General features: G+C 39.2%; 6 protein-coding genes across 22 annotated transcripts; 2 read left to right on the plus strand and 4 right to left on the minus strand.

Moving 5' to 3' along the window:
• Positions 1-369: 369 nt before the first annotated feature.
• Positions 370-44,718, plus strand: fcho1 (FCH and mu domain containing endocytic adaptor 1). Of its 2 annotated transcripts, none has more exons than XM_026322959.1 (27): positions 370-456; positions 13,484-13,534; positions 23,439-23,530; positions 26,156-26,230; positions 26,744-26,885; positions 27,142-27,294; positions 27,888-27,992; positions 30,575-30,673; positions 31,449-31,545; positions 31,760-31,877; positions 32,276-32,300; positions 33,060-33,120; positions 34,588-34,778; positions 34,939-34,963; positions 35,124-35,180; positions 36,240-36,291; positions 37,486-37,610; positions 38,638-39,678; positions 40,515-40,615; positions 41,025-41,196; positions 41,591-41,705; positions 41,816-41,971; positions 42,052-42,184; positions 42,462-42,658; positions 43,164-43,228; positions 43,926-44,093; positions 44,335-44,718. In XM_026322959.1, exons 2-27 carry the CDS (start codon positions 13,508-13,510, stop codon positions 44,361-44,363), a joined length of 3,621 nt encoding a protein of 1,206 aa, XP_026178744.1. In that variant the 5' UTR covers positions 370-456; positions 13,484-13,507; the 3' UTR covers positions 44,364-44,718. The 2 variants fall into 2 exon arrangements, with proteins under 2 accessions (XP_026178744.1, XP_026178745.1); XM_026322960.1 differs by lacking the exon at positions 370-456 and adding an exon at positions 9,026-9,318.
• Positions 44,719-46,668: 1,950 nt separating this feature from the next.
• rfx2 (regulatory factor X, 2 (influences HLA class II expression)) lies at positions 46,669-70,274 on the minus strand. 9 transcript variants are annotated; one of them, XM_026322963.2, is made up of 18 exons: positions 70,092-70,274; positions 60,033-60,141; positions 59,411-59,500; positions 58,294-58,376; positions 57,418-57,688; positions 56,107-56,181; positions 55,019-55,200; positions 54,711-54,830; positions 54,063-54,184; positions 53,622-53,740; positions 50,579-50,691; positions 50,202-50,353; positions 49,684-49,781; positions 49,085-49,234; positions 48,738-48,946; positions 48,459-48,612; positions 48,307-48,349; positions 46,669-47,047 (listed from the first exon to the last, which is right to left on the minus strand). In XM_026322963.2, the coding sequence occupies exons 2-18, from the start codon at positions 60,138-60,140 to the stop codon at positions 46,926-46,928; spliced, it is 2,211 nt and encodes a 736-aa protein (XP_026178748.1). In that variant the 5' UTR covers position 60,141; positions 70,092-70,274; the 3' UTR covers positions 46,669-46,925. The 9 variants fall into 9 exon arrangements, with proteins under 9 accessions (XP_026178748.1, XP_033181027.1, XP_026178749.1 ...); XM_033325136.1 differs by lacking the exon at positions 70,092-70,274 and adding an exon at positions 69,628-69,901; XM_026322964.2 differs by lacking the exon at positions 70,092-70,274 and adding an exon at positions 69,248-69,619.
• Positions 70,275-74,116: 3,842 nt separating this feature from the next.
• acsbg2 (acyl-CoA synthetase bubblegum family member 2) lies at positions 74,117-88,855 on the plus strand. 2 transcript variants are annotated; one of them, XM_026323251.1, is made up of 15 exons: positions 74,117-74,197; positions 78,606-78,741; positions 79,104-79,225; positions 80,385-80,656; positions 81,625-81,713; positions 82,540-82,660; positions 82,788-82,868; positions 82,948-83,097; positions 83,554-83,730; positions 84,267-84,448; positions 84,592-84,834; positions 84,968-85,185; positions 85,348-85,487; positions 86,619-86,865; positions 87,129-88,855. In XM_026323251.1, the coding sequence occupies exons 2-15, from the start codon at positions 78,647-78,649 to the stop codon at positions 87,245-87,247; spliced, it is 2,256 nt and encodes a 751-aa protein (XP_026179036.1). In that variant the 5' UTR covers positions 74,117-74,197; positions 78,606-78,646; the 3' UTR covers positions 87,248-88,855. The 2 variants fall into 2 exon arrangements, with proteins under 2 accessions (XP_026179036.1, XP_026179035.1); XM_026323250.1 differs by lacking the exon at positions 74,117-74,197 and adding an exon at positions 75,047-75,196.
• A 6,023-nt stretch (positions 88,856-94,878) lies between these two features.
• Positions 94,879-114,892, minus strand: mllt1a (MLLT1 super elongation complex subunit a). 5 transcript variants are annotated; one of them, XM_026323582.1, is made up of 14 exons: positions 114,443-114,892; positions 111,416-111,674; positions 105,555-105,735; positions 104,745-104,827; positions 103,026-103,169; positions 101,860-101,985; positions 99,473-100,126; positions 99,247-99,337; positions 98,992-99,103; positions 98,419-98,518; positions 97,690-97,767; positions 96,860-96,931; positions 96,419-96,583; positions 94,879-95,856 (listed from the first exon to the last, which is right to left on the minus strand). In XM_026323582.1, the coding sequence occupies exons 2-13, from the start codon at positions 111,425-111,427 to the stop codon at positions 96,455-96,457; spliced, it is 1,782 nt and encodes a 593-aa protein (XP_026179367.1). In that variant the 5' UTR covers positions 111,428-111,674; positions 114,443-114,892; the 3' UTR covers positions 94,879-95,856; positions 96,419-96,454. The 5 variants fall into 5 exon arrangements, with proteins under 5 accessions (XP_026179367.1, XP_026179366.1, XP_026179368.1 ...); XM_026323581.1 differs by having other exon boundaries at positions 94,879-96,583; positions 111,416-111,564; XM_026323583.1 differs by having other exon boundaries at positions 94,879-96,583; positions 97,699-97,767.
• Positions 114,893-116,100: 1,208 nt separating this feature from the next.
• Positions 116,101-121,412, minus strand: acer1 (alkaline ceramidase 1). Its single transcript, XM_026323534.1, has 7 exons — positions 121,392-121,412; positions 120,494-120,606; positions 120,190-120,304; positions 119,485-119,623; positions 118,460-118,597; positions 118,234-118,371; positions 116,101-117,719 (listed from the first exon to the last, which is right to left on the minus strand). Exons 1-7 carry the CDS (start codon positions 121,396-121,398, stop codon positions 117,542-117,544), a joined length of 828 nt encoding a protein of 275 aa, XP_026179319.1. The 5' UTR covers positions 121,399-121,412; the 3' UTR covers positions 116,101-117,541.
• A 1,064-nt stretch (positions 121,413-122,476) lies between these two features.
• On the minus strand, positions 122,477-139,972 carry myo1f (myosin IF). Of its 3 annotated transcripts, XM_026323165.1 has the most exons (29): positions 139,813-139,972; positions 139,501-139,630; positions 135,511-135,639; positions 133,898-133,987; positions 133,683-133,777; positions 133,453-133,540; positions 132,886-132,975; positions 131,220-131,351; positions 130,909-131,043; positions 130,238-130,370; positions 129,534-129,730; positions 129,343-129,423; positions 129,111-129,197; positions 128,813-128,899; positions 128,365-128,532; positions 128,012-128,097; positions 127,815-127,896; positions 127,631-127,737; positions 127,451-127,549; positions 127,187-127,331; positions 126,961-127,075; positions 126,701-126,870; positions 126,316-126,461; positions 125,232-125,378; positions 125,002-125,150; positions 124,763-124,825; positions 124,426-124,633; positions 123,447-123,607; positions 122,477-123,361 (listed from the first exon to the last, which is right to left on the minus strand). In XM_026323165.1, exons 2-29 carry the CDS (start codon positions 139,501-139,503, stop codon positions 123,285-123,287), a joined length of 3,270 nt encoding a protein of 1,089 aa, XP_026178950.1. In that variant the 5' UTR covers positions 139,504-139,630; positions 139,813-139,972; the 3' UTR covers positions 122,477-123,284. The 3 variants fall into 3 exon arrangements, with proteins under 3 accessions (XP_026178950.1, XP_026178951.1, XP_033181035.1); XM_026323166.2 differs by lacking the exon at positions 139,501-139,630 and having other exon boundaries at positions 139,813-139,945; XM_033325144.1 differs by lacking the exon at positions 139,813-139,972 and having other exon boundaries at positions 139,501-139,796.
• Positions 139,973-141,620: the final 1,648 nt, after the last annotated feature.

Below are 141,620 nucleotides of genomic sequence, written 5' to 3' on the forward strand. Positions count from 1 at the left end.
ATATTCAAAAAACCTGGATAATCTGACACAGTCCAGTGGTCCTAACCCTGAAGCATAGCAAAGAAGGTTACAGAGATTATGAAATTACTTTTTTCCCACAATTTGTTTCATTTTATGCTATAAATGCAGAGTGCAGTAGTCTAATCTTTTTACCACATTACATTGCCTTTCTGTAGTTTCTAATTCTATGGGCGTTACCTTGGAACCAATTATCCAATGGGATGCTTGCATACTCTCTTAGCCCCACCTTTTTATGGTTGCTATGCCTACTCCACGTTTCTCTGTGATTGACGGGCAGAGCAGCCAAACAGCATCGAGCTAGGCGGGAGTTTGCGCGCACACTGAAAACTGTCTGGTGAATTTCTACTACTACGACCAAACCGCTCAGGGTGCAAGCCAGTGTCGGACGCGAAGGTGGAAAATGAACTATAAACGCTGTCGGAGAACTCCATACAGGTAAAGAAAAGCATTCCTTGTCATTTTATTTCCCTTTGTAACATGAAGATAATGAAGAAATTGGCTTGAATCGTTGAGCTGTTAAAAATATCGAGTTGCTTGGCTGTGACATTGTTGAATTGAAACTGGCAGCACTAACGTGAGACACGTTTGTTTGGCATAAGAACAGAGGGGTGTTTAGATAATATTGAAAGAGAAACCTACAAGAAACAAGCATGTTTATAAACTAAAACTATCAGTGTGAACTTTAGTAGATAATGCTCAGTGTAACAAGCCCATATATCTATTCTACATTTTTATCAGGAGATTCATTCTTAGCATCATCAGCGAGGATGGGTCAAGGTTTTATTGGACTGATTTTTGATATGAGACCTACCGACATAAATTCATCTGACTTTTTGGCTCTCACTCAGACGTTATATATGCTCTCTGATTTATTTTTGGAGCCGATGCTGATGTTTTAGTCAGTCAGAAATGAATATCATTGAATTTCACTGCTTCCAATGCTCTTGTGTCCTGAGACAAGTTGTATTTTGCAGCGATAATTCTTACAAACAGTTTATTTATTCAGACTAAACATATCGTAAACATATAGTCAACCTTTACCCTTAAGGCATTTCTAAATATATCTTACATGGCATTTCTGTACCGCAGTGTTTTGTTGCACATCAGCCAGCGATGCAGCAGCACATGTGAAGATACTGATAAATCTGTGAAGAGCTGTAAGCAGCTGATAATATCATGCAAATGTCACGCTCAGGCTCGTTTTTGAACTTCGGCAGCCTTGGGTGTTACTTGGGAAAAGTGAAAGCACTGGCCACTCAGTAAGCCCAGACCCAGTTTAAGGGTTTAGTGCTTGACAACATAGATGAGAGCTCATTTAAGTGGTTTGTAGGTGAGATGGGGGAAAAAAAAAAAAGAAAAAAAAAAAAACTTCTCATGCAAATTATACCTGGTCTGTCCTAGATATGCCCGATATGGCAGGTATTTGTTTGTCTCAGTTGGAGAGTGGGACACCATGATCTAGCCCCTGTAAACAGACAGGATATGATGTCATGATATTCTGCTCTGCATAAAGAGAGTTTGGGATGAGAAATAATTTGGTTTACTGGGCCGTAATGTGATGAATTATTTAGATACTTCAGTTTCTTGTTGTAGACACAGTGCCTTAATATCATACAATACCATCACAGAAACAATCCATGTGTATTGTGTTTTACAACTTAGAAGACACTGGATTTCATCTAAAAGGGCAGCTCTGCTCCTTAAATTCAGATGTAGGGATGGAGCTTGATGTGATGATTGGTCCAGAAACACCCACAAATGTAAACTGGGGATGTTTATGGTAAGAAATTACATACTAGGGGTTTCATTGTGGCCTGCAACCACAACATCCTGGATTTAAACCCTGCAGGAGACCTTTGTTTTATGCCGCCCCGTCTCTTTACATTTCCTGTCAATCTTTACTGTATGCTATCAAAGATGTTAGAAAATCATGTTTAAATTAATACAGATTGTCATTTATTAGCTTTCATTTTGATTATACCAGTGGTTTGTTGGGTTAAAATGCTTCAAAAACAAAATTAAGTGGGTTTTTCAGGTGCAGTAGGCACTTCGCTTCACTGCATCACTTTAAGGAGGTGTATCAAGCAGTCAGACTGGAATTCCCCTTTGACTGCTTCATACATGTTCAGTATTTCACTGTGACATTTGACTTTCTTCAAACAGCTATAGCCTAAGCCACAGTGGTTGCATCTTCAGACCACAGTCTGTCTGTCTGCTTGTGCAACAATAGTCTATTTGCTGCTATTGTTTTCCCTCTGTCTTTGAAAGCAAATGGCAGCAGATGAGAGTTGAATGCTGCTGGATCTTTTGATATAAAAGGAGTAAACAAGCCGCTCCCTGTTGTCTTGTCTTCAACAGGAGACAGATTATACTTAGTAATAGCAAGTTAGATCTGAGTACAAGGGCATCTATATGTTGGCTGGTTGCTTTACTGAATATACCTTAATGTTACTGACGGAACTGTTGGTCTGTTTATTGGTTGGCTGGGCACTCATACTGAAGTACCTCAACAACTAATGGATGAATTGCTATGAAATTTTAAAAAAGATATCCACGATGCCCACAGGATCAATCTTACTGGCTGGTGATTCCCTGACTGCAGGCAGGTTGACATTTCTCATTACTGTTCATTGTCCTTGTAAAGCTGTGTGATCCCCTGACTTTTAGTCTGTCAGCATTGCTTTCAATTGTAAAAGAAACAACAACCAGCTAGCATGGCTGTTGACTTATAGTTTAAACTACGTCTGTTTATTTTGCCGCAAAATAGCTGCTTGTGACATTGCTGATACATGCAGGTAACTTTATGCTGCAGTTGTTAGCACCAAAACAGATTTTTAAATATCTAGTATGAGCAGTAATTAAAGAGAGGAAGCATAGGCTTCATGTTGGCTGAGTAGATGAGCTCTAAGCTAAACTTTGGCATTGTCACAATATCAGAAAGGTCATGATAAGTATTGCATGGTAGCATATTTCTTAGTTCTACTAATAACCCAATATGACCCACATTGCGGGACTTGTTTACTAGATCCACAGCAGCATTGCCAACTGGGCATCACATTAGTGATAACGCTGCAATGAGTTTATTAGTGTGGCGGGAGCCAGTAAGTCTGGAGAAGTCTGTAAAAGCACTAAACATAAAATCTATTGCTTGGATGTATTTAAATGTCAATGTTAACCTGCAGAGTTTGTATTTAAAATGTGCAAGGTGGAGGTGGTTTGTTGTTTTGCCTTAGACAAATTGTGATATTTTATTGCATCCTCTTGGGATGTTGAGGCTGACGCATTGAAATGGTTTGCATGCTGCCGGGAACCATAAGCAGTGACACAAAGGAATCACTCCAGATCTGATTGGTAGGTGTAGGCTGTCATTTATTCAGCCATAGAACGTGAGCAGGCTGGTACCTGAAATAGTAATAGAGAGTGAAAAAGTGCCCAAACCTCTGGTGACACCATCAGGCTTTTGCTGACTGACCGTCTCCTTCCAACCACATACTGTAGCACACAGTCAATTATTCAACCACAAAAGCTACTGTGAAGCCTGATTTTTACCTCTCCAGACGTCAGGGATGGAGGTTGATGGAGAGAAGGGAAAGTCAGGAGAAAGGAAAGAAGCAGGTGAATAAGAAGAGCTCCCTGTTTTGCATTTAGATTTGAATGGACTAGATGTATGTGCTGAGCTACCACTTTATCTGGCAGCAACCTGCTGAACAGTCTTTTGGCTCAAATATTCAAATGGGCAGTAACACTCATGTCCACACACTTGCAGTCATGCATAGTTAATCTCTCTTCAGCTTCCCTGATGACTCCTCATTCTCTCTCTTTTTGACTCACAAGGATCTCCTTACTATTGCTTATTGTGATCCTGCCTGCCCCCTTCTCTCCTTGGCTCTTCTACGGCAAATTATTTGGTGCCCATGACACATATTAACTATGCATGTGTAGCCTCATGTAGGCTACAGTGCTGCAGGGCCTTACATCATATATGCCAAGCAGGGCAAGACCCAGAGGCAGGCAACAGTAAAGCTAACTGTAACTCTGTGAAAACACAAACAAATTTTAGTTCAATGCTCATTATTTACATTGCACTTATTTTCCTGAAATACAGTTTGTTTCATGTTAAGATAATGTGTCAGATACTTACAGGAGAAAACAGTAGGTGATGTCCTGCTGGGAAATCTAGTAAATCCTGCTTGTGTAAAGCCATGGCTTGTGCCTGAGGTTGTTTATGAGCCCAGCCAAGGGTCCCCTCATGGCAGATGGGATGATCCTGGGGCAGTTTGGAGGAGCAGTCTTGCCCTGACTGGCTCTGGGCCCAGGTCTGTTTCTAGGTTACTAGTTCATTTTATACTGTGCTGTGCTCAGTAGGCACTAGTGATAAGGGGGTGTTAATGAAGATAATTATTTTGTTGAGTTGCTCAAAAGCAGCATGGAGGGTGATTTTATTTTGAGATCATTTTAATTACGTTTGAGTTAAAAAGCAATTAGCCACAACTATGAAGAGAGAAATCACCAATGTAACAACAAGCTTAAAAAGGTAAATTCTCCATAATTATGTTCTTAATTGGTTGTTTTAAAAGTTATTTTTCTTCATTATTATTCTTCATTACTCATATAAAAGACATCAGATCAGTAGAGCTGAGACAAAGTCTCAGAAATTAAGTCACTTTCCAGGCTGGAAGTACTACAAATTCACTGCTTTCAGATTTTCAGATGTGGTGTTTTTCCTGTTTTATACTGTTGCAAATTTAATATAATTGGGTTATTGGACTATTGTTCAGACAGAATAAACTCATCAAACTCATGAATTTGTTCTGTAGACAGTTGTGATGGGTATTAGTCGACCAAACCAATTTATCAAGAAAACAACTACCAGGCAAATCAATAAGGAAAATAATTATCTAACAAAGAAATAGTTGCCACCCTAATCACCTCATTTGTAGTGCTGCCTAATCTTTTTTTCTTAATATATATTTCGTTATTCATTTAGTTAGTCAGTAGCTGCCAATAGAAAATATAATCTGTTACAGTTAATTAGTTGGTCATTAAAAAGTAAAGTGTCAAATATTAACCTGTCGCAGCTTCTGAGATGGGAAGATTTGCCCTGTTTATTGTTTTGCTGCTTTACGTCATTTAAATTGGGTCTTTTTGCATTTTGGACTGTCGGTTTATTTAGAACATGTTGCTTTTAGTTTGGTAAACTGTAATGGGCACTTTACACATTTTATTGACAGACCAAATTATTGATCACTGCAAACTACATTAATCGAGTAAAACAGAGCTATAAGTCTTTTTTGGCTGTCATCTAACTGATTGATCTGCAGCGATTTTGCTGATTGATTAGTTGTTTAAATTTCAAACAGAAATGCCAAGTCTTCTGTCATTCTAGTAATATGCAAGTTAATCCGTTGCAAGGCAGCAACTAGTGATTATTTATTAGTGTGCCAGTTATATTCTCAGTTAATGGTTTCCTTTTTAAAAATATTGAATTTTTTGTTTCCACAGGTGAAAATGACAGATATTTTGTCAGATCAGCAGTCCATATCTCAGATGTGCAGTTTACTACTGAATATGACAAAAAAGCCCATGGGTATTTCTTTTTTTTTTTTTTTTTCTTTTTCTTTTTTGTTGAGCTGTTAGGAATTGTTAGTGGTTGTTTCAAAGGGAGATACTTTTCTGTAGCATATTAGAAAACAGGAGCAAAACGTCCTAAATTGTAGTTGGGCTGCATACTGTAGTGATTCTTATGATCACTTCTTTCAAAGTGTGGTACGCTGCTACCATATATTTTCCCTCATCATTTATCCGTTTACTGTACATAGTTTGTTATATGACTGCATGAGAGACTTGAGTTACTAAGAAAAGTACATAATACAACTGAGAGCAGGAAATTAGTCCTCGGTCTACAATCAGTTGCAGCATTTGAGTCGACACTCTTTCACAGCTGCACTGCTGCACACATGCTCATCTCGAGCCTGTGTATGGTCCTCGGCGTGTGCTGTCGTCATGCTGCGCACTCTCTGCTCTCACACAGCTGGTCATGCCAGGGCTTGGAAGTGATGCCCTGCTGGCACGTTGTCATAGACTGGACTCGACTGAGGTTGTATGCTGCAGTGACAAAAGCACATTCAGTCCAGGACAATGGGGAGCTGACAGCCTGGGTTGCGTTTATGATTCTTCGTTTTTTCTCTCTCTCACAGCCCCTTGTCTGTTTTGTTTGCTGTCTCACTGCTTCTTTCTTTGTCTCATTCTCTGAAGGCTTGAGCACACGACCACCAACCAGCCTCTGTGTGTTCAGTGTTACTGAAGCTGCTGTAGGCATTAAATACAGGGTGTAATTCTGCCATCAATTTAGAGGTGATGTGATTGTTGGTTTCAGTGTCATCATTAAAGTGCATGCTCTGCTTTTAGTTTGCTTTTTGTTGACTCATTTGGCTTTTTGGGCTTAGCTGACAGTTATGGGTGCTGAATTTGATTGTTGCAGTCATGTTTGTCTTATAATAGACATCAGTCAACACCAATGTGCTGTGGCTCTTTTTGCTTGTATGGTGTCAGAAAAAATGCTCATTGCAATTTCACAAAACCCACACAGGGTTTAAAAAAAAAACAAAATCGAGTTGTGTCTTTGGTGGTTGACCAAGCAGATTAAAGATGTTTAGGTTACATTGATATAACGCAAATAGTCCTCACATTTAAGAAATTGGAAAAAACAGAATGCTTGATAGTTTTGCTTTTTTATGTTTGAAATGTTAGATGTTATTTTTAAAGCAAAAGTGAAAAGTATTGTTGGGTTTCAGCTGCAGATGTGATAGGCCTATGTTCTTGAACATATCTGACAGTAAACTGAATATAAAACCACTATGGGCACTTTGAACAAACATCTGGAAAAAAAAATATCATTCATAATGAAAATTGTTTGTTGCGGCTCTGTAATATTTATTCTGATACAGTGTTTATGATCTCATTTAGGTCACATGATGACTCCATTTACTGAAAGCAGATGGTTCTGAAAGCTCATTAGTAAGGTGACTTTTTAAGCTTAAATTCTTAAATTCTCCATGTATTGTTCCCACCGATTTAAGAATCAACATCCATGCAAAGATGAACAAAGAAATTGATTAACTGACCGACCACTGTCTGACAAACAGTGACAAATCACACAGATTATTAGTTGTGAAAAGAGATACACAAAGGGTCATTGAAAGGTCCTTGTTCTGCTGCTTATGCATTGCAAAATATGTTCTAATGAAATGAAACTTAGTTGAATGACATCCGTACAGATAAACAAAAAGTCTATATTGGAGCATAACTGATCAAATCAACCCACACAGGTTCTCTGTTCATAATAGAAACTGCTAAATGTCCACAGCGAACTCTTGCTCTGAATTACCAGACACGGCAGTGAGTCATCCTATGCTGGTAGATGTGGCAGGGGAGGAGTGAAAAACACTGTCGTGGTGGTGAAGGGGAAATTAGGCTTGACACAAATGATCTCTGCTTCACGCGTCGCCAAATCAGGTTTAAAACTAGTACTGAAAGACAGGCGAGTCGATTTGCAGCACACTGGACGTGTCTGTAGAGCTCCGGATGCTCCCTGTATTCAGTGTGTTTGTCCTTGTCTTCTATCTCTCATTACATTAAAGATGATTTTAAAAAGTATGTACAGATTCTAAAGCTGAAACTGTTGTAATCATTTTCATTACTCATTAATGATTATTTCTTTCAGTAATAGCCATCATAATTGGTCACATTTTCAAATAATTTGTTCTCTCCAAGTGCAAACTTCAAAGTTATCAAAAGCAGAAAGATATAAGCCAGAGAATTTTTTATTTTTTTTTTAGTCATGTTAGTAATGTCTCTTCTGTACTGCAGTGTCAGCACATTGACCTGTTGGTTGGTCAGTCGGCCCGTCGTTTTGATCGAGTCTGACATGTCACAACACCTCAAATTTTTTACCATGGTTTCTGATCCTCAGAGGTCCAGACCCACTGACTTTGGTGATCTCTTTGCTTTGCATCCAGTTTCACCAGGAGGTCAAAGTTTCGACTTATCCAGTAAAAAAAAAAAACATTTATCTAGATTGACTGGCTCAAGATTTGGTGCAGAAATATATTCATGTTCCTCACAGTGGTGATCTTTTCATCTGGCATTTTCATTTATGATCAAATACCTGCAGAACTAAAGCTTCCTCAGCCTCAGGTGTACTTTGTGGTCAGTGCTACTGAGCAAGCATTAGCATGCCACCAACATATTAAGTTTAGACAGCACGCATTGCAGACATCATACCTGTTAAACATCACCATGTTGGCATTGGAATAGTGAGCATGTTAGCTTAAAGCTCTACTGTTTCTTAGTACAGCCTCAGCCTGACTATAGACTCTGAGGCTTGTTTGTTAATATTGTATGTGCTGTAAGGTAAATGTTTGAGAAAATTGATTCATTTTCTGGTAAATTGAAAACTCAAAAAAGACATGCATGCAGTTTGTAATGAAGAAAGTTTAATAAATCAAATACAGAAACGTGTAGTGATCCCTTTTTGATGTTTGGTAAGTCATCTTTCTGAATCTTTTGCTGTACATTTTAAGGAACGCTTTGAGGTTTTACCTTAGCTACTGTCTTTACCTTTGTCATTCTTGTCCTTCACCCACTGAAGGCTTGTGTTTACTTGTCTGCTGATGCAATCTGGCTGTTTGTTTATTCTCTTAAGTCTCACCATCCATTCACCTTTCCTCGGGCCTCTGTGATTTTCACCTCTGCCCGTCCTTTTCTGCATCTACTGCTCTATTTTTGTGTCATTTTTTTCCACCCTCCTGCTCTGCTCCCTGTGACAAATGTGCCTGTTCAGAGGTTTGTGAAGCATCTTTATTCCACACTTGGCTGTGTCATTACATTTAACCCAATTCCATTTTTATTTTGCTCTTTCAGCCAGTGGAGGAGGCTTTGTTTCTGGCATTTTCCCTGACAGTGTGAGCAGAGACACAGGGAGTAATTCGTGTTCAATGTCTCATTTCTCCTCCAACCCAGAGGAGTGAGAGAGGCAGGTGGAGGTGGTTAGGGGCCTGGAGTTTGAGTTGACCTGAGAGACACATGTTAGTACATCCAAAAAGAAAGAGGAAAGGAAAGTATTGTCAAAGAGCATGCACCATTTATATCCAGCAGTGTTGTGGATAGTTTTTGTTTGTGTATAAGACTTTCCTCCTTGTCTGTTTTTAGAGGACCTAATTTTTCATGGCAGCCATCTGTGTGTTGTCAGGCAGCGTATGAGGGTGGCAGAGAGAAGTGTGTGTCTCCATTGATAAGGCTGGTTGTCTTTTCTTTCTCCCTGTATGTTATTAAAATGATCCTCAGCTCTAACTTTAACAATTACTCTCCGCACTGTCTATTTTTGTGGCTGTAGTCTTTACTAACATCACAAACTGGGGTAAATAAACCATGATTGAATGTAAACAGGATTTGGTGATCTCTGACTCACTGTAAGACTGGCTATTGTGGTCTTCATTATAATGTTTAAAAAGCTTACATTGGCTGTGTTTGCATTAGATGCACACATTCATGCATCCTATACACAATATTTTTCTCAGATCCTGAACTCACTTTATAATCCCTAAACATTTAATCTAGCACCATCATTAACTTGGAATTTTAATTTGACCTTTCATTTATAACCAGACACCTGCAAAACTAATAACATTTCCTTCATCCTCATCAGTACTTGTGAAATCAGCTAATATATGAAAATCATTGTACCTGCAGAACATTAGCATGTTAGCATGCCGACAATAGCATTTAGCTTAGAGGACAGCTGTGTCAAAGTGCAGCCTCCCAGAGCTGCCAGCGTGACTGTAGGTTCTTAGTCTTAATTATTTCCGCCCTGATGAAGACCTTGTTAGGTTGAAACCGGTTTGACATTTTAAACTTCACGCCCTACTAACTAAAGACCTTTAATTTACTTTCCCCTTGTTCATCACTCTGCCTGAGAGTGCCTCAAGACTGAGCACAACCAGGCTTCTGCTTCTTCCTCTGCCACGTGGCTTTAAACAAAGCTCCCCCTTCAGTTGCACTTTACAAAAATTAAAAGATAATAAAAAGGCTAGATATAAATCAGGAAATTATGACATGACATGGAAGCAGATGCCCAGTGATTGAGTAACAGTGTGTGGCTGGTGTGGTTGTGTCATAGAGCTCTGTCTGAAAACATGTTCCTCAACAGTACCACTTTAATTCTGCAGCAGTGATGAGATATTGATTTCTCCTGATTCACTTAAACATCTTTAGCATGTTTTCTTAAGACACCATGGCTTTAAACCTTTAAAAGGAAAGGAAGATTGAAGCACAAAGTCACTTGTCACATTTATTAAGATCATCTTACCCACATTTTACAGCCCCTTCATGCTATTTCAAAATGAAATTATAAAACAAAGACCACAGAAATTCCATTATCGTTTTGTGCTGTGATTAGTGTACTGTAAGTACAAGGGCCTATAATATTGTATTTTGTGCATGTTAAGACTGTAGCTTTAGCTTTTAAAGGCTTCTTAATGTTGTCCTATTCCTATTATAATTTATTTTACAGGTGCACACATTTAATGTAGTGTGGCTGGAAATAACAATTTATATATTCTTATTTTTCCAACAAGAGTATATCAGCCTTCCATTTTCTGTGCATCCATCCATCCATAGTTACTGTCTTATAGCAGACATGGTGGCACTTAATGTGATGCACTGATGCAACTCAAAATGATCACATATTTCATTTTCCGAGCTCTAAATGCTCTCCTCTCTGTGTTTAAGTTGCTTACAGATGAGCACTTGTGTGTGCAGTTGGTTAATATTTGCTGCTGTGGTTACACCAAATCTGCACAGGGACACACACAGCAAGGCCAGAATTTGTGCAGGCTTTTAATTTTAGAGTGAAAAACAGTCTTGAGCAGGAAAAATCAAGGTCACAGTGTGTCCCACTTCTTCTGGGCTGATTTCAGCTTAGAGTCTGGACCAGATGGAGGAAACTGTCAGCTACGTCTGTACATCCCACTGGGGTGTCCACAAGGGGTCCTGGTGCACACCTATCTCTGTCTTTGTGTTTCTGGGTCTTGCTGTGCCAAAACTGTAAATATTAAAGCAAAATGACTAATTAGATCTGAACTTTAATATGTTTCTTTATGGGGCACCAAGCAGTCACAAGAAGTGGCTTTAGTCTCTGCCATTATCATGGTGGGTCTGTTTATCTCTTGTCCTTCCTCTCCCATCCCTTTCTGCTTGCTTGAAAACCATCTGGTGGTTTGGTGTGTCCCCCTGCATCAATGATTTTCCCTGAAAAATCTGCCCACCCAGCATTTATTGGCATTGGGTTTCTGTGCTGGTGACCTTTTAGAAATCTCACTTCACTCATTGATTGTGTTGGAGTTCATATTTGCTTTGTCTAGTCTTATTCAACACTTTCTGTAGAAATGTATGGTTTTAATATCATACCATAATATAAAACTAGATATTGTATAGAATTTTTTATTTTTATTTTGATAATACTTTAGCATATATAAACTTAAAAACTATGCAAAGTGACACTTGTATGAACTTATTCAACTAAATAAATTCTTTGAATTTTAATATTTAGTGTAAAAAGTCAGCAAAAGGATCACAATGTTGAATCAACACCTCTAAAACAGTTTTTTTTTCTGGATCAGTTACTATTTAAGATAAAAACTGCAAAGGTCACTAGGTCACCTACTTAAATGTGAAAATTTTCTTTGATGGTAAACTTCAGACCTTCTGGGTTTAGGCTGTTGTTTGGACTAAAGACATTTTATGACATGAGCTTATACTCTAGAAACGTGCTGAATTTTCTGAGATCAGATGATAATAAAGATGGTTGTTAGCTGTAACTGAAATTATAACCCCCATGAAGTAGGATTTATTGCAAAATAAATAAGAGGTAATATAATTATCACCCAGTCCTGCTTCATAGTATTCTGTCCCTTGTTCTGTCTCTCTCTTCCCTTCTTGCCGGTGTGTCCAGCTCTGCCAAACAGATCGTCTGCAGGCGCCTCCAGTCCCACTGCTGAGCTAATTAACAAGGTGTGAGGTGTGTTTGTTTCTGTGTGTAGCTGCTCCCTGGTGCCAGGTCACCAGGCCTCAGATGAGTCTGAGCCAAATTGGGAAAGGACTGTTGTCAGCATATACACAGGCAGCAGAAAAACAGATAACAGGAACCCAGTATGAGGGCAGCCCTGGGGAAATGCTTTTGCTCTTGGAAAGGGCATAAGAAAATTCCTGTGCTTTTGCATGCCCGTCTGTTTCTGGCATATTTGGCACAGTAGTTATGTGTCGTCATCCTTCAATTTAAAGTGTTTCTACAGAGGTAGAGGTCTACGGCATTTCCCCTTCCCTTTCACAGCCAAGGTGAGCCATGATTTAATAGTGCAATTAATAAGCACCTGTGTATTACACGAATGTGCTGCCTTTATTGAATGCCAAAACAAGAACTGAATATATACTCACAGAATGAAAATCTGTATACTTAAACATTTGGGTCTAGCCCTAAAATTATGCTTAACAAATTAGAAAGAAAATCTTATAGACAGACCTTCAGGCTAGCTGTTTTCAAAAAATGAGCGGTATTAACCTTCTCCTCTAACACAGCAAAAAACTAATATACAAAAATGACAAATTGTTACTTTAATATTAATTGATTTTACTATAAAGGGCCATGGATTTGTATTATGTAGCATTTTTTCTTTAGTGGTCAGCAGTTGCTGCTGTAATATGCTTTGCACACTAGTAAAATAATAAATACAGGCCACCATGCGTTGCAGTTTTTGAACAATAAAAGTAGTTGGTAACAGCTCAGCAGCATAAGTGGTACAATTTATTCTGCAGATGAGAAAAAGCCACAGATGTGAACTGATCAACAGCAGCATGTGACTGATTGTGACTCAGACAATGAGGACTGCAGCTACCAGTTTCACAAGCTGGGACCCTCTCCCTGGTGGCTACCTCTGTCTCTTCTGCCTCATTGCCTCCATCGATTTATCTCTTCATCCCTATATTCTCCCTCTCCCTCTCGCTCTCTCTCCCTCTCCCTCTCCCTCCCCCCCCCCATCTCTCCTGTCACTCCGCCTCCCTGTTTTCTTCCTCAGCTCCCTGCATCCTCAGACTAGTTCCTTTTAAGTGCTTCTCTGCCTTCCCTCAGGGGCTCCTTTCCTACACTATCTCAGGAGTTTTTAAAAAGCCAGGACTTTCTGGAAGCTTGTTTGTGTGTTATTAACAGAGACTTTAATACTACAGCTTATTGTGAGAGGGCAGAGAAAAGGCTGCAGATTGTTACAATAAAACCCCAAAGACCCTCTAGTTTTTTCTAACCAGCACTTAGACTGTGTTTTGGTGAAAATAGAGTTCAAGCAAACTGAAAATGAGTTTTTTCCTCTAATGCAGCTCTGCCTTTTCTTTCTTTTTTTTTTTTTTTTTACAGATTGCTGTGAATCTCCAAGTGAAGATGGCCTTCTTTCAGAACAACTTCTGGGTAGGTGTCTTGAAAATATTCATGAATTAGTAAATCTAAAGACAGAGATTATGAAAAGAAGCCACCATGAACTTTAAAGACACGTATTACTTATTGAATCACAGCTATTAGTCACCAGACTTATTAATTATTCTCTCAGTGGACATCTGCGCTTCTGGCTTTTTACTGAAGGGTCAGGTCCAGAGAGAAGGCTGCTTGCTGTCTTGTTCTGCCACTTGCTTGCAAAGATCAATCTTACATTCATGGAAAACAATCTCATTCTGATTGTTGTTGTAGGCAGTAATAATGTCACTTACTGCAGTGGTATAAAATTTAAATGGTTGGTTTCCTAAACAGTTGCAATGGTCATTAACTACATACTAGCTGTTACATTTCTATAATTCTCCATTGTGTTGTCATCAGCACGAATATGATCCTTGAGTTTCAGTACAAATACCCTAACAACGCTATTTCTGATAATTTAGTTTGAACAATAGAAAGAAACAAGAAGCCAGTATTTAGTGAGGAACACGGTGTAGAAGAAGCTGGTCGAAGTTTTGTAAAGAGGTTTTTTTTTTTTTATTTTTTTTTTTTTTTTTTATAATATTTTACCCCTTCACCTCCATCCCTGTTGTATTTGTTTTCTCAGCTAATGCAGAATTCAGGAGCTTATTAGCCATTACCTATTAGCAGCTAAAGCCTGAAGCTCTAACGTGTGTCTAAATGTGTGTTCAGGGAGAAGGTGAATTTTTATTTATACTGGCACAAGCTATTCCCAGGTGTTTCTCCAGACTGCCTGTATATGAGAATATTCTGATATATTAGAAACACATTTCACCCTAAGGCAGTCCAGTACACCACCACTAACTGAATAATCAAGAATTAGCATAGAGCTGAATCAACATCTCTCTAATGCAGTGTCAACAAAAAGCCGATAACTACAAGCCTCACAGGTAGGATTTATTACACTGTATTAGAGTGCTTTATATTTTACGAGTGTAAATAAACTGATCATACAGTATAGCAACATTAGTTAATTATGGCATTAATTAAGCTTAATTTGTGCGGTAGTTAATAACCTGAATAAAGTAGAGGAGAGAAGTCGTCTTTCGTAAGCACATCCCAATCCCCTTAAAGGGCTCTCTCCATCATTTTCTCTCTATCCTCACTTTGTCCTCTCTGCCTCTTCCCTGCACACCTGGCGCATCTATTTCAGGTCTGCCCTACTTCTTCTGTGTTGTCTTATCAGACTGAAAAATCCTGAATATTTTTAGTTGAGGTGAAATTTAGCAGAGTATTAGACCTGGAATGAGACTGTAATTGATAAAACACATTATTAACAATTTATGATAATACTATAATTTAAGACAGTGCAACTCAAAACTCTTTGTTTGTGGAAATACAGTCATCTTATTGGATAATTAATACCAAGGCTTTTGTCACTGAATCATTGTACAGTCACGTGCTGTGGGTTTTTTTTTTTTTTTGCCCCCTAAACAGGCATCTGAGGTCCATGGGCAGCATGGAAGAGAAACAGATGAGCAACAGAATTTCAGACCGGCACACAGACAGGGTCATAGAGCTGCTGTGCTTCTGTCTTACAGAGGAGATTAAATGTTAGGCTTTGTCAGAGTGCTTTCCATTGAAGTGCAGGGAAAAAGCTTTTTTTTTTTTTTAAGTCAATTAAGCAAATATGATGTGTTATGTGCCTACGTGTCTGACTGCATATGCAGTATAATACTATATTTCTCACTAAAATAGTTGTATAATACAACCAAGTGACACAAAGCCTCATCTTGTTTGGCTCAAGAACATTCATAGCTACTCACAAAGCTTCCTCATCGCACGCTGTTCTTTCTCATTAACTACATAAGAGCTGTGCTCATGGCCCACAGGGGGAAGCCCATCAGCTACAATGTAGTATAGCTTTGCTATTAAGGACTGTAGGACTGCAGAGAATGTTTGATGTGATCGATCACTGTGCTCCGCTGACTCAGACAGATCATGTTTGGGTATCAGTGGTTTATTAGATGTGTATAATGACTGTTCAAGAAGTCACTTCTATCATAAAACACAAAGCCTTGTCTGTGTTATGCTGCTACTGCTCTTTTCCCTGGTGTTTAATAAGCACAGTATCATGTTTCATAAAAATGTAATATATTTTTCTTCAGTTAGAGGAGGATGTCATTATTTTAGATTAGGTGCGTCTCTTCCACTATAAAACACTGTGGGTGAACCTGGGGCAATACAAACAAATAGTGGCTGTAAGACGTCCTGTATTATATTTCTTGTCTTGAAGAGAATCCCTGTGTCAAAATCTACTAGTTATTTTTCAACTTGGGATATGGAGCATATTCTTAATGTATGTTTATTCCAATTTATGTTAAGTAGTTGATGCATAGCAAACCTGGAGGCAAATGTATGCAGTGATGGTGTCGTCTTTAATCTTCCTTGTAATGTACCTAATGGTTATTTTACTGCAACAGGTGCTAGGGGTTAGTAGTGACTCACAGCTCAAATTTACCTTGGGGCTCCCTAACAGGTTAATCACATAATCATTTATTATTAATCGTTTTCTTAAGTGTTCCTGCAACATGTGTCCTCAGGAGCTTAGTTAGATTTTTTTTTTTTTTTTTTTTTTTTTTTTTCTTTAAAGCACAGAACTGCTGGGATTTTGGCTGATGAAAATTACACCACATCATTGTTAAATGTTTGAATTTGGTAAGAATAGAGGAGACCTGTAAAAGTGTATTTAATAATATTTTCAAATGTATTATGTTTACTCTCTCTGAAGTGGCAAATAGATCATAAAAGGTCAGTGCATTGAGTTTGCATGTTATCCAGGGGTTTTAAATGAACTGTTTTGCAGAAAGAGCTGCAAGTTCTTCTGTTGTGGGGCTGTACAAACTACAGTATTGTCTTGTACCTTCTCATCTTTGAAACTGCCTCTTCTTTGCCTGTAGATATGAGATTGTGTGCACAGAAATATCCACAAACAACGCCCATTGGTTTTTTTTATTGCCTGCATCTCAGTTTAATGATGCCAGTGTTGTGACCCTCCCATTACTCTAAGTCATGGTATTTTCTGTTGGGATGAAGAACACCAAACTCAGTGTTAAACTCTTAATGTTTCCCATGATTCCCTCTTTTTCTTGCCTTGCCTTGTCTCTTCTCTCATTTTATCTTTCCTCCACTATTCCCTTCTTCCACTCTTTTCCTGGCTCTCAAAGTTTCTTCCAAAGTTGTTCCTTGTGGATCTGTTCTGTGCCCAGTTAGATGAAGAGTCAAGATAGATCGATATGAGAGAGACTTTATTTGTGTTCATGTTCTGCTCTGTGAAAAAGGAAAGTGTGTAACGGAGGAAATACGATTCTTTTGGCATGAAATGGCTGTATATGGTTTGCGGTGGATAAAAGTCAGTCATAGATTTAGCTACAGTAACTATGTTTATTTTAAGTATTTAATTCACTGCATCAGGCAAAAACAGATATTATTTTGGGATTATTTGATCTTTAACTGTTACTGTCAGATTTATTTTTAGGAAAAAAACTATATCATGCTTTCAATTCTGCTCAAATTGTTTTTCATTTAAAATGACAAAGTCCATGACAGGAGCATAAGTGCATCATTTCAGGAGCTTCATTTGGCCCGTCTTTCCTTCCAAGCAGTAAGCAAACTAAAGCATATGGGACTTGCAGAGGTGAATGCAGTCAGCCTGGTCTACACAGCAAATTCATTTGGAGCCATCAGTGATGATGGTTGCTGCTGCTGCTGTTGCTGCTGCTACCTGCTGCTGGTGTTATTGACACGTCTCTGCTTTGGGACTGTTCGTTCTGCTCAACCTGCCTAGTCAGCAGAAAATGTTTCTATGAGTCAGCTAAACACACAGCAGCACTGACACACCGGTCAGTGGATGGATGGCTCGGTAATACAGCGTTTGACACAAGGGAGGAAAGTTTTCACAGTTTTCGCTTTTGACAGTTGCCTGACATAGGAGGACTGTATTATATGGTCTGCAGAACTGTTTGAGTGCAGGCCAATATTATTTTTTCTTTCTGTAGGTGCTAAGAAACTTAAGAATTCAAACCTGAAAAGGGGAAATGTGAATCCACATTCGGTCAAAAAATGTTATACTTCCTGCAGAAATTCAGATGTCTGATATTCATCCATGAAGTCATTAAGTCATCTAAACAGATTTGACACAAGTTACAACCCAGAACAGAGTATGATGACTTGTAGTATGAATTTGGCTTTTATACATCATATTAGTTACAGATTATTGCTGTCTTTAGACATGTGACAGTCTGCTAGATGTTAATAACAACAGTCCCTCCCCAGTGGGCTTGTTTGTTAGAGTTGTATTCAGCAGAAACATGCAGAATGTTAACCTCCTAATTAATTGATATTGTATGAATTTTCCTTTCTCTTAGGCATTTGGCATTTATGAGGCCTGATAAGTATAAAATTAGGCACTGTCAGAAAATAGTTTTGAAACTAATGATTCCTTGTTTTGGTACATTATTTACTGCATATTATAATAAGCATAAAAGAAGCAGCCACTTGAACATCTGTGGGCGACTTTCCTTTTGTTGTGGTCAGATCTGTTTTGGTCAGTTTTTTTGTTTTTTTGTTTTTTTCTTTGTTTTTCTGTTTGATTTGACAGAAGGGCTGTATTGGACAGGAAGAATGCCTTCAGACATTGCTTCCATTCAGACAGACTTTAAAGACAGATTTGACTAATTGCCAGTACTAAAGTCAGAGCTCTACACATTGCCAGAGAATGAAGTGTATTAATGAAGTGTATTACTGGCGCCAAGATGAGCAACACCACACTTTCCTGCTCACACATATGTTCGAGCTGTAGTAAAAAAAAAAGGAAGAGAAAAGCATAGGTCTAGAATAAGAGAGATTGAGAAATAATGCTGCTAAACTACTAGTCATAATGAGATCCTTGTGTTTTCTGCATCATCTGTAAACTGCAATAACAAAAAAACCAAGATTGCCCCTGAGCTCATTCAGCAGTGTACACACTGTCTTTTAAACTTAAACTTAAAAACTGGTTGCTCAGGTTTTATCAAGTATCCTACATTATTCCCCTAAGGATGTTGGAGAAGTCGTGCAACGTGTTAATCCATTAGATTTTTATGTGTTGGTGCTTGTCTCACAAATTTGCACTCCCCTTTGTGTTCTCTCTGTTAGAAATAACATACTGTCCTAACAATGAATTCACACAGGAAACTTTTCCAGTCCAGTCTAGTGTTTTGGGCTATATATAATTTTGTCTAATTAGTTCTAATATCTATATGTCTTATTATGCCTCAGATGTAATCTGAATTTGAAAACTACTAAAACAGCCATCATGACTTTTAAGTTTGAATAACAGAAACAACCAGCCTGTGGGTAGTGCTGCTATCCACATGTCCATTGTGTCTGAATGTACCACAGTAATCAAACTGAAAATTGTGTTCTGGTGTGGTTAGATGTTTAGGTATATATATGCCATCAGAGATCTCCTGTTTCCTCGTTTGTGTTGTCCCTTTGTGATCAGCAGACATTTAAGGCTGCAGTGCAGAGGAAAAGCTTTTATTCTGATGTGGTGAAGTAAAGGCTGCAGTGCAGAGTTAGCCTCAGTCCAGGTTTCTTCTTTGTCTGTAGGTTGTGTCTGAGGAGCAGTCTGAAGATATGTCACACTAGCATCAATTAAGAGTAGTTAAATAGATCAAAATCTGGAGATGTATAAAACACAGACAGCCACAAGAATAATGACATGGTGAAACATTATCAGCAGGTAGAGGAAATGTCTTTACATGGGTTTCTGCTTTTTATTTTCTGTCGTTAGCAGTCAGCCAAAGGTTCAGCAGCATAACAGTGACCACACTATAAATCTGAGTAAACCTTTGTCTCAGTCAAACATTGAAAATCTTTGTTATTACAGGGAGGGACACAAAACCACAAAACTCACCAGAGGCCCATTGTTCATATACTTTATAACAGCAGTTCAGAACCTCTCAGAGCTTCTTTGAGAAGCAATATCATCTTATTGTTGGAGATCAACAGCATCACTTTTTAAAAACAGATTTCTAAACAGCTAAAGAAGTCACTTTGCATTTGTAGGTGGGAAGATAAATGCTAACTTCTGTCTGGTCTTCTCTCAGACTGTTTTCTTAGTACATTTTGCGTCATGGTATTGAGTAAAACACGGCATCTAAAATGAAGAATAGCTGATTCTGAATGTAGCTAAATAAGTCCATGAAATAATTATCAAATAAAATCACTTTTCTAAAGCACTTTAATAACAATCTGAAAATGGAAACCAAAAAAAAAAAAAAAAACAAGTGCCACACAAAAGAACTAAACTAGGTATAAACAATCAATTTAATATTAATATTTAAAATGAGTCCAATCAAACTAATGATATGTTGTCTGTTATAACTTAAAACTGGTTTATCAAGCTGAATATCTAAGATGGAGTACTGCGCAGGCCAGGTGAGGTAAAAAGACAAGAACTCAAAACATGTTAACCTGTGTCTCCACTGTATAGTAAATATATATTATTATATATATTCAGGGCAGCCAAACAGTGCTGAAAGAACTCACCAACTGCTGAATCTATTATCTGTTGTTTTTTTTTGTGTTTTTTTTCTCCACAGCAACTATTTAAAGGGTTTAGAGCTGTAATGATTGGATGTCAGATGCAGACATTATATGTAGACATGTATGTATTAAAATTAGTTTTGCTTGTTAAAATTGAAAGTGAAGAGTCTGAGGGTTGGCCCTTTTGCTTAAAGTCCATAAAGGCCATCGATCTTATTTGATTTAATTTAGTGAAATAAAATGATTTCCCTGCTGCTTACGTTGCCAAATTTGAGCTAATCCCCTGCAGCTCATAGTGGTCCCCAGAAGCCTGTCATGAGAAAGTTGTCCATATACAGATTTTATTTCTCCCCATACACCCCCCTCAATTGCTTTAGTCTCCTCTCCCATCATCCCCTTCATTGTCATGGTAATGGCCTCCACCGTGCGTGACCAAAACGGTCAACTTAATTGATGAAAAAGTGATCTACTGGGGAGAAAGAAGGGGTTTGCCTATATCAGGCATGAAGGATTTTCTTTCACTAAAGGCTGTAGAATGCATTATGGTGCTTGAAAATACTTGAAGACTGGAGGTTTGCAGCTCTCATATCATGATATCAGATTACTTGGCATGACGCAACAGCTACAAGTGCCAGCCCATATACACTTGCCCAATCAAGAACCTGCACACTCAAACACGTACGAGTGTAGCTCTGCATCAAGAAGATAATGACGGTCTCTTGACAGAGAAGTTCTGAGATTCACATGCTGCATTCATCCAAAGGTTGTACAGCTACATGCTGTGTATATATCACATTGTGAGAGCGCAGCAGTGTGCACACTCCTTTGCGCTACCTCAACAATGAGACTTTCCCATTTAATGATGAAGTTACAAAAGGACAGAGGAAGCCAAACTCCAAAGATTCTCCAAATCTGTTGCTTTTTAGTGGTGTCAGAGCAATAAAAATCAACAGTGACATAAACTCTCATATTATCTGCTAGAAACAACTTTATGGAGTAAAGTTGTATTAATGCAGTATTTGTGAGCAGTTTTCCTTACAAGGTAAATGTATAATGCTAAATAGTTAAAATGATTTTGCAACAAAGTTATGCTATATTGCTTTTTAAAATATTCAAGGCTTCTTAGTGGCTGTTATCGTCATCAAATACTGTTTGGAAAACTGTTCAAGTACTGTAATTATCTGTGGCTTGTGGACATGCCCAATTTGCTTAGAGCTGACAGACATAGACATGTTGAGTGCTATTGTGGAGGTGTGTTTATATGTACTTGTACTTCTGCCTTTGTGAGAACCAGTTTGACAAATTCTGTCGAAGTGAGGATGTTTGAGCAGTCCTCATTTTACATTCTTCTGTTTGAGAGTTAAGTCTTGGTTGTGGGATTTAGGTTAGAATTAGGTTTGGGTCATGGTAAGGGCAAAGTGAAAGCATTATGTCAATGAGTGTCCTCATAAAGACAGAAGTGTGTGTGTGTGTGTGTGCGTGTGTGCGTGTGTGCGTGTGTGCGTGTGTGCGTGTGTGCGTGTGTGCGTGTGTGCGTGTGTGCGTGTGTGCGTGTGTGCGTGTGTGTCTCTGTGTCTCTGTGTCTCTGTGTCTCTGTGTCTCTGTGTCTCTGTGTCTCTGTGTCTCTGTGTCTCTGTGTCTCTGTGTGTGCTTAGACCGGCAGCTCACCTTTCTGAGGCCAGGGTTGAGTTTCAACAAAAGACGTCTGCCATCTGTGAGAAAAGGACAAAACCTGAGAGTAATAGTCGCCCTTTTGAATAGAGCAGACCGCTGCCAATAAACATTATACAGCCTGCTGAAGGCCTATCTGCTGTTTAGGAAGAACTAATACCAAAGAACTCAACTATTCTGTAATAATACAAAACCCTATCATTTATTTAGGAAAGGGAGAGAACAGAATTGAACATGGATAAGATGTAAAAACAACCGATGCTAAGTGAGCGGTTCATGCTGCGTTCAGGGTGCCTGAGCAGAGCAGTACCCCTGTTTCATTCATTTTAAAAGAGCTGCAACAATTTCAAAAAGGCTGAAGCATTAACGGGCAAAATGTCACACCACGATGGTGGACATGATCTTACCTGTATTATTAACATAAGCACAAAGGGTCAAGTGCTGCTTTATATGTCCACACTGATGACAATGTATGTGTGTGTGACTAGTTTTGACTGTTCCTCACTTTCTGACACGCTTTTAAATGCCTGTCTGAGGGTTAAGCCTCTGTTCCAGGGTTAACGTTAGAATTAGATTGAAGTGAGACTTAGGGTTTAGCATTTAGTTGTGATGGTTTAGATTAGGGTAAGGGGCTGGGGAATGCTTTATATCGGTGGTAACTAGAGGAAGACAAATGTCTGTGTGTGGTTTTGGGTGACCCTTCCTTGGCATTCCAGCCATTCCCCTGGTACCTGGGAACTGGTCTGTTCCCCTCCGATGGGGTATTTTTAGGTCCTGAGAAACAGCTGTGTCTGTTTCTATCTGCACAGACATCTCGGCCGTCTGTTGACTGAAACATGGTTAGACTCAAGAAATGACACAGCTCATTTGTAACATTGCAGCTGCAGTTAAGCCCCTTGTTGCATTGTAGAGCCATATGTTGGGACAGGTATGGGCTTGTGTAATTATGACAGTGTAGGCTGTAGGATCGTCCTGTAGGCTGTATGAAATCTGTTACAAAGTATACAATATTTTTTTTTGTACTCCAGAACGATCCAGCACTGTGGGTTGTTCCTCTGTGTTTTCTCACATCTGAGTGATATTCAGTCATGCTGGCATCGAGGTATTCATGTAGATAAGCGGCAAACAGTGAGATATGTTCCAGTGAGGTGCGGCTGCAGTCAAGAGCCGTGCAGTAAAATAACCAAACTACTGATTCAGCTGAAACTGTTGTCTGTTGAATTTCCTAGGTTTTTTTTTTTAACTTTAGCTTTGATTGTTGCTTATTTAAGTCATGAATATTTAATGTTATAGATCAGTGAGGTTTCAAAACCAAGCTTTCAAATGCTTAAAAGTGGGGATAAAACCTCTTTGTAGACACACATCCTTTATGTTTTCCACTCTAAGACGAATTTCAAGTTGTGTTCATATCAATGGTGCTGTGCTATTAAGTGTTTAAACCTTTTCTGTGTAACTTATGGCGAACTGTTTACCCAGGACCTACTGACAGTTCATAGTAATATCAATGGCACAATCTAATAACATCTTACACTCAAAACAAGTGTGATACTGGTACACTGAAGACATCACTATCATGTTGGTTCACTGTTCCTCTTTCGATGCTAACAGACTGTGTGTGTGTGTGTGTGTGTATGTGTGTGTTTTATTTGTACATTGGCAGGGGGAAAAGAATGCCGGCTTTGACGTGCTCTACCACAACATGAAGCATGGCCAGCTGGCAACCAAGGAGCTAGCAGAGTTTGTCCGTGAGAGGTAAGGTTGGAGTATATTTGTGAATATTTCTGTGGGAGGTGGTGGTAGGTATGGGGCTCGGGTGGAGAAATTCTACATTTTTGACTGTTTCCTTGGATAGAAAGATGAGTGATTGTGCCAAAGTTGGGGAAATGCTCAGGGAATATTATCATGTGACAAGGTGTTCTTGAGTTATGCGGTTTCATAGTCCTGTCAGCAGAATCACAGTTTGCACAGAGAACACTTTGACAAGTCTTTCTTTGTTAAAACTGCTTCAGTCATGTCTCTGAGCCCCAAGCTCTGTCCTCACTACTGTGCTATCTCTCAAACACACTCACGTACGGCCCTGAATACTGTAGGTGATTATCTCTCTGAGAGGTCTATCTTTTCCCACATCTGCCAACTGCCTGGTTTGAAAACTTCTCACAAAAAAGTTCTCACAAAACAAACCGTCTCCAATCCGTCCCATCAAACAGCAATTCAATCATAGTTTAGCTTTTAGAGGTGCAGAGTTTGAGCTTGTTTTCCCCAAATCTTTTCAAAAAAGCGTAAAAAGTGTAATTAAAGGTATGGTCAGCAGTTCTATTGCTGATATTTTGATTTAGCATCCACACAAATCCACAAGCCTTTTCAGTTGTAGACTTTATAATCATGTGGAGAGGTTCATCATCATGCCTTTCAAGTCCCAGAAGTCTCTATTGTTGGAAAACACCACATACGTTTACATCGGTCTTCAGCCTTGCCTCATCATCTTTCAGTTTTTCCCCTTTGCTTTTTTGCGGTGTATTTTTTAGCTACCTTTGCTTTTTGACTGATCAATGACATTGTGAATTTCCAAAATGTAGCTTACTCCTCTTATTCCTACCCAATATGCTGCGCACGAGCAAGCGGTCTGCTGTGTGGCTGAAACTTGCCAGCCCGACTCCGCATTGTTTCACCAGTTACAGTGCAACTATACAGGCTGCACACAATGAACTGGGGCTTGTAGAGTACACAAACTAGAAGACCAGGGAGAGCCATGTGGGGCAAATTTTGCTGACTATGACCAATTGTGTAATGAATTGGAATCGCTGACTGTACCTTTCACTGTATCTGGATCGAACCCAGCTAAACTCATTACTCAATTTCATCACAATCGTTGGTTACTCCTCATACCAAAAGCCTGAATAGGTAAAAGTGAAAAATAGTGTTTGAAAAGTCAAACAATACAGCATAAATGTTGGACTCATATCATACTAAATTATTATAATTATAATACTCAGTAGATTTATGCTGTTGTAACAAAAAATTTCTTCTTCATTTAAATGTTTACTATCCAGGGTGTGATATAATCCTGACGTTCATTCAAAGTGCTTGTGCACGTTCCTCGCAGGGGGGAAATCCACTTATCTGCTTGGACAACAGCAGACAACAAATCAGCTGCCAGAAAATGAAATAGGGGCATCGTGGGTAAAATACTGGATCCACAGGATAGAGGAAAAGCAATTGTCTTGATAAACGTCCTCGATCTTTCTCTCTCTCCACTTTCCTGAAAGGTCATTTTGCCATAAGAAACCATATGAAACGCACAGTTATAATAGTGTAACAACTCTTTCAACCACAGTCCCAAGGCTTCCCAGTTATTGTTTGCTGTGTTCCCTGTCCTTGCCCTGATACTCAGTCCACTGAAGATATATTTCTACTTCTTGTTAGAGAGGGGACTTGTGAAAGTGGGGTCACAGTAAATTTTTTTGGACTGTTGAGTCGGCAAAAAAAAAAAAAACTAAACTTAAAGTCCTCACCTGTTTCTCTACAAATGGTGACAAGTCCACTAAATTATTAGCTGATTCAATGTGAACATGTTTTAAAGTTTAAAAAAAAAAAAAAAGACTCAATGTAAGTGTAAATAAAAATAATCAGCAGTGGTTGTGATGCAGTTTGATCTCCAACACAACGTCTGCATCACTGCTCAACATGGACACTGAGTTTGTCTGCTTGTTTATTGCTCTCTGTCCTCAAAAGCTAGTTGATCTGTTCACCCTTGGGATATTTGGTTCAACAATCCTTCTTTCTTTCTCTCCAGGGTCTACAGATGGTTATTAAAGTTTTATGCCCAGCCTTGCAAAACAAGTCCATCCATCATTTAAATATGGCTTATTGCAACATTTACCCAACAGTGACGGAAATGAATCTTTATTTTACATTATTTTAAGCGCGGTGGTGGATGCTCAGTGTCTTGGCCAAAGGAAGCTCTAAATAGAGAACATAACGTATGAGGCCATTAGCTGAGGAAGTGCTATTTGGAGTACATTACATTCACCAGTCTAAAAGCTATTTAGAAGAATTTACATTTTGAAAGAATTCACACCACATTACTCTTGCTGTTGTGTTACTGGCAACTTAGACTTTAGTAGAGAAACAGAGCTGCACGCACACATACACTACAAAACTGGTATTTGTTGCTTAGGTTTACTTTGGTGTTTGGTTTAGGACGGCTGCTCACGTCACATGGGTCTCCTGGAAGTTTTGCTGTCTTACTTTAATATTTAGTACATACATTATGCAGGTTTGTGTACCCAAGGTTTTCTTTGGAGCTGCTCAAACTTAGTTACCTGCATCATTTATTTTGCTGATGTTTAGTTTATGTGTATCTTTTGGTTTTTGCAGGGCTGCCATTGAGGAGACATACTCTAAGTCAATGAGCAAACTGGCCAAGATTGCCAGCAATGGCAGTCCACAGGGGTGAGTACTTCTCTGAAAACAAAAAACAGTACAGCAACTTCAGGTTCACCCAAGAACATATTAGCATACATATTATAGTAATTATAGTACACCTTTGGAAGGTGTTTTTGATAAGACATTGATGGGAACGCACTGTATTACAGTACCTTCTCTGCCATTTAGCGTAAATGGTTTATTATAAGTGTTTTATATGTACAACATGACATAAATGTCCTAAAGTATAAATCAAATGATGAAAAGTGTTTGAGTTGGAAGTATTTTCCTTCTTCGTTGCTTTAGTTGATGCTTATTTAGTCTTAAGCTGCTTAATGTTAAAGAATCAGGCAAGAAAATCTTTTTTGTTGACCTCCAGTGGTTTAAAGTTTCACCCTGCTCCAGTGAATTAATGGATAAGGATCTAACAGTGTAGTAAAAATGACTGTACACATAATGTTTTTACTCAATCTCAAAAAAATGGATTTCAGGCAGGAGGTCTGAAGTAGTTTTAATCTAGCGGTCGTGTGTATTTTCCAGGACATTTGCTCCCATGTGGGATGTGTTCAGGGTGTCTTCAGACAAACTGGCTCTCTGCCACCTGGAGCTTATGAGAAAGCTGAATGATCTTATCCGGGACATCAACAAGTATGGAGAAGAGCAAATCAAAATTCACCGCAAGGTATATATCTGGGAAAAGATGATACTATAGCACTCTCCTGACAGAAGTCAGGCATATGCTTTTCGGTGAACATAGGCGTGTATATTTTCTCATTACTTGCCCTGCATTGAGCCTCTGTCATCCTAATTTAATTTATGTCAGAGAAAATCTAATTACTGTCTGCACCCTTTAGAGTAATTGCTGCATTTGCCCTTAAAGTATCAAGTACTATGATACTCTGTGTATGTGCGTGTGTGTGTGTGTCCGTCTGTCCTAGACAAAGGAGGAGATGGTGGTGACCGTGGAAGCGGTGCAGGTGCTGCAGGTGCAGAGTGGTCACCTTCAGAAGTCAAAGGAGGGTTATCATGCCAAGTGTTTGGAGCTGGACCGACTGAAGAAGGAGGGGGCTCCACAGAAGGAAGTAGAGAAGGTTAGCTGCCACCTTTTCTGTTTCCAAGGTTGTTTTCTGGACATTTAAGATTCAAATAGAACCAAAACTAATAATTTCTCTGGCTTGAGGAATCTCTCTCTAGTGAAAAAGTAGTGCTTTCTTAAACTGCTGCACTTGAACCACCAGAATCTGCCCCAAGAAACCATTCACCAAAAGATTATGGCTAAGTCGAAGAATTTTTGTGCTAATAATGATCCATGAAATTGACATATATATATGTGGAGACAGCACTGACTTTTAAAGATATGTTGTTAAGTTTCAGTGTGTTGTGCGACATCAGAATTCAACACGTTCTTGTTTCTACTGGTCCTCTATTGGTCTGTTTTGCTGACCCCGGATGTTAGCAGTATTTTAAATAGATTAAATTTCTCCAGAGCAGAGAATCATGGGAAACAAAAAAACATCCCCTTTGTGAGCAAATTACAGTTCTTGTTTTGAAAGTTACTGAATGGAGTATTGGTAATTATAGGGCAGAAATTGTTCTCGTCACTTACTGAGCTGTTCATTTATTTCAGGTTTTTGAATGATAGTCAGTAGCTAAAGGCCATTATTTTCTTTTTCTTCCTCACTAGGCGGAGCTGAAGTCTAAGAAAGCAGCTGAGTCGTTTGCGTTGTGCATCGAGAAGTACAACCGCGTGGGAGGAGAGTTCGAGCAGAAGATGAGCGAGTCTGCCCAGGTCAGCTCTGACTCCAGCTGGGCTGAGGGCCACTTTTTATCTTTCTCTCACCTTCTGATGTGCTGTTTTTATGCATTTATTCTTCTCTTGGACTTAATCTTTCTCTTCTTCTTCTTGACTCACCCTCTTGGAAAACTCCCACTGCACATAAACTGAATCTTATACTTTGATTTATAAGTCTATATCTCTCCTTCCCCCCCAAAAAATGGAAACCTCCGCCCCCCGACTCCTAAACACCCACCTGCTTGAACATCCTGCACCCTGCTCATTACCTTTAATCACTGCCTCCACACTTCCATGGTAACTGCTGCTGTTTCCATGGAAATCTTTAACAAACCCCGATGAGTGTTTCTGTGCTTTACATTTGAAATGATAGCTGAAATCCTTGTGACCAATTATCTTTTATAATATCTTTAGAGGGGAAGGTCTGGCCATAATTATGAGAGGATATATGGTGCCTTTGAGAAAAACATGTCAAAAGATCAAAAAGGAAATAGAGGAAGTCCATACAAATAACGGAGAATTAAGTCATTTGCTTTTGATTGCACATAAAACTATAGGAGATCACAATGTTTTCACACCTGTGGAGGTTCAGGTTAAGTTAAAATAAAACATGCGTTGTCTTAGTTTCCAACTTTTAGCTGGGGAAAAAAAGTAGTTTCTCTTCAAATGATGTGATGAAACTCTAATTTATTCATTAAACCCTCCTGCTGGTCTAATAAAGCAGGTCCGTGTGTGTCTTCTACAGTTTTATCTTTTGTCAAATTTAGACCTAAAGAGTTGTTTCAATGTCTGTTTCACTCTGAAATATACATACAAAATAGTTATTAATGATTTTTTGCATTATTGATTAATCTGCCAATTGCATTTTATTAATCATTCAGTCATTCCATGACGCATCAAAACTGTAAAATTATGTTTGACAAGGAAAACAAGCTCATCATTGCATTTGGTTACCTGGAAACATTGAATATCTTTTAATTAATGGTTCTTAAAATATTTTCCTATTAATTTTATGTTGCTCAATTAATTATTGCAGCTGTAGTATTGATCTTCTGTGGTGTTCATAAAGAGCTCATTACTGTGTGGTTACCTCTGGGTTAACGCTCTTTCACTCTTTGATATATGAGGAAAATCTCCACAGTCAAGCCTGTTTTTAAAAAAAAAAAAAACAGTCGTACAGCTTTGGATGGTCTACTGTTGGACTAATGCAACTAATGATTATTTTATCAGTTAATTGTGTGTCTATAAAATAGCCATCACATTAGAGCCCTTGGTAACATTATCAAATATCTTATTTTCTCCAGCTAACAGCCCAAAATCCAAAGATGTTTAGTTAACACTTATATAAAGCACAAAAAAACAGCAAACTTGTGAAGCTGCAACCAGAGAATATTGTGCATTTTTGTTTTGTTTTCACAAAATAAATTAACCACACCAGATTTCATTTGCAAGCTGACAGAGAACTTGCTCTTCAGGCTCCACCTCAGCCCACTTGTTTATCCCACACCACGACTGGATTGACAGCTTTCACACCATCCCAAACAAACTGCATTAAATAGGTTATCACGGATTATGTGTGAAAGCACCTCTTTAGAAATAATGTGCTTATAGTAACAGCATTTGAGGAGTCTCAGCAAGAAAGGTTTTGTTTCAGAGGCTCGTCAACAATTAAAACCCTGGAACAGTGTTACAGGCAGATGTGAATGAAGTGCCCTGCAGAAGGTTGACAGCAATTCAGAAGAGAACAGAGAGTGTTTATGTTTGTGCTCTCTGCCCAGATTTGTTTGTTTAATTGGAGAAAAGGAACTGGCAAACTTACTTCACTGACAAAAGTCAATGCCACTGTGTCACGAGGATTACTCTGAACTAGACAGCAACAAATTGGGTTGGCTAAATAAAGAGCAGCATCAAACCTAAATACCAAATCCTCTCAAATTATGATTGGTTTAATGGCCTGGCCGCCCAGAATCTCCGCTGCTGGCTGCCTGCCTCTCTGCAGCGTCCCCTGAATCCTCAGATCTCATTCTGAGTTTTTTCACTTGATTGGACATATGTTTAAAGTTTTTATTGGATTCTGGTTACTTCTGTGAATCCTCCTGAGTCACAACTCAAGTGTGCTGAGAAAAGCTGCATTTCTTTTTTCCTTGTTTTAAATTAGGAGACACACAACAGGAATAAACACATCCACAACATTAAACATTAATCAAATGACAAAAACAAAGAACAATGACAAAAATCAGCTCATAACCAGACAAAAACACAAACCGCTTCATGGCAGTAACAATGTCCCTAATGTCACCAAAAGTGAGACATAAAAACGAAAACAAAACCCAGTTCTCTAAAACAGATTTATTGCATTATTTTGCTGAAAGCGAGAAAATAAGATACCTCTCAACACAATTCCTGGAGCAAAAGTAAGGGTCCAAATTATACTGCATTGTTTTAAAATAGATGTCAGTGCAGTTTTGGTATTATTCAAAAGGACGTTATTAGCACAAAAGGTCAGGGAAAAAAAAGTCAACTCAGAGGTGTGTGTGTGTGTGTTTGTGTGTTTGTTTGTGTTTGCACGGGGTGAGTAGAAGTTTCAGGAAATCGAGGAGGCTCACCTGCGGCACATGAAACAGCTGATCAAAGGATACTCCCACTCCATTGAAGACACCCACGTCCAGGTGGGGCAGGTATGTTCACACTGAATCCTGCTTTAATAATGACTTACTCTGCTGTATGAGAAAATAAATCCTCCGAAAGTGAGAAATATTTGCCAGTTAATCATCCTGTTGAAGAAGAGTCCCTTTAGACTATTTCACAATCCATCAATCCATTCATTATCTATACCTGCTTATTCCTAGCCAGGGTCACGGGGATCTGCTGGAGTCTATCATTTCACAATCATTATTATTATTATTATTTAGAACCAAAGAACACAATGCACCAACTACAGCATGTTCGTTTTTATTTATTTAACTAATGCTAGGTTAGCTTTGGATAATCTCTCCCTGGCTATTTGGACAAAGTTAAATGACACTAAATAATGAAGAAGCATCTCCTCGCAGACAACAGTGGACTGGGAAGCACAAGTGGAAGAGAATTTTATAGTTTCTGATCATAGATGAGATGTAGCTCATGCGGCATCTAAATGTATGTATCTCTGGTTTCAGATAGTTAGAAACATTTCCACTTAATAGCATTAGGATCAGATGGGGCTCTAAATCTACTGAGGGTAGTCAGGAATTACAAGCATCTCTAATTTAGTGGCATCACTGTTTCCCACTGGTATACGCTCAATTGCCACTTTGTGTTTTGAAACTACCAATGTGGGGAAGAAAGACACTTCCTAATTCTGCATGCGCTGCCTGAGCTTTAAATCAATTGCATTGCTCCACCTTTGGTACTGATCTGCAGTACCATTAATATTTCACTACAAATATAATCATTCTGCTCTTCTCTGTTCAGGTCCATGAGGAGTTCAAGCAGAATGTGGAAAACATCGGCGTTGATAACCTCATCCAGAAATTTGCAGAGCAGAAGGGCACAGGCAAAGACAGGCCAGGTACAGGATGATTTTAGTTTGTTTACAGTGGGAAAGAAATAACAGAGTAAACACTCATCTTCAGCAGTTAAATAATAATCAAGACACCCACACTGAAAACCATACTGCGAAGGTGGAATAATTCATAGTGACAAAATACAACAGTGAGTGAATGCTTCAATTGGGCCAAAGTGTATTTCTGTGTGTTGTGTATGATTTTGTGTCTTATCTGCAGCTCTAGTGGGTTTCGAGGAGTACATGACAGCTTTGGCACCTGAAGGTGGGAAGAAGAGTCGGGCAAAAGCCTTCAGGATCCCCGGGCTGGGCAAGAGGGACAAGGAGCCAGACTCTACGTGAGTGTGTGCATGCACACACGCGCACACACAGAAACAAATGTGCCCTACCAGTCCTGGGGGCCTGCATCATTAATCAAGTTCTATTTAGTCTGGTTCTCTTGAGGTGCTGAAACTTCATAGAGTCTAACATCATCAGTCCTGGATAAGGTTAAGGTCAGCCATGCAGCATAGGTTACCATGGTGATTTGTGCCAGTTAAAAGTGAGTCAAATTCCGGATATCAGAAAACCTAAGAAAGTGCAAAGATAGCTGTGTAACCCCCAAATCTTGTTTTGTGGTATACGTCACAAATCTTCTGAGACTGAATCTTGATCTTCACTCTTTGAATCTGTCTTCAGTCTGTTTATCTAATAATCAAAACAAAATACATCTGTGTTTTTTTATTTATTTTTGCAGGGATTCAGCTGTGACAGAGGCCCCAGTGAGTATTTGACATCATTTTACACTTGAACACTGTGGCTCCCCTCAGTCCAGTCTCACTCATAAAGCAGCAGTTATTCAAGGGTGTGTAATAAGGATGTGACTACCAGTGTGGGGTTTCCCAGGTTTATTCCAGGACTTTGAAGAAGTTGTTTCTGAGATAATCTGGCAGTCAGATAGGAAGTGTGTAACTGAGTGTGTGTGTTTGTGTACGTATCTGTTTATGTGTAAAAGAGTGCACGCGTGGGTGTCTGTGCATGAAAGGACTGAGGATGCTGCCAGAAAGTCATGTAACACTGATGTGAAAGAAGAGAGCAAGCAGCATTTCAGAGTGACTGACGCTGCAACATTACACCTTCAAGTGCGTTAAGTTTCTGCAGTGTCACTTAAAAAAGATGTTGCACAAGAGAATACATGTGCTGAACCTGCTCAGCTGCTCACCTTCTAGATAAAAAGTTCCAACACTGAAACACATCTGTGAGTTACTCCAGTAGTACATGTCTCTCAGTAATACATGTAGGCTGCAGTGCTATATTACACAACGTAACAAAGCTCTTCTGTGTGGCTGAAGTGCCATTTGTCTCTGCGCTGCTGACCAAACTGTCTGTGTGTCTGTGTGTCTGTGTGTCTGTGTGTCTGTGTGTCTGTGTGTCTGTGTGTCTGTGTGTCTGTGTGTCTGTGTGTCTGTGTGTCTGTGTGTCTGTGTGTCTGTGTGTCTGTGTGTCTGTGTGTCTGTGTGTGTTCTCATATATTCATATAGAATTCACCCCTGGAAGTAGACGATGAAGGATTTGTCATCCGAGCTGACAGCACCCAAAATGATATCCTTTTTCCTTTTCCAACTTTTAGTTTCTACTCTTTTTTTTTTTTTTTAATTCAAAACTGTGTTAGCTTTTTGTTTAGATAGAGTACAAACATTTACATAGATGCTGTGTTTTCTATTTTAGTATGTAAATGTCACCTTTATTGCATGTAATTTTCCATCTTTTTACAATCATCTAATGTTTCTCTCTACCTTTAACTCTAATAAGGGCATAAAAACCAATGGCCTAAAAAAGTACCTAACCTAACCTGTGTTTTGAAAAAAACAAACAAAAAAACAAAAACCCAAAGTATTCAGTGAACTGAGTAAATGTTGCCATTTTTACTTAATGATTTCAATTATTTTGGATCTATTAACCTTATTTGTTTATAATAATAATTTGAACTGGAGCGCATCTGTTGACTAAAAATGAAGCAGTTAGAGTAACTGCAAATACAGTTGGACCTTTCTACAAATTAATTATAACACTTGTTTTCATGTTGTTTTGGCTGCTCCCATTAGGGGATGCCAGAGCAGATCATCCATCTCTCAGCAGCACCCTGCTGGGCGACAGTACAGGTGGTGGTTGCTGCCAAACTGGAAATCCAGTTTATGATCCACATATTTCATTTGGCACAGGTTTTAGACCAGATCTCTTTATCCTAGCTTGGGACTGGCACTAAGGGTACACTGGCTCATAAACAAGATACAGATTTCTGAAATATATCACAGACTGTAGTGGATCACATGACAGAGGCATGAAATGAAACCTCAAGGCCACTAAAAAAGACCTTCTTTGAGATGGAGATGTTCTACAAGAAGGTCACGGCTGGGAGTAGCCAATTTGTTTGACCCCAACCTTCAGTATCTTTGAATATTGAAATAAAAGGAGACGACCACAGTTTGTGACATGAGACAACCACAGTGAGTGGAGTCCAAAGAAAAGAGGAAGAGAAGCTGACTTTCAATGGGGCTGACGGTGTGGCAGGAAGTGGTGGTTTTGCTGCTTGACAGCTCTGCAACCATGATCTCTGCCATGATCTGTAGTGCTGCTGCCTGGGTTTGTGCTTTGCATGTGCTTGTGCTGCACTGCACATGGCCTGCCTGCATTGTTTCTGTTTTGGCCTGAATTAATCAAATTAATACAGTGAGTTACATTTCTTTCATTTTCTTCATGGAAGTCACAGCATTTGTAAAATATAGTCCTATCACTGAGCAGGGATTGTAACACTTGTGGCCACTAGTTTGTAATCTACCCTAATGTGTGTTTTTGGCTTGTTATTAGCTGTATTGAGCAGTGTTCACAGAAGGTGTCAGATAAAATCAGCTTATAACAAATTTAACTTAAACCATAAAAGGCCCTTCTGTTTTTGTCTCCTAATCCTCCAATATGGTTTCTTGTCTTGAAATGCACTTGATCCACATCATTGGTTTTTATTCTGTGTGCAGAATAAGATTATTCTCCTTGACCCTCCTCTCTCTCTACGCTGCTCTGAGAAGGAGAACAACTTTTACTCTAGCGATTCAGATTTTGACGATGAAGAGCCCAAGAAGTTCCACATCCAGATCCGGCCGGTTGCCAGCACCAATCGCAGCAACTCTGCAGCGACTGAGAAGGAGCTGAAAGCCACTGTAGGGGCACTCACCCTGCCCCCCAACCGAGGAGTACGGCAACAGGTTGGCATTGCTCTGGTGTTTCTGAAATTTATCATTAATATAATAATGATATTTTCCCCCATTATGTATAAATCTACATCAAATGAGTTTAAGATTGTCATTTTTACTTGTGTCACGACTGTGAGTGCAGGAAACAAATCTGTACCTCTCTGACTTTCAGGTTTCAGTCAAGCGTCATCTTTCCAGTAAGTTCAGTCAAATCAGTTTGAGTATTTCAGTCTGTTTTTGGAGCCTCCAGTGTTTGTTACTGTGCAGCAGATCTTCCCTGAAACATACAGTATGGGGAAATTTACAGAATGTTGCATCTCTGAGCACAGACTTCTAAAGTTTCCGTTATGTCTGCAGGAAACTCTAGTACTGCAGGAGGCCGCTCAGAAGAAGGTGAGGCTGCCTCCCACAGGGGTGAGTCTGACTTCAGTCTGTCTGTCAAGGTTTTTTTTTTTTTTTGAATGGAGCTGAAATAAGATGTATATTAATCAATAGGAAATGAGCCTGCAGCGGCTTTTCATAATTCATTATTTTGTGAAGCAAAAAGATTGTTTTCTTCCAGCTTGTCCAACATGAGGATTTGATGCTTTTCTTTGTCTTAAATGTAAATTCAATATATTTAGGGTTTGCTCTGTTGAATAAAACAAGCAATTTAATAATGACACCCTGGGCGCAAGGAAACTGTGTATTTTTCTAAATATTAAAAGATGAATTAAAAAAATAAAAAAATATTAATAATAATTAATTGCTATATACAATAAATAGCTGTAAGTTGTTTTAATATTGTATTTGTGTTGCACTACGACAACATAAAATTGTCAGTCATTCAGTGTTAGTCTTGCATGTTGTGCATTTATGCCTGCACAGCAGGATTTAAATAATTATCCATTTTTCTGTGGTTGTAACCTGAAAAGGATAAAAATAAAAAAAAAAAGCTTTGACATAAGCATATTTCTGACATCAAGAAAGCAATGATATGTTTATGAAACATCTTTCTCCCTCCAGTCTGTCTTCAGCCCCCGTGTTTCCCTGCAAACAGTAAATCTCTTTAATGGCTGACCTTGCATAAACAGCCACCCTCCATTATTCACACCAACCTTCTGCTCGTGCTCTGAAACATGTTTATCAGTGACAGGTTCGTTAGCTGTAGGTTAGGCTCAAGTGGGAGGCTACAACCTGCTGCTCTTCGGGGGTGGGGGGGGGGATTGTCTTCAATTCGGAGGCGGCAGGATTAATGATGAGCATCTGATTAAGGCGGTTACTCTGCAGTAGCAGCAGCGGTGGCTGGAGCTCAGTGAGACTGGGCTAATTGCTGGCATTTATCACTGAGAAGGTAATGACTGATGGGGCTTGCCTCATGTCGTCCTATCTCATCCTGGCGTCCTGGCCTCCCCTGTGCTGCCGATGAGTCCTGATGAGGGAGCATCCTGAGCAGTGAATCACTGGATCTCATTGTATGTGATCTCTTTTTAGATGGTGAGCAGGAGGGCTTACGCAGGTCCACCTCCAGTCCTGATCACAGCAGGTGAGGTAGCTCTGCCTTCATATCCGCCCTCTTCCTCACAGCTGTCTCTGAGCGATGCAGAGAGACATTTTTGGAGGTTAAATTGCATCATCAGTGGCCTTTTCAGCAGTGTGGTGCTCTTCTCACAGTTGGTCCACTGTCATCGCCCTTGTTTTATTTTTGGCCCTTTTCTACTTTTATCTTTGTCACCTCATTTCTCTTACTGTTCTTTCCTCCTTCTTCATTTCCTCTGTGGTTCTGACAGAACCCCAAGAAATTTCTTTGACTTAGTTTTAGTTGTTTTTAAAGTAAAACTACACCAAAAAACAGACTGACTGACAGACTGATCATTCTTTCTCCTAATTAGCATTAATAAGCATAAACACTTGATCAGCTATTTGAATAAAAAAGGAAGAAAAAAGACCGACCCAGGCACTTTAGTATTCTTTTATATTCTGTTAACCAGTATTACATTCTCTCTCTAAGATGTTGTTCACTTAATGACTGTCGGACAGTTATGCCAGATTTGGCTTATTTTGCTTGGAACAGTATTTCCTCAAGACAATCATATTTTCAGAAGCAGTCTCTGTCGTGGGTGTCACCCACTCTGTTCCAGTTCCTGTAAATGGCCTGGTTGCTACAATAAAGGCTGTTACTGAAGCCGAAGCCCAAACATGAGAGATTTATCCCCTAAGAGAGACAGCTGTGACGATTCTGGTAGGGGTGTTTGAGCCACGCTTTTGAGAGTTTTTAGTACTTCTTTCCAAAAAGCTAATACCAGTGGACAGTCCCACTGAACACGTAGAAAATGTGCACAGTTCCTTGTTGCATTTGTAACGTTGAATTTCTTGCATTAAACTATTAAACATTTTCTTTTTGGAGGGTTAAGCCCATTCTAAACAATGTCAGGGGTGTAAAGTATCTGACATTGCCATGTTGATGCAGGAATCAACAACACAACCTACGCATATTTATCTTTCCAGAAAGTTCTCTGTGGAGGTTTGGATTGCTGTTGCATTTGTCTCCTCTGTTTCACACTCTTGATGTATTTCCTCCTCCATCCTTCACAATGCCCCAGATTTCCTCCTTTCTCACTTACACCCACACTTCTGTTCTCACTTTCCTTGCCTTATATTACTCCTCCTCATCGCCTCCCCCATCACTCTCCCCTGTTCTCCCTGATTTTCTCTCTCGTTTCTCCCCCCACTTTCTCAGGTTGAGCTCAACGGCGTCGGGTTCAGACAGTCTGTTTGGGCCACCACTGGAGTCAGCATTCAAGTCCAAAAGCTTTGGTGGTCGGGAGCAGCTCAGAGAGCAAAGCACATTTGGCACTTCTGAATGTAAGAGAAGTTCTTGTTTTTGTAGTTTGTAAATTCATTTAAAGCAACACTGTAGTTTCTGTACCTTCAAATGATGTCTGTAAAATCATTTCAGTGGTAGAACTCTTGTCTTAACAGGACAAATCCTACCACCCCTGCAGCCTGAGCGGCCTCACATCAGCTGCAACATCAGCTGCAACATCAGCTGCAACATCAGCTGTAACAGCAGCTGTAACAGCACTATGTAACTTTCATGATCGGGTCGGTTCACCCAGTTCACTCAGACCGCGACCTGCTTTACGGCATACGTCACACGTTTCACTCGTAGCCTCGGTGGAGTTAGCCAGCAGCTAACTATTAAGACGAAACTCTCCGCATGGCATTGGGTTTGAGAGTGATCGGACACGAGCCAGAACACGAATCAATACCGGACACTCTGGATTCGCCGGTTTCGTCAGTTTAGTCAACAGATCCACGTGTGTTGCGCTGCTCACGGGGAAGATTATACAGCGACACTGGTAACAAACAATTGCGCTTCTCAACCTGCTGGTGAAACCGTGAGCTAAAGTTACACAGTGTTGCTTTAAATATGAAGTTTTTGCACATTTTTCTATGTTCATATTGGTACAAATATAAAATGCCCCTGGTTATATGTAAGATTAAACATTCAGACTTTTTGAGGGAAATAAACACATTGTCAGATAAAGCCATTTGGGAACTATCTCTAAAATAGTCCTGATCCATTACACTTGATCTTTTTTGTTCCTTTTTAAATGTTTAATCATTTTGAAGTAAGTCATTTTATAAATTGTAAAGTGCACAAGCCACCAAAAAGAGGCAAATGCTAAAGTGTAATACAACCCCCACTTTTACAAATGCGCAGAAATAAATGGCCTTATATTCAAGTCAGTATGTGAAATTGATCTGAGACCGTTTTCTTTGTTGTCCTGAATTCTTTACTGTAAATGAGTAAATTTACATTTTTATGAGTTTCTGTGATAACCTCTGATTCACTGTAGTGATGATACATGTCTTGTGTGTGTGTCAGATGCTGCATTCTCGTCCGATTCCTCCTCCCCGGAGAATGTTGAAGACTCTGGTCTGGACTCACCTTCCCATCAGCCCCTTGGACCCTCCCCTGAGCCGGTGGGTTGGGCAGCATGGCCTCCTGTGTCACAGAGTAAAGAACAAACACTGGCACGACCTGCAGACCCTTTCCTCTCTGCTTTCCATGACCCCACACCTGGTCGCAGCCCTCACCCGCAGGATAACCCTGCCAGTGTCTGGTCCCACTCACGTCCCTCCCGTGTCCCCCCAGACATGGACCATTCATCGATGCGATTCCCTGCTTTCTCTCAGTCCCTCCCCCCACATGAAATGGAGTCGTCGGTGTGGAACTGTAAACACATCCCTCCTGAGGACCCCTTTCTCGCTGCGTTTGAAAGGACCGTCACTCAGGAGAGTCTCAACCTGTCTGATGCATGGGCCCGCCCACCTCCTCGCGCAACCCAGGAGGGTAGAGGGATGGAGTTGCGAGACTCATTTTCCATCACCCTCACAGATGATAAGACACTCCCAGCCTCATCTTCCTCCTTGGCATCCTCCACCAATCGGAAGAACAGAGACAGGAAACGGGACCGTAGTCTCCCACCTCCCGTTTCTTCTGATGACCCGTTTGCCATCACAATGATTGGCAGCCCAACACACCAGTCATCTCTGGCTGCAGCAACTGGAATAATCCCTCCACACAGCAGCACCACTGGCGGCTCTACCACCAGCAACAGGCTTGGACTTGATGGCCACTCAAAGAAGGAGCTGATGCACTGGAACTCTGTTCACAACCCGTTTAGTGAGAGCGTCTCTGGAGCACTGAGCAGCTCCAAAGCACAGGAAGGAGGAGGAAAAGCAGAAGGTGGAGGAGGAGGAGAGAGGAGAAAACACCGATCATCAGAAAGTGAGCCACGCAGGAACGCCCCTCCACTCACTCGGCATTCAGGCCCACAGGAGGATTTGTGTTTTTCAACAGACAAAGACCAAGACTGCCTGGATTTGAACACTCAGATACCCTGCAGTGTCAGCTCTCACAAGGGTACTGATGTCTTCTTTTTGATTCTATTCAAGTTCTGTTCTTGCATAAAAAGAAATTATAGCAGAGTCTCAAAAAATAGCTGGAGGCATTTTCAGCACAAACAAGTATAGTGTTTAGAAACTGAAGTACTGTGTGTGTGTGGCTTGAGTACTTTCTACTTCAAGTCCAATATTAAACATATTGCTGCCCTCCCTGAGAATTTACCTGAGAATCCTGGTTTCTGTTTGGAAGGTGTTACCGTGTAGTACGGGACAGTGTAACTGGACCTGTATGATGTGGTCTCCTTGACTGTGGGTCTAAATTAATGTGCCAGTGTTACACTGAAAGTCAGTGGTGAGGCAGATTAGCTGTAAATTACACCAAAGCCTTAACTGATCCTGTTAGGACTCAGGCTATGGATCATATTAGATAAGCATGTAAAATTATCCTAAAAAGCTTTTTACAAATATCAAAATGGAGTTTTGTTTTTTTTTTGTTTTTTTTTTAAACTGTGTAAGGTCCTGATCACATGTACTCATTATATATTTTTATTATAATATTAACTGACTATTTCATCAGCTAAATTCATATTATTTTATAAACATTGTGCAGAATCTTTTTCTTTCTCACTAAAGAGGAAAATCTCTCTGATGATTATTCAGATGCCATCGTCGTTAAATCTCTCAATTAAATGAGTACAAATAAAATGTTTGGTTTGTTTGGTGCCAGCTTGTTTTGGCAAGCTGTCTTGTTCAGCTTGTCACCAGCTGCTCTGAACACAGATTCTGCCTCATTTTGGAGGACCCTGTCTCTTTCATTTCAGCTTTGAGCCATTTCTTTGTCTGTGTCTTTGTAAGGGTCCAAGCATAACTTCAGACAGGACACAGCTGAAGTGGTCGCAGCTGCTCCTCAGAGAGCGACCCGGGCCAAGAGGAGCTCAGGCCGACACGGAGAGAGAGTGAGTGGCTTCGCTAATTTCATGAATTCACATCCTCTTACTGTTGTAAGCTTTTTTTGTTTTGTTTTTTTTTTTTTTATCTAAACCTGCTCTTTTCTTTATATCTGTTTTTTTTCTTAGTGTAGCCCTAATACTCTATTATGTTTTCTACCCAGATACTGTATCAGTGTAATCACAAATACAGAAATAACCTCAAAGTTGCAGATAATTGTTTCCTCTACACAAAAAAAAAAAAAAATCTTTGGACTAAACTGAAACTTTACTGAGTGATAAGAAACCTTTTTTCAGTGTAACCCATATATATATATATATATATGGGTTTTTTTGCGTTCTTGTAAAATCCTCCTCGATGTTAATGTTTAATCTGGCAGTGCTAATATTGACCCAGGTTTGTCATGTCGCGTTTCAGTCCCGATCTCTGTGCTCCTCCCCGCTGCCGGAGCCCAGCCCTTCCCTTACCTCCTCCTCCTCCTCCTCCAGTCCCAGTGAGTGGGAGGCTCAGAACCAAGCGCCCAGCCCTGTCAGGACGGGACAAGCCTCACCGCTGCCCTACCAGCGCCCAGACCAGCAACAAAGACAGAGTAAGCCTCCTCAAAATAGCAGCCAAGAGACAAACATACTTTAAGTAAATGTACTTATCTGCTTTCCTGTCAAGAGTTACACGAAAAGATCCACACCTCTCTCTGTATGCCACATATGAGCTCAGCGTAATGCCTGGAAATAGAGATACAGCTGTGTATCTGTAAAAATAAGGCCATGAAATAGTTCGTTTGAAACAGTTTGCAATATGTTAATTAGTGAGAGTTAGATTAATTGTGTCCAATCTTCATGCTGAGATAACCAGCTCCTGGCTGTTGCTTTATATTTCATTTACAGTCATGAGAGTGGTGTTGATCTAACTTTACTATATATCCTGGAAAAAGAAATCATTACTATAAATAGCAGAAGTAAGAATGATCACATTGTTACCCACAGTGCACCTGTCTAGAGGTCCCAGTCCCATTTCCCTCAGCACACAGGAGGCCTGGCCTGTGGCTGCAGCCATTACAGAGTACATCAATGCCTACTTCAAAGGTGGACAGCACAATCGGTCAGCATGATACTTCTTTTTACAAAGACAGTACAATTCTGGTAGATTCCCTGTTATTGTCAATGTTTGACGGACACTTGTTTAACCTGGTTTGTGTTTTCTTCTTTAAGCTGTCTGGTGAAGATCACAGGCGACCTGACCATGTCCTTCCCAGCGGGCATCAACAGGATTTTCACAGCCAACCCCAACGTTCCTGTTCTCAGCTTCAGGCTGGTCAACATCTCCCGGATCGATCACTTCCTGCCCAATCAGAAGCTGCTCTACAGGTCAGCTGGTGTCTGCGTTCTGCTGTGCAAACCTGTTTCTGTGTGAAGTCCTTACCATCCCGCTGCCTCTGTCTCCACAGCGACCCATCCCAGAGTGACCCAGATACCAGAGACTTCTGGTTTAACATGCAGGCTCTGCAGCTGCACCTGCAGAGAGAGGCTGAACTCAACCCTCAGGCCTCTTACTACAACGTAGGCCTGCTCAAGTATCAGGTCAGTGTCAACATTTCACTTTTTTTCCTGTTTGTTTCTTCTTTTAATGGACCCAGAATTTCAGAATAATTGTAGAACAAATCTGTTTCTGTTTTCATATTCTCAGTGCTAACTTACATTGAAAGGAACTTTTTTTTTTTTTTCCCCCTTCATTAGACACCCATATAATATAGTAGTGTAACAGATTTTTAATAACAACATATTTATCAGTCAGTTTATATGGCCTTTATGGGGACACCAGACCTACTCTGGGCTCTAATTCTTCATCTTTTCTCAGGTGTCGTCTCAGGACCCGGCTCGTGCTCCACTCCTTCTGTCCGCGGAGTGTCAGCGAAGCGGTACGGTGACCCGGGTGTCCCTGGACTATCACTGCTGCCCGGCCACCGCGCCCTCCACCCAGCTCACCGCAGTCCAGGTGCTGCTGCCGTTAGACCACACTGCCACAGACCTGCAGTGCCAGCCGCCTGCCTCCTGGTGAGCAGCGACAGTGGGATGGTGGAAGGATACAGTTTGGGTTAAACTGTTACTTGTCAGTTATTTACTTAATATCTTGATCCATAAAATTTCAGAAAATACTGAAAAATTACAGTATCTCAGAGCTTAGTGAGACATATTCAATCAAGTCTGTGTGACCAATTTCCCGAACCCGAAAGCAAAGACCCTGAGTAGCAGTTGTGATGAAATAAATGTAATAACTGGCCAGAGTCAGAATGACCTGTAGCAGAAAGGGTTATTATGTTGCCTGCATTTATCAGAGGATGTCTTATGTTAAATCGATTGATTCTCTCTGGATGATCAAAGTCTGTACAAAATTTCAAATGATCTAAAGTTTTGGGCCAAAATGTTGAAATGTCAGTAGATCCATGGCTAAAAATGAATCCCCCATGACTGAGGGATTATGTGAGACATTTTTAAAGAAAGTAAAATGATGGATGGTTTAGGAGCAGGTGGGGCCTGACTGTTTTTTCTGCCTCGACAGGAACGCTGAAGAAAGACGGCTGCTGTGGAAGCTCCCCAACCTGTCCCCGACCAACCACAGCAAAGGTCAGAGCTCTGCTGCTGCTCTCTTCTTTCCTCTCTCTACTTTTATCTTCTAACCATCAGACTTAATAAGCAGTAATAATTTCAAAGCAAGTAGGGAGAAAGTTGCACATAAACATGTCAGCGCTCAAACCGGACAGGATCAGCCTGTGTCATAAGCAGCCTTTGATTCTTCTCATTAAAATTAATGCCAGAACTTTGCTTCTCTGCATCGTGTCAGACAACGTAGAGATGAGTAATTAAGAGTCATAAAAATAGACTCCACATACTTTTACAACCCAAAAGTCTGAAGGCTTAGACCTTTATAGTTGAAGGACTTCTCTGGTTTATGAGCCAGTGACAAAAGCTGCGCTTCTTCTTAAATAGTTTTCCCCTGCACACTTCCTGTTTACTTCTTCCTAAAGGTACTGCTTTACATGGCTCATGTCAGTAATTCATTTATTTTACAGTATGTCTTGGAGATCATGCTGATATTTTGTCCGTGTCAGGACACACGTCAAAAGAGCACTGCTGCTTTACTGTAAATTGCTGAGCAATGTGCAGGTTCAGATTGGTCTCTCTCATTTTGATCTTCAACTTGTTAACAAGCAGCATGTTAACAAGTTATATTAGAAACCCTCAGTTGTTTGCATGTAGTTTAGTAGTGCGGTTATTTTCATGTCATGTATCTGTGTGTGTCCGTCTGTCGACGGTGTCCCAGGCTCAGGAACTCTGTGTGTCAGCTGGCAATGCCTGGAGGTTCCTCGCGGCCCTCCACCCAGCCTGGCTGTCCAGTTTGTGGGCTCTGGGGCCTCGCTTTCAGGCATGGACGTGGAGCTGGTTGGCAGCCGGTACCGCATGTCACTGATCAAGAAGAGATTTGCCACAGGTGACCCTCTGAACACAAGCAGAAACAGGACACATTAAATAAACATTTTAAGTAATTCTGTTAACAGTATTTATCAAAACATTCCTTTGAAAATGTTGACACTTTGAGTCTATTTTGTATATTGTGTGTAATACTCACTCATGTTTGGTTGTTCAGCTGCTGGAAGCTTTTGTACACCTGACTTCTTTTCTTTCTCTGTAGCAGTACTTTCCTCTTCTGATATCTTTTTAATCTTTCACAGGGAAATACATGGCAGGCTGCTCTTTGTGAATCATTTCTAAATGGACCATCTCTGGAGGTTCGGAGGACTTAGCACTTTTTCAGCATCTGAGACAAGGGCCAGATGGAGGAGGAGGAGAGATGATTTGTGGTAAGAAAACTGGAGATGAGGCTCTCTCACTCAGACTTACAGCTCAGCCTTGAAGGACAATGTGCACTTAGGACAGTGTCCTGCTATTTTTGGACCAAGCCTTTTCTCCTTCTCCTCTAATTTAAGTTGTGTGTTGTAACACTCGGTCGGAGAAGATTTCTCCTTTCTGTTAGATCTTGTCTGTTCACTTTGTCTTCTTTGTGCCTTTGTATTAAGGGACTGCAAGTAAGCTACATGTCAGAACTTCTCTTGACTTACAGGAAAGTTAAAAAAAAAAAAAAAATTGTGAATAAAATTAAGAACATTATTGTCTGGAGCTGAGTTGTCATGGAAACTAGACTTTTAAAATTATGTAAATACTGTATCCTTAAAGCACCCTAAAGGATGAACGAGTCATTTGTGAGCAAATATCTTCTACCAAATTGTAGAAAACACAAGTGTTTGTAAATCTGCCGTTTGTTCCAAATAGAGGTTTTGTGATTGTGATTTTGATAAAAATAAATGTGCTCACAGGCCTTTATGGTTTACACGAATTTATTACACATTGTGACCAAGTACAAAATACAGCTATGCAGTTTATTACAGACCATCATCTGTCCTTAGGCTAATTAAATTGTAGTCAAGAACAGGTTTAAAAATACACAAAAATAAGGGTTCAGTATACTTGTAAGAAGAACCAATTCTAGTTCAATAAAAATAATCCTCCGCCAAAAATCTAAAACAGCCTTACAAAACATTACAAAGTACACATGGAAATGACTTTTCAAAGCACTTAAAGGCAAATTACTGTGACAGGCACAAGTTACAAAAAAAGCCTTAAATAACTCAAAGAGTCTTATCGCTACAACAAAGTCATCTGAGGGTGAACCAGGAGGGAAAAAGAAATCAACCAATTGCAACACAAAGCTGATGTCAGTCAAGTCAATAGTAATAGATTGTAATAGTTCAAATAAATAGAAATTTCTTTTGTGACAGTTTGTTACTCAGGTGCAAGTAGCACCACAGTAATATTGAAATTCATACAGTGAACAATTGAGATTAGAAACAAATTTATGACACATACCAGTCTAATCAATTACACATCAAAGCTTTTTCTTCTGATACTTGACCAACCAAGTGAGGAGACACATTAGGCCACAGAGCACACACTTTCTACATCATATAAAGATATATATATATATATATAATTATATATATAATTTATTATGGACAAATTCCCCAAATAACTCACTTTTCTATCTAATTCAAACAGAACATAAGCCTTATCTCAGTAACAGCATGAGGTCAACGTATCTGAACTCGGGGGGTGTGAGTCTCTTCTTGGCTACAGATTTTTGTTTTACAGGTTCAAAGCTCTAAATCTTATTGATTCATCTTCCTTAGATGAAATGTATGATCACTCTTTTATTTGGGAAATGGACCAGATTCCAGTTTAGGTTTAAACATCCCACCTCCATTGAGCACATCATTCTGGACATGTGGTGCTGTCACACAGGACCACATGTGGTCACTGATTACTCAGTGCACCTTAACATCATACAGAGGGGCTGTCACAGGCATATTTGGAGGAACATGGCAAACTATTTACATAAAGGAAAACAGGAGTGGGACAAACTAACAGGGCTACATCTTTTTAATACTTGCCTCATGTCATCTGAACTGAACAGAGCACAGCATAGAAATCTAATGAGGTAAACAAACCAGCGTATTACAGAGCCACAGTAATAGAGCCATTGTCTTCCTGACTACTACAAGACTAAGAGGCTGTACGGCCTGACGGACAGCCATGTATGGCTAAGCTGCTGGGAATAACTGAGGAAAAGGTCCTTTGGGTCAGTAGGTTGCATGTTCATTGTTGATTTTTTTTTTCTCTTTTTTAGTGTGTTTGCTGCAAGCTGCAGCAGAGGCAACAAGGAGTACACACCTACACCTAATCAATGTTAAAGGTGCTTTGAATGTCTGAGGTTTGGAGACGATACATTCATACTGCGGTAGAGGCACAGCTGGGGACTGATAGACATCTGTAGTGGTGATTCCGAAGTTAGCAATCTAAGGCACTCAAATGACACTATGGCACAACTAGTTCAAAATTGAAAACTAAGAATCACAAACGCCACACACCACCACTGAAACTTACACATCCAATAAAAAGCTACTGCACAAAGTCATTCACAGTTTCAACAAAAACCAAAAGAAGATCAGACCTGGGTTACACCCCTGTAGTAAAAAAATAAGACATGAGCATCCCGGGAGAAAGATCACCACCTTTACAAACACTACTAGGGGGAGGACTGACATTGCTACTCTCGTCTCTATATACATTGCACACACTGACTGCAGGACGACACTCGGCCCAAAAGCTGCTCTGCCCCCAAAAGGCTCCAAAAGCCACTTTAGGGTCACCTTTTTAAGAAACCGTGCTGGCCCGCCTAGCTTTCAGTCTGGACATGTTTGGACTGGACTCACATCTCCTGCAGAGGGTGGTTCATTTCAATCTTCTCTCTCTTTACAGCTGGTTCAGTTGGCCCTCTGGATGCATCTGCATCACTGCCCAGGTCACTCATCTCATCAGAGAAGGATGTGTCTAGTGGCACATTGAGAGAGGGACTGTTACTTTGGAAACAGTTTGGTTTTAAAGTCGTAAAAATGGGAGAAAACATCTCAACTGTTTTACATAAAGCATCTTAAAGTCCTCTCATCATTTAACACAGCAGAAACAGAGGTCTTATCTCTATTGTTTCAGGCATTCTTCTACCTTGTGAAAACCTGGTGCATTTATTACCCACAATGCAACTTCACCAACAGTTCTGTCTGAGGTTTGGGTGTGTTATGCTAGTAGCAGTAAATGTAGCCTCAAGCAGAGATGACCTTTTAACTAGAACTCAGTCAACAGAAAAGTTATTGGCAACTGTTTTGGTAATTAATCTTCAAGCAAAATACTAAACATTTCTTTCCAACTTCATAATTTAGATCATTTGTGGGTCTCAAATATAGGGGCTTATTTTTAAAAAAGCTTCAGCCAGTCCTAAAACAGCTGGACACTGCAGTTGTAGAACAATCGTACGACTGGGGCTATTTTTAGCAGCAGATTAATTCCAGTTTGGTAGTGATAGCTACTTACAGCAGCAAGATTAACAACAGTGCCTCGGTTTGTTGTTTTAAGGTTGTGGCTGTGATGTTTCGCTCAATAGCACCAGGAATAAGCTACATTAAGGTTTATACACTGGCAATTCTTTTGTGAGATTCATTTGGAACTAAGAGAATTAGTGCTGAGCACATCAAAGTATTGGGAGACAGACTGGAGTCAGGCTGTTGTATGTTTGACAAGAAGAAAAATGCATAACAACAGTTCCCTTATCCTCTGTTAAGTATAGTTAATTCTTGATAAGATGCTTTATGTAAAATGATTGTTTTAGCAGATTCACCTTTGGTAACGCTTCCCTTTTACACTCCCCTAATTAGTAAGAATTTACTTGGCAGATAATGCAAAACTTACAGTATGTGATGGGTAACTACTATAATCTGTTTCTGGGAAGAGATGAGACTTTCTTTTACAGTCCAGTTTCAGCTCACTTACCTAGTAAATAGTTGTTTTACTTAGTATAAATATATCTGAGTTATTACCAACATAATCCATTTACAACTGAAAGGCACTTGATGGGTAACAATGGAGGTTTTTCTTCTTCATCTGTATTTACAGTACCCACTTGTTAGTTTCACATTATCTACCAAGTAACTTCTTAGTAATTAGGAGACTGTAAAAGGAAGTGTTACCTCACCTTTTAACATTTTTCTGGTAAAGATGAACAGGTGTGGACCATAGTGTAAAGAGTCAAGGCTTACCTTTTTCCATTATTGATGGCATCATGGAGCTCAGATCACTGAACTGTAATTCAAGAGGTTAGGAAGCTTTAGTCAGCAAAACTAATTTCAACACGATTTTCATTGTCATGGCAATCGGCAATCAGAGAAGTTTCAAATATCTTCTTCCTTACCTCTCCCATGACAGCAATAGGAGTTTCTCCTGTGGCCTGAGCCACACGGTGTTCCACCAGGTAAAACATGTACTCATCGTAAAGAAGACGGATCAGATGGAAAGAGCCAAAACTGGCTGCGCTACGTAGAGTCAGGTCTCTGATCACCATGGAGCTGCAGGAAGGAGAGAAAATAATCTGTTTAATCTTAGAGCCAAACTAAAATTTACAGACCAGTTTTTTAAAACTAGACACGTGTAGTGTAAACAAACTCAACACTACCAATATTTTTCTCATTACCTGTAAAAAGACCATTTGAGCAGGAACTGACGTGCAGCTTTGGAGAAACTCGGGCTGCCCTGGTGGGGTTTCAGGACCTGAGAGACCACATTGTCGAGCCAGGTGGCCCACTGGTCCAGGGAGCTCTGCTGCTGCAGAGTGACCTTAAAGTCCTGCTCCAGACGCTGAACCACACTCTCGTCACACTGACACACCCATGACGCCTGCTCCTGTTTGACACAACAAACACCCAGGCGCATTTAGCAAGAAGCCACAACTCTCTGAGCGATAATCTGCTCCCTGCGCCATACAAACTCAAATGTTTGACATTTCAACATTATGTTTTGGGTTGCTGACAGACAATATACCTGGACATTAGCAAAGTCCACTCGGTTGAGGTCAGAGAGCATCTGGTTGATCTGGGAGGTGTTTTGGAGGACAGCGCGGGCTGCCTGAGCCAGGTGGTTTAGGCTGGTGTAACGTCTCAGCGTCTGGGCAAACGCACTGACCACTGCGACCTGTACAAAACATTTTTAAATATTAACGAACAAAGCCAAACTTCCAAACAGTTTAGCTCTCTATGGCTCTATGTTTCTGGCACTGACCAGATTTAAGTGTCATCTTATATTCATACATTTTAAAGAGGTTGCTTGATCATCCCTGACAAATGTACCAGTGTTAACACCTTTTACTTCACTGCATTTTAATCAGTACTGTTTCTTTCAACTAGACAGATACAAATAAACCTTGGTGTACCAGTCAGATCATCGAGGGCACCTACGTTGTATGTATAATATTATAAAGTCCAATTGAAGTGATGTGTTGAAACTCTTGAATCACAAAGCAGTCACATTTAAAAGTTTATATTAAAACCTGAGGTTGTAAGGAAAAATGAAAACGTAACCCTTCAACATTTTATTAAGGACAGGAGACATTTAAATGTGAATGTCAAATAAATAAATACTACCTTGGTGCGGACAATCTCTTGAGGAAAGCTGGTCATGGCACTGGTCAGCCAGCCCTCCAGGCTCTTGGCAAAGTTGCGAATGGCCTGAGTGAGAGTGCCTGAAGAAACAGCTTGAATTACAAACAGACTTTTTCATCTCCTCTACATGAAGTATTTTACTGTAAGTAGATATATGCAAATGCTGCATACACTGGCTCTAAGAGGATTCAACTGGTTTTGCTGCAGAAACAAACAAAATCTCTTAAATTTAACAGTAGGTGCACAGACATAACAGTTATTTCAGATCATAAGTTGTGGGTTTATAATTAAAGTGGTCTTTTGTGTAAACAAAATACTGTTTTGGATAAAACATTGAAAATGCATTAATTTGGGTTCTGGGAAATTGTGATGAATTTTTAAAAATATTTTATACACCAAAAACATGAATAGAAAAAAAATGATAAGAAATAGTTGCAGTCTACATTTTTTCTACTTCATAGTATTAAAAAAGGCCTAAAAATACAAACAATAGTACTGACTGGGTACAGGACGCAGGACATCAGGGATGAGGATCTCCACCAGAGCCTGGTAGAGGATGTGATCACAGCTCCTCATCCACAGTCTGATCGGTTCATATTTACACAAAGCCAACAGCTTCTCTCTGGGGATCACACCTTCTGGGTCATCATCACTACACACACAGACAAACACAAAATATGTAGCACAAACTGTAAATTCCACCAAGAGCAAATAAAACAATACTCTAAACTCTGCTGAGTCACATAAAAAAGCTTTTTTTAAAAAAAATGAAATTAAAAATTCAGGACTTAATTTCGCTCAGACTCCAGAGTGCTGGGTAATTTAACCCTAAACATGAACTTTTCAGCATCAGATCTGCCTGTATGTGTGGTCTGACCTGTTGGGGATGGCTGTGCTTCCATCACTAGATGGCGGTGTTGAATACCAAAAGGTCTGCCAGAGTTTCTCAATATAGTGAAACTGGAGGTTCATCACCACATCCAGAGTAGCCTGCAGGAGAGCAGAGAGGGAGAGAGGGAGGGAAAGAGAGCGAGACAGAGGAGGGAAAAGTGAGGGAGGAAAGGCAGGGGGACAAAACATACAGAACTGAACCATGGCAACCAGACACACAACAAAGTTTCTACAGGCAGGCAGCCTCTCTCTTATTCTGGGCCCTCCTGGTTAGACATTGAGCCAGCTCCCTGCACATTAATCATCAAGGGGGGCGGGAAGGAGGGGGGGGGGGGGGGGGGGGGCACATTTAGGCTTCACAAAGTTTTAAAGTTGATTTCACTCACTTTTTAAAAGAAAAAAATCTTGGTTGCCTTTATTAAGCAGATTGCTCTCACAGATTTCTACATGCATTTGCCTCGTTTTAGTGGCAAGGTGCTGACGAACTAATCATGTGACTTCCTCTTTCCTGTTATGTACGTTGCTCTTTAAAAGCAGAGTACACTGTGCGTAAGTAAAGAATGCAAGAACACAGAAGAAGCAGTGACCAGCTCAAGCTCTAAAATCATAAAATAGAGTTCAGAGTCTTTATGGTCAGAGAAAAAGCCATACCCTGGTAAACAAGAACTAGCATTACACCAGAGGAAATGTCAGCCAAGCACCATATGAAGCAGAGGTCAAACTCTCTTTGGTCTCTAACAGTCCAGTATCTGCGTTGACTATAAGAATATGATTCACACCCAGAGACTGAGTGCCCACAGATTCTCTTCTTTCTCTTTCTGGCAGGACATGCACTTGCCGCTGGATCTTGTTACACAGCAGTGAAGGCTTCAATCACATGATATGTTTTTGCTTCCTCTCCAGCCATCACCATGGCAACCTTGTTTACAGTTGCCCCCAGCAACAGGTCAAACACTGACATACACATAAAGGAGAATTCCCCATCCCCTCTAAAGAAAACCGTTCTGCTACACAGTTTTTCAGCGCTCGGAAAAACAGCACGCCTTCAAAAAGTGTAGTGGTGAAATAACATGTGTGCACACGCATGGTCTCAGACTGCGGCAGAGATCCACAAATCCTAACCCCTCACTTCTGCACACACGACAAATGGGATTTATTACCCTAAATGTTTTATTAAACACAACAACAGCTGATGCCTGAATATTTGGCTGCTGTTACTATGACATTAAATACTGGCAGTGAATACACATATATTTACAACCCTGCTCAAAAAATAACATCTGTACCTTTAACAGAATGATTATGACTGGTTAACTTGTTACTTTGATTTGTGCTGTAATTTTCAATCCTGTCAATAAAAGTCCTGGTTAATGTGTTAAAAGGTCACTGTTGACTCACAAAAGGGGAGGACGAAGTGAAATGCATAAACATTAAACACACACAGGCAATGAGAGCTGTGAGGGTGACAGAAATGCACTGGCACACAAAGACAGGAGCCCATGTGCCTGTCCACAGACAAGGCAACACAAAGGCCCAAGGGGAGGCCACCACAAAGACACCAAGATGTCCACCCAGCGTGCTGAAAGGTTAATTGGCATGTCTTGAAAGCTGCACAGAGATGAAAAGATGACTGGAACAAAGGGAGCGTGGTGAGGCTTGACAAGGGGAGGGCAGGGATAATATGATAAAGCCAAAGCTTCGCTGTTTTAATCACAGCCTCTCTTCTGCCTGTAAAACCCCCAACTTTGAATATTCTACATTATTTCTAGTCTTCTCACTGCCAATGTGCTTTATCCTGGGAGCATATTCTAAGAGTGAAACCTATGAAATGTCATTACTCAACTCATGACTTCACCATAGCTCTTACTTCATACATTTTCCTGGTATCGTTCTTCATAGATTTTTTTTTTTCTCAACTAAGACATAAGGCACCTGTTGACCGCTGGTGTTTCAGTGTGTGTTATCTGCCCTGATTACACCAACTCAACAGAACAGGGCTACCATTCTGTATTTTCCTTATTGTTAAATGACAAAAAACAGCAATGTTGTTCAGTACTTTAGGAGCATGTCAACTTTTCTTCAACCTGTGTGCAGCAAGCAGCTGCAATTCCATTTGTCCCTACTCACTCAAGCTTAAAAATGTCATATATAGATTTTTTTATTAACAGAATGTAATATTACATATAAGAGGGGTGATCTATTTTTGAGCAAATGTTTCTTAAAAAGGAGTCAGTGTAAAACTCAAAGTTAGCTAAAGGGTCAGTAATCATAATAAAGGGCCATGTCACTAAGTGCAATATTGTAGCTTTCTTATGTTTCTGGATAAAAAAAATAGCATTATACGTCAGTGCCATTACAATTTATGATTTTATTATTCCCATAAATGGTATTATTCATTGGTACAGTATATTTCTACCCTGTTTACTGGAAAATTGTAACGCAGATCATTAAACTACATATTTCATTGTGGAAGGCAGTATTTATACTGTTCCTTTTCCCTGAAATACTAACTTATGTGATGGTTTATATATATATATATTTAAAAAAATAATCAATAATTATTAATGCTAATAATTATAAGCAATTTAGCTTTAGATGAATTTGAATAAATGATTTAATTTCTAATGTCAATGACATAAGGTGAATATAAAGAAAGAAAGAATTAGTCAAAGGTTTACTGCTAAAATCCATTTCCCAGGTAGAAATTTGGCTGATATATGAAGGATCCCCCCCAAAATCATCTCTCCATCTCTCTCTACTTTTAAAGTGACAACATTTTGGATAAGAAGCCATTCCCTAAAGGTGGTAAAATACACCTACATGTTCATCACTCATCAAAGTTGTTCATACATACGTTTTTGCCTCAACCTCAAACTGTGGGACGCCTGATAAGGACTAACAGGAAAAAGACAGCAGCGATGGGCTCTGAATGATGCAGCTCTAAATGCACTCAAAATTTCAAAATTGGCTTAAACCTTCCCAATGTAGTGAACTGTAATAAAAAGGAGCTCTGCTATGACTTCACCCACCTCACAGTGATCTCTATAGAGCCTCTGCAGCTTTTTTACGTCATTCATGTTGATGCGCTCCGGCAAAGGCTGAGGGCCCAAGTCAGGAGAGGGAAATGGGGGCAAGGTATGTAACATATCTGCAAAAATGTAGACAGTTATTGCTGATCCACATATAAACACACTTTAGGACACTGGAGAAAGAACCTTGCTGTTTATTTGGATGACACAAACAAATATGTTATTACTGTCTCAAACAAAATGCCTAACATTACATTTTATCAGTCTGACATTTATTACAGTGTACAAAACCAGCATGGGTTGGTAGCTGTGCAAAAATGATTCTACACTATAACTCCTACCACATTATGAAAATCAGGACATAAAAGTGATAAATATAAAAGCAGTTGATTAACCCAGGATACACAGTTGTGATGACAGCCAACCAGCTCCTGTCCTTACCTATGTACTGCTGGTGGTGTTGGCTCTGAGCAGCCACAGACTGCTCTGGAGTGCTGTTACAGTGCTGAGAGCTCCCACACAGGCTGTCAGACATACCATCTACCTTCTGTAGAGGTTTGAACCTATACAGAGAGAACATGTATGATTGTCAGCAGAGTTGTGGAGGACTGGGATAACAGGAGTAAGAAATAATGTGCAAGTTTTAATTCTAAAGGCAAACGCAACAAATCAAATCCCTTTCAGTCCTGACAAAGTGTCATCAGAACTGTACCTTTTTACAACCAGAACTGGAACATGACTATATTGTAATAGATATGTCTTGTATCAGAAAACAAGAAATCATAAAAGAAAAACAAGGAAAAGAGTAAATGAGAGAGTAAGATGGGAGGAGATGAACAAAAAACAAGAAGCAGGTGACTGACAATGAAAGTAAGATAGCTTTGTCAAAGTATATGTCGATAGCCATCTATTTGATTTACACATGAACATCATCCAAAAAAACAGAGTAAATAAAAAATAATTGCCAAAATGGTAGTGAATGAAGAGAAAACTGCTGAAAAGTTGTGACAAATGCAACAGAGCAAGACAAATGGAAAGGAAGAGGGAGGAAAAAGTACAAATGGCATTTCTCATGGAAGGAATGCTGACCTCTGTTTCTGGTGGACAGGCTGCTGTCTCATGGCCATGTACTGGGTGTCCTCCTGCAGCCGGTTGAGCGGTGAATCTGGCTTCACACGGATGCCATAGTAATGGTACTTGGAATTGCCTCTGGTAGATTCAGTGAGAGAAAAGCCAGAAAACAAGACTTGCCATCACTATAATGACTATCATTATCAGCTTCCATCAGCAAGTCTCCAGTGCCTATAAGCATCATCATACTTGTCACATCTATAATGGTAACATGATTACTGTTATCAGCATCTTCAGCATTGGCAGTAACCTCTTCCTGTTTATACCTGGTGCCGAGGCGACGTGTCCTCAGGCCCATGAAGACCGAACGGATGAGTTTGCCGAAGGAGGCTGCATTGACCGGATCCAGTTTCTGTTCCTGACAGTGCCGCAAATAATGGTTATACAGAGAGCACCGGGGCAGGCTCACCCCCTCAGCTGTCTCATAGTTGTCCAGCAGCCACTGAAGCTAAAAATACACAGAAGACGACACAGCCGCACAATCAGTGAGTCCCAGCGGAGAAACTGCTCTGTGATAGTCACCTGGCAATCATTGGAGAGGAACGGCACATCTTATTATCACCTCCAGACATACAGCACATACCACACACTTGCACACACACGCATGCATGCACACACAAAAAAAACTTCAACCTCCTACTTTAACAGGTGAAACACCAAGAAGACCACTGCACTTGGCTGTGGCTATGACTGCATGGTTTTTATATTCTTGACTGAAGCCATAATTGACTACAGTAATAAGGAACTTCTGATTGAGTGAATACTTAAACATCTGAAGACCTTTCTACACAAACAGTCTGCAGCAGCGTAATCACAAAGAATTAGAATAAAGAACTAATTATCAATTTGCAAACCAGATGTAATACTTAAAACATTTCATAAAAGTGATGTAGAGATTGTGGGATATCAGCAGAGTTTTAAGAACTGGAAGGTAGGGAAAGCCTCTAACCTCAAATTTCCACAAATGAATTTAAGTCAGTTTAGAAATAAAACCAAATCTCATTTAAACATGACAACTGGGTGATAGACTTGCAACAAGATGAAAAGTTACACTGCAAAAATATATATAAGTGTATGGCTTGGTGCATTTAAGCATGAAAATAATGGAAATCTTAAGCACATGCAGATTATTAAGACACATACAAGATACATACTGGAAAAAAAGTACAGCAAAAGCATGTTCACATCAAGGACAATAATTAATGGAGACAATTAATGGGACAGCGCAGAGTACATAAAGCTAGTGTGGGATGTGTCTGAGTGGAACAGAAGGAGAACTTGCTGTCTAGAGGTCCAGCCACAGATTTTTTTTTCTCTCATTTCCTTTTGAAAAAAAGGTTCCTGGTTGACTTACATGGCTGTTGAGCAGGCTGCTTTTGTGACTTGCAATTCCTTCAGACTTTTGGAGGTTTTCAATCGCCATTTCAAGCTAAAGAAAGAAGCATGCCAAAAAAGAAAAAAAAAAATAAGAGTGGAAACAGAAGAGAGAGGAGGCAAGAGAGTGAGAGAGACAGAAAAGGGGGGCAGAAATAAGCAGGGGTGTATGAAAAAAAATACAAAAAACAGATAAAGGAAATAAGACTGTTAGCAAGCAGCCAGATCTCTGTATTTCCATTAAAATCAGTCAGTGTTGCAGCCAAATCCATTATTGGCTGACAAAAGCATGCAAATCAAGGGACTCATAGGGTTAAGCTGCTCAGTGAAGGCTTGCAGTCAGACACACTAATGTATGCAAATAGGAACCACAAACAGGGGCATGGGTCACGTCAAAGTTAGGGACAATAGGTCAACAATGCCTAAACCCAGGCCCCCTGCTACCCCTCAGTTTAACAAGGACTGTAACATAAATAATATTAGAAATACTAAAAGTCAGTAAGTCATGGCTCCAGTCGAAGCAGTGCAATTGCATAAAACACACTGACATGTTATTCTATCTTTGGACCACAAAAAAAGTATTTGTCCAACTGGTGGGCAAAGTGAATGACAAAACCTAGGACATTCTGTTGAGCTGCACAAGAAAATCAAGTAAAAACAAAAAAACAAAAAGATATGTGGTAATGCAGCCAAACTGGAGATGAAGAAGAAAAGGAAAAAGAAGCAGGCAGCGTTCCAAGCCTTAAGAAGGCTCCCGAGGGCTCTTGGCCAAATGGTAATGAGCCCCAGGGGTTGCTTTGTTTAGCAGGTCGCTCAAATGCCCGTGAAAGCCTCTGAAACAAGGCAGTGCTGCATTATTTAAGCCAATGTTCCAATTCCATGGGCTCTCTGCCCTGCACTGCTCTGCTCTGTGTGTTGCTGCAGAGCCGGGAGGCCCCAACTCAGGTTGCTGTAAACTCTCTGCCTCTCTCCCTGCTTTCAGGCTTGTCCCTGGAGCATGGCCAGTCTGGACATAGGCTCAAGTGGCAGTGATGACAGTTTGTGCCAATGTGCATCTCACAACACCACAATAGTAGTGGTGACCTCTGCTCAGTAAGCCTTGTTGAGTAACAGTTAGCAGTAACAACATTTTTATGTACATTACAAAACCAAAACTATAATCTGGAGACAAAGCAGTTGAGAAAAGACAAAATTCTTCAAGTGTACATGACCAGTAGTCATTTTGCCTTTTTTTCTCATAAATCAAAGTGCTTTAGACTACAACAGAAAAATTAGCATGGGTGTTTCTCACCATAGCTGAGGACGAGCGTGACGAGTGTGATATGTGGTTGCGGCTTCCCTCCATGTTTCCTCCATGGATCAGGTAAGTACTGCCGCCGGAGATGATGTGGCTGCTGCCCACATCCATGGCAATGCCCACCATGCCATGAGGGGGCACCCCACCACTGGCAGAGGAGACCACTGTGGTGACATGAGCTCCACTGGCCTGAGAGTCAAAGTAAGTGCCACCACTGCTTTGCCCATACAACTGAGCCTCTGGGTTGTATGAGTAGGCTGTTCGGCTAAGGAGAGATTATTGTAATTAACATTTAGTGATGACAGCAAATGATGATGCTAAACAAAGGACATTTAATTACCACTAATGCATTTTAAGAGGTATGCACCCTCTGAGAAGCAAGACCTACATAATCTTCTGATTTTACTTTGTTCCGAAGAGAAAAGAAATATTGTTTATATGGTACATAATCTTGTTTAGATACACAAGAAAACCAAGATCATCAAAATATTTGGTTATGATGTGATCATATCAAACATCAAACTGGGGAAAATTTTATTTGGCTTCAATTAGCTTTAATGACTTCAACTAGGTTAAACATTTTGTTTGGAGCCACTTTAAAAGTAGCTTGATGTCACAGTTACAGTGAGAGAAAAGAAAGCCAATCCATTGCTGTGGACAGTGGCTATTTTCCCAATTGAACCAAATGACATGTTTCACTGTATGCATTATTGCCTTAAAGTTCCCCTAATTTCAAAACAGACAAAGATTAAAACTGAAATATGTCAAATTTCTTACTAAAATGTTCATCAATTTTGTTGTCTGTCTTATGTCACACTTCACACATCATATTCCACTGATGTATTTTTGAAATGATAAATCACTCCTTACATAGTTCCATTGGTATAAACAGTGTCTCCGCTTTCTCCTACATATTGGACTGGAGATGGGTAGACATGTTGCACCTGCTGCACCTACAGAGAGATAGCAGGAGAGTTAAAGTACAGATCCCAGGTAATAGACCTGAGATTAACAAAAACTGTATTTATGCTTCTTCATTTGTAGGCACAAGCTAACACATTAAATGCCACTGAGATTAAAATTAACTGACACAAATACTGCACAGAGAATTATTCTTTAATGTGGCACATTAACATCCAGTGCAGTGAAAAAACATCTGTCCACCCCTTGTTTAATGACAATATGCCCAAAGCAGTAATCTTAGCTACTCAGAATTATTGCATTTAGACCAAAATACTGGTGTATACTTTCTAAAAAAAAAAAAAAATGTAAATGGGAAATAAGGCCCTTATGCTGAGAGGGGATCATGAATTACAGAAAAATAAGTTGAATAAAATGTGTATGTCCCTATAAATTAAAATTATTTATATAACTAATTTTAACTGGTTACTCATAAATGTGATTTAATAAGAAAATAAGCTTTATTTGACAAACAACTGGTAATTAATGATTAAATGAAGAATGGCAAAAAGCATGTAATGAACTCTCTCATCTGCTAAAGGCTGGCCTTGTGGCATGCAAAAATAAAAGACTGGCATCAAAGACCAGCTTTTGCAGACAGTCAGGTCAGCTCCTGGTTTTCATGCCAGACATTACACAGATTTCATGTTGGGATTTGGTTCAAGCTCACAGGAACATCTCCACCCATTGCAGCAACTTCATATTATACCCTAGGATTCAGATGACTTCCGGCAATGAAATGACTGGGATGCCATGTTTGCTTCCATTTAAATTTTATTTTACCTAAATGTAAACTCAGCAAATGAGACTTAGAGAGCTGGTCAAACATTTGTCATTGACAAAAATAGGCTCTGGTAAAACTGGCTATAAGTTTTACAATAAAACTATTATCTGAATTCATAGAAATAATCTTATTTAAGTCTCCAGCTCAGTCAAGAACAAGTCAAAAAAATAATAAAAAAAAAAGGGGGGGGAGGGGTTACAGATATTTTCACAGCACTGTATATTTATGTACAGTACTGTGTACCTGCTGAGGGACCTGCTGAACCCTGGGTACTGAAAGCTGTTGTACTTGTCCTCCCTTCTGAGCTGAGCCTGTGGCTTGAACCAGCACCCTCTGTGTGAATACAAGACATAACTCAATTACATAGCCATGTACATACAATTGTACACATTGCAATAAACACGACAGCCAGCACAACATAAACAAACATCAGTAAACGTCCCCTTTCAAGACTTTCTGAATCAAGTCCAGATAGGTTTATTACAGGTTGATTACAAAAAAAATAAATGAAGTCTCACACTTCCTCCTTAGCCATGCCCAATGCCAGACCGTACTATTCAGCTTAATGATTACAAGCAATGAACAACAGAAATTTAAACTGTTCTAACAGGGCCTGTTAATGCTGTATTTTTGTGGTAAAATTGACTTACTGATTCAGAAAAAAATGCAGAAGATTCTGTTGTCGAGGTATTATATGATTTTCTTTTCAGGCAACATGCACAAGCACTGATATAGCAAGCAGCTCCATACTTCATACAAATTTCAGCCTTTGACTTTCATACTAAACATTTGGAAATAAATAGATCATTACAGAGCCTCCCCAATTGTCCTGTGTTTCCAGTGAGGTATAAAGGCAGTGCCCTACCTGCTGGGAGGCTGGAACAGGCTGTACCACAGGGGCCTGGGCTGATGACGTAGTCCGCAGCGGTGCCACACTGGTCGTGGTGTCTGACCCTCCCTCTGAGCTCTGCATGCTGGGTAGTGATGAAGAGAGAGAAAACAGAAAATAAGAAAATACATAAATGTGTATAAATTTTATACTGAAGAATTAATCCGACATGTAACAAAGAAAAGAATAAGAAGATTCCAAAGTCTATACACACAGACAGCCGTGCAAAATGTATGCTCTTCCACCCCACCTCTTCTGTCTTGGAGCCACCAGAGCATTCATTGTACCCCAGGGGGCTTTTGGCTTTGCCAAGTCAAGCTGAGTCACTGAAGCTCTCAGAGCCCCAAGGCTGCCCACCTTTGGCCTTAATCAATGGCAAAGTAAGAAGCCCAAGAGTATTACACAGATGTTCTTAGTACTGGTGACAGTCAAGACCCAGGTAGAAAAGTTACAGTACAGGAGTTCAATGTTATCAGCAGGCTTAAAATCCTTCATGAGGACCAAACCCACTGTCCCTACTTGCCTTTCCACTGGGTGACAATGTGCACAGCATAGTAAAGGGGAGCTAAAAATGGAGTGACACAAAGGCTCTCTCTCTAAAAAAAAAAAAAAAAAAAACAAGGACAGAGAGGGAAAGAGCGGGAGTACGGTAGGGACAAGAGGAGAAAAGAACTGCAAGGGGGAGTAAGCAGATCAAAAAAAAAAAAAAAAAAAAAAAAAAAACAACTTCTCCACTCTGGTAAAAAACTGAAGGGGAAAAAGATGAAAATGGCAGTGGGGCTCGAGCCCCTGCTAGGGTCCTGATGATATCCAGCATTTTGTTTGTAACGAGAGCCATTCTCTGAGGGCTCCAATAATCCAGCTGATATGAGGAAATTCCTCAATGCTTTGTAAACGTTTGTCGGTTGCTATGGTGAGGAATCCATGACAACCACCCCTAACCCCCTCCTCCCCTCTCCCTGTTCACTCTTTTACCCCCCCCCCTCCCTTAATAAAGCTCTTGCACAGGAACTTTCGAGTGCAAACGCAAAGAGAAGAGGGGGAGGAGGACAGGAATAAGGGAGATACAGCACAGTTGGGGGGTGGGTTGAATTCATGAGCAGTCTTCAGTTTAAGGCACAAATCCAGCAGCAACAGGAAAAGTCAGTAGGTAGTTGGGACAGCGATGCACAGTAGGAACATTACAGTGACGGCCTGCAAGACACAGCCTGCTCAAGTAGACATGCTGTGATTAATCATAACACATGCACTGCAATGTTATTTTAATTTACTGGAAGAGATCTGACAAACACCACTTAGGCTGCAGTAATCTGCAGGCTGAGCTTTTAGATACAAGCAACAGGTGCAGCCAAGCTTGTCTCTTGCCTTTTTCAAATTTGATTTAAACCTTCTGACAGGGCTGATTAAAAACTTTTGATTAGCTAGTCATGTTGTCACCTCAATTATTTAGCATTTGCACTAGGAGATCCACTGCATTAAGCCAAATGCTCATAATTTCACAAATAAATGAGAAGACTGCTATTTACCATGCAACAAAATTACCTCAGAGGGGACAGTAACAAAAAGAAATCTAAGAGGTAACCCAATTCTTTGGAGAAAGAACAAAAACATGGGCATGAGTCGCAATCAAGAAAATCCTTTTGGTGGTTAAGAGGAAGAGGAAATAAATTTAACTAAACCATAGTTACAACAAAAAATGTTGTGCTCACACCAAAATACGAGTCACATCCTCTTTTGTGGAACAGTTACACTATAATGACACAGGATAACCCCACTCATTTACATGACCACCTAAAACCCTTCCACTGAATACAACATGATGAAGCTATCAGACACTACCACAAAATTCCTACCACCCATAAGCAAACTGTTCTGACAGGCAAAAGGAGATTGGAAGTACAAATACCTTATTCAAAAATGTTCACTTAAGATCTTTGATGGTATAAACTGTAAGTAAACAGTAAATTGCAAGGAGAACTGAGCAGGATTTAGTTCGCCTTATGGCGCCCTCAGAAAGAGCTGCATCTGGCACTCTCTTTCTCCATTTCTGAATGAAATGTTAACTTTTGAACAGTAGGGTAAAACCAAAGAATCAAACATTGATCCTACAAAAGATAGTTGAATTTTTCGTGTCCAGTAACATATAAATTCACACACACACACACACACACAAAAAAATCCCTGCAAACTGCAAAACAAATCATTTTGAACTGTCAGCTACATACCAGTATCTTGAGAGAAATTTGGGTTTGGGGGACAAACCTGGGCCTAAGACAAGTCAGAGTATACCTCTAAGACAGAAAAACAACAGATCTGGGTGTGCCACCGCTGACACTTTCCATGTGTGGGGATTTTGCCACAGGCAGACACTGCTGTGCTTACATGACTAATACAGTGAATGGAGGAGGCACATGTTGAAATTCCTGATATGTATCTATCTTCAGTCACACAAAATCGAGTATGAGCAGCCCTCTTCAAAATGTTTGTTAGCAGAGGGCACAATTAACATTTATATGTAAATGTTTTCATATTTAATTCTACATTTTCTTCACACCACTTTCTTGTAGGTCATTTAATTGAAACATCTTAACAAAATGCTTCAACATTATTATTGAAATGCGCAAGTATCTCTCTAAGGCAAGGAATTTGTCTATGAAGTGTCAGTTTAGTTAAAAATACACTTGCAACAATGCTGATATTTATCTTTAGACTTGTCATTTCCAACAGTGGAAGTGACACAGGCCTGAGGGCTTCATTATGCCATTAAAGAGTGGGTGGCAAGGGCCATGGCATCACACACACACCTATATTTTCATGTCAGTCTGTAAGCCAGGTTTTATTCAGGCAAATCCCAGATAAGCCCTTAACAACATTATAACAAGAGCCCCACCTATTAAGAATTACCTGAGTTTTAAAAGCTATACAGCAACAAGAAACAGTACACAGTAAAAAAAGAAAGAGTAAAAAAACTCAAAATCTCACAAACTCTGCTGTAGTCTATAATAATAATAGTGAAGACAATATTCAAACATCTGTCACTGACAGATCTAACTTAAATGTGGCTCTATCAGAGAAAAACACATACAGATGTTCAATTAAAAGCAGGAGCCTAGAGTCTTGGCTCATGTTTGCACTGGCCCACATTGTTTGCAGAGCAACAACGGTTGCTAGTGGCAACACCGTCCACTCCCGTTTCCAGGAGCCTGTTGCTATGCAACCAACAGAATACTTCCCAAACCAAACAATGCCATCCCCCCACCTGATCCTTCTATCTCGTGCTAAGAAGAAACTTACAACAATAAATACAATGTAAGCTATTAATTTCAGACAGAGGCACGGGGCAGACTTATTCCGGTGTTGCAGTTACATAAAAATGTACAGACTTTATTCTGGTTGTGACTTGAAGTGCTCTGTTTTTTAACTGCTTGGTGGTCAAAAAGAGGAGGAATGTTTAAGTCATTAAACAGACAACAGTCTATTCTTCAAGAATGCTTTACACTCCTGCCACCCAAAAACAACACTTCCAAAGGCATGTTGAGTCTTTCCAAAGTTCTTTGAGCAAACACAGCAAAAGAGCTTCAGCAAAACATTTTTTAAGTGAGTAAAAGATAAAATAAAAATGACAGACACAAACTGTTTTTAAACAGAAATCTATGGATCTGTTTCATACTAAACGGTACTCCTCAGGCACCTTTCATATATGTCAGGGAAAAGCAACAGGTCTCTGGTGAGGCTTTAAAATGTGTTTTATTGAAAAATATAAATTGTAATTTGGGGGTTTGGAAAAAAAAAAAAATTGGATTTCCTTTTAATTAATTTCATTAAAACAACCTCTAAGATCACACGTGCTCACACAAAGAACAAATTAAGATATGATTAGAGATTTCCACAACAGAGGCTGTTCTTCAAGCCTGTCTCATTAATTCATGACTAATCCAATCAAAGCAGCTCTTGAGGTCTGCAGATGGCAGAGTTTGGGAGGGGGGAGCAGAAATAGAAGGCAGTGACCACTGTCTCTGATCCAACCACCCTCCTCCCCTCCCCAGCTCACCTCCCCACCTCTGGCCATCAGCACAACCTGGCCACTCCGTCACTGTGTGCTTGCAGGCCTGACAGCCAGAGAGAAAGATCAAATCGTTACCATAGAGATTGCGTGTTTGCCCATGCTCTATACTAGTAACTTCCTCCCCCAGCACCCTACCTCTTCTAACCCTTTCCAGATTTCCATTGCAGCTCACCCCCAGCACAACCCACCGCCATCCCTCATCCTTTAACATCTACAGATAAAGAATAAAGGCTGGGGAAACTGCATGTTTAAAGATGTTAAACTAGAAAACACAACGATAGTGGAGTGGGAGGGACTTGTGTGAGGGGTGTCTCTTTTACAACTATTTGTATAATGTGTTTCAAGGCTGCCACACTGATGACACAGTGGAAAGAATTTAAGTCACCTAGCTGCTTGAGGACATTGTGGTCAAAAATAACTACAAAATAAATAATATTCTCCAAAAGCACTTAAAAGCATATATAATGTTTTTAAATATAGTCACAGCTAGATCCAAAGCATATATAAGATGGACCACTCAACAGTTACACCAAACATATTTACAAAAGCAGAAAAACACAAGTCCATACACATGCCAGGACTGCTCAATCATTAAATCAAAAAAAAAAAAAAAAAAAAAACAGCTGAAAATATGTATACATCCACCTATATAGAAGTATGCCAAATTCAAATAGCCTATGACAAGAAAGCTTGATTTGTTAAATGTGTTTTATGAGGTTCTCAGATAGGTTATTCCAAGTAATGGTGTCTAGCAGGAGATTTAAAAACTTTTTCATTTAAGTACAAGCATTGGTTCATTTCAAGTAAAAATATTTTAAAATGTTTTTGCGATTGGCAAAAAAAAAAAAAAGAAAATCACTGCTTCCTTGGGCCTTGGACCTTGTTCCATACCACCCAATTTAATTAAATCTTAACTATCAGACAAATGAAAGAACTAAAAATATAATACTGCTGCCTATGTGAAAATCTTCACGACATGAAAGTGCTGCATCAAAACAAATCACCACAACATGGAGTGATTAGGCACAGAATCCTAACACTTCAGCCTAGGCCAGACTTGCATCTCATAATGTGCAAGTGAAACAATACTACAGACACAAAACACTCACAATAACATTATTTAAATCTGCTTTCAGGTTTCTAATCTGTTGGCCTGGAAGTTTTTCTTGGGGACCCACATTCTGCAAAAATGACCTCAGAATCTGGCAACATGATGCCTCAGTCTTTACCAGTGGCAAGCATTTCCTCCACACAGCCATGACACTGAAAAACATCATACTGTATGTACAGTGTTTTCACAGTCACTAATTCACACATGCAGTGTGTCACCAGTTAATGCTTTAAAACTGAAAAAGATCCAAGCATCTGTTGTTCATGCAGTGAATACTGGGCCATGCTGAATACATGTACTTGCCATCAGACTCAGATTTAAGTAGTTAATGCCTTTTTCCACACTTGAGCTCCAGGATTGCATGTTCACTCTGCATTTGACAGTCATACACAAAACTGGTTGTCAGTACATACTCATACTGCCATTCACACAAGTCACAAATGATACTGTTACCTACAGGGTAGGCATGTCAGTGTAATTCAGCAAGATTAATACAATTTGTTTTTTTACACTGAGAATTTAATATGGTGAAATGTTAATACAGCAACTACAGTCAAAATTCACACAGGAATCACTCTAGTCAAACTAGCATGCAATCTAAATCCATTTTGTTTCATACAGAAACTTAGCAGTGTCAGATCCAAGTTACAGCCACATTCCATTTTAGCAGATTTCCAGCTGTTACAGCTACATACAAATTGAGTGGGCTTAGTTTGTCTGAGAGTCCACATATTGCCTCTGAACCAATGATTCTTATGCAAGACATTACAGAGATTATGTCTGGATTTTAAATCATCTTTTGCAGCCAGCAGCCAGATCAAATGGCATTGAAAAAAACATGACTTACACAATCTGAGTAGCAGTCATGCTAATTTTAAAACATCAGTCAGTGTCATTTCCAAAAAATTAACCACTTAATTTTTTTGTAGAATCTAACATGTTTCACCATAGCAATTGGCATCAAGATAACAATTATAACATACATCATATAATGACTGGATAAAGTCCATTAATTCTTTATTTTTCAAAACCTCACTCAAGTTTATCCATTTATTTATCTTGTTTTTTTTAACAGATAAAAATGTGTTCAAAATTATAACTTGTGGAACTGAAATGGTTTTCATAGGTGACTGGTTTATCACAGGCAGGCTGCACTTTGCTGTCAACCTACTTCTCTAGCTAAAATGTGCAACACAAATGCAACAAACTCTTAATTAGAGATAATACTTCTACATCAGAATGGGAATTTCAAACTAAAAAAATGAGAAAAAACTAAAAAGGTTTACTGTCCTTTGCAAATCTGCCTAAATCTGACACCACCAAGGTTAGTCTTGGTTCTGGTAATTACTTTGTAGCAGGTTTACACTGACAGAAGTTCTTCTTTTAAGCCAAATAAACATCTCTTGATAAACTAGCCTGAAACTCTACAAAAGAAAGGAAAAGTGGGGAGAGGATGGGGGCTGCTACTATTCCTGCCTGAAAGAAAGAGGGAAGGGGGGGGAGCATTGTAATGCAAATGTCACTGCCTTGTCTGCAGTTTGTGGCAGGAAATTTAATTAGAAGTTGTGTAGCTACGATACATACAGGTGGAATGTTAAGAATGCTTCTGATGACACACACAAGCAAAAGAGACTGACTAAAAAACAGTTTATTTCACAACAGGTTTCCACTTGTTGCCACTAAGTGAGGGCCAATCATTTTTTTTTGATATATTACAAGATTTTTTTTTGTATCCTAGCAGCATACAATGATTTCCAAAATCTTTGTAGCTATAACTCTGAGTCACAAAAATAATTCTGTAGCGGCGCTTAGAATTAAAAGCCCTTATCAGATAAATGATTATGGAGATTATGAAAGTGAAACATTTCATGTATACAAATTGCTCTATTAATTTACACTTAACAAGCTCCACAAGGAATTCTCCTCTCAGTTCTTCTGTTTTGCTCTGTGATTTCCTGACATGCATCTGACTGGAGTTAAGGGATACCCTATTAAAACAAAGATATGTGAAAAAGACAAGCACTAGGAGGTAACTCTATATGAATGAGAGGAACTGTAAACAGCAGGGATAAGAGTGATTGCAGTGACTGGGCCATGTCTATCTCTGGCTAGTAGACAGAACTTTTCCCCCAGGGCAATAATAGGCCTCATCAAGATAAGCTAAATACAGCATGGGCAAACACACAGACAAGCACAACCACACTACACTCATGTATACACACACACATTCACACATAAAGATCATGTGACCAAAAGCTGTGTCAGGTCACCCGCTGCCCAAGAGACCAGTGCAGCTGTCCTATTGATAGCTGAACTGTACTACACACACATGTCCATTAAACACTCAAAATGGCACATGGGAAATGGTGGACACTGCCACACACAATCACATGGATAACTCCAAACACAAAAGAAGGCCGTAAGAAATCTGGTTAAACCTAAAGAATTTGTTTGCAAATCACAGGGCATTGCTGAAATTAAACAACACATGACCAAGATCACAGGCTGCAAGCAATATCAATACAACAAATTTTGGTCACTGAAGTTCAATATATAGACAGGACAAGTGACCTACAACAGAATGACTAAATTAAAAAATATTCTTAATCATAATCAACCTCTCATTTCATATGGACATTAATCATTTTTTGTACTTTACAAGCAAGTAAGACATTTCTAAAAATATCTCCAACTATGAGCTGCTTTCCTTTTGTTTAATTCTCCTTACTGAGCACCCCTTCTTTCTGACCTGCCTCTGCAAGCCAAAGCTATGCACTCTTACCACAAAGAGGGAGATGAAAATAACCTGACTAAAAACACTGACTTTTAAAAGAATAACATTTCGCCCCCTGGGCCACTCCATCCCCTTTCTTTCCATGACTTGGGTGTATTTGTATATCAAGTTGCCATGTAAACATAACAGTACTCAAAACGGGTTGGGGGGGGGGCAGCAATACTCAACAGTCGTCTCTTTATTGTCTTTGTAGCTCTGGAGTTGTCTGCCCAATAACAGATAGGTCTCTTTCTTTGACACTTATTTCAAAGCAAGTCTTCATTTACTGCATTTTCAGTTCCTCACTCACCAAATATTCTGGCCAAAAATTGAGTAAAATCATAGGGGGTAGGATAGCTTCATAAACATATTTAACATATCAAGAATCCTAGTTATAAATTATGATTTATATAACCATATTAAGGTTTACTTCTGGTCACATTTTCACCTAAAAGGAAATAGTTCATCAGTAGCAAGCAGAGAAATTTCTATGCCATAAAGATTCTTCCTGATGCTTCAATAACAAACATTACAAATGACCGAGCACCTGACAACTGTCTCTGAAAATAGTTAATTACTTTTGATGTATCTCAGAGGATAAAGAAAACACAATCCCAAAAGAAAACAAAAAGGTATGCACAGTGCTGACAGCCATGGTGTAAAACTACTGAAAGGGTAAATCTAGGCATACTGGGGGTCTAGTTTTCCTTCATTATTTTACCAACACTAACATGAAATTCATCTCTGAAACAGAGGATCAGAGGTCAGCTATCCTAATATAACTTGCCACCTGAACAAAAAAAACCTGTGCCGTTGAAGACAATTCGGCTATTTGGAAATAATTTGCGTTGGGTCTGTTCAAACAGGTACACCAGGAAAAATAGAAAGATTAGTAGATGAAAATAAAACATTTCATAAAATGACATAGAACAGAAATGAGATACAGTGATTGTGAATCTTCTTACTTTGTATATCTTATTGGACGTGTAGTTTAAAAAGCACATAGAAAATAGAACTTCAACACTCCATCTCTCACCCAAAACCGAAAAAAACATGCCAGGGCAGTACAAAAGAACCATCATAGCACCACCTAGCTGCAAGACCTCAAGCTATTTAGGCTATTTCTGAAATATTGAAAACTTCTTAACTTTGTAAAGTACCAACATTGTTCAATTTACATGATCTACATCATATAACGTTAATCTCATTAAAAGATCGCTTACAATTGACAGTTTACTAACTTGTGCTCCTGAGATGGAGACCAGTGGAAGCATCAGGTCTGGTAACGGTGTAACGGCAAGAGTCGCAACATAAGTTCGTAAATCCGTGATATGTTACATTTCCCTTTACAACAGACTGTATTATTGAAAAACGTCACAAACGAGCGTACGAACTGTCCGTTGAGCTGGAAGTTGTGCTCATGATTAGCACACGTTTGCTTGTAGCCGACGTTAGTTTCTTTTCGAGCTCCACAACCAACGTTGCTAACGGTACCTAGCCACATTTCCACCTGTTTGAAAAGCTGCTGTTCTGATAAAAACGGACATAGAAAGAAGTTTTCCCATGTTGTGAAGAACAAAACCGAGCTGCCGTTAACAACGTGACAAACGTTCGAACTCACAAACACACTTGCACTCAATCGCTGCTGGCAACCTTAGCTAGCATTAGCTGTAGCTTGACTAGTAGCCTCACAACCACCCAGCCAGCCCTGAGCTGAAGTGCGCTCACCAATCGACACACACTGCACAACGTAGCAACAAGTGAGGGTGATGTTGGATCAATTCGGAGTTGGAGTAACTGACGCTGTTATAACGCTTAAGCAAACTCTAGCAAAAATAGTTAGCAGCCGTAAAATAGATGTTTTTCCCCAGCTGGCTTTAGGTTGCAACAGGCTGTTACCAGCTATACGTGAACGTCAGTTAATGAAGAGTGGAAAGCCGGTCTCAACTTGGGGCGGATGCCACAAAGAAGGGAAAGTTATGTTATAGAAAATAAATACTGCTTTCGACGCATTCGGGTGCAGAGAATTTTTTTTTACCAAATTCACATGAATTCAGTTTCTAAATTCTATAAAGATATAGTCACCTTTGCCTTGAGGAAAGTTCTGCCCTGGCTTTGCTTTCCCCTCTCTCCTACTCGCTCGGTGACTTCCAGATGCTGCTGCTGCTGCTGTTGCTGAGTGTTGCGCCCGTTGGTAAGTAACTGTCTCCACGGCTACAGTCACTATGGCGTGACGGGGTCTCGAGGCAACTGTTGCTACCCTCGAATGCCTACGTCAGGGTCCTTCACGATCCAAGGGAGGGGCCAAAGGGACAAAGGCTCCGCCCTGTTTAATAAAACTGTACATTTAAATTGAACCACTAGGAGGTCGTCTTAACAAGGGAAGTGGTGGAAAAGGATAATTCACATTAATTCACATTAATTCAGTTTATCCTGGTAGTGACGTTTTGATAATTTGATTAAGTGAAACTAATCGCCTAAATAATCTGCCTCCTACGGTGTCCTACGAGCTTGTGGTTCCTCTCAGGGTTCCTCTTTTGGCCAGATGGTTTTACTGTTAAGTGAATTAACATGGGAAACCTCTTTAAAAGACCCGATGCTTTGTTTTGTAGTTTTTGTTCGCTTGTTTTTGCTGTGCCATTGTAAATTATTTCTGTCCTGTCAACTCGTTACTTTTGCAAGTATTTTTTTGTTTGTTTTATTTTGTTAATTCTAAAGTCTCATTCAGACACGGGCATTGCAAACGTGTTTAGACTGTAAATCCTGTACTATAAACACACCCAAGTATTTATGGTAATGATCGTCTTCTATTTTAAATATAATAATTAAAACACTTGACACGCATATTTATTAAGGCCACCCTTTGTTTATTCTTGCAAAGCAGCAACTAGGTTTTGTCTTCCTGCGTTTCAGATGTTTCACCGCATGGTGGCAGCATATGTCTAGAAACCTGGGCATTGTGTCAGTTGAATTACTGTACCAGGTTTTGTTGGTAAATGTAAAATATGATTTATTGTGCATACGTGGACAAACGAGAATTCAACTGTAATTAGTCTAAACATATAATTATTTGATCTCCGTATTGTATTGTCACTTTGGAAAAAAAAAAGAGGCAGTTTTTCAACCCAAACTGAGCCCGGTTCTGTTGGAGTTTTTTTACTCCTTACCGTGAAGTGCTAAGTAATTTGTTGTGTTTCCATACGTGTTTTGAGATGAAGTTCTTAATGGATATGTATGTTAATTTATTTTTTATGTATTTCGAGCTACATGTCAAAAACAAAGAACATGTTAAATGTTTTTGTATTCGTGGGAGTTGTAGCTACAGGTTGATTAGTATTTTAAATTGCACATACGTGTCAAAACATTTATGGGTATTGCTTTGAGCTGTGGGAAATGGTGATAAAAGAGGTTGAATAAGAGGAATAAGAGGTTTCCAGGGTGTCCTCATATGATGCAGCCCCATTCATCCTACAGGGCAAGGTCTATTCTAGCAGGGTGAATGTCAAATGAGAGGAATTTCCGGGGCTATAAAACTGAAAGCTGGCTCAAAACAGTCCAATAGTTCAGTAATACCACATCTATAACAACTTTCTAACCGAACGGTGTGTTCACAAGTTGCTCAGATGGTTGACCTACACAGGCAGGTACAGTTACTGCCAAAAAACAAACACCGTCTCTGCTGGCGGTAAGTCACGACACCTTGATAGTCACCGATATTTGTTGCTTCTTTATTGTAACATTTAGGTTATAAGAAGCTTAACAACAGTCCAGCATTAAGCCTGTAATGAGTCCGTAGGTTTTTGTGTGAGCGGGTTTAAAATTATTAAATTAACTTTAAACCAAATGTCACATATTTTAGAGGTTTAAAGGGCGCTCCCTGCCCACAAGGTCAACTACTATATGGATAACAATGGCAGGTTGTCGCTTTAGCTTTTTTTCCGTACAAATTACTCAAATATTTACTTTTTTCTACTAGACACCTGAAAGTGGCAATCGAAACTCGTCCAATTGCAAAATCGCAGGAGTGGCTCCAACAAATCCCGCACCTTGACTAGCTGCTAGTATCTCCCCTGGATTTCTCTCCACAGGTTTTTCAGTAAATTGGTTTTCTGAAAGGTTGGAATATATTACTAGGGATTTTACTTTCCATAACTCTGACTAAATGACTTTGTAATACTAAACTCAATGACACCTCTAAATTTTACCCAAGGTAAACCGACTATCAGCTGGCTTTGTTGTCATTCATCAGCATCATGTCCCATAAGTCTTGTTACACAGTCAAAGCCTTATGGGAGAGCTTACTTTTACTCTACTGTAGCCTGGCCAGCCAGACTAACTCTTATTCTATTCTATACAAAGACTTAGTCTGAACGGTTTTTGTTGTAAAACATGAAATACATGGTGTTCTCACCAGTTCTGTGCATAATTTAGAACAGAGGAAACAGCAAAAGCCAGTTGTAGAAAGATTTACGGACATGGGACTGGCATTGAGAAACGTTAGGAACAAGTCAGTACATATGTGCAAGGCTTGTTTAAATCTAAGCATGGTTTTGAACCAGTTGCCTCACAGCAACAGTGCTAATAAGCATGGCAACCAGTTTTCCTGGTTCGAAACACAGGGGGCCTTTCTGTGTGGAGTTTGCATGTTTAACTCCTGCTTGTGTGCACAAAATATGATTTACCATAATTATTCAGATAAAACTCTATTGATTCTTGTGTGGAAGACAATACACCAAGCTGGGTTTCCGGAAGCCAGCTGACCCCCCCCCGCTGGAAAATCCCAAAGCTTCCTAAAATAATCACACTAGATCAGTCTTGTGTAGTTTCCCTGAATTAAGCCCAGATAAATCATCTCTGTGGCTGTACAACATTCTCTGTGTGCACAGTTTTTGGGGTGCATTGGTTGGCCAATTTTATGAATTGTTTTATTTTCATCTACTAATCTGGTCAATATATTATCATCTTTTAAAATATGATGTCTTGTAATATATTAAATGACCAGTTAGGTTATATACAATTCAAATATAAAAATAAATCAGCTGTAACTCAACCTTTTACAGGATATGGCATTAACAATTACAATCCAGAGACATAATATATACTTTTATTTTTCAGTGTAATTAATGTGTGTAAATGTTAAATGTTTCATAACTTAAGCTTGATGTTTGCACATGCTGAGAAAGCCACTGCATTATAGCACCACCTCAGCAGAGCATGGGATGAGAGAGGATATCATTAACCGGCAGTAACCTCAGTACAGGATGAATCACACATCTTGCAGCATTTTATACTCCCTGGGTTAGCTGGCTTCTCACCGTCATGTGATGCTGTGGGGTGGTAGCTCTGTGCTTTCGTCTCTGTTAGCAATTGGCTGAGACTGATCTTCCTATAATGTAGTGATGGCACACATTTTGTGAAGTCATGTTTGTTCATACACACGTGAGCTATTTACAGACTGATCTTAAAAAAAAGTATGCCACATGAAAATAAGGACAGGGTCATGACAATATCCTTACAAATGACATATACAGACATTTTTACCTACATACTGAAGTGTATGTGATTTTTTTTTTGATGGAAGTAACTTATTATAGTATATACAGATAATATGATGGCAAAACACTTGTGCTTATTTTCTTGTGTGGTTAGAAGGATAAAGCCTGCAGTTAGGTAGTATCAGCAAAGCGTTAGTTTCTTTTGTTGCTCTTGGTGAAGGAGGGAGTTTAGGGGAATCTTTAAAGGGAATTCATTGACTGTCATCCAACCGCTTTTTTGCTGTTGCTTAATGAATTATAGGTTAACTCCAATTTGGACTAACCTGTATTTTAAAGTGTAAACATTGTTTCTTTATAGCTATGAATCTCCACCCACCCTTCCCTCACAGATATTTACATGTTTACAAGTGGTCATGATCTTGTTTAATTGTCAGTTTTCACTCCATTAGCTCTATTGCTTTACAAAAGTACAACCAATGCATTTTCTTTTTTACAATTTTTTTTAAAATTTATGTTTCTCTTCCTCCACTTGTTTGTTTGCTCTCTGTCTCTATCATTACTGTGCCTGTATTTCAGGTTGTGGCTCTGAAGAACCAGAAGTACAGGAATGTTCTGTCCATCTGTCTATAATTGGGCTGGTAGCTCTGATTTTCATTCAGAAGGATGAAGTTAGGTTTGGCAAGCAACTGTTTATAGGTAATGTAGAAATTAATTTTATCAGCAGTAGCTTTATGCTTTCTCACTGGTCATTTCAATGTTTTTAATATAGATTAGATTTTAAGTATTTGTATGATATTAACATGCTTGGTGGAGTATGAGATGCTGTTCTAAAGTAAAGGAAATGCCGTACAGTCAAAACAACTCCATTACAAGTCTGAATTCAAATTAGTTCTTAGCCAAAATAGTGCAGTAACTATTCTGATAACTGATTAATCAGTCATTGAGGGTTTTTTTTTTCCAGGCAAAAATCCTAAATAATTGTCTTTTCTAGCTTTGGGTGAGAATTTGCTGTGCTTTTCTTCGCTTTATGTTAAAGTAAATTGAATAAGAGGTTTGGTCAGATAAAACCAAGTATCTGTACATGGGGAATAAAATAATGTGTTACTTGGCATAAATTTAAGGAAGCCAGAAGGTCAGGATGATTGTTTATACGTACATATGTGTTACAGGATGTGGGTGTGTGCAGTGTGCATAAGATTGCTTTCAGTCAGTGGAAATTCATGCAGCTATGTCCCACATACAGCTGCATTTGTAATATGGCCTGAGAAAGCTTTGCATGCCGTTTGTCTGACAGTAACCTCAGTCGGCGGGGCTGCAACGTGTGCTTGACTGTAGTGGGAGATACATCTCTGTAGGGGGAAGGGCTTTCGTTTCATAGCATCTGTCAAAATTCAATGCCTGTATCACTTCCCCTGCCTATTCATTTGGCTTGTGTACCTTATATGGAAAGATGGTCTTGTGGTGTGAGAAGTCTCAGCCAATCAGATTGCTCCGGGTAGTTTAAAGGAGGAAGTCAGGGTGGGGTTTTTGGTAGGGAGGGGCTAACCGAGCCGGTTAGCCTTGGGAATGAATGGTTCTCTAGTTAAGTTGTAGGCACAGGAGGCGGTTGGTGTACTTAGCGTCATTTACAGAAGAGGAAAAAGGATCTAACCTGTGATTTTATAAAACGGATAATTTCTTCATTTACAATGCAATGTGAGTATTTCAACTCAATTTGCATGTTTATTTCTTCCATTTGAGAGGTAACAGTCGCTTCATCCTCAACTTCAGCTTTATGTTACTTGACCAAATGAGTTTTGGTGAAAAAAAAAAAAAAACAATTATGAATTAGTAATTATCCGAGTAAAGCTTCTATTCGTGTTTCATGTTGGATCCAATGACTTTACATGAATTAAGGTCGGTTATTGTGTCACGTTTTGTGCCATCGTGTCATTTCCCACAATTCAATTTACAGTCCTGAAAATCAGTCGAGCTCGTTTTCAGACTTATAATAACAGACACAGCTGCGATATGACACATATGTATTTGTTGAACTTATTTCAGGGGAGTTGGTATAAAGATCAGTCATCTGATAACATGTGGTCTCTGGTCAAAGGGTGTAGCCTGCACATCTGTATGAATGACTAATGTTAACAGGGTGTCTTTAAAGCGTTTATACGTGTTTTTTTTCTTAATTAAACAGGCTAAAAAATGTTTGTAATTGGGGCAAAAATGGTAATTCTGGCATGGCAGCTGCATAACGAGGATGCTGAGGATTACGCCCAGTCGTAAACTAGCTCGGAGGGTGCTGTTCAGAGACAGCAGCTGGCGGTGGACACGGTTCATGAAGCGATTGATTAAAAAGAAAAATGCAGTGTTTGTCAGTCTTGTTAGTGCAGCATCATTAAGGCTTGAGACTGTCAAGTGGAGCTGGCTATTGTCTTGTTTCAAAAAAAAAAAAAAAAAAAAAAATCACGAGAACATTGAGAGGAACTAAATGGGAGGGGTGGGGTTCTGTGTTTTGTACGCATGGTGGTATTGTGTCGAAGAGAGACCCTTGTCTGGCGTGGGGCACACTCATTTTTGGTTGAGGCTGTGGTTATGATCATTTTTATTTTCTTTACGTAGAATAGACATTTGGTGTTTTCTTCCCGAGTGTTGCTGCGTTTTGTTTTGTTTTTTTCCCCTTCCCTGAATGCAGCATCTGCTGCTATGCATAACCCTCGCCTGATTTGTATGATAGATTTAGAGATGTCCACACAGACAGTAGATCCTGGGCACTGATGTGTCCATGACAAGCAAACTTTACAAAACCAGGCACATCAAAGACGTGTTCTCAGGTAGAGCTGAAATAAGTCATTCATTTGATCGACAAACTAATCAGCTGTGTTGATGATGCAGGAAGAGTGGAAAAAAATGCCAAGTATTCTCTAGTTCCAGCTTCTAAAAACAGAAGCTTTGCTGGTTTTCATAATAAAAATAAACCCATCTTTGTTTTGGAGTTTCTCTTGAAAAAAGAAATACATTCGAAGGTGTGGATGACTAACACACTAACACATGATAACCAATGATGGTGATGTAAGCAATTTTAAAAAATTAGAAGCCTTTAATCATGATCTAGACATGATGGGCTCATGTGGCAATAAGAAAACAGGAAGTACCCTTAGGGTTTCCAGTCTACTGTCTAAAGTTAAGTTCATCCAGATTTGGAAGGTATAAGTGACTCCCAGCTTTTATGGGATCAGCTTCCCATCCTTTTCCATCTCCGAACCAAATCAATGGTTCAACCAAAGCCTAAATAGAGAGAGGGAGATTTTTTTTTTTTTTTAAATGTCTACCCCATCACAACCCAGTTCATCCAACATCTGCTGGCCTCCACATGCAGCTTGGCCCACTTTAACAGCTCAAAATCCTACATCATCAACAGTCGTGTTCTCAGAAATTCTGCAGCTGCATTGCAAGGAAGAAAAAAAAAAAAAACTTAAAACTTTGGGTGTGTTATTTTGCATGTGAGCAGCAGTAAGAACACTGTCATTTATCTCCTTTAGCGGAAAGACCTTCAGGCCTCTGCAGGAATCATTTACAGGCTTAAGTCTTGGGTTAGCTGGCTGGCTGCTCAAAACAATGTCCAAAGTAAAAATGATTTTCTTTTACCAGTAATGATGATTGATGGTCCTTCTTAAAGGTGACTGATGCTGATTCTTAAGAGTCCAGAGTTTCAGGCTTGCAATTGTATTCATTTTGACATACAATTCACACTTGGAAGATTCCATTTAACTCTATCATTTTATATTGGCAATTCTGGTTGGAAAAAAAATATTTTTGTTTCTGCTCTCTGACCTCCCTGGAGCCTGTTTCTTTCCACTTGCCCAAGCCCAATTGTCCCTGACAGGCGAATCATGATAGGCTGCTGCCACAATGGGCAGACGAATCCACTGGTATGTGTTTTCAACCCCCTTAAATAAACAGTTCAGACCTGTGATCTGCCAAAGGCAATAACAGCCACCTAATTGAGAGCAAGGACGCATCATGGAGGTGTGGGTTTGACGGAGGTCGAGTGGTGGTTTATTGTTTAGGAGGCTTTGACATGGGTCCTGTGATGAGGTAATGTCAAATTTATAAAACTGTACTGATCTTTAAAAACTAGCTGAAATGAAGCAGGATGATTGAGAGGTGAGAGTAAAACAGGTGATCTTTTCAATGTACCCTGGTATCCTAACTTGGCTTTATGTTTTTGCTATAAATTTGGTTTTATAAATCAGATGTTATTTTAATCTAAATGACTCTTGTTGGATTTTGAAACAGGAGAGAAATGGAAATGTTTTTAAAAGGTGATTTGTTTACTCTTTGAAAAACAGTATTATCTATAGACAACACTTTCCATATTAATAGCAAGGCTTCCTACACTGTTTCCATGCAACCACAGTTTGGCAACACAGCAGTCACTGCAGAGATAATATATGTTGAAAGCTGTAAAAGACCAGTAATAAGTGAGTTGTAGCTAAACACAGTGGTCCTATCGAGAGATTTCCTGTCAGCACGTTATGTGTTTGTACACGTTACGGTTGTATTCATTCAGAGGCCCAGCACCACGTGCCATCAATATTTAGTCACTTACGTTTTGATCAAATATTTAAAGAACTAAATTTACACTGGAACTGGCACGAGAGCCAGAAATGGGGGTGGATTTCAACGTAACCCTAAACTACTGGCACTAAAAAAAGCACTGTGACCTGAGGCCAGCAACACACAGGTGTTGGTCTTGAGCACTACAAGCCCCTGGATGTCATATGCTGGTGTTACTCACTGACTCGCAATTAGACCAGGGCTGCAATCCTGTTTTGCTTTTTACAGTCTTAAGGCACCTTCACAAATCAGGCTTGTGATTTCAGTTCAGTTTCAGTTATAGTATATATCAGTCCAACTGAATGCAATCAAACACTTATACTTAAACATTTAAGAGACATGATTCTTTAAATGTAGTAATAGTGGTAAATATGAATAGCATTGGAAATATAAATTGAGACTATTTTTACCCTCATGTTTTACCCTTGTGTCTTTCTTTACTGTGGATGTTGTTAAAAAAAAGATACAGCTAACAAGCCCTGTCGCTCCTCTCGTTCAGTGACCGTGTGTGAACCTACCACCGTGTCTGAAGCTGAGGTGATGGCGCATCCCAGAGCGAGTGACATCCTGGGATCATCCTGTAGTGCAGGAGATAACGCAGCCTCCCTTGATGACGTCATCGTGGATTCGGCGAAGTATGTTCACACAAACACATCAAAACACCACCATCTCCAGAGCTCCAGTTCCCGACCTGGGTGCTAGAGGCTGAATCTGTGGTGTTAAAAGGGTGTTTTCATCAACATTGTAATAATATAAACTTTATTTTAAAACCATTAATATGAAGCTAGACAGTTAAGGCCATAATATTTGCTATCAGGACAACAACAATGGTGGTAAGTTTAACAGAGTCCTGAGAGTCATGGGGTTCCCCCTTGTGACTCATATATGCTTGGGCTTCTGCCTCTGGTAACTACACCTAGGACATGGCACTGAACTCACTCACTTCTGAGATGCAGTCATCTGTTAAGTGACGTTGTGTTTCTTTTCCTTTTCATAGCGAGTCTTCAGAGGAAGAGTGTGCAGGGGAAAGGGAAGGGGAGATTGGTGCCCATAATGGAGTCACCAGTAGCACCAAGACTACAGAAGTCTCTGCTGATCAGACCTTCAGCACACAAACAGGTGAGGGCTGATGTAAAACCACCAGGTTCAGTGTGCTTTCTCTGGTTGTCCTTCCCTACAAACTAACATTTGTTATGGTGCTACTGCCACATAAAAGTAGTTTGATAAGCAATATACAAATATACTTGTGCTATATTCTTAGTCACAGCATTGGTCGTAGTCACTGACCTCAGCTTTAGTGAATGTGTTATCTCTGAACGTTTTTCCTGAGGAAGCACGCTGAGCAGAAGTGTACGAACTGCACATTCTTTGGCAGAACAAACCTAACGTCCCCTTTCCTGATCTCAGATCCCACTTTGACGTTCCTTCCCGCTTAAGTGACTGCAGGAAAAATCCTGCTACATGTACTTCTGCCATGACATTCGTCAGTGTTATGAAAAGCCAATTTCAGACTATGACAAAAGGTTGATTACTTACAGGAGCATTTAGATTTTGTTTTTCCAACTTTAGCTTCATAAGAATATATAAGCATGATCGTCTCTGTTTAAGTGTTAACGTATTGGGTTAAATATAATTAAAATGAAATATCACCATGCTGTTTTCCATGATAAATGATTAACCATGGTGTTATCTGAACTGCTCTCTGTACTGATGAGAAGCCGTTTGCATTTGGCTATAAATACAACTTTACTCAGTTTGACACCACAGTACAGTATAAACATCCTGCTGGCTGCTGGGTCAGTGACATGCTTCTTTCCGATTGTCACAACACACCTTCCCTCTTCCTCCTCCTAAAAGACATCTATTGCTGATTACAACTTTTATTCTTGTAGCTCTGACCACTGGCTCCAGAAACTTTTTAACCAGAATAGTTTAAGACTTTATTTACACATAAAGCCAAAAGTGAAAAAACTATGTTGTTTATCATGTACCACTGAGGTAGTACTTGTACTGTTTGCTTTTGTTTTCCAGATAAGCTTGAATTACACAGACATTTTGTTTATGCCAGTTGTTATCGCCAAATTGCTCATGTTTCTGAAGTCTCAGCATTTAATTCATGTGAAGTGATAACTGATAAAACCAGTGGCCAGAGTTAGGAGTTTAAAATAAATCTTTGTTTCAAAAGGAGATCATATATATTATATGACAGAGGTGAAAATACTCTTTATTGAAAAGCTCTTGACAAACCTTTGCTCAGTTCTCTGATCTCCTCTTTCAGTGAATGCCCAGCGCCCAACCTCCCTTTCGGTGCTGGCAGCAGCAGAGCCCGGCCTGCGGACATCACAGAGAGATGGAGAGGTCAAACTGAGGATTGGGGAGTCTGGCGTGGCTGCTGAGACACCCTTGACTGTCAACCAGATGTTCACCTCAGCTGTGGAGCGTTTTGGCAACTTCACAGCTTTAAGCTGGAAGGAAGGCGATCAGCAGAGGAGCCTGAATTACAAAGACTATTACAAAGCCTGCTGCACTGCTGCTAAGAGCTTCCTTAAGGTAGGTTCTTTTCTTACAAATTAATATATCCAGTTTCAAGATTTGCAGATTCAAGCCTGGACAACTTTGGCATAGTGTTGCTCAGTTAACATCTTCATTAAATCATCACAGTAGGATCATATTAGCATATATGAAACTTCTCTATTCTACAACATCAAGAGTGAAGTAAAAGGAAAATGGATGCTCTTTACTTGTTTTTTTTATCCAACCCTGTATATAGTTCTCTATGTAGAGGACTGAGATTTTAAGTTTAGATTTAAACAACTTCTGTTGTCGCTGTTTTAAATTTCTTGTGTTAGTGCATTTGATTTTATTCCAAGTCAGACTACACAACACACAGCACAGCATGGAGGTGGTGGGTTAAAATGTCAGCCAGAGGGCGTGGCAGCGCAGCGCAGACCTCTGTTCATTCAGGACAGAGCATATTTGTTTGTTCTGAAATGCCACACAGGAAGAAAGGGTCTCTCTCTCGTTCACACACATGTAAAAACATATTTATACACCCAGAGCAAATTAGCAGCTGTAAAGATTATTTTAATATGAATTTAGACAGATTTCAGTCTATGTATAAAATACTTTAAATGAGTGTCATAAGGTGAGGAAAAATAAAGAGAAAAGCTTAAAGTTTCATTATAAAACATTTATTGTTGCAAAAGCTTCACAGTAATGTTTCCACTATTTTTCTGAACTGATTATGAATCGTAAACAAGAGAAGTGGTGTCATGGAAGTTCACCAGGAAAAACATGCAACGTGAACTGAACTGCAACAGTTTGTATAGAGCATTGTTTCATGTCACTGGCCAGTCTGTCAAATGAAGGCTAAAATTATTTAATCCTACCAACATTGTCCTGGTGAAATAGAAAACTAAAGCCCAAACTGGATTTGCTTATTAGGCTCTTAGTTCTAAATTATATAACTATATGTTAGTTTATATATACACACACTTAAATCTTTTGTGTTTTGGCAGCTTGGTTTGCAGCGCTTCCATGGTGTTGGTATACTGGGCTTCAACTCTGCTGAGTGGTTCATTGCTGACATTGGTGCCATTTTGGCAGGGTGAGTTTAAGCTTAGTCTGAATTTGTAAATTAATGTAATTGTCAGTGACAAGTTCAATGTTTCCTTACTCAGGTTTTCATTTCCAGTTCTGTGTTATGTATATAACGTGTAGAATGGTCCTAAATTTTCTTTTTTTTCCTGAGGTTTCTCATTTCTGTTCATAAAGAGGTGCATGTTGGAGATATTTGATCAGTAGCATCTAAAATTACCATAAGTCTATCTGTTCTGTTTGCAGGAAACTGTCAGTCAAAAGAGACATGCTCTGAATTTATATATATAAAAACACATACATACAGTACCAGTCAAAAGTTTGGACACACTTTCTCATGATGTTATATATATATATATATATATATTTTTAATCAAATAGTTTTGGTATTATAATTAACTTCATGTTTTCCCCATTAAGACCTCGACCTCTTATTTCATTTGTAACTAAGAGAAATACAAGAAAATTGATGAATGCCACAAATTCTTTTAGAATCTCTTGTACATGCTTCACATACCCATGACAGGTTTCTACACGCAGCCCAGTGAGTGTGCACATCTACCATACCCAGATGTTGCAATCTGTGAAAATATGATGCAGGAGCCATCCAGTTCAACACGTAGGCTAAGAAATCTTGATAGATAAATCACATCACTGTGCTAAAAGTGAAGTTGATGGACTGCCACAGTGAATACTATACTACTCAAGTACTACACTGACGTACCATTTTACAGCAAGGCCTCCCACAATAGTATAAGGGAAGAGCATCAACTGAGTCTTTGTATCAGCAGATGAGAAAGAAACTACTACGTCTGACTGTCCTTTGTTTGTTACAGTGGGTTTGCTGTGGGCATCTACACCACCAACTCTCCTGAGGCATGCCAGTATGTAGCAGAAAACTGCAAGGCCAATATCATTGTGGTGGAGAACCACAAACAGCTGCAGAAAATCCTTCAGGTGTGTTCAGAGTCAAACTGCATTTAAATACTTTGAACAACTAGAAATTGATGATACACCCAAATGTTTTCTGCTCAGAGACATGATGAAGGCCAGAAAAGAGAAAGAATGTATTGTTTGTCCACAGGTCGAAGACAAGCTTCCACACTTGAAAGCCATTATCCAATATAAAGACGCATTAAAAGAGAAGAGACCAAATCTGTACACTGTAAGTAAATTCTGTATATTTATGAGAAATGTGAAAAATGTTTAAGAATCATGTAAGTGAGCCTGTTTGTGTGTTGCAGTGGGAAGAGTTTATGGAGCTTGGACGTAATGAGCCTGATGCTCCACTTGAAGCAGTTATCTCCAGCCAGAAACCAAACCAATGCTGCACACTCATCTACACCTCAGGGACCACAGGCCAGCCCAAAGGAGTCATGCTAAGCCATGACAATGTAAGTTACATGAGCCAAGCTCTGAGAATACTGAAGCATCACACGACTGACAACAGGAGAGCAGGGTTAAAAAAAAAGAAAAAAAGAGTGAGATGGCAAAGATCAAGTTATTGCACTGCTTCTTACACAAGAATTAAAATGACTCCACCTTTAGTACTCTGTCCATTACAAAAGTTATTTTAGTAGGACTTTTGAATGTTGGACTTTTACTTGTAGCAGTATAACTCATATAATACCAAAGTAACAAAGTAAGGGGTCTGAAAGCTTCCACCACAATCTTAATGTGCATATTGATGCACTTTTTTTTTTTTAACCAAAGCTCAGATATAAACTCATAAAAGCACAGTGACCACACATTCACCTTTATCCGTCTTGTAAAAACATGTTTCCATGTGACCTCTTGTACATAAAACCATCAGGATGCATCATTAACTGCTTTCTTCTTCCTTCCCTCAGATAACATGGACCGCACTTTCCACCAACAATCACATACGTCTGACAAACGCCACTGAGGCTCAGGAGTCAGTGGTCAGCTATCTGCCACTCAGCCACATCGCCGCCCAGATGGTCGACATTTGGCTCGCCATGAAGGTCGGAGGGGCAACCTACTTTGCTCAGCCAGATGCACTTAAGGTGACATATGTTTGTGTTTATACTGTACATGGTGAGAAAACACTAATGTGGATTCATAAATGTATCTATGAATAGTGCTATAAATAAAATAATTTGGCATTAGTATGAATATTACAGTTAATGAATCAGCCCATCATCACAACGTTATCTGACTCTTGAACATCTGTTAATCATGCATCTTCCATAATGCATCTTTCCAGGGGAATTAAGATTTTCATCTGTGGTGGAACCATACCTGGTATATTGCACTACAACCCCTCAGTAGTCCATATTCCTTAGGTCCTCTTCCACCACCAAATCACCCATACACACAGCTGTGCACTGTAAAAAGGAGAGGCACATTAACAAATTGTTCCGGTAAAAGTTGAAGTATCTTAAAAGCATTGCATGTGACTTTATTACACAAACAGAAAATACTCTTTTGGATTTTTCAAAACATTTTTAGAAGCCAATTCATTCATCTTCATTTCAGCTGTGCATAAAACAATGGCAGACAATAACAATTGTGGTAATAGTGTTTAAACTTGCGTTGACAGGGCTCTCTGGTAAACACCTTAAAGGAAGTGCGTCCCACAGCCTTTTTGGGCGTCCCACGGGTCTGGGAGAAAATGCAGGAGAAGATGAAATCTGTCGGAGCAAAGTCGTCAACTGTGCGGAGGAAAGTGGCTGCCTGGGCCAAAGACGTCGGCCGGCAGACTAATCTGACCAAGATGAACCAGTACGTTATAAAATTTAAGCTTTCTTTAGACAGGTGAAGAGTCACTATGCCTTAGTTTGTAGGGTTTTTTTTTTCTTAAATAAAAGACTATTTTCATTCATTCATTCTTTTAAATTAATTTATTTTTTGGTGTTTCCCTCCAGAAACGGAGCAGCTGGCCGCACACCATTAAGCTATCACATAGCCAAAAAACTTGTGTTCAAAAAGGTGCGCAAGGCACTGGGCCTGGACCGCTGCAGCAAGTGCTACACAGGCGCTGCTCCCATCACCAAAGACACACTGGAGTTTTTCCTCAGCCTGGATATTCCTCTGTACGAGCTGTACGGCATGAGCGAGAACACCGGACCTCACACCATCTCCCTCCCTGATGCCTTCAAACTCACCAGGTTTTTTTTTTTTTTTTTTTTCTTCCTCCTTATATCAATCTAATAAGACAGAATCTCTTCACATTGGTAAATAAGAACAAATTCAAAGCACATGCTTCAAAATGGTGATTTGAAAAACTGTTCTGTCCTACAGTTGTGGCAAAGAGATTCCAGGGTGCAAGACAAAGCTGCACAACCCAGATGAGGAGGGAAATGGTGAAATCTGCTTCTGGGGGCGCCACGTCTTCATGGGTTACCTCAACATGCCCGAAAAAACAGATGAGGCTCTCGATGCAGAAGGCTGGCTGCACTCAGGTGACTTGGGTAAACACGACCAGAATGGATTCCTCTACATCACTGGACGAATTAAAGGTACATATTCCTTCTAGGGTCACATTGCATGCATGTATTTTGTACTAGATCTATGACATAGATTCTCTTTGCACCATTTGAAAAATATAGGTTCTTTCTCCTTTTTCATGATTATGAATCTAGTGACTTTTTAATTAAAGTTCCGTTCCTTAACCTTCTCAGAGCTGATCATCACAGCAGGAGGAGAGAACATCCCTCCGGTTCCTATTGAGGATGCAGTGAAAGAGGCTGTGCCACTGATTAGCAACGCCATGCTGATTGGAGACAAGAGGAAATTTCTTTCTATGCTGCTTACCATTAAGGTACACTTGCTGCGCAAACAGACTTTGACCTGATCAAAACATGCATGCTTTTGTTTGACAGCTTAAATCATATTAAGTGGAGGGCATCAGAGTAGTGTTGAAATGTACAAATCCTGTACTTCTACTGGTAACAGTAGCACTTGTTTGGTCTTTAAAAGGACAGGAAGAACAAAGAAAAAGGCTGTCATAGTACCCATAATGCCTTTGTCCAATTAGCAGTCAGAAACGGGTAAAAATGTATGTGGTAAAAATGATCCAGCTCACTGATCAAAAACAAGAGGCGCCAAATTCTCATTTTTAAAAAGGTGGAACCATGAAATGTGTAGTAGTTGGTAAACCTAGTTTCTGGCAGTTGAGCACTCAATGCGCTTTTATGCCTTATTGCCATCACAATAGTGGATTTTAGCAGATGTACACAGCATTTGTGAGTAAATGTACTTAGTTATATCACACCACTATCATTGTGAGCCTGTAGAAAAGCTGATAAAGGAAAAGTTAAACAGGAAAGTATATCTGCTGTCACTTGTTGGAAACAAACATATCTGACACTTGAATTTCAAAACATGACTTGCACTGAGGCATGCACAGATCAGATTATGTTTTTATCTAAGAGCCCTTGCACCTTCTTCTTCTTCTTTCCCTTCCGGCTGTTCCCTTCAGGGGTTGCCACAGCGAATCATCTGCCTCCAGCTCTAACCTCAGCATCCTTTTACCAATGTATTCACTGTCCCCCCTCTGAACATGTCCAAATCATCTCAATCTCAATTGGATAACCAACTTTTTCTCCAAAACATCTAACCAAAACCTCAGGAATGAGTACATCAGTGTCCCTCTGATGTACTCATTCCTGATCCTATCCATCCTCGTCACTCCCAGAGAGAACCTCATCTTCAGCTCTGCCTCCTGTTTTTTCTCAGTGCCACTGTCTCTAAACCCTTGCACCTTATAGCTGATAATACAGACTAGTATTCACAGTAAATAGCAAAGCACTGGTTTCTTACACAATTGATTTTAGACTGCCATCTGGTGGACTTTTGGAAAACTGCAGTCAGATGGTACTGCAATATCTAAACACACACATAACATCAGGCAATAAAAAATAAAATCTTTCAAATCCATTTTTCTCTGCAGTGCCAGGTAAATACAAATTCCGGCATTCCAGAGGACGAGCTGACACCAGAAGCACTTGAGTTTTGCAGGAAGCTCGGCAGCAAAGCCACACGTGTCTCCGAGATCGCAGGCGGCAGAGACCGGGTGATCCACGCCGCAATCCAGGAGGGAATCAACCGAGTCAACGAGAAGGCAACCTCCAATGCTCAGCGCATACAGAAGTGGATTGTTCTGGACCAGGATTTCTCCATTAATGGAGGAGAACTGGGTGAGTAGGAGGGGAACACAGGGTTTGCTGGATGCAGGATTCTTATTTCACAGGCCATTTGTTGTGTACATCTTAAACTTACAATGGCCACAGGATGGAGATGCAAATGCTTGGGATTCCCTTTATGGCCACTTTAGTTTGTGACAGGACTTATCCAACTGTTCTCATTTTAAAGCTTAAACGGCAGCTGAGCTAATGGCACAGATACAACAATAGCAACAGTATATTGTGAAGCCAAAAACAATGAATTCTTTGTTTTACAGGTCCTACCATGAAGCTGAAGCGTCCAGTGGTGCTGAAGATGTACAGGGAGCAGATCGAGAACTTTTATAAGGAGCTGCCGACTCCAACGACTCCTGACAACCCGCTGCCTCCTAAATAAATCTGCTTCTCCACCTGCAGGTACAACCAGAGTTAACATGCAGATACGATCCACCTCATTCATACACCCCCTACCTGTTGCCATTATTTCTTGTGTATAAATGTTCTGATTGCCTTAAGTTGTGGTTGTTCTGTCTTGGTTTACATTTTTTTGGTGTTGTATAAAAAGCCATTGTAAAATAAGCTTTGATTTTTGAAGATTTAGTGAGTTGACAACTATTTATTTGCATTAGTGAGAGGACCACTAATGTCTGAAGAAGACTTTAAAACTTGAAATGGAGAGAAACAAAGAACAAGCTTAAGAGGATTTTGTATTTTTGAACATACTTATATCTTAAGTTTACCAAAGTTTGAGGCAAATGAACCTTGAAGAACCATTTCTAAAACAGACTTCAGCAATCATATCAAATGTTTACGGCCTTTTACATGTATTTGGAATTTTTCTTGTCTTTATCAGCCTGGATTTTAGGAAAATAATTTCGTACGGGTGTTCAAAAAAAAAAAACAAAAAAACAAAAAAAACAAAGGTAGATGCAGCTGTAGACACAGCAGTAGACAGGAAGTGAATTCTGATAGCTACACATCCAAATTGTGTTTTTCATACTGTAAAAAAAGTGTCATTAAGCCATATATTTTTCTTCTTTTTATTGTGAAGTCACATGTACCAGCTCATTACAGCCTACACCTGCTTGGTCCTGTTGAACTGTTTTCTAACCAACCATGTGTAGAGCCACAGTGATTTTATGGACTATTGTAAATATCTTGTCTACATCAGCTTCTCTTCACTTGTTCATTACTTCTTTTTTTTTCTCTAATTGGATAATTCAGATACATGGACAACTGTAACTGAAAAGGGAAAATGTATATAAATTAAGGTTAAAGGCTTTTGGAAAAAGGCAAAAACATCAGCTGGATTCAGTTATTAATCTGCTGTCATGCTCTATACAGTGACTGTGTCTTTAGTCCCTTTAAGACATTTGAAACAGCTTGAAAAAAGAGCATTGAACTGCACAGAGTTGGTTAATGTATATGAAGTAATTATATATAGGCATATTCTAGACATTTGTTGCACTCTGATGGTTTTAAATGAAGATCAGTTTGTACTCAAAGTAACTGAAGTCCAGGGTATGAAAGCAGGTATATGAGGTGTGTATAAGGTTTAATAAGGAAATGACGGTGAATCAGTGTGTCTGGGAAACAGTTTTAAAAACCTGTAACATAAATGTTGGCATTTGAAAAGTACCAGTAGACTCACATCAATTCTACCTAATGGTTTAATTACAATATTTAGTATTTAATAGCAAGTGTGCAAATTAACTATTATTGTGCAAGTGTGTAGCCGACAAGGCCCCAGACAGAAAACTGTATTTACCTGACCCTGAAGTGATCATTTTTGTTAAAAATGGAGAAGAGACAGAAAAGTGGAAATATGCATGCTGCTGTCATAGAAAAGCAAAGCAGGCCTGTTTCTGTCTATCAAAACGTGAATGTGTAACCCATTAAGAAATAAAAGTTGATAGATTTGATGTCTGGAGCTCTTGCTTCATTTTAATGTCTGTAACTAACCTGATATTTAATGTCAAAGCAAAAAAAAAAAAAAAAAAACGGGTTAAATGTACACATGCATGCAGAGAATGACATTTAAACATATACACATTATAATCAAAACAAACATCTGCACAATGGGGAAAGAAAGAGTCAAACAGTATAAAGTGAATTCAATCTGAATGCACAGCATTAATACATGTACTGACTATGCAGAATAACATCTTTCAACGAAACATAATAGATTATTATTGATACATTGTTGTGCAAGATGAAAATTAATGTAAGCAGCTAATCCTAAATGATTTTCAGCATTCTTATATGCTGGAATCACATTGCTATAATAGCTGCATTTTGCCATATGAAATGTGTCAAATGAAGTACAGTAAAAAGTACAATAGTCCTTTTGTGGAGTACAACTCAGTAGGGAGTAAAATTCCACTTAAGTACAGGAGCAACAGTTCTTAGTTATTGTCTTTCCCTGCATCTGTACAATGTAAACTGACACTAAAAGCAATAAAAATAACTTATTTAAAAACATTTTAATTGGCAGGACTTTTCATACTTGTGTTTAGATTCAAGTTTCACAAAGGTAGGATTTATTCCTATAGTATATTTCACTGCATTAGCATCCTGAAAAAGCCCTACCATGATACTACAGCCACAAAAAACTGAGCATGCACAAAACAAGATCAGTCTCACTTCAGGGACAGTTTGGTCTTTTTCTGTCAAACCACTTACCTCTCATGATGACCGCTGAGTGTCTCCCAACAAGCTAAAAGAATTAAAAGACTTAAAGATGACTAGTTTTCACAGCAAACATTTGCTGACTGTCTAAATTACACCGAACAGCCATCAATGTGATCAGCTCCACCTGCTTCTCCTGTGAAGCGGCTCAGCAGGGCTCTTAATTAGTGCTTCACTAAAAACACATGTGTTCAGCCAGTATGTTTCTAGACAATATCAATATAGGGGGAAGTCATTTCAAATGGAAAAAAAAAAATAAATGCTTGTTTTATATTAAAGCAATTACTAGTGGTCAAAAACACGCATTTGTAGACTACTCTTACATTAAGAGCCTAAAATACTATCAAATGTCAACATTTTGAAAAAATGCTCATTATATATTCTCAGAGTCCAACGTAACATTCATTTAATGTGTTTCATTATATTGCTGTTGCATTGGATTGCTCAAGTGTACCTAATAAACTGACAACTCAGTGTAGAAAATAAAACGGGGAATGTTTTTTTAAAAAAGCACAAAAAACAAAAAGAAGGCATAAACCTAGAGCATGAATTACTAATTCAAGAGCACACTCACACCATCATGCTCCTAATTTTAAACCACAAATTATTTAACTGAGAGCAAAAATGACTCACTTCACTGTGCAAATTAAATTTCTTCCCATCATACATCTTGTCCTGCATATGTTTGAACATGCAACCCTTGCTGGGTTCATGTGCAGGGCAAAAAAAAAAAAAAAAAAAAACAAAGAAAAAGAGGTTGTCATTACACTGAATTGTGCAACATCCCAATGTCTTTGTCAAACTTGTAGGACAAAATGATAAATGGGAGTCTGCAAAGGTCAGCGTGAACAACCTGTCCTTTGCCCATTCATGTCAAATTGCCCACAGCATACTAGGATAAACTGTGCAATATCAGTTCAATTTATTGGCTCATACGGTTGATGATTGCCCCATTACACTCAAATGTCACAGTAAACTGATGGTGAACCGACATGCACAATAGTAGCACAGTGGAGCAGCTAAATGAAATCCGGCCATCATTAATTTTACTATTTACAGCTGTAGCTTCCCTGCTGTGCCATGACAAAATGTCTGCTGTGAAAAAGGCCTATTAGATGTCTCAGTGCAGAGTCATGAAACACAATTTATTGATCAACCTTTGCCAATTAGCATCCCTCCCTGTAGTGACATTCCCCGTATAGATGGTCAGTGCATCATGAGCATTACTGCCTGACACGCTGTTTGTCCTTTTAACCCCAGACTGCACTGACCATCACATGAACCCTGCACACACAGCCATGACCAGGTCACACCGCGGTCAACGATCAGACACACAGGGACAATAGTACTTAATGACTTTATTAATAATATGATTTTAAAATAAAAAATAACATTAAAATAACATGTTTTGTCCTTGTTAACAACTTGCATCATATGGCCACATGGTGGCATTGTAATGCCAAGTTTTTAGTTTTAAAAATACCAAATTGTTCTTCTGCCATCCAGTTCATTTGTTCTGCCCTGTGTTTGCAGCTTTGACCCCCCCTCCCACCCCCACCCCACAGTTTAAAAAAAAAAACAAAAACAAAAAAAACAACACAAAACAAAATGAAACCTTTATAAATACAGGCAACCCTGTCCCCTTGTCACAGACACATTATGACGACCACGGACACAGGAAACATCCCACCTGCACATGCCCCTCCCACCCCCATCCACATATTTGCAGCGAAACATTTGCTCTGTATTTTTTGCGTTTTCCTTGTACTCTACAGATCCACACAGTAGATATTCTAACTTTGCTGTATTATACATGTATTATATATAATATAGTCTCAGCTGAAATGCTTCCTTCCAACAGACCTGTAAAGTGGAAGTGAGTGTTTCTCAATTTTCCCATTTTCAAGTTTTTCCTTCATTAAGGTCCTGTTACCTAACAGTGAAACACAGGACTCTCTGGGATAACGTAATAATCATGTTTATGTTACAACCGCCAGTTTCGATTAATCTGTTATTTTGACAGATGGCTTTAAATACAATACTCATGTAAAGTCTATGCCTTGAGCAGAAACATGCGGGCATGGCCAGAGGGGGAAAGAATAATGCAGTGGACCATACCACATGGCTATTTTTTGGCTTATGTACCAGGCAAGAAGTCATTCAAGAGAATGGGTGCCATCTTAGAGTCCAGCTGCAGTGAAACCAGGCAGTGTATTTTATTTAGAATCGTCTAATATTGTTGTTTATTCAATATTTGTTCTTTGCAGTCCTTAATAAAACACAATTTCCCATAAGCCCCAGACTTTTGGGTCTCAAGAGCTCAAGAGAAAGAGGCGAGTCCATGAACGAATCACAATGTCAAGGTTAATTCAGGCATGTCTGTGGTAACAGTTGGAAAATGAACCTGAGGAACAATTTCATTTTTTTCCACAAAGACAGATGAAAGAAATGAGAGATTCCTCAGAATTACAGAAACTAGTGGAATAGAGGTTGACAAGGATGAGACATTGTGACTTTTTCCTCCATATTTTGGACTGATTATACAACCAGGAGAAATCCATGCAGATCAAAACTGTGTGAAAGCTCTGAGTTGTGTTATGTTGTCTATAGGAAAAAACACAATGACCCAAAATCTCTCCCTCAACTGTGTAATGTTGACAGTTCCTATGATGATGACGTTTCTTCAGGTTCAAGTTATCATAGCACAATAAAATTAGGCAAAAGTGTCACTTTCTGTTTGGGTACAGATTTCTATGAATGAGTGACTAGATATGACACTGAGAATAAACCTTGGAGCTCAACCGTTTGCCTGAACCAAAGCGTGGACTCCTAACATCCTCATTCTGGACCAGGTATTTGTACTGGAAGCAGAGTGTGACGACAAACATTTTCACCCAACTGCCTCTTGGTGTTCGATGGTCATCAGGATCATGATACACGAAAACAAACAGGGAACATCCCCATAACAGCATTTCATGCCTACAATAAATTCAGAGGGCATGTTTGTTTGTGAATAATAGTGACAAATCATGCCAAAAAATAATAATTAAATAAGAAACAAAAACAAAAAAATGGTTGGCAAAGAAAAGAAATTCATATTGTATTGCATGTAAATATTGTATAAAATCCTTAAAAATACAGTTTAGGTAACTACTTAAGTACTGAAGTCATCACAGCCAAAAGTGCAGAGGTCCATAAATAAAACATTGACTGTGGGTAGACAGTGGGGCTATTCGAGTCCCCACGCCAACTCCCCTCTCCACCACCAGCACAAGGGTCTTAATGTGCGCCTGGTCAAAGGTCAGAGATCATGAACCTGGATTTAAGTTCCCACATGGATGCACAGAGAAGAGGACAGGAAGGAAAGCTGTTTTGTTTTTTTTTGTTGTTTTTTTTTTCAAGTCTCTCCTATCGCTGACAAACACACTCGCAGATGGACCAACGTCATTCACACAGTCGCAAATTTCATTCTCAGTAATCACGGCCTGAAGTTCTGTTGGCAGAGGCACACCTAGAGAGAAAGTGAAGGTGGGACTGGGAAGAAGAAAGGATGGGGGTGGGTTACTGCAGGACGCATAAGGCGGCAGGGATACAGGTTTACTTTCTCTTTTCTTCTTTGAGTTTTCTGTGCTCAGACAGCGTTTACAATAAGGGCAGAGGGAGTGTGTACATGTCATTGAGCCAGGCAGGCAACACAGGAAGAGTTTGAAGTATTAAAGCTATTGAAGCGTCAAAATAAAAACACTGTCGGCAGGAAGAAAACTGAAGAGGAGGGGAGGGAGGCATCCAGGGAATCATTGATTGAAGGCTTGCACCACAGTGGACTGGTGTTGTGTGTGTCTGTGTGTTTGTGTGAAACCTAGAGGGGCCACAGGAACTACCACACCAGGGGCCTGAATCACAAAGAAAATTCACCTCACTCTGGCTTTCCACGAGTTTTCTGGCTCTTCTAAGGGAACTGGTCTCGCAAAGCCAGCTCCTGGCTCTGTTAACTCACAGTTTATAGAAGCTGGCAGGAGTTTGTTAACATTGAAGAGGTGCAACAAGAAGCCATTCACACACCACCTCAATAGATCAAGAGCAGCATAACTAATGTTAAAACTGTTGATCTCTCTGGGGAAATGCGATCACTGGAGCAGTGAAAGGTAATATTTCAAGTTAAAGAAAAGATAAGGCAATAATCAAATGCTAAAACTAAACCATTCACACTTTTTGCTTTAACAAAAAAAAAAAAACAACAAAAAAGCAAAGTCATCACTGGTCATTACTACATGACTACAGAAAATCAATATTCTCTACAGTCATGTCTGATAGACATGAAATAAATCTGACAATGTTGTAACTAATCGTTCATAGGTGTAGATCTAATCCTGTGGTGATAGGTGAAACCTATCTGAATCAGTTGGTTTAGTGATCTAACTTGGCTAACATGAGCCACCTTTGCGAGATCCATCAGCCTCAGTTAATCTTGCGTCATGATCCAGGCCCCTGGGCAGCATAGTACAAATATTTAGGTTAAGAAAACACAGCGACCACTTTGCTTAGCTTATTTTTCTGCCTACACGTCCTTTGTTGATGCTGTTCAAGTGCTTGGTAACTTGGTATCAAACGCTCCACTATTAGCTCAAATAATTCAAACAGTTTGAAGAGGGAACCCCACCCTATTCGACGACAAACGTCTCACAAAACATACAACACAGCTGAAAGCGACTGTTACTAGGGCTAATTAATGCAAGTAAGTACCACACACTGTGAGTGGATGTTTCCTCTTCAACACACCAAATCTAACATCAAAAAGCAAGAACATAAAAACATGACCAACATCAATTTAAAATAGTCGTCTTAAAATTTCCAGAGGGCTTGATTAACAAAAATATCACTGATAAAAAGGACAACAGCCTAAAAAAAAAAAAAAAAAGACACTTGAAAGGGAGGAACAGGGATGTAAGTCATTAAGACAACACTGGATATTCAGGCATCCCAATTAACACTTGTTTCCCTGTGGGGGTATTGGGTGGAGAGGGGGGGGGGGTTCCAATCTGTGTGACCATGGCTAACAGAGCGCACACCCCCCCTCACAATGCAAGTCGCAGAAAAGGCACTAGAGTGGGGCTGTTGCTCGCCGTAGAAAAGTAAAAGCGATATACATTCATAGCTCACAGGTTATCTTAACCGCAGTCTGGGAATAAATACACAAAATGCACTTGTAGAAAAATAAAATGTAAAAAAGCGTGGCCCATATTTTTTTATATTTTTGGATTCTGGGAGACAAGTATGGCTACTTTTTCACGGCTTTTTTAAAACCCCCCACCCTAACCCTACCCACCACTTAGAAGGCAATTCAAAAGTGATTCTCCACTGCTCTGGCCGTGAGCAGTCGAGCCCTTTAATGCACGCCAACATGGGAATAAGAAAGAAGAAAGAGGAGGAGGAAAGTGGAGAGCAGGGATTGAGTGAGTGGGGCTTCAGTGGCTAGGGGGGCTGTTGGTAGGAGGTCAAGTCTCAGCTTTCAGTGTGAGGAAAGTAGAGGGGAAACTCAACAGAACCTATGTTTTCAGATGTTAAGACAACAGTGAAACCTCATCTAGGGTCTCACACACACATACAGCACACGTCTCAGTGTCTTCACATACAGTGTAAAGGGTAAGGACCTGGGAGACAAACGTGCATGAATCTTTACTTTGACACCCCATTTACCTTAGAAAGCACTAAACATTTAAACACACCATAATGTAGTTGTCTGCAGCTATAAGGCCTTTTATTAATGTAGTGTATCTGTTAGCAATTTTTATTTCTATTTCCATCATATTATTACTACTGAAATAATCCATTATTATTTGACTAAGATTTTACAGACCAAAACACAAATCAACTTATCTAGAAAATCTGCAGGTCAAATTGAAAAATAATCAACAGTTGCAGCCTTAATTATTACACCTGTGATTTTATCCACTTCCAAGACCTGACACAAGAGAGTGTAAGTGTGTTTGGCGGACAAGCTGCGCAGAGGTGGGATTTCTGCTCTGCTTTAATTTCTGGTTCCAGGATGAGGACTCTAATGCCCAAGGTCTACTGTGAAAGTCTGTTTTATCTCTAAAAAGTCTTCAAAACAATCAGGGTCACCTTATGTTCAGGCCAATACAGTACATTAATAATCATCTAAATCTGCGTACAACTACATTATTGTGTGGTAAAAACCATTTATATACTGCTTATAATGTTACACGGGAAGTTACAGTGAAGTGTTACCTGAATTTATATTTGTTTGGTGTGTTTCTTCGGGTGAAGGAGGGAAACCGGTTGCTATTTGTGCTCGAGCTTCACAAACAAAGAGAAGTCAGTAACCACAAATACAACACCTCCTCTTAAACCTCAGCAGTGCGCGCACACACACACACACACAACACACATACAACACACATACACGAGTATGTCAGGAGAGAAATGAGCTCCAGCTGACAGCAGGGGGAAGGGGACTGGAGTGTTTAGTTGAGTAAGGAGCGTGTGCGTGTGAACAGGGAGGAAGAGGAGGAGGGGAAGTATTGGGTTTTGCAAAGGCGGGAGCAATTTGAGTGAAGGGGGGGTGTGGGGTGTGGGGTGCATTCCACAGCTCTGCACAGACTCGGAAGAAGAGATGTGTAGTGAAAATCCTGACTGTGGACAGAGTTCAGCTACTCCAGTGCTCCCCCTCCACACCACCTCCTCCGATTTCCTCCCCAGCATCACGTGAAGGTTGTGTGTTTTCATCTGTGCTTGCGTTTGTTCGTATGTTTCCTTTTGTGTGGTAGTTGCTCGATGGTTTAGTCAGTCATGTGAAACAGCTGCGACAGATGTGGCTGCACGTTGCCTCCTTAAAGAAGAGACGTGGTGGTGAGTCTACCTCTGCCGCCATCCATACAGCGGTTCCCGTTTCCTGTCACGTGGCCGTCGCTTCCAGGTAGCTCTGTAGTTTGCGGACAGTGGACTCGTCCAGTGAAAAGAGGTCAAAGTCAAACGTGGTGTTGGTCACATTGAAGTGACCTGTCTCCTCAATCAGGTTGACAATCTGACAGATTAGAAAAAAGGCAGGAGACAGTTACTGTCATTTACCATATGCATAACACCCATATGCACATTTATTCTGAAAAAAAAAAACCCCTGAATATTAGAGTTTTGTATTCTTTTACACACAACACAACCAGCATTTTTTTTCATGCATAAGAAGACACCAACTAAAAAGAGCCAAAACATTATCTGATGCAGTATTTTAACAAAAAATATGGCATAATTGTAATTAAAATAACAAAAAGTACCCAACAAAAACAGAGGCATGAGCACAGACCTGTTGTAGGACATTACGCTCTCTTAAAGCCATCAGTCTGCGATGGAGGTCCACCAGTTCTTCTGTGTAGGCCTGCAGATATAACAGGAGAGAACAAACACAATCAGTACACTACTAAAGACGAGATAAGAGTGGGAGTGAGAGAAGACTATCAAGCTCAGCAGACTGACTTGATGAGTCACATTTAGCTTGCTCAGTCTGGGCAGCAAGTTTTTACAGGTTGGAAAATTTGAAACAATCAGCCCATTTGGTAAAAAGCAGAAGGGGAAACCCTGTGGAGGGTTCAATATTTTGTCAAGATTTTAAAACTACTAAATCTAAGTGTATGATTTTTGGTTATACATAAAAACTTTAAAAACTTGTAGCTAAACGAGTTATTGTAGTTAAATGTCTTATTGCTCCATTCGGGGCTCTGCTGAAAATATTTTTTTTAAAAGTTCACAGTTTACATCCATTGAGTAAATGGACCAGGACAGACTAGGACCAACACAGAGTTTAACTTTAGACGTCTTGCTTCTACATTCTTTGTATTTAGTCAATATGGGATTTAAGGTCTCCAAAAAAAAAAAAATCCATCTCCATGAGACTCAGCAGATGTTTTAATATGATGGTTTGATATAAGATCAGTTTACCAGAGGTTCACTGTATCACTACTTGAATCAGCTCGTGAAAAGATTTCTTTTCAAGGGTTCATAGGCCAGAGTCTGTCTGCACATCTGGATCAATTCACTGGCCATTACTGCATCTTGAATTCATTATTGCACTCACTGAACACTGATAAAAACACTGAATGTGTGTGTGCAAGTTGAAACATAAAAAGTTTGATTTACCCTTCCTACCTTGTCGTATCCCTTCTTCATCACCTTCTCTGAGCGAAATGAGGAATCTGGACTCTTTCTTCCCGACACCTGCAGAACAGCAATCAGAAACCGAGGGGGAAAAAAAGAAAAAAAAATAATAATAAAAAGAGAGGATACAAAGAAGACAGACAAGCAGCGGTATGAGACCATGAGAGTATCTGGGTCACCAAGGACAGTTAACACAGCTGAAATGTAAGTAGAAGCCTGGTGCGGTCCTGAAACACTGTGGTTTCTATGTCTGTTTGCTAAATAGCTTTAGGCTATTTTGCATGGGGAAGGAATCACAAAAAAAATCCATTAAAAATGCAGCATGTATTTCAAATTGAGCTCTCCCCTCCCAGTCTAAACTAATAGCTGTTGTTTAAAGTTTTGATAGTATTACTCATACATAACTCTCAAACATACACCACTAATTTCCCATGTTAATTTTACTTGCAAAACCGCAGTTAAAAATAAATAATGCTTTAGGAAATTCCTGTTCACGTTGGCCGAGGATGATGTGGACAGCTAAACACTGTATGAATGCACAATGTTAAGAACAAGTAAAAGCAGAATCTGAAATGAGTAGATCCTACCCTGACTCAAGACAGTCTACAACCTTTAATGTTTTCTTATAATTTTTTTGTGGTGAAATTATTTAGCCCTTGTCAAAATGCCAATGTAAGGAAGCCGTAAAAATAAGAACTCTCTGAGACTCACTTTGTTATTGGAGGAACTGTGTTTCTGTGGTGGCGGGGCGGGGTCTCGACTGGGGCGGTGTGAGCCTTCGCTGCTGTCACTCTCACTGTCCAGGCTGAGTCTGAAAGGACAGGACGAGGTCAGAGGTCAATCACACATAAGGCGACAGAAAAAAATACATCGTTGTACTGTTCTGCATTGTACTTACATGTGGATGCATTTGTGATATTATTACATGCCAATATTTTCCAAGACAGATAAATAAAATACAGGTTTTATGTAGCATTCATCTTTCAGTGATAAAACTAAAAACCTTACAATAGTAGACAAAAGAGTTAAGAGAAAAAATTAGTGTGGTAGAAAAAACATTAAGGTGCTTAAAGACTGCAGTGCATTTATAATTGTTGGAACATTAATGCTCTGGCTAAGAGGCGTAGTAGAGAAAATATAAAAAGTCCGGAAATGGAAATCGATGAGGAGGACCATTTCTTTATGAAAACAAACAAGAGAAGAGGACAAATAATGGACACAGAACTGTGACAGATTTGACATGTCCTCCCTTCATATTGTGAAGAGGACTTTAGAGAGACCCACCGAGAGTCGCGGTTGGGGGGATTGGTCTTGATGGGTGTCTCCTCCTCTGAGCTGCTGTCGTCATCATCAGACTCTTCTGACTGGATCTCCTCCACCATGGATCGTAGTGGGCCTGGGAAAGGAGGACAGATTTACACAAATTATAATACTACTAGAATAATACTACTCACCTGACATGAAAATCATTTGAATTTTCAAACACACCTAATCTTCAAAGTTTAAATATAGGCCTAAAGCTGGCTGAGACAACAGTACCTTGCCCTTGTTTCTGTCCTGGCTCAAAGTCTGAGTCTGAACTGGAGTCAGAACTCGAACTGGAGTTGGAGGGACTGGAAGGGGCTGACTGCTGTAGGAAGAGGAGAAGAAAATTATCAAATGTACACAGAATCATACAAAAAAGTTAATTGCAAATAAATTTGGCCTGCTTGGTATCTGTAAATGCCATTGCTGCTCTTCAGAAGCAGCTGTTCAGTCCTGGTACCTCTGACTTTGAAGATGCTTCATCCTCTGAATTTGACTCTTCTGACTCCGGAAGTTTCTTGGGCTCCTTCAGCTCCTGTGTATCATTTTTGCCTTTGGCCCAGCGACCTTTTTCCTTTGGAGGTTTCTTATCTGAGTAGGGCTGACTGGCTGCAGATGTTGAGGAGACACGAGGAGAAGTTCCTGTGAAAGCCCCACCGGCAGGCCCCTTTGGCCCCTCAGAGCTGCCTTTCTTTTGCTTTTTAGCGCTGGGTTTGGGAGACTCCACTGTGGAGGGTCGTTTTCCTGGAGCTTTGGACTCTGTTGGGCCTCCCCCGCCTCCTCCTCCCCCACCACCCCCTCCACTCCCAACCCCCCCTCCTTTAGGGGACATGCCCTCCATCTTTGACTCCTTCAAAGTGAGTTTAGGCTCCTTGAAAGCAGCCTTAGGTAAGACCTTTACTTCATCTTTAACTTTGATCTCTGACGGCTTTTTTGAAGACGAGGATGAGGAGGAGGGGTCACGGCCACTCTTGCTGTTGCCATCTCTATCATTGTCTCCTTTCGACGTGGCTTTGCTCTCAGAGTCTTTTCGGGGTCGTTCGCGATGCTCCTTGGTCAGCTTGTGTGGTTTGGGTCCTTTGCTGCTGCCACCACTTCCTTCTTTGCTGGGTTCCTGGAGAGAAAGAAAAAGCAGTGCTGTCAGCAGTACTGTCATTGACACTCTGCTCTTAAACCCTCTGCTCAAGGCTCTTTAAGAGGATACAAGCTCATCTGCCGAAAGACCTTGTCAAGGAGTTCATAGGTATCATTCCCTCCAGAATGCAGCAGAAAAACTATATATATAAAAAAAAAAACTCCACATAAGTACAAGTTAAAGATATTACACTGCTCTGAGCTACAAAATAGATATATTTACAAACTGGTGCTACTGCCAGCTGCTAATCTGGACTGACAACCAAAGGCAAATAAGGAATGAGGCAAACAGGCTTGAGCAATTCATAATTAACATGAAATTAGACTCTTAGCCTCACAGCTGTCAAATGATCACATTTATTTTTAGATGCTATCCCACCAAAAGTTCCAGGAAGTTTCCAAGTGTAAAAATTTGTTGTATTAAAACGACAGTAACCTTTCATGCCATACATGTGCGCATCACTGTGCTCCACAAGAATGTCAACAAAGTCTGGAATTTGTTGTCAGTCCATCAGCTGTAACATATCTTGGGCGACTCCATCCTAATTATAGTCAGACACACACTACAAGCAAAACATGTCTGCATTTGTGGATATTTAAAAGTGGTGGAGGTCTTACAAGGCTGCAGAAAATGCTACTGTCTTTCTCTGCAATGTCAGTGCTGCAAGGCCCACTCCATAAGTTCCTGAACCTTCAAAAAGCAGTACTCCCAGATGAGGACTTTTGGGGGGTAATATTATCACCCCAGAACTAAATTTAGATCCCAGTTTGTCCAGTGGAAATACAGGAAGTAACCGAGTTCTTTAAAAAGTGCCTGTCCTACAAGGAAAGTTCCTGCTGTGGAGATGCACCTTTTGAAGTTAAAAAAAAAAAAAGGTAAACGTGTATTAAAAACAAAGCCACCACAGCACACAGCCAAATCAGTGACTTTTAAAAGAGCTCTTGACACATGGAGAGTATGGTATTTCCACACTATCCAGCTACATATCAGCAAACAGCTTAAAACTGTCACTATTAAAATTGATATGTACATAAGAGATTGTATTATATTCATTCACTGTTGGAAAAACAAGACTCAACAGACTGAGGTTGTGTGTCTTCAGAGTTGGCTCTCATGGACCTTTTCTAAGTCAGCAGATGGACACAGCTGGATGAAACCAAGTACTCACCACACACCCACTCATGCCACAATAATGTGGCTTGAAGAAACATGTTTTACTAAGTCAAAAAAAAAAAAAAAAAGAAGGGACAAATACTCTAGGACACAAATAGTCATTTACCATTGGCACAACTAAAAGTTAGTCTTAATTTGAAGAAAGGGCACACACAGAAGAAACCTTATAAAAATAACTAGTCTGTGAAGGGCTGACAGAATAACACTTGCAAAACTGGATAATGTAAGAGGATCAGTTTCGTGTTTTCTCCCGATGTGCCCTTTTTTCCGGTCGGCTAGCAGTCTGAGTAATTCTGCATACATGCATACAGAGGTTAAAAACAGCTGGCAACAATTAGAAGCCTTAGTCAGCCTGCTCCAAAGGCCAATTACGTGATTGTGTTAGGGGCATACAATGTACTTACCCCTAGATTTTTCAAAATATGTCAATAAAAACTGACTGGAAAGATCATTGACAGGAAGCACTGACAAATGAACAGGAAACCGAAACAGTGTTAGTGAGATACCTGAGATAATACCTTTTAAGCAAAATAACCAACCTTTGAAACATGGGAGGTCTTGGTCTTCTTAGGGTCTGAGAAAGCAGAAAGGGGGATGGTGGGGAGCATTGGGTAGTCTGGACTGGGCCTGGACACAGCTTCAGCCCCCTCTGGAACCACCAATACCTGAAGTTTAAAAAAAAAAAAAGAAAAAAGAAAAAAAAAAAAAAAAAGAAAAAAGCTTTATAGCCACTATACAAACTTCACGCACTGTAAAATCCAAATTTGTGTACAGAAAGGCTTTGAGAGATTTAACCTGTAATGTGCAGAGAAAATAGACATCCGCAGAAAAAAATGACAGAAAAAAAATTATCCCACCGAAATGAGGTTAAACGATTAAAACTTGTCAAAACATAAACATAATCGTTCTATTATATGTGAAGTAGGTGACAGAATGTGTGCAGAATTCGCAAAGATTACATACAGTGGAATGCAAGTTTTTCCTACAGCATTTGCCCTTTGTGAGATAAGTTTCATACCTACTGTAGCTAGCAGCAGAGACGTGTTCACTATAAAACCTGATGTGCACAATCTATCAAGCTAAGCTATCAATGTGTAATGTCTCCTAACAGCTTGGAATCTGTTACGAAAACATTTTATAAGTAACATCACTGCCCAAAGCAGAAAAGAGAATTTTGTGAGTACTGTAAGTAAAATGTAATACCTATAAAGTTTCTTTTGGTAGGGAACAAAATTAAAGATTTCAAGATCTGATTGATGATTCAAAGGTTAATTCTGCGAAATCACCAGCAAGACGAATGCCCAAAATGACAGCTCAGACATTCAAGTTTAATAGTCAGTGACAGGCGAGCAGACAGATTGTTTTGGATGGAAAATGTCGTATTTAATAGTGGAAAAAAATAATACTGTCTAACTGTTGTAATGGCAGTTTGTCAGTACTGAATCTCTGCATTAATGTAACATCTATATCCAGTGTATACTTTGAGGAAAGAAGAATTTTATACATACTAGTGTTACAATAGTGACAAGAATGAATGCACAAGTGCTCTTGACTTTGCAGCAGACACTATTTGAGAATTTATTGTAAAATACATTAGACAGCAGTTGTTGTTATTGTAGTATTGCATCTGAACTTGACTGTACTCAGTCATTCAGTCATCAGTCCCTTCAAGCTGGCAACCAGCCAATGTGTCAGGCTGCCTCACCCCTCCAGCTTTGATCAGCTTTCTCCTGAATTCTTTGGTGGGGTTGTTGAAGGTGAGCTTCTCACAGCGAAGGTGGTTGACTGGGGGGTTGCCTTCCAAGTTAAGGAAGAGGTCATAGTTAAAACACACCTTTTTCGGCTCCTCCTGAATGAAGACAACAGGGTAAACAGTTTCATTAAGCAATCTCTGTCACTTTAACCATCTTTGTACAACATGAGATACAGTCATTTCGTGTTTGCAACTCTGTTACTCCTGTGCTTCAGTATTCACTAACTGCACACCAAAAGTTAAAATAAAGGAACTCTCACTTCGGCTTAAAAACAGACAAAGATAACAGCAGCCAACATGCTGATAAGAAACCGTTAACATCCCTGAAAAAATGTTGGAGAGTTGTAGAGAAGGCAATTAACACAGAGGAAATGACATTAAGATGCTCCTGGGAGTCTTTATAAACAAAAATGTGAGGTGCATTAATGGCTGCTCAAATTTACACTCCTCTTGCTTCCCTTCAAGTATTTTCTTCATCTTCCTGACAGATTTGTCCATTGTGTTCAAGTTAATTGCACATAAAAGGCAAATGTAACAATTTTTGGATGCAGTCCAGAGGTCTAATTTTATGAAGACATGTAGGAGGCAATGGTACACTAATGTGCATATACATCCTAAGTGTTGTCCTTATCTTGTAATGAAAGTAAAGTGGTTCTTTCTTTCATTATTCATTTAAACGGCTGATGGAGACTTAAGGGAGCCAGTATAACAGCGTGTACTCATGTAAATTGTTTCACTTGAAGAGAGAAATGTTTTACTAACACAATCAAACATCCAGATAGGCTCAGAGGATATATAAGAGCGTCTAACATATTAAAGAGTTTATCCTTAAAGCCATTCAATGTGAAGCCATTCACAAAAAAATACCAGTCCATCAAAGCTTCTGAGCCATCACTGCTTGTATATGCACTTAAGCAATCTGATTATTCCTGCTTCAGACTGATAACCTGATTTCAGAAATCTCAAGTAAAAGGAAAACCCAGTTTTCTTTATCAAGTTAAATAATTAACCTTGAGTAGATCCCTACAGAAATAAAAAATGTTTTCGCCTGAAGAGAATTCCTGTGTGCATGACAAGGTAGTATAAAGCAGAATTTGAATTTAACACTATCTGTGCTTGTCAGGATTTTAATCACATTCAAGTTATCTACTCATTTTAGCAAAACCAACTGACCCTTCAGTAATTTTAAATTCTGTGTAGAGTGATGTCCTTGTGTTTTAAAGCAGGTTTCTGAGTTTTATCTGTTGCTTTTCCCACTACTTTTTTGTACTCCAAATAGCTCAGTGTAAAACTTTACCAATTTCAGCTAGATATTGCCTGATATTAACTTTTGGTCAGCTGTACAGACTGTCCATTTGTATCACAGACCACATCCTTTAATTTTCATGGTTACAATGCCATCTGAAATGATGAGCTGAATTACTGAGGAACACTGGTAATATATTTTATTCACCACCTCCCTCCGTAATGTTAACCCTGACCAAACAGGGCTTCCGTACCATTCATAAGCACCATCCACATATACTGTTTCCATAACATAACAGCCACAACATTTAGAAAATCCACTTACAAAACTCAAAGAATACTGAAGTACAAAGAGTTTCATTTATTGTCACACAATCTGTGGTTTCTTATTAACAGCCCACAGTTCATTTGCCTGGTCAGTCTTACCTTGTTTTTGAAGTAAACCTCGATAGGCATGAGGAAGCCTGCGTATCCTGACTCCTCCACTTTGTACGGAGGCTCCTTGCATACTGTAAACAAACAGATGTGCCAAAGGCAACACTTGTTTCAGGAATATTGCACTTACAATATTCTCATCAATAGAGTGATACTGGCATAATAGAGGAGTTAATGGAATACACCAAACTCTTAGTTTATTACATTTATTTGTCAGGGGCCATGTACAAAAAACATGAATCTCATACAAAGAAATGTATTGCACCAGATTTAGATCCTAGCTAATTACCATCTGCAGTCCCTGGGCAGCCAGACACAAACACTAACATAGCCTTTACAACACAAATATTTTTGTCAAATGAATGTTGACAAGGCTGAAATCCATCATCATCATGCAAAGAAGGAGGTTTGTTGCATTCCCTAATAGCCTTAGACGTAAAGGCAGGCTGTGCAAAGGCAGCGGTTATTTTAATAATAAAAGATTATTGTATATGTAGCATAATTTGTTATATTTGTCAAGATTTTAATGTTGCCCATATCTTCCCACCTTGCAAATAAATTAACCAAGTGTGTTGACTTGAATACACATTTTCAAGATGAATAGGGGGACGCCGATGCACAGAAGGGGCAGAAATATAGCGAGATAAATAGTATTAGAATTTCTTCCAAATGTGAAATATGTAAAAATTCAGAAAAGGAAGAGGTGGCAGTAGATGGTCAGAAACTACAAATTGGTATACCTGTGTTAATGAAATATTTCACATAAATAAACTTGCTTGTGTATCTCTCTGGCATACATACCTCTTTTAGGTTTGGGGAAGCTCTCATGAAGGCGGAAGACAACCTTCTCAACAAAGTGCTGGATGTCACCGGTCTCTGGCCCTCGGACAAACACCATCCAATCGTGGGTGAAGCCTTCTGATGTCACTTTCTTCCTTAGCTGGGCCCTGTGACCCAACTCCAGCTTCACCTGCACTGTGCACTAAAAAGGGACAAGTAAAAACAAAAACAAATACCGTTTATTTTTACACTAAGACCATAGGCATGGAAGCATATGCTGTACACAAGGCTGTGCAATAAGGTGATTCATATTGTTTGACAATAGAAGAACGTATCATGTTACTCTGTCATTGATTTCGTGGTTTCAAATCACTTTTTACAACAATATGTTTCATTGTTTGGACGGCATTTTCAACAGGACGTGCATGTAGGCAAAACAGAACATGAGATTAGTCCACTCACACAGAGAAGACTAATGCCAAACAGGAGAAGTCTGATCAGCCAAGACAAAACAAGGAGCTCATACCTATAGGAGGGGCTACTTCTGTTGCATAGCTATGGTTTGGTTATGAAAAGAGTGACACGAACAAGAAAACTGTACTTTATAAATTATGCTGCAGACAGGGCCCTACAACAGCCTCAATTACCACTAATTCTTTTACCACCTTCACAAGTATCATGTCAAACAGTACAAAGACCGTCTACAGATTAAGAGCCACACAATTGCAGCTGAGTACTCAAATCAAACCCCAGACTCAAGCCTGTGAAGAAACTTGCTCGCGGCACAGCACATGGCAAAGAATTGTGAACATGAAAGGAGGGAGAGATGACAGTCGCTCTTCCGGCTGCAAAGACATAGCCCCAGTTGACACAATGGAGAAACAGGGGATTTGTAAGTTAGTACTAACACTATTATGATATGTATTATCTAGATAAGAAATTACTGTTATCAAAATTTTATCAAATTCGCAAGATAAAATGTGAACTACAAGGGCAGGATGAGACTTTTTTAAATTCAAATCAAGAAACTGATAAAGGTGTAAAATCAGAACATGTCAGCCATTATCTACGCTTCATAAACAGAGGAAGCTAACGTGACTTGAGATCGTTGTGCTTCTGCTGACTTGTATTATATTTATTTAACTGCACCTGGAACCACCGCTTTCTCACAAGGGAAAGATTTAAATGTAAATTTAAGGGTTTTCTTTAATAAGTCCATATCCATGTACGCTGTGAGACAGCAAATCTTAGTGTATTTTATGTCCCAAAATAAAACATGTCATGTGTTAGCACGTAACTATGTAAACCTAATTTCTCTAGTGCCTTTCAAAAGCAGAGTTACAAGGTGCATAGAAAATACAGTGTCATAAAACAGAACAAGAATTTCAAGTGGGCTGGAATAATTTATTGTGTAAAAGTGCCATCAATTCACTGGCAACATCCATTCTGCTTCCAGATGTGAATACCCCCTTTTTCTTCTATAATAGAAAAGTGAAAATTTTGGGGTTTTGAACTTTTGGTTGGACAAAACAAGATATCTGAAAAAGCTGCCTAGGAACTATGGAAATCTGTCTGATGCTTTTAAGCTCAAACAAGACTAATTAAATAACTCCAACTAATTAGTTAATCTACTAAGTAGATTAATGAGAATAACTATTACTTGCAGCCATATTGCTATTATAGAGCTGTAAAGAACAATATATGGGATGATCTTACAAATTATGCTGTATTAGTGTTGTTACAATACCAAACTTAGATAAGTTAGAAAGATAGTTGAATTAGACAGTTGCCCTTAATTTCCTCATCAGACTGATTGTGAAAAAAAGTTTGCTTGTCGGCGAGGTGCTTTGCCAAATTGGACATATTGGCTCCGTTGGCTTAAACACCTTTTACAGAGTGTTGGCTACATAAGGCAAAATAATGCCATCTTTTACCTTGTTCGTCTGCTTTGTTTACACAGTTCTGCCTGCTGTCACACATTAACGTAACTTGCAATATACAGTTCTTATTAAAACTGTTTGTCATGTACCAACACTTACATCTGAAGATATCAGTCACTGTTGCCTGAAAGAAATCCTAAAATAATCTGAAGATTAATAAACATAATTGTTTGTGGCAGTGCCAAATTAGAGTTGCTCCTTTTAGGCTGAGACTTTTTTTTTTTTTTTTTTAGGTCCAACGACTATAAAACCACATAGATAGCAAAACATGGATTTCACAGTCTGTATTAAACACAAATAAAAATGAGCAAGGATAATAAAGTTCGGACTTATTTACCAAGAGAAAATGAAAATAATTGCATCATTATTTCCAAGCACATTCCTAATAATATAATTAAGTAATCATTAAACTCAATATGACACTGGACACAGAGCTGAATGAATTAAATTAATAAATAACCAATTTAGGGTTTGGAACAATAGTAGCTCAGTCCTCCCTAAATATCACCAACAAAAACATTTTGTAACATCTTTGTAAAAATCTAAATGAAGTTAAACGCTTTTTTAACATTTTAAGGCATGTTTATATGAAAGTTAAACTGATATTTTTAAGACTTTTCAAGACATTAAGATACTATGAAATATAATGAACGCCAATAGTGACATTAATCCAAGAGACTAGTACCTGGCTCCACCATAAACAAAATCCCTGAGTGTGTGGACCTCATATTATACAGGAGAGGCTGAACACTTAGCCTGGACACACACAAAGCTGGATTGGTGTCAGGACGCTCCCTGTAGAATAGGAGTATTAGCTGCTTGAGTTGACAGATCTCAAAAGGTTTGCTCAGGAGAGGGATTCATTGCTGGGCTACCTCTCTCTGACAAGAACAATGATGGCAAGGGGACACGTAAATGACACTGTGCTGGAGCGATGACGGTGATTGGCATTGAGAGTGAAGAGGATGTGGGGTAGATGAGTGAGAGACAAGAGGGGACAGAAAGGTACTTTATGGCCAGGGGAGGACAGAAGAATGAGGGGAACTGGGCCCCTGCACTGAGCAGCTCGTGAGCTGGGACTGAGTGCGGGGATTAGAGGGGACAGGACTGAAATGAGCTGGTCTGCCAATCTCTAGATCACACACACACATGCACACACACAAACTGAGCCTGGCACTCGGCCCGGCCATTCTGTGGCAGTAATGCCCTTAAACTCCAGACTCCACCACACCCAGTGAGCAGCCGTGAAGTCCCTACAATCATAAACCCCCCCCCCCCCTCACTTTGAGCAGCCAGCACAAATCAAAAATGTGATGAGGACAACATAAACACTGGGATGATAATGAGCCAAACAGAAGCTATGTAAATATGTAATTTACTAATGATTAAAAAACAAAAGCACCCAGGAGGCTCTTAAATGATAGAAATGCTCAAATGCTCACTTCAATTTCTTCCAATGCCCAAGGCAATGTGATGACTTCATTACCTTATTTTGTTCAAAACACAGAGGGATTTATAATATAATATCACACACAATGAAGAAAAGCAGCAAATCGTCAAATTTAGGAAACTGCACCAGATAATGTTTGGCCACTTCTTTGAAAAAAATGACTGAAACAATAGAGAAATTATTAAAGTTGTTCCCAGTTTATTTTAATGCAAATCAATGAATCCACTGACTGTTTTAGCTCTAGGGAAAACACAAGACTGTAATTAAAAGACAATGACAGAGCTGGATGTCACCTGAACTGGGTCAAACTGCTTGAACATATAAAACACAAGGAACAAATCTAAAAACGACATATTGATGTCTCAGTCATTCAGTTCTACTGATATCAGGTAACACAAAATAACTTGAGGCAACACATTTAGTCACCCCTGGCTAAAGGCAACGTTCGGGATACAAAAACAAATCACACAAAGCCACTAATATTGAGATGATGTGTGAATGCTCCCTCTCTCTTTCTTATACACAGAGCTCCAATTGAGAGGAAATACAAAATTTGGCAGACACACTGGCTCCCATGAAAACAATGAACTCCCAGCTGCCATGTAAATAACACCCCTCATGACCATGTTAATCTCTTCCAACTAATAAATGACTGAGATCAAAAGTCAGAAAGTTTTCCTAAAAGAGGAAACACAATAACAGTCATGACAAAAGCTTTGTTTTGAGGAAGCCTCAGCTAAATCCTTCATCGTACTAAACCTTAAACGATGGTTTAAAAAGATGACACACAGAGGTGAAAAGAGTTACTTGTATTGGAAAATGCACAATCCCAGAGAGCCACGGGGGATTTGCTGCCTATCTGAAGCAACCAGGGAAAACAGTGAGCGTTGGAAATAGGGTGTGTGAATGAGTATGTGTGGATTATGACAAGCTGCATGACCACTCATCCTGTCATCCCAACAGCAGTGTTCATACACAGATCTCTGCAAAATAGGTTCTTTGAAAAACAGTGGAATTTACGACCCTACTTCACTGTCCACGCATGGAGCAGTTAGAGTTATCATTTTTGCTGACTGTATCATGATGCTCTTATACACAATAAATACATTCAAATAAAACATTTACAGACTGAACTTGATGTCCTTCTAGCTCTGTTACACTCAACCTCAAGTTTATCAAGTCCCCCTGTCTAAACGAATGTGGTCTAATACAAATAACATTCCAATAAATCTTAATGTATGATGATTATAATGATTATTTACTTTAGTGAGGGTTAACCAAATATCAGACACACCTTTAAATACAAAGCAGCCTTCAAAATTACCATAAAGTTGAATCAACACCTCTTTCAATTGGTTTTAACAAAGAACTAAACCTTGTTGTAACCTCCTACAAGGTAGAATTCATTTATTCATAACAAATCTATAACTACACTATCCTTTAGCTTATGGCTAAAGCTTCCTGTGGATGCACATTCACAGATCTAGTTAAAACTTCAAAAGGAACCAAAGCTGAATGGGGACCAGTTCCAAGAAAGTGGCCAAGCCACTTTCCATGGGTGTGTGTGGCCTAACCTTCTGAAATACAGTCCTGAATAACCTCAGGCATTCGGAGAGTAGCCCTTTTTGTAGCAATATCTCCTCCTGTGTAATTTGTTTACCCTCTTTTCAGTTTTCTGAAATAAATTATGCAGCTTTCTATGATAACTTAAATTTCAACTGCACATATTTAGATTATGAAACATGCAGTGCTATTAAATGGTCTGTTGCCAGATCAAAGGGTCTGCAGACCAGTGGTTAAAATTCAGTTTTATATTCTGGGTTCTTTGCTTTATAATGATCAGTCAGTGACTGGATTCAAGTTTAGCCTTTGCCCCACAGAATGTGTCAGCTTTTCCTCCAGGCTACATGCATATTGGTCCACAACCAGGAGTGTGGTGAGCCTTTAATATTAACTAACTCCTGCAAGTGATGCAAAGATACCAGAGAAGGCGTGCGGTCTTTCTTAGTTAAAGTAACCTTGCATGTTAAGGTACCAGGCCGCTGGCAGTGGAGACACCACCCCGCCTTTCCAGCCAAACCTGGAGAGGACAAATCTCATAGCGGCTCCTTAGCTTTAGCCAACGGCCGACACTCTCCTGGTGGGTAGACTAGCTTAGCTTAGCTACACAAAACCTCGGCTCAAATTGATCTTCAGGGTGCTGAGTTGTGTCCGTGTGCTTTTTAAACACAGCCAAGCAGAATAAACAGCGGGTGTACATTTCTTTGTGTGGCTGGTGGTGACTACGGGCATGCAGCGGTGCTGAATGGTGTGGTAACCGAAGCTAGCTAGCGGTAAATACCGATGTATGAGTGCCCAGTTAGCATAGCTCCAGAGCCGAACAACTGCCACTTCATTCGCTGGAGCGTTTTTTCTTCTGGCTAGCACAACACAGGATCCGTTTTTACCGTGAAACGTTCAGACTCTGTAAGGACACAGAAAAGCCACTGTACCTGGTTCTCCATGTTCCTCTGGTCTCAGTGATTGTTGTATTTATTTACAGCGGCGTTTGTAGACCGTCTCCCCAGCCTCGGATCCTCATTGTGTGTCAATCCAGCCCAGAAGCGGAAGGCAGACGGAACCCCTCCCCTTCAGACGGCTGCTGGCAGGCGACCAAAACAGAAAGCTCGCTCAGCCAATCGGAGAGCAGGAATTTTAAGAACTCTTAAAAGAAACCAATCAGAACACCCGAGAGGAGGGGCAGTCCCCGAGCTGCAAATACAATTAAAGCATTTGTTGGTGGTTTTCTCGAGTGACAGCGAGCTTGTCCCAATGGCTGCTCCTCTGTTTCAATTGTAAAATGCACATGATGCTAATTGATTACTCCAGACTCTTTTGTATGGGTTTCACATTTCACCTATTGCTATTATTGTGGCAAATGCAATTTTAATAATCTTAAGAGATTAGCATTATATCTCACCCATGCTACTTAATATGTCTTAATATTCAGTGGTGAAAGAAGTATTCAGATCCTTTACTTACAACTATTTCACAACAGTGTGAAATACTTAGTTACAAGTCCTGCATTCAAAATCCATTTATTTCAAATTTAAATGAACTCAATTAAGACTTCCACTTTGATCTGTTCATTTCTTTGTATTTTAGTTATTATTAAAAGTAATATACGAGTATCATGGTAGCACCAGATAGTATAACACTGGAAGAATTCCAGGTTAGAGACATGTTTAATATCCACAACAAAACATAGATGTTCACCTAGTGGATCATGACAGAAAACAAGATACAGTGTTTTCTATGGGCACATGGGGAGCAGTGCGTGGCTGCCTGCAGGTACACATGCAAATTTTAGTTCTTCTAGGTCTACTTGATAACTGGAATTCATTAATCTTTTTTCACTGATTAGCATTATTTTGAAAAGCACTGGTTGCCCATGAACAATTTAAAACAAATATTACTTTGGTAAAACAAAAGTATCAAATGTAGCGATCTATTATTTGTTTGGAAATTAATTGGCAATTATTTGATAACATTTAATGCAGTCAATGCTGATTTAAGATGTCAGTTTGGGTAGCAAACATCTAAATGATTAGAATGAATCATGATAAAAAGGGGTTTCCTTCTCTTAAGCATTACAATTACACAATAATTCAAAAGGAGTTATGCATGACAAAATGTATGCTCTGTAACATTGGGGAAAATGAGTTGTAAAATTGGTCATATGTGGATAAATGTATTATTACCCCTAACTCAGCATGTAGCCATAATGAGGTTACACAGTCTGGCTCAAGTGAACCAGTGCACTGGTTGAATTTCAAATGTTTCATCTGAAAAGAAAGCAGTACGTGTGTGGATTGAGGACATCTCTTTTCTAGTCAGGGAGCAAGGGCCCATTGCAAACCCATCTCTGTGGTGCTCAGACTTTGATGTGAGATTATCGGGCCTCAGCTCTGGAACAGAAGGTCACCACTCTCTCACTGGCTTGGTGCCTCCCCTTCGTCTCCTGCTGCTCAGTCTGATCCAGTCTGCCTCAGTCAAATCTGAGTAGAAGCCCCACCTGTCTATCAGACAGGAGGGTGTCCCACTTGTATTTAGAAAGCAATGAGTAAAATTCTCCTTTTCAGTATGTAGGGACGGAGATAAATACAAAATAAAGAAATGCCTCACAGAAAAACACTCTTATTTGATTTAAAAACAAATACGTTTTAGCACAACACATGAATTTTATAAAACATTATTCAGTAAACAGAAAAAAATCCGGCTTTATGTTGCACATCTGACACAACTGTTATTGTTGCATGTCAGTCCAGTGAAACCATCAAAATGCACATATACCAGTAACTTTTCTCCAATGTGCCCAACGACTTTGTCTGAAATTTTATATCTGCAACTAATCTTTGATTCATGATCCATTATTTTCACTCCATCACTTTCACTTTAGAGACATCTGAAAATGAGTTCTTCTTACTCTGGGATCTTGATCAATCATGCAATTTTTACAGATTATTCAAACATTGCATTCTGAGAAGCACTGACAACAAGGTAACAACAGGAAATGCAGTGGCTCAGGTTCAAAAATATGTTGAATCTGTCAGTTGATATTGTACCTCTATAATACAAATTTCTAACAAATTTGTAATCAATCAAATTGAGAAGACACAAATGATGTGCTTTGTAATTTACCTGTGAGTATTATGAGAAACAGCAGTCATTCTAGGTGCAGTTTTCTGTAAAAGGGTTCAGAGAGTTCAGACTTAACCTTAACTTAATCCAAAGACATAGTAAAAATTTACAGGACTCTTTTTGCTCTGAATCTGAGAGACACAAAGCTACTCAACAGGCACAGTACATTTATAGATAATACATGACAGGTACAGACCAGGCAAACATTAAACACTGATGTAGTCAATAATGAAAAGAAACAAAGTGCATTTAATCAGGTGTTGCGCTTAAGCAAATATTCATGGTATCTGTGCTTTACTTCAGTATTTCTCCTACTTCACATTTTGACTTTCAGAGGAAAATGCTTTTGCTCCATTACATTCATTTTATAGCTTTAGTAACTAGTTAGTTTTTGGAATCAGATATATAACACAACATACAGCATAATCATAACATACTTTATTGATCCTCAGTAGGAAATTCTACCCAGCAGTATGTAAAATAACTCAAATATAAGGATATATGGTAGTTAATATAAGCTCCACATTTATGAGCTGGAAGATTAAACTGATGATCACAATAATGCATCAATAACTATGATCCAATAATACAAAATAATGGTACATCTGAGATATGCCATTGAGTATTTCAAGTAACTATATTTGGAACTAGCTAATGTTTTTGTACTTAAGTAAAAATTCTGAAAGTAGACGTTTGCTTGCAACAGAGTATTATTACACTGGGGTATGTATACTTGCACTAAGGTAATGGATCTGAGTACTTCTTCCACCACAATTACCAGTTTTTTACTTCAGAAGGTTCAGGTTTCCTAAGGAAGTGTGCTGCCAGTGTAAACTTACCTGATTTTCCATGTCCTTAGATGTCTGGAGGAAGATGCTGCACATGTTTTACCAAACTATAGAAGCAAGTGTCTACACTCACTACTGACTGACTAACTACAAGACTACCTGAATTTCCCTTTGGGGATGAATAAAGTTTATAGGGGATTGTTAACGTTAGCTTTTTAATGAACTAAGTTAAAAACTAGAAACGAGGACGCGATCCTGTTGTCCTCATTATTTTGAGCAACATAGCTACTGATGTTAACGTTAGCTCCTTAGCTACTGTAGCTAGCGTCATCTCGATAGCCACATGTAAACATTAAAACTGGCAGCTTCAAATCATTTTTCTCATTTCCCCAACATTTTAGAAATCACGACTTAACGTTTCAAGTTATCTGCTGTGACATTACTTCTTGTTGTTGTTGTTATTGTTTATCTTCCTCTTCCTCTTCCTTCCTCTTTTCCTACTTCTCCTTCTTCTGCTTCTTCTTCTTCGCGTTGGTTGGCGAATTAAAAAAGGTGCATACCGCCGCCTACTGTAGCGGAGTGTATACCGCTGGATAATCGCAGGTGTTAAAGAAACAGCAACAAATATATTTTAAATCTTGTTTTTACAATATAGCCACACTGACCACCTTCCAACTGATTATTGACTTATACTCATTAAGGATTATCAGCTTCATTCCTGCCCTGCCTCACATATGAAGTATCTCCATCCCTGAGTTATATTTAGCTACAGTAGAGACTTTGCTTCTCCTATAAATTCATCCATCCATTCATCCATTTTCTATACCAGGGTCACAGGGATCTGCTGGAGCCTATCCCAGCTCTCTTTCGGGTGGAAGGCAGGGGTACACCCTGGACAGGTCACCAGTCCATCACAGGGCCACATATAAACACACAAAGACAAACAACTTCACACACACACACACTCACTCCTATGGGCAATATAGAGTCACCAATCAACTTAACATCCATGTTTTTGGATTGTGGGAGGAAACCGGAGTACCCAGAGTAAACCCACGCAAGCACAGGGAGAACCCCCCTTTAAGTTCACCTTGACAGTTTATCTACTTGTTAATTTTCTTTCCCCACGCACAGCAAAACTGTACCTCTAGACCCATCCTTTGTGATCTATAGTGTGGGTTTCCACTGTGAGATCTTCTTTTACAGTTTGTATTAATCCCCTGAGGGCTGCGACTGAGTCTGAACAGATGACTTTTTTTTTAAGAGCTTAACTTGCTCAATCCAAATGGAGACCAAAGCTATAATAATAAATAATTGCTGCAGAAAATGTGTCAGATATCTGTTTCTTAATGTGGTTCTGTGAGAATCTATACCTAACACTACTAATGCTCCATATAGTTCTTTCAAATTAACATTTTCAGCTTTTTTTTTTTACCTATTTCTATTTTTTTTGAGGAATTACATTTTCAGTTTTAAACTCATGTGAAATATTTGATCTTATCCCTGAATGTACAGTGTGATAAGAAATTTGATACTAATGTCTTTCCACTCAAGCTGATCCAGTCTCAGCCAAATCTGAGTAAAAGAAGCCCCCCCCCCCTTTCTGTCAGATTGGAGTGTGCCTCACTTGTACTGAGTCATCAACCTTTAAGTCCAGTTTCAGTGTATATAAATAGGGTGAAATACAAAATGAAGACATGTCCCATAGATATTACACACACTGTAGAATTTTATTATAACTGATAAATCTTTTTTAAAAAACCCGTTAACAAAGCCAGAATTTTATAAAACAATTTTAGGTATACCTGTCATTTTACCATAATGACTAAAAACATAGTGAAACTTTTTTGTAAACAATGTGCACAAAAAAAGCAATGGCCCCCAACTATTTCTGGATTAAATAAATGTCTATATTACAAGTTGCGACCCCGAGATGTGACTCTGAATTTACATGTTTTTAGAGACACACGTTTAGTTTTATGTTTTCTGGGACCTATGATTTCATCTAGGTGTCAGTAACAAGCATTTAAACTTTAAATGCATTGGTTGCTCTTTTGAGTGTGCCATCACCCACAGGAGGTCACTGTTGAGCTCTGAAATGAAGAGAACAGCTATGCATTTCGTTTTAAAAAACATCTATTGTTGAATCTATTGTATCCTTCAGGAAAGATCACATGAATTGAGGCACAATGTTCCTGCATATTCTCAAAACACCACCAAATTCAACAACAAGGTCATTTGGTGAGTGAGGCTCAGTCATACAAAACAGCAAAAAGCTCTTTAAAGTCATATTTCATAATAAGACAAAAATCCTGTACCACTGAAATGTTACAAATCCCCTCAGTAAAGTAACTGTTCAACATGCTACTGCAGAGATCAGTATAACTTTACTGCTGGTACAAAACTGAACAAAAATCAGTTACACAACTCACATGTTGAGGTATTTTAAAATTCCATGTAAACACGTTACTGTAATGCTTCCCCTCACAAAGTAATACCAAACTGACAGTAATTATTGTTCTTTTAGGAAAACAATAGAGTCATCATAAGTGCATCAATATATTCTCCCATGTGGAGAATTAAATACCTGTTCATATCTTAAAAATAAACACTAGTATTTGATTTATATATACTAAAAGCACATAACTCTCAAAAACAAGCTTTTTAATCTCTCTCATTTTCACTGACACAGCAGAACTTCATTCAAGTTCATTCACTTGGTTTTCAAGATATGATTGTGATTGTGATTGTGATTATCATATCTTGAAAAGACAGAATAAAAGCAAATGTTTGAATCACAGTAGAATAATACTATTGCAATCATAATTCTGCATTTGCTGTGTTAAAAATATCTATCTCCTAGGCAAATTCATCAGTGCGACCACATACATAATGGGTATATTTAAATATAACTAAATATAAACTTTATTCTATAACTAATAATTAATATTTTGTGTTTTTTGAACATAAACTCTGAGCCTACAATCATTATTGGCGTAAAACATGGATTGATTACAAGATATGGAGCCTCTGGACAATGACAGAGAACAAAAAAGTTGCCAATAAGGTAAGGAGCTGATAGAGTTGTTTAGCTGGCCTGCTGTAATGATGGCCTGTATTCATAGAAAGTTAGAAATGTCTTTGCCATCATCAGCACTGTTTCTTGGTTTTGGTTGTGTTCTTGAGGACAAGGTGAGGAAATCCAACAGCCCATTTTTCACTTGGCCAGTACTGCAGTGCAGGCAGTGAATACGGTATCTCAGAGTTGGCATCCAGGTAAGCTATCAGGGTGGTGCCATAGGCCACAGCTATCACAATGAGAATGTGCCTACAGGATATAGAAAATACAAATCCACATGAGTATGTCCTTAAAAGACATAACCCTGTTATGATATTTATATAGATTACTACTAATTAGTTTTCCCACATATATTTTGTATAATGTGTATTATGGTAACACTTGTGGTCTAGGTGGATGGTGGGTGTGCAAAACAGGGCACACACCCTCTGTCATGGTTCATGTCACTATTGACTTTTACATTAAACCTAGACCATGACCTTCCCCTAACTGTGTGGGCCTAAACATAACCATGAACCATAATATTTTTTTTTCGATGAGTGGATGGAAAAATATCTTTGCAGTAAAAACAGTTAGCAGATATTTTTAGTAAAACCATTTCATCATTATGTTGATAAGAAACATAATTCTGGTGGCATCACATTTGTCACTAAACATACAATTTGTAAATATAATTTCTACAAAACAGGGAGAGGAAAAGAAAAAGAGTGAAAAGAGTAAAAAGGACAGGTAAGGACAGATTAAAAAAAGCACGGGGACTTACCAAATACCATGCAGGTAGCAAAAGTCCAGCTTTTGCCAGAAACTGCAGCCAAAACGGTCACTAATCCAGCAGGAGATGGCAAGGACCCACAGAACCACAGACATCTTGGCAAGTTGCAGCACCTTCTGGTCATTGCAGCTGAGAGGAAGAGAAAAGCAGTGATTATAACAAATCAAAACCATTCAAAATACAAATAGAGATGCCACAACCACCAGAAGTTTTATACCATTTCATCTCGAGAGCCAACGTGTAAAGTAGATGCAGTCCGAAGCAGTTTAAAGCATAGGCATTGGCTGTAGGTTTGACAAATGATGACACTGAGGCGATGGCAGTAATGACCAGGACCAGCCGGGTAAATGTTGTCCTGTGGAGGAACAGACAGAAAAAGAAAAAATCAAGAGCATAGATAGATTATATAAACATGTAAAACATGATGTTATTTAAAATGCTCCATTACACTATACAAAATAAAGTGATAAGAAACCATCAAGAAAAACATGAGATGCAGGCTGTTTTCTAAAAATCTGGACTTTTATAGGCAGCAGAAACAAGTTGTAAACACAGCAATGACACATTTTTCAAATTGCCAGTGGATATATTGTTATTATAACTTAATATATTACAGTGCCTTAAAACAGATATTGTACTAATTTCACTGCATCTATTGAAATGTGTCTGCACCTGGATCAGATTTGGTTTGGAGCAAAAAAAGCAAAAAGATCAGGTTGGATCATTTCTGCATTTCAGTGAGATCTGAATTTCTAACAAAAGGTTATCAGTCAGTTCAAACACAGGCTGTGGCTTAGGGGCCACTTGACCTCCGTGCCTGGCAGGCCCTTTTAATAATCAGTCGCCAGTTTTTGCATGCATAGAAAATCTATAGGAGGTTATTGAGTCAGGTTATTGTGGAATTCTTTTCAGGTGCTTATCAAATTTGAATTAATCTTTCCCTCACCTAGTGCTTAAATATTTAAACAGGTCAGGTGGCGCTCCACACTTACACAATAGTAAGAGCCCCTGTTTGTCACGTTAGTGACTAACGTGACAAACAGGGGCTCTTTTGTGACAGTGACTCCTGTCAGGGCTGTCAGACTGGCTCTGCAGTTAGCACAGGTTAGGTTTCAGAGTGGTGTGTCTTGGAAACTGTCGCTGAGATAAGTTATGATGCCAAAAACAAACAAAGAAATAATGGTCTTGGACATGTGGATGCATAAATCAGTCATCTGTTCTTCAATTACAAGTTTATCTTACCTGTTTTTTATAAAAGAAGGGAACAGCTTGCGGGGGAACCACATGGCATATCCTAATGCCAACACCCACAGGATTGACAGCTCATCCAACATCTGGCCAACAAAACTAAGTGTCATGTGGAAATACGCAGAGAAGAGCCCTGCAAGGAGATAGGACATTTTTTTGTCAAATGTCAAATGTTTTTTGCGCAACCATCAGTTCAAAACCCAATAGTGTTCAGTTTAGTATCATAAAAAATAAGAAAACCAAAAAATATTCAGTTTTAAGAAGGTGCTGCTGCTGAATCTTTGCCATTTTTATTTGAAACATTACATAAAAGAAAAGGCAGTTATCAAAACTGTGGCAGATTTATTTAATAGTCTGACTCTCAAAAGTTTGGGAACCACAAACAAACAAGTCAGTTCAATTCGCCTCATGACCCCTGCCCATGAATGATGTCTTATTAATGTGAAATCAATCCAGTTTAAAAAGCTCTTAATTAACTTTTTACTACAGTGCTGATGTGCCCCCAGGATACAGTTTGGGACCACTTCACTTGTCTACTGTGTATGGAGAATAATATGTCTGGTGGGTATATGCTGACAAATGCACCCAAGCCACAACTAAGCCAACAAAAGCAATGTGAAAATGTCACATTTCTAAGTGTCTTAAATGAAAACACATATATGGATCAACATGATAAAAGAAAGAAAGCGAAGAACTAACCTACAAAAATCATCATGACCCAGACCATGTGGATTGCCAGGCTCCTCTCTTTGGCATAAGGATGCAGAAGGTAGAGCATGATGGGAGATATAATGAAGAACATAAAGCTGCTCATCTGCAAGAAAAACAATCAATAAACCAAAATAGGATACATATGAAAAAGTGCCTATAGCTAGAAGGTATTCAGCAGGTTTTGTGTGATTATATTATTTTATATATTATTCTGCAAAACAACAAAGAAAAAAATCCTGAATGATATATTGATGATGATATAAACATTGTACTATGTAGTTGCAGAGCTTACAGTGTTGAAGTATTCCACCACATGTTCAGAGTATTTATAGTTATCTTCACACCAGTCGATATCTGAACTCTCATAGGAGAACACTCCTGCCATGTTTTCACTGGAGTTAATTCCTGTCAGACAGAGATATGGGAAATAATAACCACTGGATTGATCACAAACCTAGGGCACTCACAGACTTGTGTGCCAGCTGTTCTTCCTAGAACAGTTCTGCCCTGTGATAGACTGGTGATCTGTCCTCTTGCACCATGTGAGCTGGGATTGGCTCAAGGCCCAAGACCTTCTTCAGCATAAATGGCATAGTTAATGGATGCTTATAAATGCTAAATTCCAAACTCCTCCTATATGTTAATAAATGATCATATCATAATAAGTGTGCATGTTAAACAGATGTTTATAGATGAATTTTGGTCTAGATATCCTGCAGCCTTTATCCAGAAGATACTGTTAATATTGGAACAGTCTATTGGAGAAATTTCACCAATGAATTGTGTCATACTAACGTAGGATTTTCCACAAACTTGTGCTTTTTAATGGTTTGTGACCGATCAATAAAGCCATTAACCACTGTTTATAAAATGTTTTTATAGAAAGCAGTAGACCCACTAAACATGGATGTTAGACTGAACAGATGAGTGGTGAGTTCAGGTTCAGTGGGACAAGCAACAACTAATTTGTGAAATGTGCCAGCTGTGGCCACTGTGTCACTTTAAAAACTCGCTTAACATATACCCAAATGAGATCAATCATGTTAGAAATCATTTTGTTGATATAACATAACATCACAAAGGCACTCTAAACTCACCACTGATCACCACATCTGCCCTCTCACTCTAACGCAAACGTGTAAATAATTGTTAATAAATTGGTCTCAGTATCAGAGCTTAATGGAGCTTACCTTCCATGCTGCTACTGTCCTGGCCTGCGATCAGTCAGTGGTGCTCGGCTCCAGGTGGGACAACAGGTGCATTTAGGGGGGCGGAGCCTCGAAACGCTCCCGATCCAGTTGAGCGACACTAGATCATGCTGGATGGTTTCACATCTCTGAACCAATATGTAGTCAAAAATGTCTGGAATCTGTTTTGCTTACGTAGAATGTTCAGGAGTAAACAGCCTACTCTAAAACAATTAGTCCCACTGACCCCAGATTTGAGTATTTAAGCACCTTTATTAGATTTCCTGTGTCAGACATAACAGCACGACAGGATTTGCACTAGGCTGCTTGTCTGTTTAAATGTGAGTCTCTTTAAGAAACGAGGTTCAACCGGTTCATCTGCCCGCACCACCAGGTTAATACCGGCAATTAAAAAAACAGAAAAAGACCTAAATATGCACACGCTCATATCGTGGGGAACAACTGCTGGTGTTAAATCAAATGAATAAGTTAAAGTGAAGAGTAATTACCCGGAAAATAATGCAAATCAAAGTCCCCACAATGGCAGAAAAGTGTGTGTTAGTTATAATAAAAGTTGCATGGATACATGTTACAAATACAGTAATGGTAGAAATATCTGTGCTGTACTATAAAGTAGGAACATATTTCAGCTTTTGTATACACTCTCGTAACTAGTAGTCATGCATTCAAAATTAAGCTAAAGCAAAAAGTATCATTATCATACTTTGATATTAGTACCAAAATAAAAAGTACACAGTTGCCCACTTCACAATAATAGAGTATATTGTGTCACTGTGTGATAGTTGTAACTAATAATTATGTCAAACTAATTATTATAAAAATCCACAAATGGAGAAACTGTGCAGGTCAGAGAACTGTTGTTGGTTTAAGGGCAAAGGGGAAACACTGCAAATACTGGTTAAATTTAGGTTTAGGTTCCCTTTACTGCACTTTGTATGAAGTTAACTGATACATGAAAACACAATTCATGTAATTTATATTAAAAGCATGTCCTGTGTATTTTTAAAGCCTAACCCCTTTTGCACAGTACTGTATGTTAACAAAAAAAAAAAAAAAAAAAAAAAAGATTCCTTATTATTTCTCTTTTAATTCATATACAAAAACATTGTATAGTTGATTGAGGGAATCAGAATATTTTACAAAAATCAATACACAAACACGTTATTCAGTCATTTCCCTGACACAGGAAGTGTCTCATAAGTTATTGATGGCACAATCAAGATCAGTGCAAAAGTCACAGAGGTAAAAATATCGAGGTGAGAGGATACATGAGAAAATATCAGCAATGACATTAGAAACAAAATCTAAGTTCTTTTAAAGTAGGATCACAGGTATTGACTCTGTTAATGGCTTTGATTCATCTGAAGCAGGTTTGGTTTGGTACAAACATGAATTTTATATTAAGCCCAGTATCTATTTTTACTTGTGTCTTGAGAAAAGCTTCAGGGAAATAGCAACACAATATTTTCAGATTGGTTTTGACTATTGAGCAATTTTCTCTGAAGTAATGGCCCAGATCAAGGTTTTGTTGCAGTGCAGGCAAAGTGAGAGACCTTGTTGTTAAGTCATTCTGAACAGGATCATCCGGAACAACAACAGACATGAAACCTGAGCAGGTCTTCCCAGTAAATGTGGGTTTTGACAATCAGGGCCATGTTTCCTGTACTCCATTGTTACAACACGCTCCCGACAAGGTCAATGTCAAATGTCAGTGAGGTGCCTTTAGCAGCCCCCTGTACATTATGGGAGAAGAGCTACCATGCAACCACAAAGAATTGACAGGCAGTTTCTAATGGTGGGCCGTGTGAGCTGCTTTTAACAAAGTAGATATTTCTCAACGGGTAGACAAGTCCACGAGGGCCAATAAAGCTCTGATCAAATCTTTTCCACATAGTTACCAGGAAAGAGACCTTCCTTTCCATAAATCCTGCCCGTCCACCAGCCTGATGGATCTGCAGAGAGAAAATCATTGTCAAATCTACAACCTCTTGGTTACTATGATTATTTCATTCTGCATCTTTCTTTTCACCCACACACCTTCTTTGATGAGGTCGAACACATCATTGATCTCAAAGCTGATCTCGTCTGTGTCCTGACCGGTGTACTGATATAACGCCCTGCAGCGAGGCCCCTGAGGTCGAGGCTGCGGTTTAGGAGCAGGAGGAGGTCGCTGATTGATGCTCCTTCTCCTCTGCTTCCTGCGAAAAAGACAGCCAACCCATGAAGGGATGAAAATACCTCCATTACTGTACTACAATTTTTTTTTTTTTTTGGTTTTAAAAAACACTTCCATTTTCGAGATCCTTCATAGATAATGTATAAATGTAACTAATGACTCATACTAAAAGTATAAGTTTGTACAAAAAAGCTACAAGTAATGTTTAGCAAAGCAATAGATTTCCAAGTGTTGTAAAATATGCACTTCCTAAGGCACTGGCTCAGCCAATTGAAGGTTTTTTTAAGCAGTAAAACAAATTTTAGCATTTCAGGTTATGAAAAAAAATCCCTGTGACTGGTGTTAAGCCAGTCATGTTGGTGATCTATTTAGCAATCCAATTTCCAGTACTGATAGCAGTTTTTTAACATATCTAGGGTGAAACTGTATATGTTAATGTTGTTATGTATGTTAATGTTAATGCTCCATAGGCCCTTTCTCAGGAGCAGTCCATCCAGTCTAAGGGCACTTTCACATTTTGACTGGCCTGTAAAGATTTTGTAAATGGTTATTCATTATTAATAAAGCTGTTAGATTCTGTTTTCAAGCCCTTAATAATGGGTGTGTACCACAAAAACATTTCAATCCTCATTTATTTGTTTATTTTTAGGTACAGTACCTGAAGAGGTAAACAGGTTTGTCTTCTTATTTTCTATTCATTTGTTTGCACTCAGTGAGCGTTGAGCCTCACCTTGACGTGCCCTGACTATGCACTGATTTTAAATGACTAACCATCTCCACCCAGACATGCAGCTATCACCACTTGCTTTTTTATCTTTCATGCAGTGATCTCTTTCTTACCCTGACATGCCCTGGTCAGGCACATTGAGGAAATCCATGTTGCCCTGGTTGTACTGGTTGTGGGTTGGGGGTCTGGGACCCTTCTGGGAGCTCAGTTTGGGCAGCGCAGCGCTGGGCGGCCGGCCCTGTTTATGTGGGGCGGAATATGTGATCTCTGATGGTTGGTTGTAAGGAGCTCTGGAAAACTGGGCTGCTCCATTCTGGTGCGCTGAGGAGAGAAAAAGTGGGATAGAAGTTAGGTTAACATCCTCAGACAACCTTAGAAGACTCATATAGCTGCTGCTAAACAAAAACTAAAAACTACTCAGAAAGTTAAACAAAAAACAAGTTACTGTACCTCTGCTTGGTACATGGTTTTTCCATCCACCCTGAGACTTTGGAGCACTCTTCCTGGTGGGCTCTGATTAAAAAAAAAATCAGTTACAAAAACATTTGGATTTACAAAAATGTATAAATGCTTTTTAAAATAGTTTTTTCTTATCTTTACTTTTCTTATGTATGCTATTTTCTATAAGGTTTGCCTTCCCTGACCTTTTTTCATAACTATACACTGGGTCATTATTTGTTTGAACTTACTAGAGGACTTGGGCAGACCATCCCCTATTGTGATGCAGAGTGTCTTCCCTCCAGGTTTGAGCTGGGCCAGGTCTCCTTGCCCCCTTTGGAACGTCACCACTCTGGAGCTTCCTCCACCCCAGCCTTCCTTCTTCACTCTGAACTCTAGTCTAAATCAGAAGAAAGTATGGCAGTGGCTTGTATGTGTAACTTTATGTGCTTACGTATGGGCTGTGTGCAGGTTTCTCTACCTGTCAGCGAAGGAGATTGTCAGTTTTCTCTTGGTTACTTCCTCGTAACGTTTAGAGAGCAGGCTGAGGAACTCTGTCTTGAAGTTGGACTCCAGTAGATTGTCATACTGGGCCTCATGCAAGATGAAGAAATCATCCTGCCTTGTACTGAAGCACAAAGAGGCCATTAAGTCTGTTATTGTGGTTTAATGGTACACAACCATCATTATTAGTAACACTTGAGATTTTCCTATGATCACAACTTAAAACATATTTTGTTAAAAAGACAGATTTGCAGTTGAACAATGGAAACTTTTTCACTGTCCTAACGTGAGTGAGTCCCAAGGGTGGCCTCTTTTGGCAGGAAACGCAGGAGATGATAAAAAAGCAAATGTAGTTGTGCCTGAAGCTGAAGTACTGCAAAAAGTTAAGAAGGTCTCAGTTTTCAAATATGTCTTGAAGCAAATTGTCATTGTCAACATGAAAACAAAACATTCTTCTTTATCTAGTCATTTCTTCTTACATACAGGCCATTATATAAAATGTGTGTTTGAGTCTGGGGCCTACACACACATGCTATCACTGGTAATAAACATTAAAAGCAGTAGAAGGCACTACACAGTTCGTACTTCAGTCTAACTGTAGCTGTATGTCACTGCAAGGGTTACTGCAAGTCCTTATAGTAGTTATAGGAGTTTTATTAGTTGTACAGCTCTTTATCTGGGACTACAAGTACTGTTATGATTTACTGATGCACTTCTGTCTGAAGGCTTGGCTTAAGTTAAGTTAAGTTAAGTTAAGTTAAGTTAAGTTAAGTTAAGTTAAGTTAAGTTAAGGCTTGGCTCAAGTTAAGTTAAGTTAAGTTAAGGCTTGGCTTAAGTTGATAAAAGTGTCAGTAAAATGTCTCCAAAGTAAATCAAATAAGACATGGTTTGCTAATGTTTGTGAAACTTAGTCTTGGCCATTGGAGCAATAATAGGTAGTGTAAAAAAAGTCAGTATTTTACAGCTGTGGTTAATGACAATATGCAGCATTTTCTACCACAGCTCCACCCACAGATGTTTCTGTTACCATATTTAGTCATGCATCTTTGGTAAAGTCCTACCTGAGAGAGACAGCAGAGATGTTCGCAAACTCTAGCTTTCGTTTCAACACCTCCTTTATTTGTCCTTTCTCGGGTCCTTTCTTCACCTTCTCTCGGCCAATGAGATAGACGCCTTTAGGGGTCAAGATCAAATCTCTCTTGATAGACTGAGTGGTGAGACAAAAAAGAAGTGAGAATTTTGAGCAATGCCAGAAAGCAGGAGGAGGCTGGATTACTTTAGGCAAAATGCACGGCGTAAAGTTTTTGTTCATTCCACAACCATCCTTGCTTTAAAGAGGACAGACTCATGATGAGTTATATTCTCGTTAGTCAAATTTCAGGAAACTAACCAACATTTTCCTTAATTCTCTGAAGGACAACAGTACAACACTTCATAAAGCTTCACCTTAAACCTGCGGTCAAATTTGTTCACTGAATCTGCAAAGTCGACACGCTCCCTCTTGGCCAGGAACTGCCGCAGCTCAGGCCTCTGCTCCAGACCAAGGTAGTCTCCAACAAAGTTCCTATTGATGCTGTTTTTCCTTCGCTCCTTGGAGTTGTACAGGATGTCTGAGGCTGAGTGACGTGACGATGGACATGCTTTTAGAATCATGATTTAAACTGTGTACTAGCCAGAAACAGTAGAGGATCTTTGACCTTACTCACCCTCCTCTCTCATCTGTTCATACTTCTTCCAGGCAATATATCTTCTCCATGCTTTCTGGATGATCCTGGCGAAAGTGTCAAACTTCCTTTCCCTCATTTCCTCAAGTAGAAACAGCTGAGGAACATACAACACGAGGAGGCAATTTACAGGTATCATTCATCCCTCTACTGCTCAATACAAAATGCAAAATGTGACCCAGAATGTAAGATCTGAAGTGCGTGTTACCGATTCAGGGTTCTTGACGAAGACTTTGGTGCGTCCCATCTGGTACTGGTCATTATCCATGTTGACAGACCGGAGGAGATGAAGCACCCCCTGCTGCTCTGGACCCCTCCAGCATGGCCACGTCTCTGCTGTAAGAATGGCATACCTAGGCCGTGCACACATGCAGACATGCAATGAACGTCATATACACTGTTTAAGCTGTGTTCATCTATCAGCACAAACACACAGAAACAGATGCAGCCTTAAAAAAAAAAACAAACTCACCTCATCAGAAACTTATTGAAGAGTCTGCGGTACGCAAACCCAGCTCGTCTCACACGTATGTTTTCCCGCAGTCCTAGGTATTCAACCTGATGCTTAACCCTGAAAGCAGATGGGGCGCCACCATTAATCACGGAGTGTTTACAGTATGTGTGAGCGTATGTGTCACATGAGGCTGCTAACCTGCTCTCCTCCCAGTCTTTCGGTCTTTTTGTCTCATTGGGTTTGATGCAGCGGATATAGTGAGGAGTACACTTCATCAAGGTGTTTACCAGATCATTAGCTTGTCTCTGTTGGAAATCAAATCAGTGTCAAAACTTAAAAACATCCTGTAATGTCATGTAATAGACTGAAACTTAGCTCTCACCTTGATCTTGGAGCTGGCTGTGGTCGGCCTGCCTTTCTTATCTGTGTTCAGGCTTTCAGGGAACAAGCTACGGATGAAATCACTGAAGACACACACACACACACAAAAAAAATCCAAGAGAAATTATTTTCCCTACATTACTAAGCATATTATAGGTGAATTCAACAGATTGTAGGATCTGTAGGTTGAGTACTTACTATTCACTGCTTTGCATAAGCTCAATGAGGTCAGGGAAAAGCACATCCCGGTTTCTCTCACAAAAGCCATTGATATCATAAGACACCTGAGGTGATGCCAGAAAAATAACTGCTGTGTAAACTTCACAAACCTCTCAAACATTATGCAGGTACAACAATCTGTAAGGTCTCGTATCTGCTTAGATTTAATCTGGTCATGACAGCGATGAGTATGTTTACTTCTTCTTGGTGTAACTAAGCATGCAACACACATGCAATCTAGAATTACAGTTGGTCAAAATGAGTAAATTACAAACAAGGTTTTTGTTTCTGCTATACAACTTCTGTTACTTTGACAGATTTTAGATTCTTACCTTGCCTGCATAGTGATGTATGACGAAGCCGGAGTTCCAGTTGTTGAAATGTTCATGTGTTCCCACAGCAGCCTGCAGCTTCTGCAGCAAAGTGCCATCTGCACCCTCTCCTTTGGCGTGCATGGTGGCACACACGTCATCCAGCACGCTCATTATACCGGGAGGGCTCTGGAAGGAGATGGCTAATATGAATTTTAATGTAAAACTGATGCTACATATTTAGAAGTGTCTGGGAATAATAAAAAAAAAAAACAGCAAGACAGCAAGACACCCCAAGCAAACATTCAGCATATTAAGTCATATTAATATTACAATTCTAATAAAAGAATTAGATACTGAAAATGTGTTTGAGTGATACTGCAGTTGTGCAGTTTGCAAAAGGTATCTCTCCAGGGGAGGAAAAAAAAACTCAATATTTCATGCACATGAAGTGATTAGATTAGATTACCAATTTATTTTCAATGAGGTCACAGACAATCTTGTTGTTGAAGTACTTGATGGGTGTCCACTTAATGCCCTCCTGGACATACTCTTCCTGTGAGAACATTCGATTAAATAGAAAGAAAAGAACTCAGATTTAAGTTAAGTTTTAAGACAGTGGATTTGAAATATGCAAAACAATTTTTAGACTGAATTCAACAGAAGCTGACTCCTTGCGTCTCACAAACAGAGCCTTATTTACTGAGATTTTAAAACAAAAAAAGACAAAATAAGAGACGTGGTAGCTCTTAAAGCACCGTAGCTACCTGCTCAGCCTTCAGAGTGAGTTCAATAAAGATCTGTTGCAGTTTCTCATTGACAAAGTTGATGCAGAACTGCTCAAAGCCATTTTTCTACAGAGGAAAATACAGCCCAGTGAATGACAGATACACCACAGTAAAACAAACACGTTTATGTGCACAATCCGTAAAACCAACATCTGTTATTTTAGTGGCCGTCTTTAAATGTTATGTATCTGTTAACTGTAAGAGCACTAACCTGAAATATCTCAAAGCCATAAATGTCAAGTACTCCAATACTGAATTCTTCATATGGTTTCTGTATGGCTTTATTTATGGCCTGGAAAATACAGAGTAAGAGCAGACGATAACTACAAATGCACCCTGTGTCATATGTGGATAAATACAAGAAGTTTTATTTAGTTTATGCATTTTTTGAATTTGTCCTACCTCCACCAAGTAGTCAAAGACTCGTGCGTAGAGGGCTTTGGCCAGGGCATCTCGTGTGTAGGTGGCCTGCTCCTGGTTTAGGGTCACGTTGATGGACTCAGACTTCCCGCCCCACTTTGAATCCATTTTTCTGCTGGTCAGTTTGTCCTGCAGACGGTTGGGATCAATGCCCAGCAGATAGGCAGGGAAGGCGAGCACTGGAGCAATGACAGGAAACATTATTGTGTAAACATAAATCGGATCATGAAGATTCAGACTGAACAGAGGGTGCCAGATTGAAAGAGAACAGACTTCCTGACAATGTACCTCTCTACAGTAAACACAGATCTAAGTGAGGACTTCTAAAATAGCATACAGTTATTAAGCACACAGTGACTGTGGGACAGTAAAATTGCCATCCTGTATGTAAATACCAATTATTTGTTGAGCAGGGACTCAAATAGCAGCGTTTACAGGAGATAAGAGCAGACACCAGTACTACACTGGTGCACACAGATGCAATTAGCAGGGTGTCTGCTTTTGTCACAGTGTGCTTTAATTTACTCATATCTCTCGAGGAAAAAACAGGCAAATATAGACGCCTGTCAGGACTTTGTGTGCACATGCACGGATGAGTGAATCCATGCGTGTCTGGTGTATGCATGTGTATCTGTGTGTGTGAATGTACATTAGGGTGTGTGTGTGTGTGTGTGTCTTTTACTCACAGTCTGTGCTCTCCACCTGCCCATAGTTGCCTGCCTCTATGAAGCTGATGTTTCCCAGGTGGAGGATGCCTGCGACGATCTGCAGCACCTGAGCCTGGATGTCACCTGGGATCCCAATCACCTGCATGGCTTCCTGGAGAAAGCATAAAAGCAGATAGTGAGGGCAGCAGTCACTCAGTTCCCACAACAGAAAGAGGTGATAGTGACTGGAAATATCACTCAAAGCCTAACTAAATGGTTGACAAAGCATTCAATGCTAATTCCACAAAAGTACTACAATACAGATAAAAGTAATGCATCAAAGTGTTACTTAAGTAAAAACATGTATGTATAACTAGGAAAATGTTTTTAAGGTAGTAGAAATATTCATATTCATATTCATTCATATTCATAAAATTGTTATTACAAAGATCTGATTCCTAAGTAAGCTTGGGTTTATACATCTACAAATCAGGAGTCATATATTACTCCAGTGGCAAAATACTCAGTATTTTTGGCTTGTGACCTTTTAAAATAAAGCACTTTATACTTCGCAATAGCAAATTTGTATGACAGGGCCCATCAGCAGGTAAATCTAGACATGTATTGCTTCTTTTTCTATTTCAGAAAGGGGTAAAATACTAAAACTTGTACTGCACAATGAATGTATATTTTCTCCAGCGTATATGTACCATAGTCTCTTGGAAGTCTTTGCTGTCATTGGTTCCATCCACCTTGTAGGTCCCAGACTGGTTGAGGTAGTAGTAGTAGTCTGGGGTCATGATGCCCAGGCCCTCTTTCTGCTGAGCGTTGGCGCCCTCTATCAACTGGAAGGTAACAGTGCAGGTAGTAGAGCAGTTAAACATGAACCTGAAAATTCATGACAACTAAACATGATAATTTTTCAAAAAATTGTTGTTTTGAAATCTGACATATTTCAGTTTACGTGGCTGTTTTAATGTGTCTGCCACAGATCAGTGAATGTTTCTCACCAGTCTATTACCTGATAGTAAATGTGGAAGTTTCTCTCGTTTTCATTCTGGCTCACCACCCTTGACTTCTCCAGCAGGAAGTTTGATATTTTGCCACCATCTGGTTCTCCTCCTCTGCTGAACTGAATCTCAAAGTATTTCCCCTGGTAGATGCATAATCAAAGTTAACAATCTCAAGTGACAAAGCTGTCAGACGAAAATCAAATCAAATCTGTCAACAGGTGCAAGGAGTAACTAAGAATTTCCTTTCAATATGCACTCATCCTGACACATCAGTAAAGCCTCAATAAGCAACAAATACAAGTGAAAGAAGGTGCCATTGTTTCATAATGCTTTGAGGATGAGATTATTATCAAAACAGTGCAACAGTTTCTCAAATATAAAAGTTATGTTCAGAATTGCTATATCTATCTGAGCTATGAGACAATCTGCAACTTCTAACAGCACTGCAAACTCACAGGAAAGTCATCACTGTTACATGAACTCGCAAAAAGAATTTAGAGGTGCCCACTAGTCACATACAATTTTTAGTGTTGCTTTACTGCTGGCATTTTTACTGTGAAATTCTGTGAAATTGTGGTGCATTAGCTGTGACAGGAAGCTTTACAAATGGATGAGTCGCGTTAAAGCTGCATACATGCAAGGCCGATGTGGTCGATGTGTAAAATTAGATCACCAGGGCCCCACTTATGAGAAACAACAGGGGATGAAATGAAATGTCTTTTAGTGAGTGTCAAAGCAACACTACTGGTTAATCCAGGGCTTTTGTAGTGCACTAGCCACAGTTAATTCACAGAAAGCTGATTATCTGACTAAATTTGGGTTTCATATGTCTTATAAAGTCTTTGGATGTGTACTTTCTTTGACCAGTGTACAGTTAGGTTTCCATTAGAGCTGAAATAATGGGACAGCTGATTAGTCAGTCAACAAAAATTGAATTTGCAGTGATTTTAACAACCTTTTGTTTTTTCAAGGAAACAAGAGTAAGTAGAGGCCTGCTACTAGTTCTTTGAGGCTCTGATAACATTCTCATGTTAACATGTAGATATTTAGCAGGTATAATATTTACTATATTCATCATCTTAGTTTAGCAGGCGAGCATGCCAACAACTAATAAGTAGCACTAAAACTGAGAACAATGGGAATGTAATTAGTTAAGTTGAGAATTTAATTAGCTTTTTGACAAACAGAAGTTTTGATCTCATGTTGGTGTTCAATGAAATGCCAGGGCACTGCAAAGGTTTTTATAATTCATAATAATCAGAAAATATTCAGCAATAAAATTTCAACTATTCCGCTACTATGTTGCTGAAATTCACATAAATCAACTCCAGGAATTCCCAGAGTAATACAATGTAATCACAAAATGTATACACATCATGTCATCTATGTAATACTTTTTGACATTTCTGAGCCAAAGTGGTGGATTTGACATTTACACTGTTTGAACTCACTGTACCTGAAATCATTTCCTTAGCATGAGTAAAAAAATCAACTTTAACACCAAAATGAAAAAATGGAAATGTATCAAGAGTTTCAGAAGAAATCGGGTGTTTTGTAAAGTCCTTCTTACTTAATATAATACCCAGTGAAAACTATCAAGTATATTTCTTGATAAACATCAGCCCAATTGCACCTCAAATCTGTAGCATGTGTTAGGTTTAAGATTGTACTCACAAATCGACTAGAATTGTTGTTGCGGACAGTCTTGGCATTTCCAAAGGCTTCCAGCAGAGGATTTGACTGGAGGATGATGTCTTTTACATGCTGCATGCACACACACACAAACGCACACACACACACAGGCACACACACAGAATCAGAATTACCTTTATTGCCATGTATGTTTTCACATATCGGTATAATGGCTCACAACGTGCTCTGTCATAACAGTATATACACAAAAGGGAAAAGAATAAAAATAGAACAATCATAAATGTAGAAAACTAAAAAGGCAGGTGATGATGAAGATGAAGAACTTCCAGGTGAGTTTAGTCTGTTTATACATTTTTACAGTTTAACAGTTATTGCACAATATTTACAGTTATTGCACTAATTTGTAGATATGGCACTAATGCCAATATTGCACTGTTTTACTGGCAAACATGTCATAAGTGTGATGGTACGGTCCTTGTGTCTGGTTGTTCTGGTATACAGTGTTCTGTAGTGCCGTCCAGAGGGCCACACACCACACTGCAGATATTTATAGGCATCCTTAGTTATCCTTAGTGTTGAACGCTGTACCTGCACTTTGGATCCTCCTCCAGACACTTTGGAAATGTAACCCATGATGTATTTGGCTGCTACTGTTTTTCCTGCACCGCTCTCACCGCTACAACAACATCATGAGACACAGGATAGAACACACCACAATACAAGTTATTATTACACAGATTGCAAAATCACGTCTGAGACTGCAAATGGTAGACACACACTGAAAACAGAGAGAAAGAAAAACAAGGAGCTGTGATCACCTAATGATGACACACTGATTCTCTCCATCAATCATCATGTTTCTGTACATGTTATCAGTCAAGGCGTAGATGTGAGGTGGATTCTCATACTGTGCCTGCAGACAGAAACAAAGACTGGTCAGTTCAGGTTAATGGAGCAGGCAACAACATGATAAACAAGCAGACCCCACAAAATAACAGGAGTCGGTAAAGAAATGCTGAAGATTTTTACTCACGGCTCCTTGATAAAGTTCGATTTCTCTGTCAGTGAAATAAGGCATCTGTTTGAATGGGTTTACTGATATCAATACAGGGCCGATGTAAGTCTGAAGAGAGTGGTTAAGGAACGTGATGGAAAAATAAGCTTGTGACTCACCTGTCGCACCTGCTACATTTCTACTAAAGCCTTACTACCATTTTAGAACAATTACACTTATCAGTATTTGATATTTATATATATATTTAATATAATAATGTCTGAGATAATGTCAATAGGGGTTCAGATAGATATATGTATGACATGAACATTTTGATAAAGAACTGAAACATTTTATTTTCTTAATCTTCAAATAAGCCTTTAAAATCTACATAGAGAGCAGGTCTTCTTTCATGGAAGCAGCCATGTTGTGCTGCCATGTTTCTACAGTAGCCCAGAATGGACAAACCAAACACTGGCTCTAGACAGGGAATCATGTTTATTTGATAATCAGTATTTATCCTCTAGGATTTTTTAATATCTATTCCAAACATCATAAAAGTATTGAGATATTCTGATGAAAAGCAAACACACTACACACTTCTTGATGCTGATGAAAGCAGGTCAGAAGAGTAAATCTTATCATGTGGGAACTAAGTTATTTTTATAGTACACACAAAATCCTGCTCAGTATCACTAAAATATCAAATAATTACAGTTTCTGTCCATTTACTACAATTTTAATAGTTTCAAGCCAAAGAAGAGTCAATCTTCCGGACATCTCACAGTCTGGTTTCAGCCCAGTCTTTACTACATTACATTAGACACAACTCAGGCCAACAGTCCTGATGAAATTAGCTTTAAGTAGAAATCACAGATGCAGTCACTTCTGTTTGTGTCCTCACTTTTGTTGCATTGCATTTGGGACTGTTTTTCTCGAATTAGCCAATCTAAACAGTTTGTCTTTAAGAACATGTAGATGGAATAGTTATGATTAATAATGACCTATTAGTAATCAGTAAAGTCATTTGCCATTCATCAATGACCTATTAAGTTATTATGATGCTTTGTGGCAATCTGTTATAACTTGATGTCAGCTGTTCTTGGTGGATTTGATTCTCTTTTTTTTTTCATGCTAAATATGGCTTTGAAATTTAGCTGTGCACAAAGACGGAAGTGAACTGTTGAGTCACACTGAATGCAGAAGAGGAAGAGTGAATTCCTTGTGTCTATGGCCATATATGTGTGTGCTGGTTGCGTGATTGTATATAAATTATTTGTTCATTATATGTTCATATATCTAAAAGTTGAACAGTACCGGGCTTTGTGTAACAGACAATGCAAGGAAGTGTTTCTCACTAATCAGGACGGGAATATAGCACATTTTACAAAATTAATATGAGATTAGTTTTCAGTTTCTTAACTTTTAGCTGTTTCGTGTTATGTAGCCATGAGTTCTACCTGATGAGTCAGTATGGCTAAACCATGATCTTGCTCTCAAGACTCTAAATTTATTTTGTTTATGTTTGCTTATTTCTCTGAACAGCCAATATTTTCCATTGCAGTGGTAGTTAATCCTTCTGGGGTCCATTTTAAATTGTGACACTCATCAGAGTTACACAAAAAGCATGTCAATAACAGCCTGTGGGATACAAAGATGTAGTCGTCCATGTATCTTTTCTTGAGGTTTTCTACGATGGCCTCCTCAGTGATCTTGGAGAGCAGGACCATGTCGTCCACTCCACTTTGTTTCACATTTTGACTCTGCCAGTGGTATTTAGCCTGAATCACACAACACAGAGAGAAAGATAGTGGGGATGAACCACAAAGGCTGCTTTTATCTCTATTCATTATTCATTGACACCTTAACCATTTTATGAGTTTAACAATCCATACAATATTATAACCATGTCTTACAGTACATATTTAAAGGGACATTCCATAGATTATACATTTGGCTGATTTGCAATGTAGAGTAATCATCCTGGAGAAATTCTGAAAAAACCATGTTGCCAGGCTGGAGACTACTACTACGTCTTTTACGTTTGAATGATAGAGTCTAATTAATAAATTGAAGCTAAAAGCCAGTACATCTCAGGCCCCGCTGAAAGAAAAACTAACAGAACAATAACTAACAGAAAAAGCATGTAAACAGATAAAAATGAAAAGAAGCAAACAAAGAAGCAAAAATCAAAGGTAAAGATAGACACAAAGGAGAAACAAAGAAGCAAAGAGACAGAATGAAGAAAACAAAGCAAAATAAACAAGAACAATCAAACCAAAGAAACAAAGAATAAGGAGCCCTGGAGACACAGTAAAAGTAATGAGTCACTAAGTAAATATACCGTGTGTATCTAGTGAAATAGATAAATACCAAATTTGGCATTTTGTTGATGTGTTTTTAAACTGTGTGGTTGCCATTACAGGAAGCTCAGTCTGGTTGCTAGACAACAAGCCTCAAATGAGGTGAGCTCATTTTCTAATTTGGACATTTTAGAGAAGCAACACTAAACTCTGATCATATGCAAGACCTGATCACAACCATAACACAGCAACAACTGCTCTAATAATTAGAGTGTTTGTCAAATGACCATTGTGCTTTTGTGACGAGGTCAATCCTCTGATCAGACAGATCACAGGTTTCCAGATTTATTTATTTAGCACCTTCTTATCAAGTCCTGAAGTCTCCTGCTTGTTGGCATTCTATAAAAGATGCTGAACCAGTTGATACATCTCACAGATCTTGTCAATGGCTTGGTGGTTGGGATGTGGTCTGCTGTTTTAACCTGAATTTTCCTCCTCAATATAGACCTCAGCAAAAATAATTCACCAAATTCACCATCTTCTAAGCAGATCTTTAAGACATCAACTTTTTCAATCCCCAAAGGGAAATTCAGGTAAGGCATTTAAAGCCTGGCAATTCAAAATTCATACAGAAACAAGATTTGGAATATTTGTTTGTCTTTCCAAAAAATAAAACATGGAATTATTATTTTTTTTACTTATCTACTACACAACAGACAATAACTACAGCAGCTACCAAATTCTCCAGTGTGTGTATCATTTAAGTCAGCAAATTCATATGGCTTCATTTTGTCTAACCAACAGTCACAAGTCCCACAATGTTACATTTTTGGCATTAAAATACTTACCAGGTTATTTCGTTTAATTGCAATCAATTCACACTCAATCAATAATTACGACTTTACAGTTTTGGTTTAAAACTATTCAACAGTTCCATGACACCAGGTTCATTAGGTAAATATGCTTCACCCACTTGCTCCAAATGTGGCATCATTCTGAGTATTTCTATTTCCACATTTAAATACCTACAAGGGGAAATTCAAACCAGTGAAACTAACACTCTAAACTTTAATTCTCTTTCTGGGTGAGAATACACTGAATGTATCTTAGCTAACACTTGTCTGAGGACCAAACCTATCAACATATTCATTTATCTCTCAGTCTCTCTGTATGTAGCTCTAAGTCTTAGTCCAGTGGTTGGACTTGGTTGCTGTATGTGACCCGGTAACAATATGAGAAGTCCACTGAACAACACTGAGTCCTTTGAAATCATTTTGCATCACATAGTAACACAGTTGATATGTAATTCTTGACAGCAATAAGATTACCGGACGTTCTGCAACTTCTTGCCTAAATGTGTGCATTTTCTTTTTATACCTTTCACTTCTTGGTGAAAACGGGCCACAGAGCCATGTTAAATGCTGTTAATGGTGTCTCCTTTCACACCAGTTGGTGGTTAACATTCACTCGATGGTCCAAAGATCATGGGGGAGAAAACATCGGGATGAGGTTGAAAAGCCTCAACATTCATTTAGTGACTGTTCTGGACCATCCCATCATCCTTCTCACCAGAAAAAAATGGAGTTTAGCCCGTTGTCACGTATACAGACTTTTTCTGAACAGCAGCTTCTCCTTCAAGTTGGCTTAATGGTTATTGTTGCAATGGCTGAAAGCTCCACGAGAAGGATTATGACTGATCACTTTTAGTTGAAACACTTCTTTATCAGGGGGATTGGTAATGTAGTCCCAAATGAGCTTGTGCTTTTTTGCTCTATTGAGTTTCATATTTTAAATCAGTTTAATGGGAAAACCACTAAAAATATTTAACACTTCGGGAACAGACTTAAACAGGTTAAAGTGTGTTGTATTGACTTATTATGCGGACCATCATCATTTCTGCCTTTCTTTGTGATGCTCAAGTGATTGAAAACAGCAGCAACCTGTAGTTTCTGGTTTGTTCAATAATCTGCACCTGTTACTAGATAGATTTCACTTTTAAAATGCAAATTTTAGAAGCTTTGAGTGCCACAAATAAAATGCCAGTCATGTGTGCTGCATTGTGGTTTTGGCTTCACACAACTGGCATGTTGAAAGAAAACACACACACACACACACACACACACACACACACACACACACACACACACAAAAACAACTAAACAAAATGACTCAACTCTTTGAAACCTGTCCCACTTCTCAGAAATTATTTCTGTCAGAGAAGCTACAGTGCAAATTAGATTTTTAAAGTAACCTCCTTCAGCCTTTCTTTGACTACACACTTGCCTGCATCTCACTTGTGCCCCCCCAAGTTTGGTATGATAACAAAAATTTTGAGACTGATGTTTAAAAACAACATTATTTAAGATTAAAGTGAAAAAAGTGGCAATTTTTGGATTTTGGCATCACTAGAGCTATAGATTTCTGTGCACATGTTGTGGATCTTCACCCTTAAATGAAACCGTTTAAGCAGAAAATTTGATAAGATAATCTACTGTCTGCTGCAGACTGTGAATTTGGATGAGTGTGGACTGTTCTGATTGTGAGGAGGAAGTATTGTGACAGAAACTCTCCTGTAGTCCATGCACTTCCCCCTCTCGAACCTCATTTCTACCTCTTGTGAAACCATTTACACTTTGTACATACTACCAGTTCTCTTCCTGTGCAGTTTGCTTTATCAGACCACCAGAGTGAAAAATACTATGTAATCTCTACTATTGAGATTACAATTCATCTCAATACATTGACACTCTGTTCAAGGTTGTTTGTTCTGATTATTTTAGCATGCACATATTATATGTCATATTATATTTCATTTTCTGGCCCTGATACACTGAAGACCTGGGTTTTCTGACTGTCATGACTCTAAATCCTAATTTTTTAGCAAACATCTGCTCACAAATAAAAGTACACAGCAAAGTCATCAGCGTACCTTTGCTTTACGATATTAGTCTCAATGAAAGGACTTGTCCTGAAAAAGGGGAAACTGCTGCTTCTGTGAAGGTGAATTTCCCTAAAGTGATGGCCTTGAAAACAGGCAACCACTTCGCTTATCATTAACAAAACTGACATTAATACACAAAATCTTCTCATTTTGCTTGTCAAAAGGAAATTACTGACAGAAAGTTAAGTTCATAATGAGCCATTATGACTTTGGTAAGTAGGAAACTGACTTTAAAGTTCTGTTTTTGCCAGAATACATTCAATTAACTTTTTTTTTTACTTTATCGGGTCTATGTGAGTGCAAAAACATGAGCAGGCAGATGATGTAGCCTTAGTTTAAAGCGTGTACTCACATGGGTTGCAGCTGTTTGGAGAAATAATAAAAGTGTGGTACTGTACCATTGTTCCTATGGGCCTCTCTCCACCTCAGGTGTCCAATCAGTGCGTTTGTGCCTTTAAAATCCACAGGTTGACCTTCTCAGACTGCAGCCATCACACCAAGATCATGAGACCAACAGCAGCCAACAACCTACAAGACATCCACGGCAAGATTCAAAACCTACTTCCTTATACTCCCATAGACACCGTGTGAAACAAGAACTACTCTAAGATAGTGCGCGCACACACACTGATGCACATAACACATAAAGCTAAGCCACTACTTCTGTAGTTCATATTTAAATTTATCACAAGATGAAATACAGTAATGACCTATCTGGCTGGTGACGGCGTTCGTGTCTGCAGATCCACAGGTTAACATCACAATTAGTCAGTTCAATTCATGTTCCTCACAGCGAGTGTTGATGGCAACAACTACTGAAAAGTGATACTTAACTTCCATCTGTTGCCAAATGATGGTGTTTCAGTTGTGAGCTGCCAGCTCCACCCAGGCTGTGGTTACTTCATTTGTTGTTTGTGTAGTCATTTCCAACGCCCATAATAACTGATTCAGGTTCACACAGAGTCTACGTCGTGCTGATAGCAGTGTATGTGTATGCGTGAGTGTGTGTGTGAGTGTGTGAGAAACCATCGCTTTTGCTGTGTTTTTTTATCATTTTGAGTGAGAATGTTTTCAAGTGCTTGCAAAGCAAACTTACACATGTACACATTCAGCTTTACACACCTTAAAAAGGGTGTGTGAGTAAAAATTAACAAACATGCATTAAAATTGAATTTAGGTTTGTGGTTTTTGGCAAGAATTATTTATTCAATCAGATCAATGAATGCCAAATAGTGTGAAATGAAATAATATCAAAAACTAGTTTCTATTTTTAGCTTTAAACAATCCACAATCATGGACAGTTAATGACTCAAATGGACCCCTAAACACAGATACGTGAAAATGCCCAACCCCTTTACCACAGGATCAGACTCTTTGTGGGAGGATGCATCTCTCCACCACAGCTTCCAGTGAGCCCAGACAGTCACTGAACCAGCTTTTTGCACCAGTTTGCCCAGCTGCCCTGCATCCTTCTGCTTTATGCTGCCTCCCCAGCAGACTGCAGCATAAACAGCACACTTGCTTCTATTGTTTAGTAAAACATGTGCAGCATCTTCCTGCAGATGTCTAAGGAGCTAAGCCACCTTAGGAGAACAAGCCGTCTCTGTCCTTTTTTATATAGAACGACTGTGTTCAGTGACCAGCCCAACTTGTTGTCCAGGTGCACGCCTAGATGCTTGTAGGCTGGCACCACTTCAATATCCGAATCACAGATGTTGAATGGATAAGGAGGAGGTCTAGACCTTTGTAAACAGGTGCTCAATAGGAGCCAGTTTTTGTGACTTCAGTTACTGAAGGCTTTTATCAGACCGCTGTACTACTTTAATAGAGATGCAGTTTCTCAGCCTGATGAACTCTGGCCTTTCTGTCAGGTGATAGATTGTAATACTCCCATTATATGGAGCATGTCAATAAATGCATACAAACAATTCACACATATATGATTAAGTTGATGTAACTATTTATTTTTAATTTATTATTTGTCCTTTTATTGCATTCATTTGTTATGACTGCTGTATGTTTGTTACATGTGGTTTGAAACATTTAGACATTTCTAAAACAGACAAAATCACCTTTTAGACCAAAAACATTCACTATAGCACTATACATATATTTAAACTATCATAGCATAAATCTAAAATCTTTACTTTTATGATATAATTAATTTCTTTCAGTTTTGTCCTCTACCATAAAAGTCTCATCCATGACATTGTCTCCGTCTAGATGAGACAAAAGGAAGAAGTGCTTGCGTCATCTTTTCAATGAAAGTTGTCTTATCCAGAAACCGATGACCATCACTGGTGATGTAAACCACTGTCTGGAGGTTGAAAGATGCTATTTTAGCACAAGAACAAGAAAATGTTTGCAGTGCTGGTGGAAATGTAAGTATACCAGAAGGACGAAGGCTTTTGAGGACAAAAAGCTCAAATGACTAAATCCCATTTCTTAAAATCAGCAATGCATGTTGAGTGAATTACCTTTTAAAAAGATGTATATAGTGGAGATTCATCTCCTATAG

This window comes from Mastacembelus armatus, chromosome 4 (assembly GCF_900324485.2).
Source record: "Mastacembelus armatus chromosome 4, fMasArm1.2, whole genome shotgun sequence".
NCBI lineage: Eukaryota > Metazoa > Chordata > Actinopteri > Synbranchiformes > Mastacembelidae > Mastacembelus > Mastacembelus armatus.

What these genes read in the sequence shown, in the direction of transcription:
- rfx2 (XM_026322962.2), bottom strand. Translation starts at nt 60,338, where the DNA reads ATGAATGCTCTGGTGGCTCCAAGACAGAAGAGGTGGGGTGGAAGAGCA. An exon ending in GCAGCCTGCTCAACAGCCAT is followed by an intron (nt 55,201 to 56,106) that starts GTAAGTCAACCA and finishes GTGTATTTTTAG; the next exon opens with CTTCAGTGGCTGCTGGACAA. An exon ending in GCCATCAATAATGGAAAAAG is followed by an intron (nt 47,048 to 48,306) that starts GTAAGCCTTGAC and finishes ATGTGCCACTAG; the next exon opens with ACACATCCTTCTCTGATGAG.
- myo1f (XM_026323165.1), bottom strand. An exon ending in ACAACAATTCTAGTCGATTT is followed by an intron (nt 131,352 to 132,885) that starts GTGAGTACAATC and finishes TGCATCTACCAG; the next exon opens with GGGAAATACTTTGAGATTCA. An exon ending in ACTTCCACATTTACTATCAG is followed by an intron (nt 131,044 to 131,219) that starts GTAATAGACTGG and finishes GTTACCTTCCAG; the next exon opens with TTGATAGAGGGCGCCAACGC.
- acsbg2 (XM_026323250.1), top strand. An exon ending in GACCTTCAGCACACAAACAG is followed by an intron (nt 79,226 to 80,384) that starts GTGAGGGCTGAT and finishes CTCCTCTTTCAG; the next exon opens with TGAATGCCCAGCGCCCAACC. An exon ending in GATGCCTTCAAACTCACCAG is followed by an intron (nt 84,835 to 84,967) that starts GTTTTTTTTTTT and finishes TCTGTCCTACAG; the next exon opens with TTGTGGCAAAGAGATTCCAG.
- mllt1a (XM_026323581.1), bottom strand. An exon ending in AAGCATCTTCAAAGTCAGAG is followed by an intron (nt 99,338 to 99,472) that starts GTACCAGGACTG and finishes CTCTTCCTACAG; the next exon opens with CAGTCAGCCCCTTCCAGTCC. An exon ending in AGCGTAATGTCCTACAACAG is followed by an intron (nt 96,584 to 96,859) that starts GTCTGTGCTCAT and finishes CTAATCTGTCAG; the next exon opens with ATTGTCAACCTGATTGAGGA.
- acer1 (XM_026323534.1), bottom strand. An exon ending in CCTTCTTTTATAAAAAACAG is followed by an intron (nt 118,598 to 119,484) that starts GTAAGATAAACT and finishes GTTCCTCCACAG; the next exon opens with GACAACATTTACCCGGCTGG. An exon ending in TGCTACCTGCATGGTATTTG is followed by an intron (nt 117,720 to 118,233) that starts GTAAGTCCCCGT and finishes TATATCCTGTAG; the next exon opens with GCACATTCTCATTGTGATAG.
- fcho1 (XM_026322959.1), top strand. Translation starts at nt 13,508, where the DNA reads ATGGCCTTCTTTCAGAACAACTTCTGG. An exon ending in GACAAGGAGCCAGACTCTAC is followed by an intron (nt 31,878 to 32,275) that starts GTGAGTGTGTGC and finishes TTATTTTTGCAG; the next exon opens with GGATTCAGCTGTGACAGAGG. An exon ending in CAGTGTCAGCTCTCACAAGG is followed by an intron (nt 39,679 to 40,514) that starts GTACTGATGTCT and finishes TGTCTTTGTAAG; the next exon opens with GGTCCAAGCATAACTTCAGA.